A 144179-nucleotide genomic window follows, 5' to 3' on the forward strand; every position below is an offset into this window, starting at 1 on the left:
CAGACCTCTCGCTCACAGAGCCACGCCCTTCTGAGGGTTCAGGTGTCTGAGTAACACGCAGAGGTCCTGCTGATGGCCCGACTGGATGAACATGCTCCAGTCCTGCTATGAAAAACATGCCTGAACACTGCTGTTGTCACAGATGATGTCACAGATGATGTCACAGGCTCCAGGTGTTGCAGTCTGGGTGGATGAGGAGTTCTGATCCTGGACCTGCTTTTAAAACCTCCTTCAGGCAGATGTCGCTCTTCTTTCAAGGGTGTCATCACATCAGTGACCAGCAGAGGGCGCCACAGACCAACTTCAGACTACATTAACACAACAGGCATGAAAATCAACTGCTGTCAGTTATTTATATAACATTTTTAAGACCCAGATGTGTTCACCTGTCTTTGCTTTATGAGGAGCAGCAACAGAAAATCACAGGAGGGAGAGAGAGAGGAAGAGGAGTAGTTCTGTCTCTGGGTGATCAGGTTAATCAGACTCACCTTTAGCTTTTTTTTTTTTATTAGTCCTTTATTTATTCAGGTAAAAATCTCATTGAGATTTAAAATCTCATTTCCAAGAGAGACCTGGCATCATGGCAACAAAAGTCACATACCACATAGGTATATAACATTTAATGTCTTATTGTGTGTGTCTGTGTTTGTGTGCTCTGTGTGTGTGTGTGTGTGTGTGTGTGTGTGTGTGTGTGTGTGTGTGTGTGCTCTGTGTGTGTGTGTGTGTGTGTGTTTGTCAGTGTGAGAACAAACGTCTTGTACTCCAGCAGCCATCGTCTACACAGCGACACACCTTCAGGTGACAGGTGTGAGGAACACAGGTGCACAGGGAAGGAGACATGGGAGTGATTGTTGGTACCTACAACAGGGAATTTTTCTTCTTTTCCTTCTTTCTGCTGGCAGTGGGAGTGCACGGGGACTGAACGCCTCCGGTGGTCAGTAAAGGAACTGCAGCTTCACACACAGTTCATTCAGAAACAAAGGGCTTTTCTCCTCCTCAGTGAAGTCCAACACTGCCACCTGCTGTCAGCTGGATGAAGTGCAGATAGAGCCACTTATTAACTCATATTCAGCACACAGTAAATGTGACGATTCGACTCACATCAGATGTTTACAGGTTTATGAATCTCTTAGAGCTGGCTGAAGCCTCGCAGCGCTGACAAACACGTGAGACTGCATGAATGACCACAATAAAGTTTAACCAGTGGACTGACCCACATTCACCTGAATGTGGGTCAGTCCACTGGTCAAACCTCGTGTTTTATAAAGTATAATTAGCATCTCTTTGATATGAAAACTTTAAACATTTACCCTGTCCATAATTCTCAGTGTAACACTGAAATCATTTCCTCTCAAAGATGAAACAATCCAAACAAAAACAACAACAAAGTGAAAATGAGCTGAAACGATTTACAGCCAACAGAGCGTCCGAGTCTGAGACTCACAGTTCATTCAACCATCACAGGACTGCAGAGCTTATCGATCGAGGTACACTACCCGTTTTAGAAGAACCCAAGTTTTCCAGTTTTTTATTGAAAATGATGCAGTTTCATGTCTCATTGCACTCTGAAATGAAAGTATGGTACAGATAAGCAACTGGAGTTAAAAAAGAAATCATGGAATCAGTTTGTAGACCAAACTGTATTATAAAAATTTGACTCATCAAAGTAGCTGAACACACCTGAAACTGCACCCAGTGCTCACCCTCCCTCTGCCCTTAACCCAAAAACCTTAGAAAAAGTGCTTACAGCAGTTTTAGCTGCTCACAACACACATTTCAGTCTGCGCTTCATCAGATGCACTCGACTGAAACAGCTCTGCTTAGATTGTCTTATGCTCAATTATCCAGGTAAGGAAATCCCAAAAAGTTGATTCTATTCATCATTTCTGGCTTCGATCCTCAACCCGCTGGTAGGCAGCTCTGAACACCTGAACATCCAGAGCACCTTGGATTTTGTTGAGAAGGAGAGACATGTCATCATGGAGGCAGATGAAACCATGGTCTCGTACGATGTTACATCTCTCTACACTTGCATCCCAGTCACTGAAATGTTGGAGGTAGTTCCTAAGAGATTACAGGATCAAATCTCAGGACGTACCATAATTCACGGATCACATTAACTCGGTGGATCGAAACATCAAATTCACCAGGCAGGATATGAAAAGTGGCAGCTTAGCCTTCTTAGACTGTGAGATTTCCATCAGTAATGGGGGACATCTAAAAGCTGATGTGTACCATAAACCTACGCATACGGATCAGTTTTTAAGGTTTGACTCTCATCATCCACTGGAGCACAAACTGGGTGTCATCAAGACGCTACAACACAGAGCGAACACCATCCCCACAGACACAGCAGCCAGGGAGGCAGAAGAACGGCACATCAAGAAGGCCCTGAGTAAATGTGGGTATCCCAGCTGGACTTTTGTCAAAGCTGGAAAGGCGTCAAAAGAAAGCTCCAGCCGATCCAGGAGAGAAGGACAACCGCTGCCTAAATGGATGACATGATACAGAAGAGCTCACTCGTCAGGCCAGGACTCCGTACGCTCCACGCGGGAGTCAAGGAGGTCATTCACAAGACAAGGAAAGACTATCTTTGAGTCAAAGAGGGGGCCTAAGGGTCCATCTGTCACCATCTTACAATGCTGTGATTGATTCCCCAACTCTCTGTGAATGGGACTCATGGCCACTGATCAGTGGTTGTTGATCAATCGTCATGACAATTTGCATATTAATGATCATAAACTGACCTCACAGCCCGTTGTTCATCAGTGGTGCTGGTTTCAGTCATTGTCCAGATGTCCTGAAGTCACCTGATGAAGGTTTCTGCCAATAAAAACGTCCAGATGAACAGAATCAACTTCTCTTCTTAGAGCGTAAAGCTGCAGGTTAGCATTCAGGCCTTGTCTCTTGGACCCCTCAGCTGGATATGTCTCCATTTAATACACAGTACAATAGCTTTTACATCCTCTACAGTGAAAATAACACAGTTTTACAGAGTAATAAATGTCAATCATGTATATTTAATTCAATTCAATTCAATTCAATTTTATTTATATAGCGCCAAATCACAACAAAAGTCGCCTCAAGGCGCTTTATATTGTACAGTAGATAGCACAATAATAAATACAGAGAAAAACCCAACAATCATATGACCCCCTATGAGCAAGCACTTTGGCGACAGTGGGAAGGAAAAACTCCCTTTTAACAGGAAGAAACCTCCGGCAGAACCAGGCTCAGGGAGGGGCGGGGCCATCTGCTGAGACCGGTTGGGGTGAGAGAAGAAAAACAGGATAAAGACATGCTGTGGAAGAGAGACAGAGATTAATAACAGATATGATTCGATGCAGAGAGGTCTATTAACACATAGTGAATTAATAGGGATTTAATCTCTGCAATATTCCTGATATTCATAATGAAGCTGTTTAATTATATTGGAGCTATTTCTCTTGTTTTTGTAAACTGTAACTACATAATTTCCTCAGGCATTAATAAAGAGTTCTGATTCTGCTGCAGCAAGAGACAGAGACTCAGGGACCCAGCACTGACAGGGACTAGAAAGAGAGAGCAGATTTCTCCTGTTTTGGCTTCCCTTCATTGGCTTCCTGTTAAATCCAGAATTCAAAATCCTGCTCCTCACATACAAGGTCTTAAATAATCAGGCCCCATCTTATCTTAATGACCTTGTAGTACCATATCACCCTATTAGAGCACTTCGCTCTCACACTGCAGGCCTACTTGTTGTTCCTAGAGTATTTAAAAGTAGAATGGGAGGCAGAGCCTTCAGTTTTCAGGCCCCTCTTCTGTGGAACCAGCTTCCAGTTTGGATTCAGGAGACAGACACTATCTCCCTCCCTGGTTCTGGTTCCAGCCTGGTTCTGCTGGAGGTTTTCTTTTCTGTTAAAATGGAGGGTTTTTGGTGAAAGTGGGGAAAACAAACACTATCACTTTGTTGGGGTGTTCTGTTTTTTCTCTGTATTATTGTGCGACCAATATGGTGTTGCCATGAGGCACCACATATAACCATATAAATACAAATGAATTGAATTGAACTATTACAGGAACCTTGAAACATATTTCCATTAGCATGTTGTCATAAAGTGGATGAGCCCCAGAACATTCAGGCTAAGCTGTAACTGAAATGTTACATGTATGAAAATGTGTAAGCGGGGAATTTAGAGATGGGACCTTCATTTAAACCTCAGACAGCTGCTGTTTGGTGTAGTTGCAGTTTGTGAAAAAGCTCTCCGCCATTTATCTACGAGTCAGACAGAAAAATTGATCTGGGACCGTTACAGGAGGAAGTACTGCAGTACTGAGGGAGAGAAATCCTTCAACTGGACCTGCCGCTGACAGAAAAACACTGCATACAAAAGTAAGACAAGAACAACTGACGTCCTGTTTGAAGAAGCCAGCTGCTGCTTCCAGCTTCACTCGGAGACTCCGTGACTTCCAGACCAGAGGAGGACGTGTGCTGTCCGCTCTATCGGGACGTCTCAGAGATCCCGTTCCTCTGTGGTAGCTTAACCAGCACGTTTCATTAACGCCACACACACCTGTAACCAGGTGTTCATTTCCTAATGTGTAATATTCGGTTCTTTACAGTATGCTGTGACATTTCTACACATGGTTACCTTGAAGCCATTATTGTCATGGTCTCTGCATCTCTCTGGCTGATACAGTTTTCAGGCCACATGTCTGTTTATTCTTATTGTCTGTCTCTCTCTCTCTCTCCCTCATCCTCCTCATCTTGGGCTCCTGCCCTTGGCCCACATGCCCGGTGTAATCAGGTGCCATGGAGCTGCCTGATTGCCTGAGCCTCTATTTAAGATGGCGGCTCAGTGCTCTTCTTCGCTGGATCGTTGAGTAACTCCCATTTCCTGGACCTGTCCTTGTTTCCCCGAGTCTTGCGGCGTGGCGTTGAGTGAAAGGTGAGTGTGAGTGCCTGAAGGGGAGTAAGGAGCAAAGCGTGGAGAGCGAGAGAGTGGAGTGTGTTTCCTGTACTCCCCTGGAGTCCCGCCCCCTCGCCCTGTGTGTATATGTTCACCTGCTGGTCTGCACCTGAGTCCATTCTATTCTATTCTGGATACGTATTACTCCTTTCCATATGTCATTGTGTCATGAGGCTATGATGTAATTGTGACAGGGCCGATACGTGGGGTGAACCCAGAAGACGACTCCGTAGAGTTTTTCACAAGAATGTGAAGTTTTATTTGTCACATGGTCGGGGTCACATGACACCGGTGTCAAACTCGAGGGGCGCTGTCCTGAAGCTTTATCAGAGAAACTGAGAAACGCTCACAGACAGAACGGCCACCAGGCCAAAGCGATGGTTTTGACTGGATCAGCATAAACCCCACCCCCTGACTTTGATGGGTGGAGCTGACAGATAGAATTAATTCATGGACAGAGCTGCAGGGTCGGGAGCGCCAAAATGAATTAAATAAATACATCATTAAATAATTAATTAAATAAAATTGGAAATAAATAATTTATTCAATGTTTTAAATGAAATGAATGGGCATCGTAATTGTGATTAATTAATGAAACAATTATTTAATGATGTACTTGATTCATTCATTTTGGCACTCCTGGCCCTCCACAGTAAACGAGCCAAGCTGTAACAGCGATCTTTGTTCCAAACTTCTCTTTATTTTTCTTCTCTCATTTAGACGCTTCATCATCGCCTCAATGGTTCAACTCATGGCTCCTGAACAGGCCTCTCTACGTGCTGTCAGGTAATAAAACGTACAGAGAAACGAGTTCACATGAGTTTCTCTGATATTTCAGCTGACGCCTCAAACACAGAGTTTTAAGATCTTCAGGATTTCTTTGTATTTGTTTGTATTGCAGTCGATCAGAGAGCCGTGACTCAGACGGCTGCAGCTTTAACAGCAGAGCTGCATCGCAGCAGAGCGACGTCTGCTGAGAGAGCTGATGATGGGAGAAATGAAGCTACTTTGCTTATTATTTAACTCTGTGTGGCTGCAGGTAAATTATTCACAGCGCGCCCTCAGCCCCATCAGAGAGGAGTCGCCCCCTGCTGGACATTAGACACACTGCCAGTTTAACAGACGTCCATACTGGCTGCTTCTTCATAAACCGTCTGTGAATGTTTGAGGTTTACACAGTTTGTTTGGGTGTGATCGGAGAACCCAGCCATCCATTTACCTCCATGTATAAGGTCGCAGCTGGAGGGGTGGAGTCTATTCCACACAGAGGAGGGGCCTGCCCAGACACGCCAGTCTGCCGCAGACGAGAAAACACCTTATGGCCAATCACAAAACAGCATGAAGCTGTTATGTAACTTAACTTCAGAAATTAAAACACCCAAGAAAGAAGAGTAGTTCAGTGAATGAAAGACAACAAATGAAACAGATGAAACCTGCTTTTAAACACATGATAACTGTAGTGCGTGCTGACACGTGCTCATGCTGACCTTTGACTTCATCACGTCTCCTCCACACTTTTCCTCTCAGCTCAGCTCTGATCATGGTGACCTATAGTCTGACATGTTGTGGCTTCGCTCAGGTGTGGCTGGGTCCTGCAGGTGTAGAGTGAAGCTTCTGGGCTTCATCAGGTAAGGGTGCAAAATATGAGCGGCTCGTATATCTAATAATCCCAGGAGCTCACAGTGACTGTAATAACTGCTGCTGGTTCATAACGCCGAGTGTGAACAGGTGATTAGTCAGCAGGTGTGAGGCTGAGGGTCGGCCAGCAGGTGGAGACAGAGCTTCATCTTTAAACTCGCAGGTCTGTAAACCACATGCTGTGATCGCTCATCATCAGCAACAGAATAACAATAACATAAATAAAAATAATAACATTGTTTTACATTTAAGATAAGTGTTCAAACACACACACATGTTGTGTGCTTTCCTCCTGGACGAGCTTGTTTTCAAGTTCCAGTTAACATGGAAACTTTTTCCCGCTGCTGTCATTGACCCATTTACCTTCACACACACACACACACACACACACACACACACACACACACACACACACACACAGCCATTTGTGTATAGGTCTTGTGCTCCTCCATCGATCAGGGGAAACAGAAGGCTCCTGTTCCTCTATAAATACTCTGGCTGTCCTTGTGCACGTCTCCTTCATCTTCACCACCGCTCCTCTTCCTCTCTCTCGCCAACCCTGCTGCAGCTATTTCTGTCTCAGTCTATAAACTCCGTCCACCCGGCCTGACCAACAGGTCACTCTCTCTCTCTCACACACACCACAGTTTAAATCTGGTGTACAGAGCTGAAGGTTTCAGATTCAAAGCAAAGATGAAATATTTCAAACTTACGTCTCTGACCGCATCACCCGCTCGTACAGACCGTCATATCCTTCCACAGCGCCCTGACTGCACCTGTTACAACCTGAACTCTGTGGTTTCACAAAGGAACAACACTCAGCACGCAGTAACTCCGACGAGCACAGAGGTCGTCCACCGGACTCTGAGGCTTCGGCCATCTTTGTTTACAGGTGTGAAATGAAGAGTCTGAGGCTGCGATGAACACAGTGATCCTGTGGACTGTGTCCACTCCGCCTCAGTCTATATGAAGAAAACTGAGTCTGAACTGCAGACTGCTCTGAGTCCAGGGGAATAAGGTCAGTGTGATATCTGACTGGATGCTGTGTGAGTGCAGTTTGTTACACATCGAGTCAAAGCGGTTTCATTAGAAAACAGCAGTGAAAGCACAAACACAAAGTCTGTGAAGCAAACACACACACACAAAATCATTTAATGAGGAGCACATTTCTCCTTCGCTGTTAAATACAGAGGACATAAAAACGCTGCGCACACACTCTGATCCTGCCTCACTGTGAAATAAGTGTTTAAAGGTTTACACACACAACAGGAAGTGGTTCTTCATTGTTTGGCTGCACTGACACCAATCAGCTCTACTTTATGCAATAAAATCTCTCTGCTCATGGATATCAGGATTTTCTATCATGTTTCATAAGAAACCACAGTGCTCATTTATAAAGTGCTTTACAAACGCCAACATCACAGCTAACAGCTGGACTTTCCTGTTTCAGTGCAGCTAGCCAAACAGCGAACAGCCACTTCCTGCTGCAGACGGTAAAGTGAAGATCTTGCAGCACCACAGTCATCCTGTCACTGATGTTCAGTTTTACTGTCCTTATTTTCCTCTGAGCCTGTCACTAGTTAGCTAACATAAACTAATGTGACTCTGTTAGCCTCAACCAACCAAGACGTCACGGTCCGTACTGACAGAAGATGGCGCTAAACATGTTTTAAAACTTTAAACATGGTGTAAATGAGCCTTTATGTGTGCAGCGTTTCATGTCCCCTTCTTAAATAATCAGGCCCCATCTTATCTTAATGACCTTGTAGTACCATATCACCCCATTAGAGCACTTCGCTCTCACACTGCAGGCCTACTTGTTGTTCCTAGAGTATTTAAAAGTAGAATGGGAGGCAGAGCCTTCAGTTTTCAGGCCCCTCTTCTGTGGAACCAGCTTCCAGTTTGGATTCGGGAGACAGACACTATCTCTACTTTCAAGATTAGGCTTAAAACTTTCCCTTTTGCTAAAGCATATAGTTAGGGCTGGACCAGGTGACCCTAACGGTGCCGGTTTCTTACAGCAGGTCTTTGAGCACGGTAACTTAGAGATGTGTTCAGTTTCCTGCCTCCTGGTTCGTCTCAGGTGAGTCAGGTGAGGGGTGGAGCTCCGTCGCCTCGCCTGCTCCTTCAGTGGTGTGGTTTCTGCTGCGTTAGCGTTCAGGATCTCACCCAGCGATCGACACCTGACAGGCTGAGAACAGTGAAGCCTTTTCTGTTTGTCCCATAAAGGAAGAAAATTGAGCTTCAGGTCAGACTGCGGGGTCAGCACTCTGGTGGTCAGGTGGCACGGCTAGCAAAACCCCCCAATAACTAATCAATAACTAATCAATAATGATCAATAAATTCACAAAATGAGCAGAGACACACACAGAGACTGTTGCTGGTTCAGGATAAATAATTTAATGTGGTTACAGGAGCCCGGAGTGGCACACAGAGGTCACGCTATCACGCCATAAACACGCCGCCGAGGCGCACTGTCCTCAACATGCTGGAAACAAACTGACGGTGTCGCAATCAGACTTTGTGAACATGTGTGAAATCATAACTGTGGAACTAACAGCAGAGAACAGCAAGCACGCAATGACTCCCCAAGCAGAAACACCACCATCATCATCAGCAGCACAGTAATCCGGATACTCTGGCCACAGTCACAGACGTGTGTCTCATCCACGCCAGGTTCAGGTTATCTCTGATTCGCGGAGAATAGAAAGTTCAAACATCTGCTGACGGTTTGAATTTTACTGATGAAGAGCAGCCTGTAGTTAAAGGATGGACATTTGTTTATTTAACCGGTCTGAAGAGGTGACATATTTCTGTGCTCTGTTGTGAATGAAGTTCATGAGACCTGAACGTCACTTCTTAATGATGTGAACGTTTATCTTAAAGCAGCTTTTCAACAGCAGTGACGTCCTTTTTGTTTGTGACACTAAACTTTGGCCTGAATCTGTCACAGCAGGGTAACAACAGTCCAGCACCAGCAGGTGTGTGTGTACAGGTACAGTACAGGTGCAGCTCTCTGAGCTGTGGGTCAGGAGGTGATGGAGGACGCTGGATCCTAGCTGCAGTTGCTTGGCTCTTTGTCGACCTTTTTGTGAGTTTTGTGTGTCTGTGTTAAATTACTGTGGGTGTCTCTGAGAAAGCCTTCCTCCGCTGAGGATGAGGTTCTCCTTTGTTTGCCGTTTGTGTGTTTCTGCAGAGGCGACACGCCTGCATCCTGTTGCCCTGTAACACTGTGTGTGTGTGTGTGTGTGTGTGTGTGTGTGTACTCGCTCTGACAGGTGGAGGTGGTGTTGTGCTAATGTGACAGCTGGTTCTGCTGCTGTCTTCACATCACTGCTCTGGTTTTTTGTGTGTACTTATGGTGCCTCATTTCACCCTGTGTGTGTGTGTGTGTGTGTGTGTGCGCGCGTGCGTGTTAGGAGGAGGCCGGCTTGCTGTAGTCTTCGACTCCGGTGATGGTGGCCTTGCAGAAGAAGCAGTCCTTGTTGTTCATCAGGTGCTGGTTGATGCAGGCTCTGCAGAGGAAACAGGAAGTCACACTGATCATGTGATTGTCTGCAAACAGCTTTGAGCATTAAAGGTGTTTGTGTGACTGAGCTGCGCTGACACGTCTTCACAGCGTTTTGCTGTCAGAGGGTTACTGTTAGCACGTGCAGCAGCAAGCTGCAGGTCCAGGTTACCTGGTGGGAGGCGACCTGTCTCCAAACACTCAGGTGAAGTCGAGCCAGGACCTGCCCGCTAACTCATCTGTGCGGATCTCTTTGTAAGACGACACTTAGGTCGTGCTTTTGGTTCTTCAGGATGATGCTTGTCACCGCTCTGCATCACTTCCTGCGCCCAGCCCATCAGACTGAGCCATATTTAAAGAACAGCGGCTAACCCGAGCGGCTGTCGGGGGATTTTCTGACTCATGGTTTATTTACTCCCTCTTCAGCACGTTTTGAGCTCTGCATGGACGAGCACCAACATACATCAGAGATCTTTTACATCCCAGCAGGTGCCTGAAGTCATGTGATCAGGGCTTGTTGGTTGTCCATCACACGAGGCTGAAAACACACGGTGACAGAGCTTTTGTAACTGTGGCCCCCAGACTCTGGACCCCTCTTCAGCTCTGTGGACTCAGCAGTTTCTTTTATAAAACAGCTAAAAACTCATCATTTAAACTTGCGTTTGGTTCACTTTTGTTTCTGTGTTTTAGCTTTTGTGTGAAGCACTTTGTGATTTTTATTTTGAAAGGTCCAGTAAGAATAAAGAATAATGTGGCAGAATTAACATCATTTTTCGTTATCGAGCCAAGAAAGCTGCCAGAGGACCGACAACAGAGAGCTGTCCAATCAGACGACACGACGTTTGATCCATTTTGAAGCTTCGTTTCACCCGGCGTGGAGCAAACTAAGTGCGACCCACACACTGAAACCTGTCTGTGTGTTTAGGAGGGGCCCGAGTGAACACTCAGAGCTGCTCTCGCAGGTCCGTTTGTCACGAGGAGGAATCAGCTGGTTCACCTGGTGACAGCGCTCTCCATCACGCTGCAGTAATCCATACAGCCGCTGAGTCGGTGTGCCAGCTCAGCTAAATCAAGCGCACCTTCAGGATAGCATGAAATATGCATCCAGATATGAACGAGGTCTGCGCCCACGGCGGCGTCCAGCTGCAGTAAGGAAACAGCTGACTCACACACACAGGCCAGAGTGTGTGAGTCAGCCATATCTGTGTGTGTCAGGACGACTGCAGGATCAATCTCACACTTTCAGGATCCTGCTTCCCCGACACTCGCCGTCACAGGGCATTCTTCATCGCCGTCTCAGTGTCCTGTAAGCTTGGGATGTGCTGACCGCCACCAGCATGTTTCAGACCCAGAATGTGGCGTTAGTGTCAGTGTTATGATAAGGTTATGGTAAGGGGCTAGGGAAAGCATTATGTCAATCCCCTTTGACATGAATACCCGACGTGTGTGTGTGTGTGTGCGTGTGTGTGTGCGCGACTCACTTGCAGGACTTGTGTGAGCAGGGCTTGAAGATGGCAGAGATGGGGTGAGCGTAGCAGATGGGACAGAGGTCTTCCTCGCTGGTGGGCTGAGGGCAGAAAGAAAAACTCATCAGTCACTTTGTTGTCTCTGTTGCCAGCGCTCGCCCCGGTGCATGATGGGACATGTGAGTTAACACCGCGGGCGCGAAGGGAAACACTCTTCCCGCAGACATCAACACCCGCTCTTCGCACTCGCTGCCTTCTCAGCCCATCTGCTCCCTTCATATGTTTTCACTTCACAACCTTTCTTCACTCATTTCAGCCTTCACTCCTCCCTCCTCCTCACCTCCCCACAGCACCTCCCTCCTCCTCACCTCCTCCCAGCACCTCCCTCCTGCTTCTCCTCCCCGTCCTTCCTTGGACACGTCTGTAAAGTTTAGGTGCTGCTCAGTGGCCATCACAGAGTGAAACTCCCACAGAGGTGAAAGGTCATGCTGACAGAAACAAACCGTGGCGTCGCATAAAAACAAGCAGTTCCTCTGACAACCAGCAGAGGCAGCAGAGAGTCAGATGCCATGTTAAAATAAACCGTTTACAGACTGATACACAAGCTGTTTGGTCTACATAGATCATTTAAAGTCTGCATCATTAGGGGCGTGGCCTCTTTGACTGACAGGTGGCTGATAGGCTGAACCGGACCTCTGCATCCCGTTTGTGCTGTTGGAGCCTTTTGAATGAGTCATGTGACCAATACCATGGCTGCTGTAAGGTTACTGTAGTAACAGAGCGTCCAGAAGGCGGAGCTCCAGTTTCTACCTGGCTGTGACTGCGTGCCAATCAACAGCCGTCTGTGCTGCTGTCGATAACACCAACACAGGTCTCGACCTGCAGACAACAAACATTCATCATGATAACGCTGCCACAAACCTGTGGGTGATGCTGCACCCACTCCTGTGAGAGGGAAACACAAAGACTTTCAAAATAAGAGAGAAAAATGTTAAACATGTGCATAATGATTCCAGCCTCCCAAATCCTGAGCTGCTCTGTGAGGCAGCAGTTAACACAGCCACACAAATCCCTCCTTTATTTATTCCTTCCTTTGACTCCGACCCTCCCGCTGTCCACCCGTCTCTCCCTGTTGCATCCACGCAGCATGAAGCCTCCAACCTATCAACACCTGGATGTCACGCCTCCACCTCCTCCTGCATGTCCTCCTTTATTCCTCCTCTGTCACTTTTCACCACCCACTGCACACAGCAGTCAGGCTGCTGCTGAGAAGAAAACCTGAAATAATCTCGTTCAGACTCTGAACACTGAAAGATTTCAGGAGACAATTTTAAAAAACACCATAATTTGAATCTGCAGTTTGACCTGGACAAGCTTTAAACATGTTTTCTTTCAGAAACAGGTGGAGTCTGTACATACACTGTTCAAAGAATGAAAGCAGCACTTTTTAATCAGAGTACAGCATCAAGTCTGTGAAACTGGGATTTCGATCTGGTCAGTTCATTAGAGGAGGTGTAATCAGGTTCAGCTGCTGTGCTGTTAATGAAATTACCAACAGGTGCAGTAGAGGAACATCAATGAGACCCCGCCCAAACAGGAAGGGTTTACAGCTGGAGGACTCTGATAGCTGATAGCTTAGCTGAGCAGCGTAGTGTAAGCTGTGCAGTGCAGCGAGGAGCCACTTCACAAATGGACTGGACCCGTGTCAGCGTCTGCCATGGTGCAGTGGGTCGAAGATGAAGATACTGACACCAAAATCCAAAAGCACAGCTCTAGGACATGATGCTTCAGTCCATCCGACGCCACCAGGCTGCACCTCAGTGATGAGCTGCTCCAGATGTGGGAGGAGTTCCCCAGGATGCCATCCATCAACTCATTAGGAATGGCGTGTGTAGAAGACGCGTGGCAGACTCGACCACGTTCTTGCACTTTCAAACACTTTCCTTTTTTCACACCGGGCCAGCCACACATACACAACTCAGGACCCAGTTCATTCTTTTTATGCGAAGAGGCGTGATTGCTGATCGTGCTCCGGTGTGTCAGCCTTCCCTGCTGCCACATCACAAACCACGCCCACCACAGCGTGACATCAAGCATGCGTACAAGCACGTGGGGGCCGTCCAAACTACCGAGCGGCCCGCTGCATCACGTTTTCACGTTGATTTTCGGGGCGTCTTTGAACTGAGCCCTCTGTAGGCTGATCACTTCCATTTCCATCGACCTACGTGGTGTCCTGACACACCACCGCGTCCACATCAGTGCAGATATCAGCAGGATTTTCTGATGTGGTTTTTTGGGGTCACCCTTATTCTCCCTGAGTGGCAGGTGTGGGTTATAAACAACCAAAATTCCTAATAAGTCAATTAAGAAACTCTTACACAGCATGCCGTCAAAGGGAACACACGGCAGGCGGGAACCCTCCTGTCGGGTGATTGCCCATCACCTCTGCTTTCTTCTCTCTCTCCTCCTCACCGCCGTTAATCCCCTGCGTTCAGAGAAATCAATACTCTCTCCCTGGCTGCGTCTCCTTTCAGCACCTCCTCCTCCTCGCCTGACACCTTCCTCTCCTTTCTGCCGCTGATTGTTCATTTAAGTCTCTGAAGACTCTGGACCTTTGACACCTCACTCTCAGCTCAGTCTGCTTCCCTTCACATTTTCCTCCCATCTCACCTTCATCTCACTTCATTACCTGATGTTTTTCTCTTCTTGCTGCTTTTCGACTGAAGATTAGAGAAGAAACCGTTTACTGGAAACAACCTTTGTTTTCCAAAATCATCTCCAGTCCTGAAACCAACCTGTGACTCTCTGCTCTGCGTCTGAACACTTGTGTTTGTGATGAAAGAATCGCGTCCCTTTAAATTTATTCTGCTTTTAAAGCTTAATTGTGCATCTCTCGACTGAATGAGGTCACATAATGAGCTGAAAGCAGCAGCTGACATGAGTGGAAAAGTGGCAGAAAGATGGAAAAATGAGCTGCTGGTGACGAGCCGACTGCATCTACAGCAAAGCGACTAAATGTTAAAATTATGTTTTCATATGAGAAGTGATTTACGCCCACTCGGAGGTGTGAAACGCTCTGATAACTGTGGAGTGGGTCTCTCCTCAGACTGGGAAACCGTGTCAGAAGAATTACTCGTGTTTTTCACAAGAATCGGCCAACTGAAGCCTTTCACCGGTCCTCGTCACCCGTGTTGGGTAAGTTACTTTAAATTAGTAACTTAGTTACATTACTAGTTACTTCTCTAAAAAAGTAACTCAGTTACTTTCAGAGTAACTAGTTACTAGGGAAAGTAACTTTGGTTTTACTCAGAATTCTCTTGTTAATGTGTTGCTTCCGTAACTGGATACCCAGCCGGATTGCCAGTCTTCTAGCTTGCTTACTTGCCACAAGTGCACTGTGCCACCTACCAATAGAAAGGAAAAATAATGTGCACATTTCCACGAGAGAAATCACGCCTGGACCGTCGTTGACCGCCGCCATGATTCTAGCCTGCTTTTTACATCCAACACAAAAACTGCAGTCGTGGTGCTTTTGATTGTACTCAGAACTTGGAAATTCTGCCTTCTGAATAGGAAGATGTAGGTAACACCAGACTGCAGATGAGCTGCATACAGAGCTGGACTGGGACAAAACAATCGTCCGGGCATTTTGACTAGAGACCGCCCACCATTATAGGAAAAATCATAAAGCCTTTGAATGAAAACAAACACTGTTGTGACAGTGATGTACACTGTTCTGATGGTATATATGTATCAATCTATCAATTGTTTGTTGTAAGACTCAGACAATTATTTTTAAAAGCGAGACATTTTAAATGAGAATAATAAAGAAAAGTATTTCCTTGTCCCCCCTTTCCCTGTTAATGCCCTACCTGGCCCCTGGCAACACTTTGCTAGACCGCCCCTGCACAGTTACCAGCTGTCAGCTACGTAGAAAAGGATCCTGGTGTTATTTGTCTCTCAGAAACAGCTCATAACTTCCTTCAACTCTTTCATGTCACCTAAAAGGTAAACCTGTTTCTCCATCACCTGTTCAGCTCTGATGATTCAGTAAGGACATCTCCTGGTTTCATCTTCATGTTTCCTCTCACCAGATAACCAAACCGATATCATGACCAGCAGCTTTACAGCTGTGGCTCCAGCAAACATCAGCTGATACTAGAAATTAATATTAAATAAATTCTAACAACAGCTGATCAAGCTTAAACGTGCTGCTGTTGTTTAGCGCGACATCCGCTGGTTTCCTCTTTCTGGCGCAAAGTGAGCGATAAATAAACAAGAGAGAAAAGCCGATCAGCTGATCATTGATCAGTTTCATGATTGAAGTAGAAACAGGAGAGAATGAGAGAAGAGGAGGCAGCTGTGCAGCTTCAGCTTTGTGTCTTTTCATTGTAGCTGAAGTCCGGGACAAACTGTGTTCCTTTTCACCTCAGTACGAAACGCGTAATATTTTCTCTGAATACCAGACGATTCTGTTTTTTAGGGGACGGTTGGAAACTCTAATAATTAACCGTATGAACAAAATAAAGTTCAACATCAGTAACATAGCACCCACCCAGCTGTATAGAAACTCCGTCATGCTAGCTAGCACGCAGTACGAAAAAGTCAGCATACCGAAAATAAACTCCACCTAAACTTGGTTTATATCTGACTCAGATAGACTGCAGGTCATAACTTCTTACCTGAAGTTCAGTTCACCTGACACGCGGACCGCGGCCGCCGGGTCTCTCCTCTTGCCTCCCTTTTCCTTCATCCACCTGCTGGCTTCCACCACTTGCTAATGTTACTGAATCTGTGGAAGCTCGCGATGCCACCCACCGCAGTAACGAGTAACGAGCCTATCTAAATCCCAGTAACGAGTAGCGCGTTCCTGGTTTTGGCATAATAACTAGTTACCGTGCTCGTTACCACAATAATAACGTAGTTACTGTAACGTGTTACTTAATAACGCGTTAGTCCCAACACTGCTCGTCACACAGTCGACAGTGAGAGACGAACCTGCACAGGTGTAGCCCACCTGTCAGGCAGGGACTGCTGGGATAGGCTGCAGAGCCCCCATGACCCAGAACTGGACTCGTGCTTCAGGAAACTGAAGGATCAACTTCAGCTTTAATCGCTGACGTGCAGTTTGTGTCCTGACATGTGACCCAGAAACTGTAAATAAAAGAGGCCAGTCTGACCTCACCTGTTGCTCTTGTCTCGACAAAACTGGAGCTCCGCCTTGTTGGACGCTCTGTTAGTGAGTGACATCACAGCAGGCGTGTTATTGGTCACATGATGTCATTAAAAATGCTCCAAAAGGCTCCGACAGCACAAACACGGTTCAGGTGAAGCTAGCAGCTACAGCCACCTGTGTCGCCATCCACCTGTCAATCAAACAGGCCACGCCCCAAACAATGCAAACATCCCCCCCCAGCGTACAGGTGTTACGAAGGGGGAAGTCTTAAACATTTCTGCTGATAACGAGCAGAGAGGTGGTCACTTCCTGTCTGACAGGATGAAACAAACACTTTCATTGACACGTACTTTTTTCCTGCAGGTAAACTCGTGAGTCGTGCATGCTCGTGCACTCCTGCTGCTTCTCTTCATCTGCTCCTCGTCATCTTTAGCTCCTTCTTGTCCTCTCCTTCTCTAAATCTGGAGTGAAAGCGCAGCCGCTGGAGTTTCCCTCAGCCGCCGCCTCCTCGCTCTTCAGCAGCTGTCGCTCTGATCCCACCTCCTCCACACGGCCGCATGTATGCAAATGATCTTCAACCTCTGACTCCATTACAGGAGACTTCAGATAGTTCAGCTCATTAATATTCATTCTAACAGATGAAGTAAGAGAGAGCAATCCATCCTTCAAGACCTCAGTGAAATTTAACCATTAATGGTCTGGGAAAGTATTTATACTGGCCACAGTGTAAGTCCTCATCAACCAATGAGAATGCAGCATGACGCATGGATCACTGAGATGCTGTTTCCACTGTCAAAATAAATACAACACATCTGGAGATAACATCAGTCCATCCACAGGGGCCACGCTACGCTAACATACGTGTGCTGAACACTCTCCAGACACAGCAGATAAGAACATGTCCTGAGACTTCCTACAGTGGAGCTGAAATCGAGTTAAACAGCAGTATGGACCGATTACAGTCACTCACTGCAGCATCACGCTGGCCTATCAGCTTCTGAGTGCAGGATGCTGAAGGTCAGCTTGACGTGGCCTTTTGGGCTGATTCTGGCTCATGAGCCCTAATTTGGTCACGTATGACCAAGAGTTGGTGTTTGGAGCCCATCCCATCAGATAAAGCAGGGGTAGGGAACTCCAGGCCTCGAGGGCTGTCCTGCAGGTTTTAGATGCGTCCTTGATCCATCACAGCTGATTTAAATGTGTAAATGACCTCGTCAACATGTCTTGAAGTTCTCCAGAGGCCTGGTAATGAACTAATCATTTTATTCAGATGTGTAGACCCAGGGTGAGACCTAAAACCTGCAGGACACTGGCCCTCAAGGCCTGGAGTTCCCCAACCCTGAGATAAAGGGTGAGAGGCTGTACACCGTGGACCAGTCACCTGTCTGAGGACGGTTGGACCAGTGCACAGTTTGGTGCTTCGGGATGCTGGTTTTGGTTTAAAGTGTCTGAGATGAGAATCAGCAGTCTGATGCTGAGGTTCTCAGCTGAAGAAAGGTGAAGGTGCAGGGTCTTGAACTCCTCGGAGTCTTCAACATGGAAAGATGGATGGTGCAGAAGCTGAAGAGGAGGAGGAGGAGCTGAAGAGCGTGAAGTTGAAACTGGTTGAAAGACAAAAGCAGTGGGAACGAGCTTGACTGAGTCTGGGCTCCGTCGTGGGTTGAGGAGTTTGGAGTACAGCTGCTACTCCACCACACTGGGAGGAGCCAGTTGAGGTGGTTTAGCATCTGTGCTGGAAGCCTGATAGCGCCTCTCAGGTGAGGTGTTTCAGGTGTGTCCAACTGGCCCAGGAGAGATCACTCTTGTGTCTTGACTAACTTGGGAACACCTCAGTGCCCCCTGAGAAAAGCTCCTGGAGAAGGTGATCTGTGCATCTATTCTAAGACCGCTTCGGTGAGCCTAACATATGTGTCTTTGGGTGGGAGGAGGAAACCTGAGAATCTGGAGAAAACCCAGAAAAGTGAAGATAAAACATGCAAAACTAAAAATGTTTGGGAAGAACAAAGTTTATCTGAGCTGTGACAGCAGGAGCTGGTTTGCTGTGAGGAGAACAGAAACAGCAAACTACAGTAAGGATCATCACTGTGGAGCATCAGAGGACCTGCACACTCGCCCGAGTGAGAAGCCACCTGCGGAGCTGAGGACGCACGAGGACGGGATTCACCGAGAGGCAGAAACAGGAAGCAGCCGCGTATGGAAATGATGATCAGAGGAACATTAGCATGAATGTGCTCGCTGGAACAGGTTACTGAAGCCACAGGAGTCATTCTTCTGTTCTCGCTATCACAGCAGCCACATCACACCTGTTCTCTGAGGCCTGTCAGCTAGCTGCAGGTGTGTAGGCCACGCCCCCTACGCAACAGACTTTAGAACATTTTCATCACTTTACCTGGCAGGATGGCACGAGACGGGTAAAGCAGACTCCATTCACAAAAACATGAGTTTGACACGATAAACACAGGAGCCTGCAACCAGTCAGCTTGAGTCCTCGTCCTCAGAGCATCGTTTAACAAATCAGCACGCTCTGCTGTTCACATCCAATTTGAAGTTCAGGTCAGGTTTCACACTTATATTAATTTCTAGCTGCAGGAGAAACACCGACACAATGTTACTGAAGAAAAGCTTCGTAGCTCAAAGCTCGCTGATGTGAACGATATCGCGTCGTTCTGCATCTCACACCAACACGTTCACATGACAACAAACAACCTTACAGAGCTTCACATGTCTCTGAATCCACCTGTCAAACACAAACAGCTGTAACTCGGCTCATTTTCTGTCCTCTGGTTTATAATTCAGCTCAAAGGGGGAGGAAGGCGACAGTGAAGGATTAGGATGTCAAACACAAAGACGAGATCCAAGTTTGGGGAACCTGAGGCTTTCAGAGCGTGCACAGACTGGCACGAACATAACGAGGACACGAGATGTAAGATGGATGGCCTCAGATCAACAAGGAGGCAAAGACAAGCACACAGTCTGCAGAGGAGGCCCGACTCAGAGCCAGGAAAGATGCCAAGGAGACGTGAGTCGGCGAGGGCCAAACGTCCCATCGTCATGTCTGAGGGGACCGACCATGATAACTGGGTTTTGAATGTCCTGGCTGCTGATTGGTGCTTTGTGTTTTGACCTCACATCCTCTTTCAATATGCTGTGATGGATTTTGTTCTGTTTTTAAAAATCTGTAACATCATGTCAGTCCACATTTGGCACACATCGTAGGAGTGTGTGTGTGTGTGTGACCGTGTTTACATATCTTTGTGGGGACCAAATATTGGACGTTTACTGTGCTTGTGGGGACCAACACCTTTATGGGGACAAAATCCCCAGGGTTAGGATTAGGCGTTCATTTTAGATGGTTAGGGAAAGCATTATGTCGATTAGATGTCCCCCCAAAGACATGAAAACACGGTGTGTGTGTTTCATGGTTGCAGGTACTTTGTCAGCTTGTGATAAGTAACCTCTTTGTGAGTCTGTGAGCGTGTGTGTGTGTTGCTGATGTTTTGGGGACATAAATCTGTTTACACAGTCACACTGTGAGGACTAAAAAAGGACATTAATCATTCAATATTAGCATGAAGACCTGCATGTGTGTGAAAGTTAATGTAATGACCTCTCTGAGTGTGTGTGTGGGGGGGGCTACACAGCAGACCTCCCCTGTGGCCCAATACTGACTCACAGACAAATGATGGCATGCTGCTGAAGGAGTGTGGAGGTGACGGAGGAGAAGGGGAGACACGAGGAGGAGGAGGCGCGATCAGAAGGTGACTGATGATCATCGTTAGGACTGAGTCCGCGGCCTCGTGTCGGCCACGCCGCGATGTTTGAAACGTTCCCGCCTCCATGCTGGCGGTTTTGTTTATGTAAGAGAGGGCAGTGGACTCGACCTCTGACCTCTTCAGAAGCTTTCTAATGTCGTAAACAGAAGCGTGAAAATGTCTGACATTAAATGAAAGGTTTTTAAGCATATCTGAGACCAGAAGTTTTAGTCCAAGTTAACTGATAAATCCGCGGGGGGTCACGTGGCCAAGCCTTAAGATGGCAGCTTAGTGAGGGTCGCTCTCAAGACAGTGTACAAACTTTCCATAAAAAACCCTTGTATACGCTGTTAGTGTGGTCTGGAATATACGGCACTGACATGTCAAAAGCTTCATCTGTGAAACAGTGTGAAATCTTTACCCGAAGACGCAAGACAGGCGCTACACCATCAACGTCCGACACAGATGCTAACATGGCTAGCATAGTCGAAGTTTTGGATGAACTCAAATCACTCCGGTCGGATTTTGGAGCCAAGTTGGACAGCATCGATGTAAGACTGACTGGGATGGCAAGCGCTGTGACTGCGCTGGAGGGTAAAGTCTCGGAGGTAAAGCAAGACATATTGAACCAGGGGGCTCATATCGAGGAGGCCGAAGCCCGCATTGCCGAAGTTGAAAGAACACTTGAAAAAACAGAAACGTCACTGAACTCGGCTATCAAACGAATCGCACTTCTTGAAGCCAAAACAGATGATTTGGAAAACTGCGGACGACGAAAGAACCTGCGCATCTTCGGCATAAAAGAGGGAGCAGAGGGGCAACAATCACTCTTCGATTTTATTAACATCATGCTACCTAAGTGGCTGGGGCTAGCGCCCGACAAGTCATTCACACTGGAGCGAGTGCATCGCACGCTTGCCTCTGGGAAACCAAACCAGGGCAGAGCGGTGCTTGTTCGCTTCTTAAAATTTCAAGAGAAGGAACTGGTATATCGGGAAGCAAGAAAACAACAAATTACACATGATGGGCAGGATCTGTCTGTGGAGACGGTTCGGATCCGACGGGGATTTCACCCGGTTGTCAAGCGGTTTATTGATATCAACGCCTTCCGTGGATTCCAGCACAACCCATGCAGACTCAGGATCCTGTACGGTGGAAAGATCCACCTCTTCTCAACACCTCAAGAGGCCGAAGAATTCTACAAGAATCTGCCGAAGGAAACAGCAAAGGATGCTCATCACCAGTGAGTCGGTTAAACCACAGGTTAACCATTAAGATACTCCATAAGACTGCCTCTGCTTCAACATAACCGACCAGTAATTGAGTCACTGACAATAAGAGACAGATAAAATTTTGAGTTCAAATTTATGTGGAACTTATGTTAACATAACTGGGCGTTTTTAATCGCAATCGTTTTGGGGTTATATATTAACAGCTGAACCTTAACTAAGTCTTTTTGTTTTGTTTTGTTTTGTACTACCAAGGGTAAACTTTACTTTATTATGGGGAAAAATCAGTATCATTATATGGTTAGTGTACACTGTCTGATTTATGGGGTTTTGGAGAGGTCGCGTTGACTAGTTACTCCTCAGTGATGTGGATTAACGTCCTCCAAATAATTTGTTCAAGGGAGGGGGGAGACATTTCCAACAAGGAAATGCAAATGTTCAATCAGAAATTGTTTACAAGTTCTTTATCTGGTATGTGTGAGTGTGTGAATGTATGTGCAAACCTGCTTTTTCAATTTTTACTTCATTTTGTTTATTTCAGTAAACAGTCTGACAATATTTTATGGAGAGGACAACTAAAGAAAACATTTTGAACATTAACATTACGACCTGGAACGTTAGGGGGATACGGAAGCTCGTTAAGCTGAAACAAGTATTAAACAGACTAAAACATTTTAACTCGAGAATTATTTTCCTACAAGAATCTCATCTTACTGCATCAGAGATGCATTTATTAACCAAAAGATGGCAGGGTCAGGTATATTACTCTTCTTTTACTAGACATGCCAGAGGAGTCATTACTCTTATACATAAGTCAATCCCATTTCAAACTATGAGGGTGATTACAGATCCAAATGGGAGATATGTAATTGTGCAGGGCCGTATGTCCATGTTAGAAATAAACCTGATAAATATCTATGGCCCCAACGAGGATAACCCATCCTTCTATGAAAATCTATTTCTCACAATATCAACCTTGGAGGGCCTTTATATCATAGGAGGGGACTTCAATTGCGCCCTGGACCCTAACCTGGACAGGTCGTCTCAAACTGACACTACTCATACCCAGACTAGGAAAATACTTTTTAACTATATGAAAGATTTGAGAATAAATGAGGTCTGGAGGACAAGGAATCCAAATAACAGGGAATTTTCATGTTATTCTAGTTCGTATCGAAGTCATTTGCGGATAGACTACTTTCTTATCTCTACAGAGTTACTACCTTGTGTTGAGAACTGTTGGTATAACAGTATTGTGATTAGTGATCACGCTGCAGTATGTCTATCAGTTAAATTGGGTGAAGTTGATCAAGGTGTAAAGCGATGGAGGATGCAAACATTTTTGTTAAAGGACCCATCATTTGTCAAATTTATAGAAACTTGCATTGATCAATATTTTCAAATAAATAAAGATGAAACCACTGCTAGTATTAGGTGGGAAGCATTTAAAGCTTACATAAGAGGGGAAATTATAAGCTACAGTAGCAACAAGAGTAAGCAATATAACCAAGAGTTAAAATCGTTAGAAAGACAAATTAAATGTAATGAAACAGAATTTTACCAGAGCAATGATCCCACTAAACTAAACAATCTGACTATTCTAAGAGCCAGGTATGATAAATTAACAGCAGAGAAAGTGGCAAAAAGTTTAATGTGGACCAAACAATTATTTTATGACCAAGGAGAGAAGGCAGGAAAATTATTGGCCTGGAGGATAAAAAAGATGCAAGCAGAAAAAGCCATCACCCACATAAAGTCCAAATTGGGTATTATAACAACAGACCCTTTAGAAATAAACGAAAATTTCAGAGAGTTTTATCAATCTTTATACAAATCTGAATATACAGGAAACAGAGAAACACAAGATGCATTTCTCGATCAGCTAAAATTTCAAACCCTCTCAGAAGAGGATAAAACAGCCCTCGATAGTCCTTTAACAATAAAAGACCTGTCAGAAGCCATAGACGACCTGAATAGCGGCAAAACGCTTGGCCCTGATGGACTTCCAATGGAATTCTATAAAACATTTAAAAATAAATTAATACAGCCACTTCTTAACATGTATGGGGAGTCGTATAAGTTTGGAATACTCCCAGACTCACTGAGATTAGCTACAATAACCCTTTTATTGAAGCCAAATAAGCCTCCAACTGAATACTCCTCTTATAGGGGTATTAGTCTTATGGGATGTGATACAAAGATTTTGTGTAAAGCACTCTCTAGGAGACTAGATAAATATGTGCCTAATTTGATAACAGACGATCAACAAGGTTTTGTTAAAACGAGACAAGGCTATAATAATATAAGACGTGTCCTCAATGTACTTTATGAGAAAAACAATAGGGAGGACACTGCGCTGCTATCACTAGATGCGTGCAAAGCCTTCGATAGAATAGAATGGAATTATCTCTTACAAGTGCTCCCCAAATATGGACTAGGTGAAACATTCCTGAAATGGATCCGATTATTGTATACACATCCAACAGCACAAGTTTTAACTAATAATAACATATCAAAACCCTTTAATATACAGCGATCAACCAGGCATGGCTGCCCTCTGTCACCAATTCTCTGTGTGTTAGCAATAGAACCTCTGGCCATAGCTGTGAGAGCAAATGCAGGAATATCAGGGATCAGAATTGGAGGAAGAGACCATCTAATTTCTTTATTTGCAGATGATATTATATTTTTTTTGACTAATCTGAAAGATAGTATCCCTAATTTAGTAAGATTAATAAAAACATTTGGAGAATTTTCAGGAAACAAAATTAACAATTCGAAACTATCTATACTTGATAAAAAGCTATGTATTGTAAGTGTATATGGTCCAAATGTTGATGATCCCTCATTCTTTCACAGTTTTTTCAGTGCACTCTCTGAACACTTAGGTGGCACACTTGTTCTTGGAGGCGACCTCAACCTTGGACTAAATGAAGAAATGAATAGGCTCAATACAGCAGGAACTCAGCGTAATTGGCAGTCCACAAATATAATCAAACAGTATATGAGCGACTTTGGTCTTTGCGATGCATGGCACTCCCTTCACCCCAACAGTAAGGAATATTCTTTCTTCTCACATGTTCATCACTCCTACTCTCGTCTGGATTATTTTTTGGTCAGCAGCTCACTGCTGAGTGACATTTCAGACACTGAGATTCACCCTATAGCTGTCAGCGATCATGCTCCTGTATCTTTAACACTAATGCACAAGAATAATACTACGCCAAGTAAAAACTGGAGATTTAATACATCACTGCTTAAAGATGAAGACTTTATTAAATATTTTAAAAAGAGTGGACTTCATATTTAGACTTTAATGACACTCCCGAACATCAGCTTCTGTTCTATGGGAAGCAGGGAAAGCTGTGATGAGAGGTAAAATAATTTCTTTCTCATCACATAAAAAGAAAGAAGAAAACAAAAATATTCAGGAATTAGAAAAAACCATCAAATCCCTAGAAGAAGCCTACGCGTCCCACCAAGATCAGGAAACATTGAACAAAATACATAAAACAAAACTAGAATTAAATGAGATAATTGATAAAAAACCAAAATTCTTAGTACAAAGACTACGCTTACAAAATTATGAACATAGTAATAAATCCGGTCAATTTCTAGCAAACCAGCTAAAAATAAATAAAAAGAAAAAAACAACTATATGTGCTGTTCAAGATTCATCTGGGAACACAATATATGACCAAACAAATAAACAACATTTTCAGGGATTTCTATAAAACGTTGTATTCACCACAAATAAACCCATCTAAAAAGGAAATTGATCAGTTTTTAGACAACATAACTCTCCCAAAATTATTAGACACTCAAGCAATGGCACTGGATTCGCCACTGACGCCAGGTGAACTCCAGGAAGCCCTGATAAGTATGCCCAATAATAAGGCTCCAGGCCCAGATGGCTTTCCTGCAGAATTCTACAAAGAATTCTGGACGATTCTAGCACCAGTTTTTTACAGAACGTTGTCGGAAATCAAAAAAAAGGGCAGACTTCCATCAAATATGAATTCTGCAAACATTAATCTCCTGCTAAAACCAGGCAAAGACCCTGTATATCCCTCAAGTTATCGTCCAATATCCCTTATAAATGTAGACCTCAAAATAATCTGCAAAGCTCTCTCAAAGAGATTAGAGAAAATAACCCTCCTCTTAATTCATCCTGACCAAACTGGTTTCATAAAAGGTAGGCACTCATCAACAAATACACGTAGATTACTTAATTTGATAGACTACTCATACAGTAAAAACCTTGAAACTACAATATTTTCTTTAGATGCAGAAAAAGCGTTTGACAGAGTTAACTGGAAATTTCTGTTTGCAACTTTACACAAATTTGGTTTTAGATCTTCTTTCATCAACTGGTTAAAAATATTATATAATTCCCCAACAGCTTGTGTCAGAACAAATGACCAGACATCCTCCAGCTTCTGTCTCCTGAGGGGCACCAGGCAGGATGCCCACTCTCCCCTTCACTGTTTGCAATTTTATTAAACCACTAGCAGCAGCAATTAGACAGAATTCAGTAATTAAGGGCATAAAATGCAAGAACGTGGAACATAAAATCAGCCTTTATGCGGATGATGTGTTACTCTTTCTCCAAAATTCACAAACCAATATCTCTGGGGTGATTGAACTGATAAACTCTTTTGCAAGAATATCAGATTACTCAATTAACTGGTCAAAATCTACAGTCCTTCCGATTAATTGCTCCTTCCATAATTCCTCTTCTACTCCACTGCAATCGGAAATATAAAATATTTAGGTATTAATGTTTCTCCCAAGCTTGCAGATCTAACTAAATTAAACCATATCCCACTTTTAAAGAAAGTAGAAGGCGATCTGGCTAGGTGGAAATATCTACCCATATCACTCATGGGAAGGGTTGCCGCTATAAAAATGATGGTATTACCAAAAATAAATTATTTATTCTCAATGATCCCAACTAAACCGCCGCAAGATTGGTTCAGATCTCTAGATTCATATATGTCCAAATTCCTTTGGAAAAATAAGCCCCCACGTATAAGCTTAAAAACACCACAAAAGACCAAGGATAAAGGAGGATTAGAACTACCTAACTTTCAGCATTACTTCTTAGCCAACAGGCTTCAGTTTATCTCAGGATGGCAAAAACATACCCTCTTAGATGAACCTTGGCTAGATGTAGAACAAGCACTTTGCAATAATCTAGAGATTTCAGATCTACCATTTATCAGCTCAAACATCCAATGACATGAATGCTTCAAAAGCATCAACATCAACTCTTCTCTGACAGCGTGGTGGGAGTTTCTGAAGTTGACAGAGTCTTCATTAATCCCATGCAAACGTACACCTATCTGGAACAACCCTGACATATTACAAAACAATAATATGATAAACTTTTCAGATTGGAGTGGTAAAGGAATCAAATATTTAGAACATATACTAGAAGGAACAGACTTTATTTCATTTGACAGACTAGTTACACAATATGGGATCAACAAGAAAAGATTTTAGAATATCAACAAATTAAATCCATAATAAAAAAAGAGATTTAAACCGGGTCAAGTTGAACTACAAACGCCACCAAGTGTGGTTCAATTTCTTACTCTTAAAACCCCAAAATTACTATCCAAGATATACAGAATGCTTTCTAAAACAGATGAATCAATATCACTTCCTATTGCAAAATGGGAAGCGGATTTATCAGTTAACTTAGACCAAAACTTCTGGTCTCAGATTTGCTTAAAACCTTTCATCTAATTAGAAATCCCAGTCTTCAATTAATTCAATACAAAATACTACATAGAGTGCACTATACAGGTCATCGGATGTTCAAGATGGGCTTTACGTCTACCGACAACTGCTCACACTGCCAAACCAATTCACCGGACAATTATATCCACGCACTTTGGTTCTGTCCACCAGTTCAGAAGTTTTGGCGCGAGATATGTGAAGACTTATCAAAGTGTCTGAAATGTAACATTCCAACTTCCCTTTAGTGTGTTTGTTGGGCAGCTTAGATAATGTCACTACGGAAAAGAATATAGCCCATATGGTTTTCACTGCCCTATGCATAGCCAAGAAAACAGTCCTCATGAACTGGAAAATAAAAATAATCTTAATTCTAACCAATATAGAAATTATCTATTAGATCACATTAGTCTTGATACAGCCTCTGCCACCACATCAGATCAATTGCTCTGGGCTCCTTTGATCAGCTCCATCACCTAGTGGGGTGGGGGTCATAGTTTGGTCCCACCTTCACTGTTGTGATTGGTGTGGGGGTAGGGACAGGCTTAGGGCATCAGGGGGTTCCCTGGGAGCATCTTCCTTGGGGGGCTCAACCCGGGGTAGCGGTCATGGCCAATTAGGGGCTCTGTTGGCTCTTAGGTGACGGTTTCCTCGTGGCTGCGTGCAGCAGGGCTAGGGGAGGGTCTGTGCTGACGGACGTGGGTTACTGACCTGGTAGCCTGGCTGCCCCTGGGTGGGTCCGGGATGGGCGTGAGGTTCTGGGGGCACTCCGTCTCTGGGCTGGGGCCCTGGCCGGGCCTCAGGGGCTTGGGTCCTGGTTGGTGTGTTGCCGGGGTTGTGGGCGGGTGGGTGTATGGGGGCCCAGTCCTGGCACAGGGTGCCGCCTGTGCATCGAACCACCTGGGGGGCTCTTCAACTGGTGGGGGAGGTTGTCACATCCTACAGGAGATTTCCTCTCTTCAGGAACTCTCTCTGCAGGAGGGGGAGATACAGGAGAGGTGGAGGAAGATCTCAGCCTGGGCGTCTATTGTCTTGTGTAGTCTGGAAGATGAGTGGATGATGGGGTGGGTGCAGTTTTCTCTGTGGTGGGGTCAGGTGGACTGTCCCGGGCTCTGTGGGGCGGGCGGCGTTGCTGCACTGGGCCCCGGTCCGGATGGGCCTGGGCCCCCTTTCCCTGGCGGGTTGCAGAGTATGGGGTGCCTACTGGGGTCAGCGGGGAGCTGGCCCCAGGAGGGGTCACTGCCCTCCCTTCCTTCCCTCCCCATCTCCAGCTGCCTCCTCTTCCCGCTCCACCACAATCACCCACACATGCAGGGCCTTGGGGTAGGGGTGTGTCACCAGGGTGCAGAGGAGACATCCCCCCTCTGTCCCCTTCTGGCTGCCTCTGCCTCAATTTTATCCCACAACTTAGACATTCACATTACTCACACTCTCATTACACATACATATAGGATCTTGGGGGTGGGCACGCTACACGGATTCCAAATTACCATCAGGGTGTACACCTCACCCCTGGCGTCGTTGCCCACCTCTCAATTTTAAATACACGTAGACATTGAGGGCCAGCAGGAGGGGCTATACGTTTACCTGCTGCTCTCGGCAGGTAGCTCCATGCCCTCCTGGGTTTTAAATGCACCTTAGAACACACATACATCAACACTACATATGAGCGGGTGGAGGGAGGTTTGAGTCTTCCCACACCCCCGTTCTCTGCTGCCTGCTGGAGCGGGGGCTAGGAGGAGGAGTTGGCCGTCCGACTGGGGTCTGGAATGTGGGGCCTCCCTGCTGCTGCGGAGTCGGGCGGTCTGCTTCTCCCCACCGCAGGGAAAAGGGTAACACCACCTGGGTCTGGGCGCAGTTTCCCCTCCAGGGGCAGGGGTACCTAGACCCGGGGCTTAGAGTACGCTTGGGGAGTGTGATTGTGTGTACAGTGTCTCTATGTCTGTCTCCACGTTGGGTGAGTGTTGAGTAATTGTATATGAGAGCATGAGGGTGGGAATAGATGTTTGTATCTGTGTGTGCCTGTTTGTCTGTGTCTATATGTCAGGTTGGGTATCAGACGCCACCTCTCTGGGGACATCTCAGGCCCTCCAAGGTTTGAGGCCCATCTCCCCACCACTTCCCCTGCCGGTGGCAGACGCCCTCAGACATCGGTGCGTTGGTGGTTCTTTGTGTCCGGGTGGGCGCCCAGGTACCCACCGGCTCACTCCTTGGCGGCTGCTTATCGGGCATGGAGCCTGGGGCTCGCTCGGGCCACTTCTGGGATGGGGTGCCCTTGGCCGCCGGGTCACTCAGGCACAGCTGGCTGCCGGCGGAGCTCACGGGCACGCCACTGCAACCCCCTGGCTTCTGCCCGCGGCTGCTAAGTGACCCCTCATCTGGGACTCTCCTCAGCTCTTTCTGGGATAGTGGCACGGCTGCCCCTCTGTTGGTCTTCCTTGGTCTCTTGTGTTCTGGGGGCCTCTGGATGTCTGGAGTCTTGATCTCCTCCATACCTGCTTCATGCCCTGGAGGACGGGCAGTGGCCCCCACACCCTCTAGCAGATCATTACATGAAGGAACCTTTTAAAAACAAGCGTTCATGCTCACAGGTGCACACACGGGTGATCACACACACAAACTACACCCTTTTTGGCTCCTACCTCAAAGCACACACTGCGCTGTCGATCTCACGTGCTGCACAATAATGTTTAATATTTAGTATTTACTGTCATATTCCCATATATCATTGTGATCTTGTTTATTACTCTCGTTTTCTTCTGCTTGCTTTCTTTTTTTTCTTTCTCAACAGGTGATCCAGGTGATCGATATATGTATTTTTTGTCTGCTTATTCTGTTGGTTTTGTTTTTTGCCCTTTTCCCCGTCCCTCTTCTCAGGTTTTTCCTTTCCTCTTTCTTTCTCCACGTTCTCTCCTCCAGTCAAGTCTGTCCCGTATTCAGCAAGTGAAAATAAAATAAACAATAAAAAGTTGAATCAAATGGACCATTACGGCAAGGCTGGGATGGTCCATTTGGTAAAGTAAATCCGTTGGGCATCTTTCTTCACCTTTAGACAATAATTCTGATGGCAAAAGAACCAAACGGGACAGGTTACAAAAAAAAACAAAAAAAAAAAAACAATTCGAAATCAGAATTAATGTTTCTTAATGAAGAAGAAAGAAGACGCCCTGTGGTGACCACCCCATTTAAAACAACTACAACAGGCTTTAAATATTTAGGCATTAGGATCACCCCAAGCCTCAAGGACATAACCTCAATAAATTATGATCCCCTTGTAGAAGAGGTCACGGAAATGCTAAACCGTTGGACAAACCTGCCTGTATCTATGATAGGCCGGATAAATATCCTAAAAATGACAATTTTACCCAAATTTTTATATTACTTCCAAACACTTCCGTTGCCTCTACCAACTTCATTTTTTGACAGTTTAAACAAACTATTTAACCAATTTATTTGGAATAATAAGAAGGCAAGGCTCCGCTTACAACTACTTTACTTGCCCTATGAAAGAGGAGGTCTCCAAGTCCCCAACCTCAGATGGTATTATATGGCTGCCCAACTAACATCAGCCACCCATTATTTCTGCCCAACAACACCTCCAGCCTGGGTTGACATTGAGCAAAAATCTGTTCCAGATCTTCCTTTACACACTTTTCTATATTCTTCAGACACTAAGACATTAAGAAGAAATACAAGGCAACAACCTGTCTCTGAATGCTGACAAGACAAAAGAGATGGTTGTTGACTTTAGGAGGACATGAGGCGACCATTCACCGCTGAGCATCAACGGCTCCTCTGTGGAGATCGTTGACAGCACCAAATTCCTGGGAGTCCACCTGGAGAAGGACCTCGGCTGGTCCCTCAACACCAGCTCCCTGCACAAGAAAGCCCAACAGCGTCTCTTCTTTCTGAGAAGACTGAGAAAGGCCCAGCTTCCACCACCGATCCTGACCACCTTCTATAGAGGAACTATCGAGAGCATCCTGAGCGGCTGCATCACTGTCTGGTTTGGGAACTGTGCCATATCGGACCGTAAGACCCTACAGCGGATAGTGGGAACAGCGGAGAAGATCATCGGGGTCTCTCTCCCCTCTATTGAGGACATCTACAACACGCGCTGCATTCGCAAAGCCACCAGCATTGTGGCTGATTGGACACACCCCTCTCACACACTCTTCACACTCCTGCCATCTGGAAAAAGGTACCGAAGCATTCGGGCACACACATCCAGACTGTTTTCCACAAGCCATCCGTCTCCTCAACAGAAAGGGACTGGACTGATAAACACACACACGCACACACACACACGCACACACAAACACACATGCACACACACTATCACTCAGCTTAACTCAACTACCTCAAAGCATTGAGACTGGACTGACTAATCAACACAAGCGCAAACACACTGACCTACACCACCAAACTATCGTACACACCAACCTGTAAATGCTCTTCTGCACAATATTATTACTGGATTTTTTAGTTTTTGTTAATTTATGTTGTAATTTATGTTAGGTCAGTCTGTCTTGTCTCTGCTAGCCAGCTAACTAGGCCTCTTAGTTAGCTAGTTTAGTGTTTTCTGTTAATTTATGTTGTAAATTTATGTTGCATGTAGCACCTTGGTTCTGGAGGAACGTTGTTTCGTTTTAACTGTATATGGTTGAAGTGACAATAAAGCCAACTTGACTTGACTTGAACCCTTCCTTGAAAAATACAATTATAATTTGGCATGCAGCTCATAAATATGTGGCCAATCCTCCATCGCTTTTGCAATTTACCCCTATTTGGGGAAATGAAAAGTTCACGCCTGGTAAAAGTGATGGAGGATTTAAAATATGGAAAAATAAAGGCATTCAAAAAATTAAAGACCTATATGCAGACGGCATGCTGCTCACATTTGATCAGTTATGTAAAAAATATTTAATACCCCCAAAGCACTTTTTAAATATTTACAATTGAAAAACTATTTGTCATCAAAACTGCAAAGGAGTGATGAACTTCCACCATTAACAAAAATAGAGGATGCATGCATTAAGAATACAAAAGGGAAAGGTTTTCTCTCTATATATTATAATTTACTGATGCTTTCCTCCAAAGACTCAGCAGCAGATAAACTGGATGCTTGGAGAAGGGAGATCCAAGAGGACATAGATGAAAATGACTGGAACCAGGCTTGCTTAAAAGCACAAAAACAAACAATAAACACACGCTTTAAACTACTGCAATATAAATGGCTCATGAGAACCTATATAACACCTGTCAAGCTTCATCATATGTCCAATGATATTCCGGACATCTGTACTAAATGTTTAGTTGAAAAAGGAACTCTTCTTCATTGTCTATGGGAATGTCCTAAAATCCAGGAATTTTGGAAAGATGTTATCAAATATCTGTCCGAAGTGTTTAAGGTAAAAATCCCTTTAAAAGGAAAACTCTGTGTACTTGGAATATACCCAAGGGAATTTAAGCAATCGGGAAAAAAAAACTAAATTACTGGACTATGGACTACTTCAAGCCAGAAGAGCCATTGCGCTATGTTGGAAGAGTATGGATGCTCCCTCCATGGGACTGTGGAAGAAGGAAATTGCAGTTTCTCTGCACCTGGAAAGACTAACATATATTGCCAAGGGCAAAATATGGGACTTTGTGAATATGTGGAAGCCATATATGGATATTTTAGGGAGTGGAGGTGAAGGACATTTATGAAAAAGAAGGAAAAGAAGAAGGGAAGGAAGGGAAAATCTTGTCTATCTTAACCCATTGTATTTTTGTATTACTGTGAGAACTATGCTCATTTCTACATTTGAATGTGATGTAGGCAGGTTTGATGTATGGATGGGTGTGTGAATGTGAGGGTGTTCAATATTTGTTTGTATTGTACTATAATAAATTTCAATAAAAATATATGGGAAAAAAACCCCTGATAAATCCACTTCCCATTTTGCAGTAGGAAGTGATATTGATTCATCTGTTTTAGAAAGCATTCTGTATATTTTGGATAGTAATTTTGGGGTTTTAACCCTTGTGTTGTCCACGGGTCATTTTTGTCCTCTACAGAAATCTTTTGCTATCAAAAATATGTTTTTTATTCATCAAATGGTCTGAAAATAACAGAAGTTATTCATTACTATACTATGCATGATTGGAATAAGTTTTAAGTAATTTGATTTATTTATGGGGTTTTTATTCGATTTTATAACACCTGTTGTCCTCGTGGACAAAAATGACCCCAAAGTACAAAGTGTTGCAAAAGGCCGTATTTTCACAACATACTGCTATCAAACATCTTTGATCTTGGATCACTGATGTTTGGGGTCAAGCACTGGTCATAACAACCACAACAACAACAACAACAGGCAGCACAATGAGGAGGCAGGTGCTCTATATTCAATAAAATGTTATTTATACTGCGCCAAATCAAAACAACAGTCGCATCAAAGTGCTTCGTATTGTAAGGTCGACCCTACAATAATACATACACAGAAAGTATGCTCACAAGCCTCCATTGCACTAGAGATTTGCATACTTTGATGAGCATACTTTTTTTACCATGTTGTGCAAAGCAATGACCAGTAGGACAAAGCACATATTGTCCTCTAGTATAATGAGGAGGAAGAATCAATGTTCAGGAAGATCCAGGGTTAGAAGATATAGAAAATATTGTCAATATTTAGAGCACATGCTACCCTAGCTCTGAAAAAGCACATCACCCACCTGCAGAAGTGGAAGAAGGCTATGAAGTGAAGAAAAGTGATGAAGAATCTGAACTATGTTCAAGTAGGTTCTTGGGCATCCAGGGCATTGTAGTCTGAGGAACTTGGAAAGAAAGTGACTGGGCTTCTTGAAGTTTCTTGAGTTTTCAGAATGTGAAACTGGAATAGAAGATGTGTCAGAGGACTGCACATCATCCATTTCAATTATATGATGAAGACAAAGAATCAAGCAGGAAAGAGGAGTCAGCTGAGACGGAGGAATATTTGCAGTAATGTGAGGAAACATTGATCTGGTCTTCTAACATCCCAATGACAGACGATGCATGACTCTCTCATGTGCCACAGAGAAAGATAATCTATCACAGTCCAAGCACATATGCCAGGTCCCATACTCCTTCATTGGCTTTTCTACTCGAGCACTGAACGCATTATACACAGTGTTCTGCTTGTATTCTGCTTTTTAACGCTCACATGCCAATGGATGCATCAGAGACCAAGTTGGGGTTCAGTAACTTGCCCAAGGACACCTTGGTAAGAACTCCAGACTAGAGCACACAGAGACTGAACCAACAACCATCCAATTAGCAGATGAGCTGCTCTACAGCTAACTCTATGACGAACAAGGAGGGACAACAAAGGGAAAAAAATGGATCGAATGCAGCTGTAGTCTTATGTGGGTATGTTGATTCTACATCCAGTGGAGTCGCTACGGACAGTTTATGACATCCTGAGTCTGGTAGAGCAGTTTTAAAGGTGACACAAGATTAATCATAGAAGCGCAAAAGGATATAATTTCTTGATAAAGACACAATAGATGATCATCGTGCAGGGGCCCGCCCGCCGGGCTATATGATCGCCCGACTGGAGATATCACTAGCTCCGCGACGTTGGGCTAGCGATTTTGCGAGCCCTGTCGCTCATGACACAAACGCGCTCCCATTTGAGGTGTATGGAACAAGTGGGTGTTTCTCCTGCTGTGATGTAAGATCCTGATACTGATGTGACTGTATGAGCACAAAGTCCCGCTCAGAGGACTCTGTCCATTCCAACAGAACATCCCAAGTAAACCTATGAGATAAAAACATGGCAGTATGTCATGCCAGGTCCAGCTGTACATGGAACATGCTAGTGTACCGATGGCAAACGCCTGGCCTGCAGTCAGGACACGCGAGTTGTCCCTAACATTGCAGGTTTCCAAAAGAAAACAATCATCTGTAACAACTTGTTTACTGTATATGACCCTTGCCTGCAACTGCAGAAAAGAAAGCTGTCCATGATGGGACCAGTGCAGAGGAATAAACCTGAGCTTCCTCCTGCACTTGTGTCAAATATGGACATGAAAGTTTGCCTTCACTCAGACCCATGCCCTGGTGTCCTACCATGCCAAAATATAGAAAACTGTCAGGTAATGAGTTGGAATAAAGTTGAATAAAACCTTGAAACACAGAGATGGATGATATTTTATACTTATGGCTTTTATAAACAGTCAAAGCAAACAGGGTCATTTTTGAGCGCAGAGGACAACAGATGTGATTATTTGCTGCCAGTAAAAACTTGTAGTTTAAAACAGCTTTCTAAATTAACTTTGACATATACCCGTCTGTGATCATCTGCTAAAGCAACTGACTCTGGTTGTGAAACGATAATCACAATAACTGATGATTTGATTTATTTTTACCCGAAAACAAAGAAAAAATTCATTTTATGAGGGTTTTAACAGACTTAAATTTGAAATGGAATAAAAAATGTGTCAGAATGTTTGAATTAAGTTTTAATTAAAAGTGGGGAAAAATCCACTTCATAGTAATTAAGTATCAATCAAACCAGATGGGGACATTTTTGACCCCTGAGGACCACAGGTGTGATTATGTGCTGCCATTTAAAAATTATAAATGGTTCAAAAAAAACTTTTTCACTAAAGTTCAACATAGAGCACTCTGTAGTTAGTCAGATAGTCAAAATTATCTGAACTTTTAAATATTTTATTTTCTTGTTTTGTTTCCACTCGAAAACAGTGTATTTTATGTAAACAAGGTCTGGTGGCCTAAAATGTAAAATGTTGGGTAAATTTTGTGTTAATGTGTTGGTCTTAAGTAAAACTAAGACGTAACATTGAATTGATTGACAAAGTATACTTTATATTTTAAAAACAGTCAAATGAAGTGGGGACATTTTTGACCCCTGAGGACCACAGGTGTGATTATGTGCTGCCATTAAAAAATGTAAATGGTTCAAAAAATTTTTTTCACTAAAGTTCAACATACAGCATTCTTTAGTTAGTCAGATAGTCAAAATTATCTAAACAATTAAATATTTTATTGTCTGATTTTATTTTCGCTCAAAAACACAGTGTACTTTATGTAAACAAGGTCTGGTGGCCCTTAAATGTGTAATGTTGGGTAAATTTTGTGTTAATGTGTTGGTCTTAAGTAAAACTAAGGTGTAACACTGAATTGATTGACAATTTATAATTTATACTTTAAAAACACTCAAATGAAGTGGGGACATTTTTGACCCCTGAGGACAACAGGTGTGATTATGTGCTGCCATTTAAAAATTATAAACACTTCAAAAAAAACTTTCTCACTAAAGTTCAACATACAGCACTCTGTAGTTAGTCAGATAGTCAAAATTATCTAAAAATTAAATATTACATTGTCTCATTTTATTTTTGCTCAAAACACAGTGTACTTTATGTAAACAAGGTCTGGTGGCCCTAAAATGTAAAATGTTGGGTAAATTTTGTGTTAATGTGTTGGTCTTAAGTAAAACTAAGGTGTAACACTGAATTGATTGACAATTTATAATTTATATTTTAAAAACAGTCAAATGAAGTGGGGACATTTTTGACCCCTGAGGACAACAGGTGTGATTATGTGCTGCCATTTAAAAATGTTAAATGGTTCAAAAACAAATTTTTCACTAAAGTTCAACATACAGCACTCTGTAGTTAGTCAGATAGTCAAAATTATCTAAACAATTAAATATTTTATTTTCTTGTTTTATTTCCGCTTAAAAAACAGGGTGTATTTTTTGTAAACAAGGTCTGGTGGCCCTAAAATGTGTAATGTTGGGTAAATTTTGTGTTAATGTGTTGGTCTTAAGTAAAACTAAGATGTAACACTGAATTGATTGACAATTTATACTTTATACTTTAAAAAACACTCAAATGAAGTGGGGACATTTTTGACCCCTGAGGACAACAGCTGTATGGAAATCGGGAGGACATTATGAGGGTTAAGAGTAAGAAATTGAACCACACTTGATGGTGTTTGTAATTCAACTTGACCGGGTTTAAATTTCTTTTTTATTATGGATTTAATTTGTTGATATTCTAAAAATCTTTTCTTGTTGATCCCATATTGTGTAACTAGTCTGTCAAATGAAATAAAGTCTGTTCCTTCTAGTATATGTTCTAAATATTTGATTCCTTTACCACTGCAATCTGGAAAGTTTATCATATTATTGTTTTGTAATATGTCAGGGTTGTTCCAGATAGGTGTACGTTTGCATGGGATTAATGAAGACTCTGTCAACTTCAGAAACTCCCACCACGCTGTCAGAGAAGAGCTGATGTTGATGCTTTTGAAGCATTCATGTCATTGGATGTTTGAGCTGATAAATGGTAGATCTGAAATCTCTAGATTATTGCAAAGTGCTTGTTCTACATCTAGCCAAGGTTCATCTAAGAAAGTATGTTTTAGCCATCCTGAGATAAACTGAAGCCTGTTGGCTAAGAAGTAGTGCTGAAAGTTAGGTAGTTCTAATCCTCCTTTATCCTTGGTCTTTTGTAATGTTTTTAAGCTTATACGTGGGGGCTTATTTTTCCAAAGGAATTTGGACATATATGAATCTAGAGATCTGAACCAATCTTGCGGCGGTTTAGTTGGGATCATTGAGAATAAATAATTTATTTTTGGTAAGACCATCATTTTTATAGCGGCAACCCTTCCCATGAGTGATATGGGTAGACATTTCCATCTAGCCAGATCACCTTCTACTTTCTTTAAAAGTGGGATATGGTTTAATTTAGTTAGATCTGCAAGCTTGGGAGAAACATTAATACCTAAATATTTTATATTTCCTGATTGCAGTGGAGTAGAAGAGGAATTATGGAAGGAGCAATTAATCGGAAGGACTGTAGATTTTGACCAGTTAATTGAGTAATCTGATATTCTTGCAAAAGAGTTTATCAGTTCAATCACCCCATAGAGATTGGTTTGTGAGTTTTGGAGAAAAAGTAACACATCATCCGCATAAAGGCTGATTTTATGTTCCACGTTCTTGCATTTTATGCCCTTAATTACTGAATTCTGTCTAACTGCTGCTGCTAGTGGTTTAATAAAAATTGCAAACAGTGAAGGGGAGAGTGGGCATCCCTGCCTGGTGCCCCTCAGGAGACAGAAGCTGGAGGATGTCTGGTCATTTGTTCTCACACAAGCTGTTGGGGAATTATATAATATTTTTAACCAGTTAATGAAAAAGGTGAATCACACTTGTTATTAATCTCTGTCTCTCTTCCACAGCATGTCTTTATCCTGTCTTCCTTCTCTCACCCCAACCGGTCGCAGCAGATGGCCCCGCCCCTCCCTGAACCATGTTCTGCTGGAGGTTTGGCCTCAGACCTCGAGGTCATCAGCTTGATGGAAATATTCAACCACACAACAAAAGGGGCCGGGCCAGCATGGAGCACGGGCACGTTCAGAGCTTTTACATCCACTGACCTAAACTCAACACAGACATAAAAATACAGCAAAACAAAGACACACAAACCAAAACTATTGTGGTGTTTAGTTAAAACGACTGCAGCTCTGATTTAAGGTTCAACACCTGTGTGAGTTCAGGGACCTGAGATCTGCAGGTGACGCACCTGTACGCAGAACAGCCCCGTGACGTTTAACTGCAGTTACGCAGTAAGCCAGTGCGTAAACTACTTACTCACTGGCTTATTTTACTCTTCAGTGTTTTTTATGTGTGAGTCACAGTTCAGGGTGACGACCTCTCACAGACCGAACATCAAACACCATCATCACGTCGTGACAACGAAAACCGACAAGGCGGAACATCAAGTCCAAACCTGAGCAGCTCTCAGCTGTAAATCGCTGCAGGTTTAACACACACACACACACACACACACACGCACGTACACACAGACGCGCACACACACACACACACACACACACACACACGTACACACAGACGCACACACACACACACACACGCACACGTACACACACACACACACACACACACACACACACACACACATACACACACACACACACACACACACACACACACACACACACACACACACACACGCACACGTACGCACACACACACACACACACACACACACACACACACACACACACACACACACACACACACACACACACACACACACGCACACGTACACACACACGTACACACACACACACACACACACACACACACACACACACACACACACACACACACACACACACACACACACACACACGGCCTCCATTCAGAGGATAATCACTGGAGCTTTAACACCCATCTCTGTGGAGCTGGTTGCCCTGACATCCTGTGTGCTGTCCTGGCAAACATCAGCAAACACAGAGAAAGCAGTCAACAGTGTGTGTGTGTGTGTGTGTATATACGTGTGTGTGCAGAGACGAGTGTGAGCTTTAACGATCGATGGACAGCAGCAGCTAACCGCCCTGACAGCTTTTCAAACAGCCTGATGATTTAATCTCACACGGGCAGCTGAAAGTGGCGTCTGCAGGGCTGTGCTGGGGTCAGGCCCGTCTCTGCGACCGAGGCTTTCTGAAACCTGGAAAGTCAGCATCCATTATGACACGTGGCAAAGTTTCCACTGCCATTAAAGACGTGAGAGAGAAGAAAAGAACGATCGCTGCTTCTGGCTCCAAAGATTTAGGTGTGAGCATCAGAGAGCCAGCAGCAGTGTGCCAACCCACCTCTCTGTGGAAACTCAGGTCCACTCAGACCAAACCATGCACGACCCCGATGACGCATGGGGACAAAAATGGACGGCATGCATGTTTTATCTCACGCAGCGTGTCTTAATAATGAGGATAATGTCCTGTCTCAGTGATGACTGATTTTCCACTTATTCTGAGGTGAAGTAAAAACTCCAGACGTGCTCTGATGAATCTGCTGCCGACGCTTCAAAGTGTCAGGAAGTCGGCGCTGAAAGCAAAACCGCTGACTGGTGCTTTGCTCGTTTCCTGTTTTAAAGGCTCCATTCAGACTGAAAGTCACAGAAAAACGATCATCCATGAAGGTTTGACCTTTGACCTAATAACTACCTGCATCACCACGGAGATAAGCGCCATATTCCACAGACGTGACCAATCCTTCTGAGGAGGTTGCAGAGATGGTGCTGTGACACCTTCTAGGCCCGCCCTCCCTGCACCTGGGTAAGATGGCGGTTTGGGTAATCCTGCTCGATAAGCTCAGCTGTGATGGTAATAAATTCCTGCAGGATTACACAGCGTGCAGGAAAAACTGCAACGTTCAATTCTATTCAGTTTTATTTAAATAGCGTCAAATCACAGTCGCTTCAAAGTGCTTCATATTATAAAGACCCAACAGAGAAACCCCAACAATCAGATGACCTGCTAAGAGCAAGCACTTTGGCCACAGTGGGAAGGAAAAAGTCCCTTTGAACAGGAAAAACCGCTCACAGACCCAGGCTCAGGGAGGGGCGGGGCCATCTGAGAGCAGTGCGTGAGGAGAGGAAGGCAGGCGGCAGAGAGCCCATCTATCCAGTTAACACGGGTCTAACACACTTTAGCTTGAAACGGCGCTCGAGGACTGAAAATGTCCAAAGCTTTGAAACACCTCTGTAAAACCTGCACAAAGAAAAAACTCTTCTTATGCAAAACAGAGAGAAATGACAGGTCGCTTAAGATGTTTGCACAACAGCACAGTTTTTTTTTTTTTTCAACAATATGTTTATTAAAGTTTTACATATATACATATATAAAGTACATACACACACAAATTTACACAATAAACGAAACATAAGGTACATTCAATGAAAGCACTTGAGTCCATGAGACTTCTGACAGATTTTAAAGAGTAATCTTCAGGTTGCAGCATATGGTTGTGGTCCTGTACAGGGAATAGTTAGGCTGTCCCTGTCTCCCGCAGTAAACCAGAAAGATCTTCATTCTCAATATACTGGATGTAGCGCCCCCAAATTTTCTGGAAAATTTCTTGTTTATCTTTTAAAGTATATGTAATTTTCTCTAATGGTAAACATAAAGACAATTCTTTGAACCAATGTGAAATACTTGGTTTGCCAAGACTTCTCCACGTTAGAGCTATCACTCTCTTTGCTTGCAGTATTCCCATATTTATGAAAATTTTTTCAAAATGATTTATGGTACATCCTGCAGGATATAATCCCAGTAGGAAAAGTTTGGGATCCATCACAAGTTTAATTGACAAAATCTCCTTTATCATTACTCTAACCTCTTCCCAAAACTCCTTTATTTTTGGACATGACCATAAACAGTGGAGCAATGTGCCCTTATCTTCTTCACATCTATTACAGATGTCAGGGATCTGCATATTAAATTTGTTAAGTTTTTCTGGTGTTATGTACACTCTCATCAACCAATTAAATTGTAGCAATTTTAGACGTGTGTTACCTGTCTGTGTTTGGGCTAGCTTACATGCTTTACTCCATTGCTCCACTGTCAATTCCTCCTGTAAGTCATACCTCCAAGCTTCAAGCTTAGCAGCAGATGAATCAGGAGAGGATGTCATCATCAAGTTATATAATTCAGATATCATTCCTCTACCAGTGGGGTTTTTGGTTAGGATTTTCTCTAATGTGGACAGCGGGGGAATTTGTGTAAAATCATTATGATAAGACCTGATAAAACTCCTAAACTGTAGGTATTTGAAAAAGTGCTTTCGAGGGATATTAAATTTAGAGATTAGTTGTTCAAAACTTAAAAGTCTTCCATCACCCCGAAAGCATCTTTCACCAGTCCCAGCCCCGAGTCTGCCCATATTTTAAAACCACCGTCCGCTCTACCTGGGGCAAAATAATTGTTGCCCCAAATCGGGCTAAAAACGGAGAGGGGAGATTTTATGTTTAAATATCTTTGAGTGACATGTAAGATATAAATCATGTTTTTAACTATAGGATTAAGCGTAATATCTTTAAGTTTATTATATTTATCAGAGTATACATATGTAGGAAGTGGAAGCCTAAGAGAGAGAGACTCAATAGTTCTCCATGCGGGGGCTTTTCTGCAGCATAATAGAACATTATAGTTCTTAACTGGGCTGCCCAGTAATACCAAACCATGTTAGGACATTGCAGCCTCCGCATCAAAGGGCAAGTATAAAAGTGATAAGCGAAGTCTGGGACGCTTGTTATTCCATAAAAACTGATTAAACAGTTTTCTTATTTTAAGGAAAAAGTCTGAGGGAGGTGGCAAGGGTATATTCTGAAACAGATACAGAAGCTTAGGGAGCACGTTCATCTTTAGTATATTTATTCTACCAATCAGTGAAATTTGGAGACTCGACCATCTCTCCACTGATTTGGATATGTCAGTCATAATTGGACCATAATTATGGTTCACCACCTCTTCCAATTTCGGGACAATCTGAATACCTAGATAAGTAAACTGATTCACATTTCTAAAATGGCAGGTGTATTTAGGTGGATTCATCCTTTCTTCTGAGTTCAAAAGCATTATGGAAGATTTTGATTTATTGATTTTATAACCAGAAATATGTCCAAATTTTCCAATTAGGTCTAAAATGGCTGGAATAGATTTTCCCAGATTTTTAAGAAAGAGGATCACATCGTCAGCATAAAGAGCTATTCGATGGTCGAGCCCTCCGATCTCTATACCCGTGATCATACCGTGTTCTCTTATAGCAATAGCAAGTGGTTCAATTGCAATTACAAATAAAAGGGGGGATAGGGGGCAACCTTGTCTACAACCTCTTCCAATCTCAACTGGTTTTGAGACAACATTATTGGTAATTATTTCTGCATAAGGATTATTATATAGAAGCTTGACCCAGTTACAAAATCCCTCTCCCAAACCAAAGCGACCAAGAATCTCAAGCAAATAGGGCCACTCTACCCTATCGAAAGCCTTCTCGGCATCTAGTGCCAAGAAAGCTGTATCTGAAGACCCCCCTTGCTCGTGTAAAATATTTAACACTCGTCGAACATTATGGAATCCCTGACGCCCAACCATGAACCCATTTTGATCTTCCTTGATGATAGCTGGCAAAAGGCACTCCAGTCTCTTTGCTAGAATTTTACAGAGTATCTTTAAATCTGAGTTTAAGAGGCTAATTGGCGCGAGGTTTTCACATTTATCATTCGATTTTCCAGGTTTGGGAAGAAGTGTAATTAAGGCCCCTCTCAGAGTGGGTGGGAGTATCCCATTTTGAGCAGATTCAGAAAACATTTCCAAAAGGGGTACCTTTAATTTGGATGCAAACTTTTTATAGATATCAATTGGCAGACCGTCTGGCCCCGCAGCCTTTCCAGAATTCATACTCATTATTGCCTCTGAGATTTCGTCCAGAGTCAATTTAGCCCCCAGTCTCAAGGATTCCTCTTCTTCTATTCTGGGGATATTCATATTGTTAAGAAAAGAGAAAAAATTTGGGTCTGGTTCACCTGGGTTTAGATCAGAACTGTATAACCTTTCATAATAGACCTTAAAAGAGTCACTTATTGCAGCAGGGTCAGAGATCGTTTCCCTTTATCATTTTTAAGTGCAGTGATTGATCTTTCTAATTGGAATTGTTTTATACGCCAAGCCAGAATTTTACCTGATTTCTCCCCTTGATCAAAAACGGACTGCTTAAGTTTTAATAAGTTAGCTGTAGCTTTTGAAGCTGAGATTTCATTATATTGGGCTCTTAATAACAGCAAACTTTGGTGCAGCTTGGGACAGGGTTCTTAAAGTACATATCCTCAGTAGCTTTAATTTTGATTCCAGTAATTTCAGTTTTTGTCTGGCCTTCCTAGATCTTGAGCTCGTGAAGCTAATTATTTGGCCTCTAATGAAGGCTTTGAATGCTTCCCATCTAATACACGGAGATGTTTCAGAAGTATTGAGCTCAAAGTAATCAGTAATTTGTTTGTCAAGGTACGCCATTAGGTCTTTGTCCTTTATCCATTTTTGCTGAAATTTCCATTTTGGGGGATCTCGTACTAGCCCTGGATCCAAATAGACCAGACTGGCTGGGGCATGGTCTGAGATAAGGACACTGCCATAATCACAACCGTTCACTTTATAGGACAGACTTGCTGAGATTAAAAAGTAGTCTATCCGTGAGTATGATTTATGTGTGCTTGAATAACATGAATATGTCGATACACCAGGATTCCTGTCTCTCCATATGTCCATAAGATTTAATTCCTTAGCAAACTGAAGAATGGTTTCCCTACTCTGGCTATGAGATTTGTCTAAATGTGATGATTTATCTATACTTGGGTTCAGAGTGCAATTGAAGTCTCCCGCTAAAATATATTGACCCCTAAGTGCTGACAGCGTGCAGAACAAGTTATTAAAAAAGATGGTTCATCCTTATTTGGGGCATAAATATTAACTAAAATCAGAGGTTCTGCATAGAGAGCACCCTGAACAATCAAATACCTTCCCATCTTATCTGCAATTACCTTACAAACATTAAAGGGGACAGACTTGTGTATTAGAGTCAAAACCCCTCTCGCTTGGGAGTTAAATGGTGCTGAAAAAACCTCTCCCTGCCACCTCCGCTTAATCTTTAAGTCCTCTTTTCCAGTAAGATGAGTTTCTTGGAGAAAAATTATTTTGGAATGCATATCTTTTAACCTTCTCATCACTTGTTTAACTTTTTAAGTTTTTGCAGCCCCTACAGTTCCACGATGTCATCTTAATTTCTAAGACATTGGACATAGCTGCTATTTTCAGATGATCTTCTCATGCTAGTATATAGAAGTGTACCTTGAAACAACCAAAACAATACAGACAACACAGATGCGTCTAACTGCATCAACCATTGAACACAACCCCTCTGACCTAAAGGCCAGTTTCCCCTTCTCCTTACTACACACTCGGTAATGCTAATGACCAGTCCACAGTTATTGAGGAATGATCCAACATGACTTATCCTAAACTTAAACACTCCCTCCATTGTTAGCTTTTACATACAAATAATAGTTACTTTGCCAGGAATATATTGCCATCCCAAATATACTCATGTAAATAAAATAAATGTTAGGGGTCTACTGTGCTTTAACTCTATTTAAATATAACAACAACTCAAAGAGTCCTCCTAGAAAACAAAAAGTAATCAATCCCCCACAAAAAAAAAAAAAAAAAAAAAAAAAAAAAAAAAAGGGGGGGTCGGGTATACTCACAAAACAGGTAATCACCAGCGTCTTTAACCCCCATGCAGACATAACGGAGGCATGTACAGATGTTCAGTATGAATATATTTCAATGTTCAGTTCACAGTAGCCCCAGGAATTGGCTGCCAGGCAAAACGTTCAATTATTTTACCAACTCTATCCGTACCGCTATTCATCCCGCTCTGCTTGGATCCGCGTAACGAAAGTCTCTGCGTCCTCCGGTTTGCCAAAAGTCAGTGTTTTATCCTTGTAGGTCACCAGGAGCCTGGCGGGAGAAGCATCCGTGTCTTATCCCCATGCTGCGGAGCTGCGTCGTCTCACGGAGTCGAACTCTTTCTGCATCTTATGTATGCCGGCTGCCATGTCCGGGTAGAAACGCACCGGTTTGTCCTCGTGAGAGTATTTGCTTTTTGATTTTGGTCGCCTTCAGCACCATTGCCTTATCCCTATCGCTCAGGAATTTCATGATCAGTGTTCTTGGGGGGGCGTTTGGGTCGTTTCTCGGGCCGATTCGGTGCGCCCTTTCCAGGAATGGCTTTGACTTCAGCAGAGGGATGTCCAGCGTCTCCGGGATCCAGGTTTCCAGAAATGCGCAAGCATCCGTTCCCTCCACCTTCTCCGGTAAATTCACCAGTCTCAGGTTAGCCCTCCTGGCCCTTGTTTCCAAGTCCATTACTTTGTCCTCCATATCTCTGGTTTTCTTTTCGAGACTCTGGACTTTTCTCTGAAGGCTATCGACCGTGTCCTCAGTGTCGGAAATGCGTGTCTCGACATTTACAATACGCTCCTTGCACTCTCCGACCTCGTTTCTCACTCCCTCAATTGCAGCCATTATTCCGTCAAACCTGTTGGAGAAGTCGGTTTTCAAGTCTCTGATAGCTTCAAGAATCGGAGCGTGGCTTGGTCCTTCCTCTTCAGCGCTAATTGACTCTTCCGACATGGCGCTAGCTTTAGCTTTTCCAGTTTGTTTAGTTGGTCCGAAATCAATTTTAGGTTGTGAGGGTTTACCACGACCCCTGCCCGATTTACCTGGTGCAGACGACATAAAAGAGTCCAAAGCGCGGATACCGTTAGAGTTTAACTTCAAAAGTTGATATTATGTTAGGTGTCTTGGCAAAGATTTACGGAGGAGGGAAGTGTGCGTCTAGCTAATGCGCCGCCATTTTGGAGTCCCACAACAGCACAGTTTAAAGAAATCTAGAATATTAAGTTTCCCCAAACAGCAGAATAAATGAAAAACTACCAGAGTCAGAACTCACCTCCACCTGGGTGCTACAATATGATTTTTCTGTTTTGGTGATTCTCAGTGTAAACTGACACAAACATTTTTAAGTTTGACAGCGAATGAATGTCACATTCAGTTTTACTGACGCACCAAATGACAACAGGCCTCAGTGAGCTGTGATCAGACGGCAAAGACAGTAACACCGAGGCTAACGATACAAGTCGCAGTGTTTTTGAAGAACGCGCCATCTCTTGGTGACACTCTGCAACTGCTTGAAAGGGGTGTGTTTATAGTGGAAAGTAGCTCCGCCCCAACAGAAGGAGGCGGAGACCCAGCAGCCATACCTGTACAGAGTGTGCTCGCGCTGATAAACCGAGAGGCTGCGTCAAAGACATGGGAACTGTTTGCAGATCACAACTTTCCCATCAAAGCTTTTCTGTGATCGTGTCCTCATCCTAATTCATCCGTTCCAGTTATTCCCTGGTCTTCAGGGAATAACTGGAACCACACCTGCCTCGCTCCCACTGTTCCCAGAATAAGATCCTTCAAGCATCCTGCGCCTGCAGAGACTGTCTTTAAAAATAGAAGAACTCTATGGGCTCAAAATGTGGTCATAAATATTTTGTACTTGTAAATCAGGATTTGTATGTGTAAAAAGAATTTGTGTGTGGACTCAAAACCCTGCAAATCACAAGTACGAATTTTGACCCTATTTTTCTTCCTTTCATCTGATTGGTCAATGTCATGTCAATCACAAATGTAACAATCCAGTCAGAGAACAGATGGGTTTGGCTGTCAGAGGGGCGCTTTTTTTGAACTGCAGGTCCTTGAAGGGAATAAATGCCCTTTTACATGCCAGCCCAGCGTTTTCCTTCATCACCACGAAGGAAAACAGTCTGTGGTCGTCCGAGTTTGGTGATTTTTGTGTCACAGGTCTACGTGTTTAATACAGCCCTGCGGACCGCGGGGGGGGGGGCAGTGTTTTGGAAATGACAGTCTTCATTACAAAGCTTTCTTCGTTATGAATTAGCATACATGTTTTTATTGAACATCTAAAGAACTAGCAAAAAAACCAGAAACTCTTGTAGAGGACATAAAGTCAGAGATAGAAACGACAAGGAGCAGGTGCATCTAGTACAGGTAGAGCTGCTGCAAAAACCCACAGAGCTCAGCAGGCAGCGCAACAAATTCTGGATCCTTGGCTTTTAGTTAGCAGTTAGCATTAGCAGCACATGCTGTGCTGTGAAAGGACCTTTATGCTGCGCACTGTGACTCACAGCAATGGTCCCGGGTCAGCCCTGACTTTGTGTTAAACTAATCCTAAAGTAATAATGGTATTTCTAACCACTGACATACCACAACTTTATCCTTTCAACAGCTGCTGAAAGTTAGCGGACCTAGCTGCTATCGGATATTTATATAGAGATCCTCCAGCTTCAAACTGTATTACCCTTCAAGGACCTGCAGTTCAAAAAAGTGCCCCTCCGACAGCCAAACCCATCTGTTCTCTGATTGGATTGTTACATTTGTGATTGACATGACATTGACCAATCAGATGAAAGGAAGAAAAATAGGGTCAAAATTCGTACTTGTAACTTGCAGGGGGGTTTTTGGCTAAGTCCACACACAAATCTTTTTTTTTTTACACATACAAAACTGATTTACAAGTACAAAATATTTATGACCACATTTTGAGCCCATAGAACTCTTGTAGTTCTCCGAATAAAAGTTTAAACGATCATACAAAGTTGTGGTTACTTAAATCTTGAAAAGGTTTTTCTGGGTGAAGCGCTTACACATCGGATCATCTCGAATTTCTCAGAAACATTTGGTGCAAAATGCTTCAGTTACTTCTTCATGTTTGGCTCGAGTGTGACCTGTGAGTTTAACAGGAAATGAAGCTGGCACATAAAAACCAAGCACAGCAGCGGTTTGTAGCCTCGCTCCAGAACAAAGACGGCGATGGTCTGCCCAGAGACCCCCTGCTGTTCAAACGGGAGTCAGAGAGTTTTCACACAGTCTCACTTTACCATCCCCGAGCCATGCCTCAACATCTTCCGCCTCTGGCTCGTCCACGTGGGCAGCTTCTTCTTTCTTGGTTGGCGTTCTCTCAGATGTAAAACTGGCTTCACCGTGAAAGCTTTGTGGCAGGTTTGAGTCTCAGTTATTCTCGATTGTTCCTGAACGGCGTAACCAGTTTCCTCTCGTCACGAGGAAGCTGGTTACTGGATGTGACGGCACATCTGGACAAACTCACGTACAGCTGTTTGAAGTGATGATCGTGTCTCTGCAGATGAGCCGACACGTTCCCAGCTCATGTAAACCAACAGGCTTTATTCTTAGATCTTCACTGAGTTCCTTGGACTTTCCCACTTTCCAAGTATTAGTCAGTCCAATGAATGCTGCCACACAAATCCTTTTTGTGCCGTAAAGAGGAACTTTCAGCAGTAATCAATCCCCATAACAGACCTCGTCCAGTGGAAAGACTGCAGCATCGTCTGCACCACTTATTAAAGCTTTGTAGGTAAATACAAACGATGTCAAGCTTGTTTTATGAAATCGCTGTACAATCATTCACCCTGGAAACAGAACAATTAAAGCCCGACATTCATGCTGCTGATGAGTATATATAAACATCTGGGCACAGCTGTATATTCACACAGTGTTTAGCCTCGTCTGCCAGACCGAGCTGGGTTTGTAAATGATCTGTTGGGTGTGTGTGTAAAATCAGATATCATCTGAAGTTCTCAGGTGTGTGTTGTTGGGAGACGAGCGTACTTCTCGAGGCTTTGTGTGAAAAACACGATGCAGCTTGAAACCACTTAACATTTCTCGGCGTGTCTGGACTGAGGAACACTTTCCAAACAAGCAGCATAACTTCACATTAGCAGAAGTCATTTCCTACTCGCAGCTGAACGAGAGCAGAGAGCATCAGCAGACAGCCATTAGTGGGTTTGTGGAAATCCACCTCAGGCGGCACTTAAACTCTGCTTTCTTTTCCATTTTTCACGTCCTCAGTATCTCTGTCTTTGAAGGCTGACTGAACGCTGTGCTTTCATTACCAGCTTCTAATAATATTTTGGCTCTTATTTCATTTCCGGTTCTCCGAGCATGACTTTGCAGGAAAGTGATTTACACGCAGCGTTTCTCCTCCTTTATCAATAATAAATCCTCCACTTCAGCCGGCCGAGCTCTGCGGTGGAGACAACGGAGAGTCGAGGATCGGGTTTCCCCGCGGAGACGGCGAGCAGGACGAACAGACACCTCGCAGGAAATGGCTTTCTCTCACAATCACGTTTTTCCAAACTTTAACTTTTTAATCTCCTATGGTCAGGTCAGCTTCATGACTTATTAATTACAGACTAATTATATATTGATCAGTGGGGTCCTTCTGTTGTGTTACTTTAACCCTCACACAGGCAGCGGTGTTTTCCTGCGAGCGCAGAATCAGCATCAGCAGGTTGAAAGAGTCTCAGCAGCTATAAATAAATACTAACGTCTCTACTTCTAACAGTTTACTGCGTCTGCTTTATGCAAACATGAAGACCGTGCACGTCCCAAAACCAGCAGGAATAAACACAGACACTGAACCCCGAGTTCCTCCCAGTGTCCATCTGTGTGTGTGTGTGTGTGTGTGTGTGTGTGTGTCTCTGTGTGTGTGTGTGTGTGTGTGTGTGTGTGTGTGTCTGTGTGTGTGTGTGTGTGTCTGTGTGTGTGTGTGTGTGTTACACAGCACTTAGGCATAGATGGAAGGTGTGTGGGTGGTGCAGCAGAAAGTGCTTTGAGTGCTCAAACTGAGTATGAAGGCGCTATAAAAGGACGAGCCCATGCATTTTCCAGAACTCCACCTTAATGACAACAGAAGAAGAAGAAGCTGCTTCGTGGTGTCGCCACTGTCAGCAGCTCCACGCTTGATTGGGCAGAATTCACTTCCTGAACGAGTAAATCCTTTTTAGGGCTCACCAATTTAAAGTTTTCTAGGGGCGTGGCCTCTGTGACTGACAGGTGGATGGTGCCCCAGGCGACTGTAGCTGCTAGCTGTCTGTTAGCTTCACCTGAACTGCACTGTGTGCAGTGTTGGGGCGTTTTTAATGAATCATGTGACCAGTAATAGGGCTGCTGTTACAGATCAGTAACAGCAGGTACCTGAGCCTGTGTGAGGCTCTCGTGAAGTCTGTGGATGCAGAACCATAACCAGGTCTGTGAGCGACGGGTCACATCGCTCTGGCTACATCCATGTTTTTTACATTGTTAGGACACAACAGGTGTACTTACAGCTATGACAGCTGTGACAGGTGTGACAGGTGTGACAGGTGCAGGTGTACTTACAGCTGTGCTGGCTGCAGCCTGCTTGGACTCCTCGGTGAGAAAGGCCAACATCAGCTCCACCCTGTGCTTCTCCTCCTCACTGATGTAGTCGGTGTCTGTGGGGGACACAAACAGGGCTGTTCATGGGCTGATCTGAGGAACTCTGCAGGGAAGGACAGCTGATTGGATGTGGTGAAAACATCAGGAAACTAAACTCTGTGATGTCACAGGATCCAGAAGATCTATATTAGTTTGTAAACATAGAGGTGACCTGTACAGGTGTGATGCAGACTATTGAAGACATGAAACTAATATCTCATTTTGCCTGAGCTCGCAGTGTCAAAGGATCCTTCCAAAACTTACAGGAAATACTTAAACTGTATCCTGGAAGTCTGCGCTGAGGGCGGGACAGTACTGTCTACCACCTCAGAAACAACAGCCGCAGCGAGAGCCTGAAGCTGAGAGCCGAGCCATCGTCCAGACGAAGCTCGTTTCTGCATCACTGATTTATACAACTTACTCAGTTATGATTCACAAGGTCCCAATTCGATTTTGCCTCGGACAGCCAGAAATATTATAATTCTGATCATTTATCAGTTCATATCCATCAGAGGTGTAAGCATCACAACAGAAAAACATGAAGCAGCTTTTCCTGGCCGGGCTTTTTATAGCAGATAACCTTAAAAATATTCTGCAGTTGATCAAAAACTGAAGAAACCATGAATCAACATAGCAGGAGCTGTGCAGGAAGTGAGAGGGAAGTTTTGGTCAGAGTGACGAAACCTGCAGCATCACAATCTGTGAGCTGTCAACTTTCAGCCCGACGGCGTGTCTGTGTACGAGTGAACGATCCACGCTCTGTGTTTACCTGTTTGTACCTGCTCTCATTTACTGTTTTAGCTGTTTGGTGGTTGTTGAAATAGTTTTGTGAGCTTTAAGCTGAGATGCTGGCGTTTCTGCCAATAATAATCGATCCAGGACTTCATGAATCGATATCACATTATTCAAACTAAAATCCATTTGTTAAACCCACCCCTCTTTTCTGCTGCCATCTGTGGCCTCAGGTAAGGGCGGGGTCATAGATCGATGGTAAATCGTCAGCTTCTATCCACCTGAATGGTTATCTATGCCCCGCCCCTGCAACTAACAAGCTAATAGGCAACCTAATCAGGAGGTTAATGAGCCAATCGTGCTGCAGAGATTCAGGACAGTTGGAGCTCTGTGGCTTCAGACACATCTTACCTTGTAAAGATGGACGCGAGTGCACTTAGTGGCTTGTTGTGGCTTCCATGAGCACAGGTCAGGTCCATCAGCAGAGCATTTGTTCCACGCTCTGATGGGAGGAGCCACAGACGTCTGCATCCATCAGAATACCTGCTGCTTTAACCCCGATGCTGTGACACGGTGTCTCGGTCCAGGCGAGCGCTGCTGTTAAAGCAGCCTGAACATGCTGAGCGCAGCTTCTCCTTTAACTCCTGCCCTCCATTTATTCACACACACACACCCGCCCCACCCTCTCACTTTATGGCCTTCGATTTGTCCCCCCGCCTGCAATCAGATCCTCTTTCAGCTGAGGGCAGGCTGTGAGACTGGCTGCTTGGACAGCTGCCATGTTGATCTGCAGTGAGACGTTACCAGAGCTGATGTGTGCAGCAACACAGCAGGATGACACCAGAACCAGGTGGACCGTCTGCAGCATCCACAGGCAGCGCCCTGCAGAGCTGGTCTGTTTGGAGGTTTATCAGAAACATCATCTCCCATAAACCAACTAACCCTCACTTGGAACACGACAGACGCGGAGCGGGCCTTTAAGCAGCTCCGTCCAATCACAGGCCTCTGGTGCCTGCAAGGTGCTGCCTTGCTGTGTGATTCTGGCAGCGTGGACGCATTCGTGTTCCCGTTTCTTCAGCGTGCTGATTGGTGGAGCCGTTATGTGAAGAACCCTTTACAGTCGGCTAAGACTGCACGCCGTCAGTAAGATTAGGAGAACGCCGGCGGTTGGATGTGATGAGTTGGTGCGAGGCGAGACGGAGAAGCCGATGAATCTGTGAGCTGATGCGGATCTTTTTAAAATGATGAAGAAAGATCTTGATGGAGGATGTGCTCTCCTCTCAGTCTCTTCACCAACACACGCTGAAGCTGCTCACATTAACCTGCATCCACTCATTCTCCTGCTCTGAGGTGGAGCTGCCTCGCAGCGACAGGAGCAGGTTATCTCCTCCTGGTGGATCGTGACATCCTGCCGGTGCCCTGACCTGTGTCTGCTCTGTCAGTCCCTCTCAGAGGACCACAGGTGACACCCGAAGGTGGAACCAAGCTTCACCCAACACACAGCAGCGTGTGACGGAGCGCAGCAGCCCGAGCGCCTGTCACACAGCTGTCGGGCTGCTGCTCGACTTTACTCCATGGTGATGGAGTCGCTGTCACCTCCTCACCCCAACAGAAGCACGGGCTCCTCCAGGCATGAGCAGATTTCAGGTTTGGTGCTGTGGACGCCTGTCGCGAGCAAACAGCAACCAAACAAACAGCAGCCCGCAGACTCGGGAACAAACACTGAGCCCAGAACACTGAGCGCCGCTCAAAAATAAGCAGAAACCAGGGAGGCAGGAATCTCACACAGACTCCAGGGTCCACATGGGAAAGGCTCAGGCTGGAGCTCACCAGGAACACGCAGCGAAGGCAGGGAACAGGGACCACAGGGAACACAGGGACCACAGGGAACACGGGAACCACAGGGAACACGGGAAAAACTGGGAACACCGGGAACATGGGAAACACCGGGACCACAGGGACCACGGGAAACACCGGGACCACAGGGACCACAGGGAACATGGGAAACACCGGGACCACAGGGAACACGGGAAACACCGGGACCACAGGGACCACAGGGAACATGGGAAACACCGGGACCACAGGGACCACAGGGAACATGGGAAACACCGGGACCACAGGGACCACAGGGACCACAGGGAACATGGGAAACACCGGGACCACCGGGACCACAGGGAACACGGGAAACACCGGGACCACAGGGAACACGGGAAACACCGGGACCACAGGGACCACAGGGAACATGGGAAACACCGGGACCACAGGGACCACAGGGAACATGGGAAACACCGGGACCACAGGGACCACAGGGAACACGGGAAACACCGGGACCACAGGGAACATGGGAAACACCGGGACCACAGGGACCACAGGGACCACAGGGAACATGGGAAACACCGGGACCACAGGGAACACGGGAAACACCGGGACCACAGGGACCACAGGGAACATGGGAAACACCGGGACCACAGGGACCACAGGGAACACGGGAAACACCGGGACCACAGGGAACATGGGAAACACCGGGACCACAGGGACCACAGGGACCACAGGGAACATGGGAAACACCGGGACCACCGGGACCACAGGGAACACGGGAAACACCGGGACCACAGGGAACATGGGAAACACCGGGACCACAGGGACCACCGGGGTAACTGAAACTCCAGGAATCAGAATTAACAATCACTCAACAACCTTTGAAACGGAGCTCGAAGCAGAACTGAGACCCGGGAGTGTGTAGCGCTGCAACCATTCATCGAGTGATTGGAATAACTCAATATTGAAAAATCCTCAACAGAAATGCTTTGTTTCATTTACTGACCGACTGAAGCCAGGCCTGCAGTACAAACGTGTCTACAGGGAGTGCAGAATTATTAGGCAAATGAGTATTTTGTCCACATCATCCTCTTCATGGATGTTGTCTTACTCCAAGCTGTATAGGCTCGAAAGCCTACTACCAATTAAGCATATTAGGTGATGTGCATCTCTGTAATGAGAAGGGGTGTGGTCTAATGACATCAACACCCTATATCAGGTGTGCATAATTATTAGGCAACTTCCTTTCCTTTGGCCAAATGGGTCAAAAGAAGGACTTGACAGGCTCAGAAAAGTCAAAAATAGTGAGATATCTTGCAGAGGGATGCAGCAGTCTTAAAATTGCAAAGCTTCTGAAGCGTGATCATCGAACAATCAAGCGTTTCATTCAAAATAGTCAACAGGGTCGCAAGAAGCGTGTGGAAAAACCAAGGCGCAAAATAACTGCCCATGAACTGAGAAAAGTCAAGCGTGCAGCTGCCAAGATGCCACTTGCCACCAGTTTGGCCATATTTCAGAGCTGCAACATCACTGGAGTGCCCAAAAGCACAAGGTGTGCAATACTCAGAGACATGGCCAAGGTAAGAAAGGCTGAAAGACGACCACCACTGAACAAGACACACAAGCTGAAACGTCAAGACTGGGCCAAGAAATATCTCAAGACTGATTTTTCTAAGGTTTTATGGACTGATGAAATGAGAGTGAGTCTTGATGGGCCAGATGGATGGGCCCGTGGCTGGATTGGTAAAGGGCAGAGAGCTCCAGTCCCACTCAGACGCCAGCAAGGTGGAGGTGGAGTACTGGTTTGGGCTGGTATCATCAAAGATGAGCTTGTGGGGCCTTTTCGGGTTGAGGATGGAGTCAAGCTCAACTCCCAGTCCTACTGCCAGTTTCTGGAAGACACCTTCTTCAAGCAGTGGTACAGGAAGAAGTCTGCATCCTTCAAGAAAAACATGATTTTCATGCAGGACAATGCTCCATCACACGCGTCCAAGTACTCCACAGCGTGGCTGGCAAGAAAGGGTATAAAAGAAGAAAAACTAATGACATGGCCTCCTTGTTCACCTGATCTGAACCCCATTGAGAACCTGTGGTCCATCATCAAATGTGAGATTTACAAGGAGGGAAAACAGTACACCTCTCTGAACAGTGTCTGGGAGGCTGTGGTTGCTGCTGCACGCTAATGTTGATGGTGAACAGATCAAAACACTGACAGAATCCATGGATGGCAGGCTTTTGAGTGTCCTTGCAAAGAAAGGTGGCTATATTGGTCGCTGATTTGTTTTTGTTTTGTTTTTGAATGTCAGAAATGTATATTTGTCAATGTGGAGATGTTATATTGGTTTCACTGGTAAAATAAATAATTGAAATGGGTATATATTTGTTTTTGTTAAGTTGCCTAATAATTATCCATAGTAATAGTCACCTGCACACACAGATATCCCCCTAAAATAGCTAAAACTAAAAACAAACTAAAAACTACTTCCAAAAACATTCAGCTTTGATATTAATGAGTTTTTTGGGTTCATTGAGAACATGGTTGTTGTTCAATAATAAAATTATTCCTCAAAAATACAACTTGCCTAATAATTCTGCACTCCTTGTATGGGCAGCGAGTGGATGACGCACACTGACGCACGCAGCAGCAGCAATCATGACGCTGGCACAGTTTAACGTGGAGGCGGAGTCTATTTACACACTGCGGAGAGCCGGCGCTGTAACTGAGACGGTGAAAGAACAACAGCTGGTCCCGTGATCACCATCAAAAGTTTTACTGGGAAACAGCTGCAGCTTCATCGAATCAGCTGATCAACAAACCCTGTAGCTCCGCCCACCGCTGTTTGTGTCTCACACAGAACAATCTGAGGTCCAGGAGTGTTAAAGTACGCAGATGAACTGATAACTTAGTCTGACACGTGTTTAAATGACAGCTTAGTGAAGGCTGACGGCAGCCGCCCTGGTTTACATGGAGGTGAACAGGGGTGAGTCTAAAGGGGGGCGTGGGGTGGGCTACACCGTGTTTACTCTATGGCTACGTTCACACTGCAGGCAAAAGCGCATCAAATCCGACTTTTCTGACCCTATGCGACCCATATCCGATCATGGTATGACAGTGTGAATGGCAGAAATCCGATATTTTCAAATCCGATCTGGGTCACTTTCGTATGTGGTACTGAATCCGATACATATCCGATGTTTTAGAAAGCGACTGCTGTTTGAACGGTCATGTCGCATTAAATCCGTCTTTTACGTCACTAACACAAGACAGACGCCAATTACCAGCACCGGAGAAGCGCCCGAGAAGACATCGCGAACGCTTCCAGTGAAACTGATGGGAAGACAACGTTGGAGAAACGTGAACATTTTATTAGTACTGTATAATCTGCAGATTCTGACAGAAATCTGACACTATCCTTTGAAGCACCGCTCCTCTCTAAAACTGCAATAAGGATCATTAATTATTAATTGGGGCGATCGTGGCTCAAGAGTTGGGAGTTCGCCTTGTAATCGGAAGGTTGCAGGTTCGAGCCCCAGCTTGGACAGTCTCGGACGTTGTGTCCTTGGGCAAGACACTTCACCCGTTGCCTACTGGTGGTGGTCAGAGGGCCCGGTGGCGCCAGTGTCCGGCAGCCTCGCCTCTGTCAGTGCGCCCCAGGGTGGCTGTGGCTACAACGTAGCTTGCCATCACCAGTGTGTGAATGTGTGTGTGAATGGGTGAATGACTGGATATGTAAAGCGCTTTGGGGTCCTTAGGGACTAGAAAAGCGCTATATAAATACAGGCCATTTACCATTTAATTAGGCCATATGTAAATAACAAAATAACTTTATAACTTAAAGCAAAATTGGGAAACGTAGAGTATGAAACAAGTCTTTATATTAAGGGTCAGTCAAACAATACTGTTTGGTCTGGATCTAAACAGAGCGCGTTGTGTGTGACGTCTTCTTTTGCGCATGCGGGCCGCTTTGAGCGTTCACACTAGAGCGCGTTTGCTGTCACATTTTATTTGTAGTGTGAACAAGCAGACAAAAATCGGAATTGAGCATTAAATGGTAAAATGGTAAATGGCCTGTATTTGTATAGCGCTTTACTAGTCCCTAAGGACCCCAAAGCGCTTTACACATCCAGTCATTCACCCATTCACACACTGGTGATGGCAAGCTACATGTAGCCACAGCTGCCCTGGGGCGCACTGACAGAGGCGAGGCTGCCGGACACTGGCGCCACCGGGCCCTCTGACCACCACCAGTAGGCAACGGGTGAAGTGTCTTGCCCAAGGACACAACGACCGAGACTGTCCGAGCCGGGGCTCGAACCGGCAACCTTCCGATTACAAGGCGAACTCCCAACTTTTGAGCCACGATCGCCCCAGACCTGCAGTGTGAACGTAGCCTTTGAAACATTTAACCGTCTCAGTTAAATTTGATTAATATTGAAACATTAAAACTAAAAGCCAAATAAACACTGAGCCGCTGACCTGAGGGAGCTCAAACACTGAACTGTTGTTGATGTTAGTTAATGTCTGTTTGCAGCAGCAGCTGACGTGCTCGCTGGTCTTCATCGCACGCGCACACACACACACCAAATCTGATCTGCCTCATCAGGACATAAAACACTCTTTTTGTTCATATTAAGGTCAGAACGTTTAATTATTGGAACATTTCTAAAATGAAACCAATGAGCAGGGTTAGGTATCATTAATGAGACACACATGTTCTTATCCTCTTACTCAATTAACTGACTATTTGATAGAATACTTGATTATGAGATAATCGATAGGTGCAGGCCTAAGAGAGAGAGAGAGTGTGTGTGTGTGTGTGTGTGTGTGTGTGTGTGTGTGTGTGTGATCCAATGTTTTTATTTAAATCAGGCCTGGCTGGTTGTCACTGGTCTTTCACTTGTCACCGTTATAAAATCCCAGTTTTGGGCTCTTAAATTTAGACAAACATCACAGTAACACACACACACACACACACACACACAGAGCTGTTCTTCTTCTGCAGATTCTAATTGGCTAAATAAATCTGCAGCACGGCGTAAACAGTTTGATGTTAATGAGACGCACATCACCGATGCTGCGCTTCGCTCTCATCCATAAAACATCCAGAGCCCGAAGATTAACGGCCTCCACCCGCACAAACCCACAAAACAGAGAGTAGTCAGCTGATGGAGCTGATGACATGGATGTGAGAGGATATTTCTGTGATCGTCTTTGAAAGAGGAAAACCGAGTGTCCTGGCTCATCCCACTATCACCGTGTCTTGATCGCTTCTGTAATCAAATTACATTGAACCTGAATGTTTATGTAGAGTAACTCCACCACGTCAGCTTATCATACAGGGACAAACGATCAGTAAACGATGTTTACATGAGCAGTTTGTCTTTACTGGTATGTGGTTAGGGTTGCTGCTGGTCTCAGAGCGTGCGGTCTAACAAATATCTCTGCCACTTTGTGATACACGTACGCAGATCTGTATGATGACTTGCCAAAACACACACTGCTCACACACCACTTTATTAGGTACCCCTGCTGAGCTGCTACAGCAAATATCTGATAAAGCAGAGGCTCGTTCGGGCCTGCAGACGGGACCAACGCATCAGGGTGGAGGAAAAGCTGAAATAAGCGACTTTGAAAAGAGCAATGAAGAAAACAGGATGGAGACGGAGAGGAGAAGCCACGGGACAGACAGGAAATGACAGATGCAGGACGGACGAGACACCACAGATGGGCAGCAGAGGAGCGAGGGATGAAGGAAGAGTGACAGATGCCAAAATAATCTCAGCCTGAAGACGACAGGCGTTTCAGAGAGAATCAGCTGCAGAGCGCCTCCACCTCATGAATCACAGCGTCAGTGTGAGACGCAGCGGTGCTGAAACATCTGCACGATCCAGCCAGCACCGAGGAACCTCAGAGCTCTGCTTCACTACGACGTCTCACACAGTCTGCAGGAGCTTCGGATCGCCCACGCTGCTCAGACCGAGCCCTGCCATCAATAATGCTGATTGCTGATCAATGAGCTGACTGCTTGGGTTTCCCTGGTGTCATGAATAATCCTGTGTGTGTGCAGGCTCTTTCACACACACACACACACACACAAACACACAGAGTACTGGTGCGTACTGGGCACAGCATGGTGTGCGCTCTTAATCACGTTACCACAGATCATCATGCACAGGCGCTCATCGTTAACCTGCTCACACAGATGAAGGTCAGCCAGCTGAGACTGCACATGACCCAGCTCATCTTCATCACTTTCATCATCATCGTCATGGTGCTTTTAAACTATGACCAGTCAATGGTAGCCCCACCCTGCTTCCTGCTCTCTGTGACTCTGAGAGGACCAAACCAAACTTCCTGTTTGATTCAGCTGGGCCTCAAAGCAGCGACCGACTCATAGATGAATCAGGACAAAGTTCACTGAGGTCAGAGGTCAGAGCATCAGAAGGCTCATGTTGTCACAGACTTCCACAGTCGGACAAGAACAGTGCCCCCTGCTGGGAGCAAATCTGGAGGTCGGGGCAGCTGGCAGGATGAACATTGCTTACATAACCAGACTGTCCTTTAGTAAGAGCAGACTTTACAGCCAAGCACATCACAGCTGTCCACACACCTCCTCCCTCTGCTGCACCGATGCGCCGTCTTTATCACCTCCTGTTTACCATCTCATTCATTTCATCGTGGTCTGTTTGCTCTGCGTGTTCGCTCCATGCCTCTGTCACACGATAGGAGCTTACAGAAAGTACTTCTGTTTCAGGGCACTGAGCTACCTGGGAGCGGAGACATTCAATGTTCTGCTTGTTCAGGTGTTCAGCAGGTGTGTGATGAACTGCTCATTGTCTGTCACAGGGAGAACCGCCATGCCCACGCCCACTCTGAGATGATGCCCACTCTGAGCATATTTCAGTTTAATCCAGAATATTTCAGTTTATTCCAGAACATTTAAGTTTATTCCAGAATATTTCAGTTTATTCCAGAATATTTTAGTTTATTCCAGGTCATTTCAGTTTATTCCAGAATATTTCAGTTTATTCCAGAATATTTTAGTTTATTCCAGGTCATTTCAGTTTATTCCAGGACATTTCAGTTTATTCCAGAATATTTCAGTTTATTCCAGAATATTTTAGTTTATTCCAGGACATTTCAGTTTATTCCAGAATATTTTAGTTTATTCCAGAATATTTTAGTTTATTCCAGGACATTTCAGTTTATTCCAGGATATTTCAGTTTATTCCAGAATATTTTAGTTTATTCCAGGTCATTTCAGTTTATTCCAGGATATTTCAGTTTATTCCAGAATATTTTAGTTTATTCCAGGACATTTCAGTTTATTCCAGAATATTTCAGTTTATTCCAGAATATTTTAGTTTATTCCAGGACATTTCAGTTTATTCCAGAATATTTTAGTTTATTCCAGAATATTTCAGTTTATTCCAGAATATTTTAGTTTATTCCAGGACATTTCAGTTTATTCCAGAATATTTTAGTTTATTCCAGAATATTTCAGTTTATTCCAGAATATTTTAGTTTATTCCAGAATATTTTAGTTTATTCCAGGATATTTCAGTTTATTCCAGAATATTTTAGTTTATTCCAGGTCATTTCAGTTTATTCCAGGATATTTCAGTTTATTCCAGAATATTTTAGTTTATTCCAGGACATTTCAGTTTATTCCAGGATATTTCAGTTTATTCCAGTGTATTTCCAGTTACCGGAGCTCGGTAAGGCGCGGTGTTGTTTTGATGTTTTCTGGCTACAATAATCTCGTGACAGACATTTAATTTTGACACTTCCCTGCCAGGCACATATCCTCTACATGATGCCACACATCGTGGTCATGGAAACTGTCTGCATTGCCGTGGCAACGGATAAGGATGTCACAACGACTGGGCCATCCCCTGTAGTGAGCTCCACTATAAGGCCACAGGCTTTTTCTGCGACTGCATGTCAGGAGGCGGGTGATGATACCACAGACTCGCACACCGATTCAGTGACGACAGCCAAACACCGCCTTCACGTACGTGTCGCAGGTTCCAGCGCCACTGCGCCTGCAGCTCTCAGACTGTCAGCTTCAGACTTTGAGCAGCTCTGCAGACCGCCACAGCAGGTCTCACTGCCATCTTTAAAGCTTCCCCTTCACTCCTGCTGCTCTCCTTCTGTCTCTACCCTGCAGCACCCTGTCCCTCACTAACAGCAGAGAGGAAAAGTGTTATCAGTTATCAGCTGTAATCCAACATCGCAGCAAACAGCCCGAAGGCCGGTGAGTCGGAGCGCTGCACATCGAGCAAACCAAAGCAAAGCTGCCTGAAACATGAAGCGTGGCAGCGAGAGGCAGAGTGTTTGTCCTCTGAGCTGTACTCACAGCTCTGTGATCATGACAGAAGCCACTGCAGCACAAACACAATTACTCTGAGGTCCAAATAACATTACAGGCTCGTTTCCAAAGCACACGCTCGGCACAGCATCCAGCTGATTCGGTCTGAAAGCACAAACCAAACATCGTGTTTCTGTCCTCGAACGCCCTCCGAGTAACGAGACTCCAGCACAAGAAAAGCTGCCACTGCAGCCCGATCTCCAATCACAGATGAGCAGAGAGCCCACAGCTAAAGTCCTCTGCAGCCTACTCCACACTCAGATGGTGAACCATAAACCAGGACCGGGGGATTTTTTTATTTCAGGATCTCACATCACCGTGAAGACAAACACACACTGATGCAGGCAGGCCTCCACCTCCGACCACATCAGAGGCACCAGCACCGCCTGATCTCGCTCTGGAGCACTGCTGGCATCAGTGTGTTTACATTCACTCCAATACTCCACCTGTTATTGTGAATATTACAGCAGCAGGCAGACAGCTTCCTGTTCCCACCACGGCCTCAAAGCAAGACGCTCGCATTCACACGTGTGGGAGGTGCCCATTCACACACACACGCACAGAGACAAACGCGCACAGAGACAGAGACAGACACGCACACGCGCACACACACACACACACACACACACAGACAGACACAGAGACAGACAGACAGACAGACAGACAAGCACACATCGGGTATTCATATCTTGTGGGGACATCTAGTTGACCGTAATCCTGACACCAAAACCACATTTTGAGCCTCAAACATGCGTCCAAAGTTGTTGGGACAAGTTGTTTCACACATATGAAACACAGTGCACAGAATCAGGATTGGGATGAATCCAGGTCCAGCTCTTCTGAGCACTGAAAGCAGGAAGTGGCAGCACATGGTAGTTTATTTATACAGCGTCCAATCACAACAACAGTTGCGGTGAAATGAACTGTGACCCGTGTCTCTGCACGCGTGCACATGCAGCCGTGTTGGTCCACAGGGAACTATTTACTGCATGCACACGTTTGTTTGGTCTGACTCCAGGCCTGAGGCTTTCCTGTATATGCATCTCTACCCACAATGCACCCTGACGCTGACAGCTGGGTCGGAGGCTGGAGTGTGTCTCATTGAGATGACAGAGCAGTGTGTGACATCACTTCCTTCTAAACACAAATCTGCATCAGTGCTACTACCTGTCACATTTTACCCACCTTGGTAACCACGCCCACCAAACCCACCCGTGACCATCTACTCACATGCGTGCAGGGAGAAGTGTTTGCGCTCTGAGCTTCCAGTGGCCGACGGGAGCGGGGCGGCCACGGACGACCCCAGAGAGCCCACCGCAGGACGCACGCTGGAGGCCACGGCTGCCGAGGAGCTGGACTCGCCTCCTTCTCCCAGGAGGTGCTGGATGGAGTGGAGCTGGAAGCAGGGGTCGGAGAGCAGGACAGAGGCGGCTCGGGATACCCTGAAAGGAGAGAGAGCACTGGCTGAGATCAGACCAGCGGGTGTAAACACACACACACAAACACGCCTATAAAGACACACACATTACATAACAGTTAGGAGCTGACTTGTGTGGAACTCAGTGGCACAAACATTGTAATCAAGGTTGTTATTTGTATGAAGCACACCTGTGCACAGGCGTGTGTCTCTATAAGTGTGTGTGTTACCGACTAGTGTGTTTTAAGAGCATCGATGACCTGCCCTCTCCTCACTGCACAAAATTATTCTTTTTTGACCATCATTCCTCTCCGTAGGCCCCGCCTCTCAGAGTTAATGATTCTCAGCAGCAAAACTCTGAATTCAAATCACAACTACAGTCGCCTCAAGGTCCTTTATATCGTAAGGTAGACCCTACAATAATACATACAGAGAAAAACTATATATAAAAATAATATTTAATTATTATTAATTAATAATAATTACATTTTTCAATGTAGTTTTATTTATATAGCACTAAATCTCAACAACATTTGCCTCAATGCTCAGCAGCATGCTCAGTGTTTTATATTGTAAGGTAGACCCAACAATGATACATACAGAGAAAAACCCAACAATCATATGACCCCCTATGAGCAAGCACTTTGGCAACAGTGGGAAGGAAAAACTCCCTTTTAACAGGAAGAAACCTCCAGCAGAACCAGGCTCAGGGAGGGGCGGGGCCATCTGCTGTGATTGGTTGGGGTGAGAGAAGGAAGACAGGATAGAGACATGCTGTGGGAGAGAGAGAGAGATTAATAACAAGTGTGATTCGATGCAGAGAGGTCTGTTAACACATAGTGAGTGAAGAATAAACACCCAGTGCATCATGGGAATCCCCGGTAGCCTACATCTATTGCAGCATAACTAAGGGAGGATTCAGGGTCACCTGGTCCAGCCCTAACTATATGCTTTAGCAAAAAGGAAAGTTTTAAGCCTAATCTTGAAAGTAGAGATAGTGTCTGTCTCCTGAATCCAAACTGGAAGCTGGTTCCACAGAAGAGGGGCCTGAAAACTGAAGGCTCTGCCTCCCATTCTACTTTTAAATACTCTAGGAACAACAAGTAGGCCTGCAGTGTGAGAGCGAAGTGCTCTAATAGGGTGATATGGTACTACAAGGTCATTAAGATAAGATGGGGCCTGATTATTTAAGACCTTGTATGTGAGGAGCAGGATTTTGAATTCAATTCTGGATTTAACAGGAAGCCAATGAAGGGAAGCCAAAACAGGAGAAATCTGCTCTCTCTTTCTAGTCCCTGTCAGGACTCTTGCTGCAGCATTTTGGATCAGCTGAAGGCTTTTCAGCGAGTTTTTAGGACATCCTGATAATAGTGAATTACAGTAGTCCAGCCTGGAAGTAATAAATGCATGAACTAGTTTTTCAGCGTCACTCTGAGACAGGATATTTCTAACTTTAGAGATGTTGCGCAAATGGAAGAAAGCAGTCTTACATATTTGTTTAATATGTGCATTGAAGGACATGTCCTGGTCAAGGCCAAGGTAATGCCATCCAGAGTAAGAATCTGCTTAGATACCATATTTCTAAGAATTTCAGGGCCGAGTACAATAACCTCAGTTTGATCTGAATTAAGAAGCAGAAAGTTAGCGGCCATCCAGGTCTTTATGTCTTTAAGACATTCCTGCAGTTTAACTAATTGGTGTGTGTTACCTGGCTTCATGGACAGATAGAGCTGCGTGTCATCTGCATAGCAGTGAAAATTTATGCTATGTCTTCTAATGATGCTGCCTAAGGGAAGCATGTATAATGTAAACAGAATTGGTCCTAGCACTGAACCCTGTGGAACACCATAATTGACCTCAGTGTGTGAAGAGGACTCTCCATTTACTTGTACAAATTGGAGTCTATTAGATAGATATGATACAAACCACTGCAGTGCAGTACCTGTAATACCTACAGCATGTTCTAATCGCTCTAATAGGATATTATGGTCAACAGTATCGAACGCAGCACTGAGGTCTAGCAGGACAAGCACAGAGATGAGTCCACTGTCAGAGGCCATAAGAAGATCATTTGTAACCTTCACTAAAGCTGTTTCTGTGCTGTGATGAGCTCTGAAACCTGACTGAAACTCTTCAAATAAGCCATTCCTCTGCAGATGATCTGTTAGCTGTTTGACAACTACTCTTTCAAGGATGTTTGATATGAGAGGAAGGTTGGAGATTGGCTTTCTTATAAAGCAACAAACTATTTCTCCAGGCTAAATGATGATCTTCTAAATTTGTGACACGCCATTTCCTCTCCAGCTTACGAGTTATCTGCTTTAGGCTACATGTTTGAGAATTATACCACGGAGTCAGGTACTTCTGATTTGAGGCTCTATTTTTCACAGGAGCCAAAAATCTGCAGAATCAAACATGCAGCGCTAACCGCTGTGACTCAGGCCACCAAAAGAAGCTTTTAATGTGAAAATCAAAGAAGCGATCACTTCCCCTTGTGTTGGATGCAGATGTTGGCTCGTTGCTCAGTGGTGAGCAAACTGGGTAGTGTCTCTCGCAGGATGATCTCTGAGGAAAGCACAGTGACATTTTCCTGTAAAAGCTCCCCTGACCTTATCATTTCAGCCTCTCGACACGTCCCCCCTCCGTGGTCCTGTAGGCCGCCGTCATCCACACGACTGAGTCACAGCGCTCAGCTGGAAATGTCGCCGGCTGTGTTTCGAGTCCATCGTGTTCCCTTGTTAATAATAAACCAGCAAAGGGCAGCGTGTTCAGAGCTATGGCACTAATGATACAAGGAGCACATGAACGGGAACACCGAGGAAACGGGATGTCTGGGAGGGCCTTGGAGAAGAGAACATCCGAGTCAGCCATGACCTCACACAGCTGACTTCAGCCTCAACTTCACCTCCCTCCTTCCATGCACCCTTCCTTCAGCAGCTTCAGTATAGATGAATAAACACTATATCAGTAGTCACATCACACAGTCTAACCAATGACAGCAGTGCGTGGTAGTGAACGGCGGCCCCAGCTATGTTCTACCTGCTGCTGGACTTAATAACGTTTTTATTGTGTGGATGTCCAGCAGGGCAGGATCGGGGTCAGAGGTCAGAGGTCAGCTTCAGCTGCTTAAGGGTTCGTGTTCATGTTAACCTTGGGCTGAGATCAGCTTGTGTCCTCCTGCAGGGCGGGACAACGGCGGCAGAAATGCAGGACGCACGCCACCCGCAGACGCTGGGCTCAGACACATCTGTGTGCGTGTATGTTTGTGTGTGTCTGCATCCTGCCTGTGTGTGTCTGTGTGTGTGGATCTGCGTGTGTGTGTGTGTGTGTGTGTGTGTGTGTGTGTGTGTGATGTTAATCCTCTGTGACAGCAGATCAGCATAAAACACACTCTGTGACTGAAAACAAAAAGACAGGGGAACACACACACACACACACACACACACACACACACACACACACACACACACACACACACAGCTGAGGACAACCCGGAGGAGATGGAGTTCACTGAGGGAGGAGCCCCAAAGTATTCATGGTGTCATACATTGAAATGCTGGAGCCCCGCCTCCTGCTGATCGTCACACAAACCATGAGCCAAAGATCAAAGTATCATTTTTGTTGACTCTATGAGTAAAATCATGGGAGCTTTCATTTCACTGCTCCTCACGCTCCTCTGAGGAAACATACGGCGCCTCCGAGAGAGGAGCAAGGAGGAGGGAGGAGACGGAAACAAAGTGTGAGCAAACAAAAAGAGACGGAAAGCAGCAGAGCAGCAAAAACAGAGAGAAGGAGGAGAAGGAGGAGGAGCAGGGAGAGAGAGAGAGAGAGGGGAGGGTTAATCCAGAGTGGAGGAGGAGGAGGAGGAGGAGGAGAGGTGGAGCTGGGAAAGCACCAGAAGCGACAGACGAAGCTCACATCTGAGCCGAGCGCAGTCAAGAGACAGAGGCAGCAGCGACTGACACACACACCTGCACATACACACAGCAACATCTGTGAGGGAGCGCGCTCAGTCCAGCCAGAGACAGCGCAGGGCAGCAGCGGAGCGGGGTGGTGGACGAGTGTGGAGCAGACGGGATGCCGACCTCACTGCAAGTCTGATCCTGGGATCAAACTGAGGCGCTCGCCATCGTCACGGCAGCAGAGACTGAGTGAGGAAAGGAAATTCTCAGAGCGAGCGGAGCCGGAGCAGGACGCCCACGGAGCAGATATGGGATGAAAGGAGGAGACAGGAAGTGATTTCTGACTTTTCTGTGTGATAAATCAGACGACAGGGACAGGTGTTCTGACATCGCAGCACACCTGGATCACTGACAGAGGGGAGTCTGTACTGGGACACCTCCACCTCTCATAACCCATTTAGCCCCGTCTCCTCTCCTGGCGTCTGCCCGGTTGGCAGGTGGACAACATTAACAGAGTTAGACCAAACAAACAGCCTGGAGGCACACCGAGCGCGCTCCACAGCCACGCTCCGAGAGGAGACGATGAGAGGCTCAGAGTGAAGGACGCGCACGCTCTACAGGCTCGTACACCATGAGCGACAACAACAAGCTTCTTCCGCCTGCTCTGTGTTTACATGTCGACTATGTTACGCCAAAATGAGATGAATCGCGACACACGAAGGATGTGAACAGCAAACTGAGGCTCTTTCAAAGTAAGGGACACACGCTGGTGGCATCATGTCGCACGTCGGTGGTCACACAGAATTCCTGCAGGGTGTGGACTCTCCAGCGGCGTGGCGGGCTGCCGTGCTGCTGTTGGTGTGTCTGCAGCTGCACCGGCCCAGCCCTGTCCACGCTGCCGTCAGCTTGTCTCGGGGCTCCTATCGGGCGGACGGCTGCATCTGCGCCTCAGACATCCTCAGCTGCACCGCCCTGGCTCTGAGGCACATTCCCGGAGAAATGCCAGTTTCCACCGTCACCCTGGACCTCAGCCACAACCACATCACGCAGCTGGAGGATGGCACCTTCCAAGGACTTCCTCAACTGGAGACATTACGTTTGGCCCACAACCAGCTTACAGCGATCCTGCCGGGAGCGTTCAGAAACTTGTCCGGGGTTCTGCTACGAAACCTGGACCTGTCATCCAATCATCTTTGTGTTCTGGAGGAGCATTACTTCCAGGAGCTATCAGGGTTGGAGGAGCTGCTGCTGTTTAATAACCGGATCTCGCGGGTGGAGGGCAGACCTCTGGCTGGACTGACAAACTTGCGCAAGGCTTATCTCAGCCACAACCGCCTCACCGACTTCCCCTTCTTTTCCATTCAGAAGCACAGCCACCCCCACCTGTCATTGCTGGACCTGTCCTCAAACCGCCTGTCCAAACTGCCCCTGGAGGACATTTTGGCCCTGCCCCATTCGCTGCAGAAGGGGCTCTACCTGCACAACAACTCGCTGTGGTGCGAGTGCCCCATGTACAGCCTGTTCCGGTCCTGGGAGCAGCAAGAGTTTGAGTCGCTGCTTTTCTTCAGGCAGGAGCACATCTGTCTGGTTTACGGGAACCCGAGAGGCACTGTGCGCTTCCTCCAGCATGGACGCTACCTGGAGAAGTGCAACCTGAGTGCCGTGACCCAGAAGAGCAGTGTTAACGTGACGGCAGGGAAAGCGCTGCTGTTGCACTGTGCCACTACTCTCTCCGGCCACGCCGTCACCTTCCTCTGGGTGTCGCCAAGCTTGGAGTCAGTGCTGCCGCCGGGGAATAACGGGTCCTTAAAGATGTTCTCCAACGGTAGCCTGGAGATCGTGGCGGCACGCGAGAAGGACACCGGGATCTACTGGTGCCTGGCGGAGGACCGGCAGCATCACCGCAACGAGACGTGGGAGGTCAACGTCACGGTGTTGGCGGATGCCAACGACCCCCAGGAGCCGTTCAACACGGGCTTCACCACCCTCCTAGGCTGCGTGGTGAGCCTGGTGCTGGTGCTCATGTACCTGTACCTGACGCCTTGCCGCTGCCCTCCCTGCCTGAAAGCCCCGCCCCCGGCCACGGCCACCCCAAGCCTGGGAAACGAGGCTGGGGTGGGCAGCGCCCAGTCCTCCATCCTCACCCCCACACCGCCGGCCAGCACGGAGGGCCCGGGTCGCAAGGTCAGTACCAACAAGCATGTGGTGTTTCTGGAGCCAATCAGAGAGCAGCAAAATGGCAAGCTGAGGGCGGGGCCAGGACACCTGGGGCCAGGGTTACTGCTAGGGGCAGAGCAACAGCCACGGCACAGGGCGGGGGAGACGGACTCCATTATGTCTGTCTTCTCAGACACGCCCATCATGATGCCATAGCAACGCACCACCCCCACTCCCCTCTCACTCCCCCTCACCTCCTCCTCCACCTTTGCACAACTCCGGCACGGACCAGCAGGCGCGGCGAGGCTTTCATCCAAAACATCCAAGTGCAATTTCTCAGATTGATACTGTTAACCAAAACCCGCCAGAGCAGGCGGGCCCGCCGCACCCAACCAGCGCACTGTGACAGGCCGCAGAGTTCAAACCAAAGATAGCATGACGGGGGGCGAGGACGGACTGCACCCGAGCATACGGCTGTCCCTTTAAGCACGGCTTGTACCTTTAACAAACGTTTACGATGCCTTGTTGTCTCGCTCAGAGGTGAGAGACCTTTTGTAGAGCCTTTCAGCTTCTTTCTGTTCGTAGAGCCAGTCGCACTGTAGTCCTGTCACCGCGTGACGCCATAGAAGAGCAGCTTTTAGCCAGTAAAAATAGAAACTGTCCCTCCTCCTCCTCGTCTTCCTCCACTCTGGAGTTCAGTTACTGTCATCATCAGTCAGATCACGAATTATAGAGATGAATAAATAAAAACATCAGCTGGAATGATTCATGCCGGCAGGGGGCGGGACCATTGTTGGAACATTGTGAAACTTGTTTTGGCTCGGTCATGTGATTACTGACAGGCCAATCAGCACAGACGTGTTTCTGTTATTGTCCTCACTGTATTCACTGCTCCTCCTCCTGTGTCGTCCTCTCTGCATCTGTGTGTTAATAAACCCGAGTATCTGCACCGCCCAGCTCACTGCTGTTATTGTCTCTGACCAGCACAGTGTGTGAGTGTGTGTGTGTGTGTGAGTGAGAGTGTGTGTGTGAGAGAGAGAGAGTGTGACTGTGTGCACACTCAGATTTATACACAGACATCTTTACTTCTACATACACATTTTCTTTGTAATAATTCCCTAATTTACATCCCATTTTCATCTTGTTATTTTCCCACTGCACAGATAGAAAACACAGGTCTGAATAAACATAAAAATGAGCAGCTGTTTGTAATAATATTGGGTGTTTTTGCTCGAGTAGTTTTTTCTTAAATGTTTATAAAATTCTCGTCAGAAACCTTGAAAAGCTCTTCATCGTGTGCAGAAATGATCATTTTACAGATGAAGGAAAACCTGCTTGTACAGGTCTGAGTGTGAGGGCTGTGAGAACAGCCACGAGGATTTCATTCATCAAAGTCATCTAAACGCTTCAATTTCAGCTGCACAGTCACAAAGAGTGAGCGTGTGGGCGTGGTCAGTGTCGCTCTCATGATTCACACGTGAAATCGGAGATGCCACAGACACACTTCACTGCAGCTGCTCGTTAAACAACATCTCTGACGAAGTTTGGAGCTGCTGCTGGCGTCTCCACCGCCATCATAATCACCAACCAGCGCGGCGCCTCCTCGGAAACAGTCCTCATCTCTGAAAGCTAGATTAGAGGGACAGCAGGACGACCTCCGCAGGACTGTGGGAGGAGTCAGTGGATCAATATTTATCATAAGTTGTCAATATGTCACTACGAACTGAGGTCAGAGCATCGCTACCCCCACAGGGACACCTGCAGCACCTACTGTCATTAAAGCGTGTGTGTGTGTGTGTGTGGGGGCCCTCACACGTCAGGCGGGATAGGGTCAGAAGGTCATGTGTTATTAGGACCGTGTCGGCACAAGCTGACCTCAAGATCTGACGACGGTCAGAGCGATCGACAACAGCTGATCACGACAGCAGCGTGAGCGCTCTGTGGCGAGGAGAGGAGCCGATGGAAACTCGTAGAGTCACGAGTCACATCAGCGAAGCTTCCAGACAGGTTACAGCTGAAGCGGCACCTCCAAAGCACCACAGACCACCAGGACCAGGAACACTGCGTTGGGTTTTTCGTCCCTCACGCCCACACTGAGTGTGTGCTCTGATACAGATGCTGTATCGGTGTTAGAATGATACGAGTGTTACAGGATCAGGACTGAGTGTCCTCGTGACACGCTGCTCTCCCTACAGGTCTCTGTACAGGACAACACTGGACCTGTTTACATGATATCAGAGCCAGACTCTGCAGTATCCCACAGCAGTAGCTAGCAGTCGCTGATCTTTCAGAATAAGAGCGAGGAGGTTGGTATGGAAACTTGTTCCAACCACCATCTATAAGGTGAAACTCTCTGCCAATTAGAAAACTCGGTGAAGCGAGATTGATGCAAACGTTTTTTATCGTTCAAGAACTTGAAGCTGATAGTTTGTGTTTGCTAAAAACTGCGAGCGCATTCTGCTTGCACGTAAACAGGAAATGATGTTGTTCATGCAGCTTCCTTATTGGCAGAGCTTCGAGTTATTGAGCGTCCACAGGTTGGCCCTTAGACTGACGCACACACAAAGAAACGTTCCCGACTGGGATTCTGGGAAAGCTGCATTATCCCTTTATTCCCCATAATGTTAAACAGGCCTCCTGGAATTATTTTGTTGTTTTAGCTGTGAAAGTGTCATAAAATCAGCTGTGAGCTTTTGTTCCTTTCTTCAGGATTACTACGTCTTTCCACATCTGGTAGTTTCTTTCTCTACTGTGTACTATGAGTGTAATCAGGACTAATAACAGAAAAGGACTAAACTGAAATTTGACAGTTTTTACTGAAAGAGGCAGAAAGAGAGAATGTACATGAATACAAGATTTACAGTCGCTAACTTGAAGTATGAACTGTAAAACACTAAACAACAAGTATGTGACCTTTGGCCCTGTGGTTTGGACCCTGTGGTTTGGTCTGGACTAAATAAGTCCAGGTGTTTTGGGCCCCTGGTACACTCAGTCTGTAGCCAAAGGCCTACATCGCACTGCTGACACTTGTGCTCCTTTTATGCAACATTTTCCTGAGTGGATAATAAACCCAGCCTGCTCTGCCTCCATGTCCTACAAGCCTCAAATACACCTGCTTCACAGGTGTTGGAAGAGGGCTGGGCAGTGTTTGTTGATGGGTCAGAAGTCATACATGAAATAAACATGGCATAAAACATAATGTTCTTACTGCCATGAAACCCTGTTATCATCACTCACTGGACTGGGCTTACACCCAGCAACTCTTTAGTGTTTATATAAAAATAAAATAGCAAAAATAAAATCATTGTAAAAAGAAAAAGATGTCTGACATAACGTCAGTTTTCTGTACGACTCCTCTCTCTCTCTCTCTCTCTCTCTCTCTCTCTCTCAACCTTCCTCTTCGGGTTGGTGTGACGCAATGCTTGGGATTACCTGAATGACTCTAATATCAACGGAAAGCCTCTGACCTCGAGCTCATCGACATTCAAACACATCCCAGATTTTTGGTAGAGCCACCTCTGAAGCATCGGCTTGTTCTCAGTTATCGTGTTTACAAAGGCAGGTGTGCACGGTGCCGTCCGACGAGCCAGCGTCCCTCCAGACAAAAACTCGTTCAGACGTGCTGAACAAACAGCGACAGCCTTTCCTGTCACACACTCTTTACATGAAGCCCTTTATACTTCACAAGGTGTGCTGTGTGCCACACACACACACACACACAGTCTCATTAATGTGCGCTCTGTTCATTTCCTTCACGCTGTTATTCAAATCAACACAATATGAAAAAGAGCTGAAGCTGCTGATTGCTCTGCACGTCCTTCAGGGAGCGAAGAAAAGGCCGTTTGGCTGCAGCCAATCAGCCCACACCTCACCAGCACCACGGGCAAGTCAGGTGGAGGGGGGCGGATGGCACCCTTCAAATCCTGCAGGAAGTTTTCACACTTTATTAAGAAGCTCGACACATCAGAGCGGAAACCACACAGGCGGGAAAATTACACGCCTCGTTAGTTTTCCGGTCTGTCAGCAGGTGGAGGCGCGCTCCGATTTATCCTATCACACACACGAGATCACCGCCGACATCCTCCCACAAACCACAGACACCAGCCACATGCAGAGCCACAACCCCAAACGAGCAGCTCGGACCGCCGGGATCGGACACGGCGAGCACGCTGCCGAGTCACCTCCCAGCCGAGTCACCTCCCAGCCAAGTCACCTCCCAGCCAAGCCTCAGGATTGTTTTGTGGAACAAGTTAAGATCGTTTCCAAAGCGCCGCTTTCACGTCTCACCGCAGGCGGCGTTAACTACCGTTTGACGGATCGGGCCAATCACAGCTCATCATTACCGGACAGGCCCTGAGCTGGGTTTGTGAGATACACGCGGGTGAGAAAGAGCCAGCGGGACTGAGACGAGCCAATCACAGAGCTCCAATCAGCGGATGATAAGCAGCAGGGCGCTCATCAGTCGCGTTCATCAGGAGGTTAGATTGGCTGCTGTGCTCTGGCTTCTCCTGCCCACTCAGGGGTTAACGTGAATGGGAACAGCAGTGATGTGGCGCTCTTATGTAACACTGAACGCAGAGCGGCATCAAATATTCAGCAGGTCTTCCCTCGTGCTCAGTGAGGCAGCGGCGCCCCGAGCCGCTCGCCGGATCAGCACGACACCCCAAACATCAAAATCGGCGAGCGGACTCAGGACCAAACGTCCTGCTGCTGTCCGCGCTCGTCATGAGCAGTACGCCCACAGCCTCAGGACCCGATCTGCTGCGACGTTCTGGAATATCGCTGTGTTTGTTTGAGCCGCGTTTACGTCGGCGAACAAAGATAAAAGGCTGCCTTTGTGACAGCAGGGCAGAGCTTACACAAGCTCCACCCACGTTCTTTGTGAGGGGCAGCCAATCAGAAGAAAGTCAGTCTAAAAGAGGGAGGGGCTAAATCAGCATACAGACTATGAATGGAGCAGCTGCACAGAAGCCCAGGATCAGACAAAGAAGGATTATTATGAGCTGTGAATCATAAACAGCTGCTGTGGTGGAGTCCAGCAATAATGGTTCTGGAGGGTTTTTTGTTCCCACCGTCACCAAAGTTGCTCATAGGGCGTGGTCTGATTGTTGGGGCTCGTTGGTTGTTTCAGCAGTTTTTCCCCATCCTGGATACAAATACAAACACATCCTCGTTTGCTGGAGAGATGAAAGCTGAGCGGTCACGGTGTTGTACAGTTTGAAGCACCTGGAGGTGACTGCTGATGTGATGTGGCGCCTTTTAAATACAGCTGAACTGAATTACTGCCTCAGGCTGAGACTGGACTCCGGTGAGCTGAAGCTGTGAGCATGAAATTAGCTGCACGCATGGGCACTGTCAGCAAAACAGGAAGTGCTACACGTCCCTATTTTAAATGTTGAGCCTCATTAACAGGAGGATATTTTCGTTGTGACTCAGAGTGTCAGACACGAATCTGCTCCCAGCCAACGGCCGTGGATGGAGTCCAGCTGACAGGAGACAGTCGTGCTCTTTCACTCCTCCATCATTGAAAGTGCAAGATTCCAGTTCTCTCACTTTAACAAACAGCAGCTCTGATTTGTCGTTTTAGCGAAACGCCTCGCTGATGTTTCGGTCTGCAACGCCACCTACTGACAACAGGAAGTCAGCCTAAAGCGATGAATGTCCCCTGAATGAAGCAGTGCGCTGTGTTTCCTGTGAGCAACATACAAGAGTGCAGGCATGACGATATCTACACGACAGTAGGGTAACCTCAGTCAACTCCTCCATCTGGAACCAAATCCCACCTGAAGCCCTCGCCCTCCTCCTCCTCCTCCTCCACTAAAACATCTGCCATGAAAAATTGATGAAGGCAGAGTGAATAAAAGCCCCGTGGAAGAATCCAGCTCTGCAGCTGAACCTGAATCCGCCTGAACCTCGTCAATCATTTATGGATCCAGATGCTTCACCTGAGTTTCTGATCACTTTATTAATCAGCTCCATCCTCAGATCTCCGGCTGTGTGTCAGTGTTTCCCACTGGTGCAGGTACACTAACAGCAGCGCACCTGGGGCTCATTATAGCAGCTCTGTACTGCTTATCTGTCAGAGTCACAAACGACTGATTTATTAGAGGAAATCCACTCCTGTGGCTGCTGTTCAGCTGATTTCCCAACAAGTCCACTGTCCAGCGGTCTGATGGACTCTAACGCCACCATCTTGGACAAGCCAGGGCAGAACTGCAGTCGACACGTCGGATGGAAACTCCCTGCAGAGGCTCTGTGTTTACTGTTCACACCACCTTAATTACACAAGATGTGATTTCTTTAAATGTGTAGGCGAGCCCTCAGAGTCCACGGGAGGCTCAATCAGAGGAGAAACAACACAAACAAAACTGGAAAAACATCCGAGCCCAAGTTCATCAGATGAAAAACCCATCTGGCAGGTTGATAATCACAGATATCCACCAGGAGATGAACCGTGATCTAAACACGGCTGAGCTTCCAAACACACAAACAATTTTAATGTTTGATGACATCAGAAACATCTTTTCTCACTAAAACTGAGTGAAATAAATGATTCCATCCCGTTCCTGCTCTTCAGATCAGATCACAGGCGGTCAGGGAAGCAAACGAGTCAACATGATCGGACCCCGGAGCTCCTTCATTCAGCCCAATCTGTGCAGAGCTGCTGCCAAACCCCGCCTCCTCATCGGACAATCACGGACCGGCATCAGCTCAGCGGAGCGCCTGATATGCCAGGACGTAAAGTGAGAAAAATGCTTAAAGGTGCTGGTCGCATGTTTTAATAAAACTAATCCAATGGTGGATCCAGTTCATCTCCTGGAGACAGAGTCCGAGCCTCACGGCAGCATCGAAAGCTCCGAGTTCAAACTGAAGACACGACATCTGTCCAAACAGACTCCTCCTACTGGACGTCATGTGACGCCTGTAGTTTTTACAGACTTTAATCTAGAGGCCCGCCCCCTCCCCCCTCACAGGGTTACGCTGGACCAAAGCGCTGGGCGAAAGTCTCGAGCCACCCCTCATTTCCTCAATAACAGTTCTCCAGCTCGCTTTTTTTGGACACTGGTCTTTGTACCTGATTATTTTCACACAAGTGTTTTTATTTGTTGAGCCTCTGAATCATTCAAGCATGATCCGGCTCCTCACTCAACGATGCACCAGTGTGTGTCTGCGCATAACACCGTTTAAACGCTTCCTGCAGGCTCTTTGTTCGCAGCAGGCTGTCACACACACGCTTCACTTGTTTCCATGTTTTTATTCAATCTGTGTAAAATCCCAAAGAAACCACAGTTTAACATAAAATTTTATTTTTGCTCCAACGAGGTGATTCCCAAACTCTACAGCAGGTGAACTGGATCAGAAAGACCCGACACAGGACCTGAGAGACGATCTGGACCTCCAGCTGATCATCTGCTGCTCACTGAAGCCTCATCAGAGACGATCAGCGAAGGACGGCTGTCAGGAAGACGTTCTTAATGAAGGGACACAGGAGGAAAGGCCGAGGTCTGAAAATGACACGAGAACTGGGCTGAAGATCAGAGGAACAGGTCTGATGGAGCGATGGATCCACATCACGGTCAGTGTGTACGAGGAGGTCAGGAGGAGGTCTGCAGCCATCTGTGAGGCACGGTGGAGGCTCTGTCATGGTTTCAGTGCTGTTGGAGATCTTTGATAAACTGATGAACTGTCTGATCCACCAGGCAGGAACATCTGGAAACATCAGCTTCTTGTTTCAGCGTGACAAAGATCCACACACTCAGTCAGTGCATGAAAGGACTCCTGGATAGAAACACACAGGGGAACTCTGTCAGAGCTCAGCATCACTGAAGCAGTGTGGGATCATCCTGACAGAGAGCAGCATGAGTCCTTCAGGGAGCCTGGAGAACAGTTCCTGTTCCTGCTCAGAGAGCCGAAGGACCAAACTCTGTCTTTGCCTGACATTCTGTATTTACATATATTTGTATGTCTGCAATAAACGACTGCACCTATTTCCCAAAGGCTTGTAAAAATAAGAAGTGAAGGGCGGTTTGAGACAAAATCCTGTAGGTGTGGCTGTTCAGGCTCGGCTCAGGTTCAGGTGTGTGCGCTCTGTGGTGAACTGTTCAGGCTCTGTGTGATAAACTTAAAGTGATAACCGTCTCCTCCTTTCCTCTTTTCTTCCTCAGATATTCTTCTCCGTCCGGGCCACGCGGCCTCCTTCCAGCCTCATTTCCACGCTGACACATGACCACAGGAAGGACAGGAAGCACGCTTCAGAGCAGCGACACGCATGTACTCGCAGATGCACCGACGAGCGACTCATCTGAGGGTCTTGAATCCCGTGTTTAGATGATTTATGAACTACGAGCACGTTTTCACATCATCACGTCAATCACGACTCGGAAAAAAGTCGATATTGTAATCCTGGTTCTTCTGTTTAGGTTGGACTTCTGTGTCGTGCCACCCGCATGCTTTCAAAAACACAAGAAACGAGCTTTATTGGTCACATACACAATCATACAGAGTATAACATGCAGTGAAATGTGTCGTGTCAGAGCTGCGGACAGGCTGCAGACGTAGCTGCGCCATTCCAGGGCTTGGTGTTTGGCATGGGGGGCCTAGCCAGGACCCTCACTGGATACTAGGAGGGAATCGAACGTGCTACTTCCACTCCAAAGGTGTGTGGTCTTACCACTACACTATCCAACACAGACGAATCACAGCCTCAAAGCAGTGCATGCTGGGAAGTGTATGCTCACTGTAAAGTCAATATTCACAGCTCTGTCACACTAATGTTAGGGCAGATGAACAGGCACGCTCGGTTTAACAGAACTGCCACAGAACTAAATGCTGATAACTGGGCTCTTCCTGTTAAAGGGGAGTTTTTCCTTCCCACTGTTGCCAAAGCGCTTGCTCCATGGGGGCGTGGTCTGACTGTTGGGGTTTCTCTGTTTATTGTAGGTCTTTACCTTACACTACGAAGCGCTTTGAGGCGACTGATCTGGGCTACATGAGCTGAAACATGAGGAGCTCGTGAGCGTGAACAGCGCGGAGGGTTTTTACGTTCGTTGTTTCACATGTTGTTTGCAAATATAAACACGTCTTTGTTTGCTGGAGAAATTAAAGCCTGACCTCACCAGGAAGTGTCTATGATGACGGTTACCTGGAGAGTGCCGCACGTGATGTTCAGTAAAACGTGACAATAAAGTCTGTGTGTGCCGTGTGTTTATTAAAGACGCTCAGCTGCTGTTTGAGTCTCTGATTGTGCTGCTTTGTTTCACGCTCTGAGCATGCTCGGTTTAAGACATCATCATCATCATCATCATCATCATGTGACTTCCCGCAGCATTCTCCAGAACAGTCAGTGTCACCACTCTGTGCTGCTACAGGAAACAATGACACGTCTGCACACTCGTGTCACGAGGCATACGTTACGCTTGGTTCACGACAGCATCAACACGACAAGCTCAGCCTTCAGACGGAGGTCAGCTTTATGGGAGGCGTGCAGGTCTGAGAGCAGCGTGGAGATGAACGGCAGCGATGCTGTGTGGCGGTGAACTGCCCGCCTGTGAGCGGGAACACCTGCTCGCCACACCTGTAAGTACAGCTGGGCGTGGCGTAATGATCACACAGAATCAGCTGAAGCTTTGATCTTCATCATGTGACAGCACGGCGGCGTCTGCAAATCAAAGCCTAACCACATTAAAAAATACGGACGCACAGAAGCCACTTTATTAGGAACCCCAGAAACCAAAGCTTCAGTGAAACGGGCTTTCATTCGATCCTGAGAGAAGACACAATGATGATCATTAGATCCAGGCTGCACTCGGTCTGTTTCATGGGAAACACGATTCACCATAAAAATATGGGCCGTCTACAGCAGGGGTGTCAAACATACGGTCTGGGTACAGGAACCGGGCTGCTGGAGGCACTGGTTGGGCCCCAATGCACAAACTGCAGGGTTATCAGAAACCAGGCTGGTGCACATGTTAGCATTAGCCATCTGTTATCATTAACGTAGCAGCTAGCGGACAGTAGTTGGATAAAGATCAATAATTACTGGAGATGAACGGGAGATCGAGCCGTGACAGAGCGGATTACAGACGCGTGGACCAGGAGGCGAGTGGAGGACCAATCGGACGGTTTCAGGCCTGAAGAGCAGAGCTGAGGACCAAAGAGCTGCAGGCTTTCTTTTTCCTGCTTCACGTGTTTCTGGCTGCGTTGGAGCAGCTGTGAGGTCAGTTTTAGCCAACGGCTAACTCACAGCACACATTACCATAACGCTCTCTGCAATAATGAAATGATTTCCATGTGTTAGACATCGTGCTGTTTGCCGTACCCTCTAAAATACACACAAATTTCACCTTCAAGTCCGCGAAGAGCTTTTATTCATTTCAGTCTTAAACTCTTGTTTTGTTAACTCTAACTTCTAATTGGAAAATAACAAGTTCACTTCATCTTCTTCATCATTACTGCTGCTGTTGGGGTCAAAGTCTTCCCCGTGGTATCGAGTTTGAAATGATGAGCCCCCCCCCCTCACAGTTAAGTCCTTGAGACCCCGTCACGCCCTCGCCCGGCCTCAAAGCTGACCCTGCAGCTCAGCCTGTTTTTACCGAGCAGCACAAATCTCTGCAGGCTGGAAAAAAGCAAAACCATCCCAGAGCGCGATGCAGGCCTCTCAGGCTCCACAGCTGCTAAGCTAATTAGCCTCGGTCTCAATCTAATCAGCAGAAGGCTGCGAGCTGCTGCTGATGCCTCTCAGCCAGAGCTAATGGACAACAATTAGCACCACTGATTTTCTGCAGGATGGAGCACGGAGGGGGGGCTGTTAATAGCTGTGATGTGAACACAGGGTGGGGGGAATGTGTGTGTGTGTGTGTGTGTGTGTGGGGGGGGGCATGAACACATGGAGGTAGCGATGAGGCTCAGAGAGTCCACACAAGTCGAGCACGACCATATCACAGCAGCAGCACCGCCGTTATGAAGATCCACTCTGTGTGTGTGTGTGTGTGTGTGTGTGTGTGTGTGTGTGTGTGTGTGTGTGTGTGTGTGTGTGTGTGTGTGTGTGTGTGTGTGTGTGTGTGTGTGTGTGTGTGTGTGTGGTGTGTGTGTGTGTGTGTGTAGGTGTGTAGGTGTGTAGGTGTGTGTGTAGGTGTGTGTGTGTGTAGGTAGGTGTGTGTGTGTGTGTGTTGGGGGGGGGGGGTTAGGGTTAACCCTCCAGCAGAACCAGGCCCCCCAAGAGGGAGCCAATGAGGAGAAGCCAGCATGGTGGAATCACGCTCTCTCCTTGCAGTCCGAGCTCTCGCTGCAAACATCTCCAGATGTCTACCATGTAACAAAACATGTCACCGCACTCTGCACCTCTGGGCGGCCTGTTCTGGGCCTGGGGCCGCATGTTTGACACCCATCTTTACTGGGACTAGGATCCTGCTCGAGTGCACACAGCCACCATTAGAGTGCGGACGCCGTAATGGGAGAAGTGAGGTGAAGGAGAAGCCTTAATGGGCTCAGGGCCCGAGTGATGATGGAGCAGAAGCACAGCCGCTTCAGCAGCTGAAGCCTTCTATGATGTAACGAGTCAGTGATTGGCACCGGTGATGCCGACTCTCCCAGCTCCACTCAGAGCATCGCTGAAAACGCGTCTAATGCGTCTTTATCAACTCCTCCATCAGTGACTTCACCTGTTTAACAGCCTCGGCTGTTTCTTCCTGCTCTGACGTCCAAAAGCACCACATCATTTTACACATCATCTGATACCGATACCAACGCTTGTATCAGATCGATATTTGATTCTGTCCTCTGACCTGTGTTAAATCATTCTTAATGAACAAATATCCGTCAAACATGCTGAGAAACATGTGTGAACCTTTCTGTGGTTTATTTACAGCCTGCAGCACATTAGAGACAGGCACGTTTACATCCAGCTCTTCAAAATAAAAGCTGAGAGGTGTTTTATTGTGGAAAGTCAAAGTCAGTGAAATGTGTTCAGAAGTTGATGGTTCATGTCATAAATCAGGACACACTGCTCACACACCTGTGACGACATTGATACTGTTGGTATCTGGAGCCACCCTCCTCACAGACGGAGCAGGAGGAGGCGACATTAACCAGCTGAGTGACCACAGAACAGCGATGCCTGACCCGGCTTCCTGAGTCAGGATCGGACCGATCCAAATATCGGATCGATGTCTCCTTAATGAGAGCTCCTCTGCACCGCACTTCCTTTCAGATTTGCTCTTATTACATTTCATTCAGAGTGACGGGAGAGGGGGCGGGGCCTGATTCTTGGTAAAAACTAGTCCAGGCATTAAACAGGCCGAGGACACCCTGTGTTTCCCTCCACCTCGCCTGGCAGGAGCCGGCCCCGCCCCCCCTGCAGACAACGCTAATGCCTTTATTCGTTTCTCAGAGTCCATTAACGGGCACTAAGCCTTCCTGCGGTCTCCCATCACTGCACGCTCCCAACACTCTGCAAACCTCATCCATCTCCAACCACTTATCAAAGTTACAGTCACGACTCCACCCGGAGACGCTCCGTCCGAGGAAGCTTACAGGAAGCGGTGTTCACGCCAACCTCGTCTCTGCTTTACCTTCTTCTAAAAACACACATGCAGACGGCTCTGCAGTACTTTGCCCTGAGCAGCGCCTGCAGGTACAGCGCGCCTGTCAGAGCGCTGAGCAGCAGCGTGTCATGAGCCTGAGAGCAGTAACTCAGGGCCAAACAGACACAAATAACTCAGCTCGCTGCGGCAGTGCCGCAAGGAAGGATATGGTTCCTGTTAAAAACACGGCGTTAACTTTGATGTGAAAACAGACACAAAGTTACATAAAGATGGGGGAGGGGGGGGTGACAGAAGGAGGGCAACGTGCAAATGAAGAAAGAAGACAACAGGAAGTAAGTTCACGCCCACACGTGCCGACGGCTCGGCTGATTCGAGCTTGACGAGCGTCTGAGCGGCACTTCAAACGAGTCTGACCTGGATTCATTCATCGGGCCTCAAAAACGCCAAAACTTCAAACATTCACACCTCCTCCGTCTCCCACAGCTGCCTGCCAGGCAAACAGGAAGTCCCGCCTTTCAGCGGCGTCTGCACGCTCAGCTCAGCGGTGAGCTTCTTGCCTGCAACCCGCCGCCGTCACTTTGACCTGCAGTTTTTTAGGAAAACGCTGACACATCAGAACAGACCCGATAACACGCCACAAACTCACCTCCAGCACCCGCCAATCAAAACCAAGCACACCGCCCAACACAAGCACACACAGTGATTGGACACTGTGCCGAGAGGCGGTGCCAGGTGCTAAGACGCTGCAGAGCGAGGAGCGTTTCCTGGATTCGCACTAAGCTTCTGATTTCAGCCGTGGCGTCACGGAGGCGTGCTGAGCGTAGGAGGTCATTTGGACGTGTCCCCTCTGCACACCTGAGCATCACACTTACTGGCTGCCTTGCCGCCTTCCTTGCCTCACGGTGAACTGTAAACAATTTTTATGGCGCCCTGCTCTGGTGTCCAAGCAGCAGACGGCGGGCAGGCAGGGTTAAACAAACAGAGCTGCGCGGTCACGCTCGGGTGGAGCTTCCTGAACAGCAGAGCAGACGTCTCTGCTGTTTGAACGGTCACGGCAGGTAAGCCCGACTCCATCCGTCCTCCATAAACAGCAGAGCGCACACTGCGGTCCCTGCTGCTCGCTGAAGCTCATTTTCACACGCCTCCGGGTGGTTATTTAAACTCCCGTCTAAACAAATCAGAACGCACCAACAAGCGACGATGACAACCTCACAGCTTTATGAGTTTGTTCCAAAATGAGCTCTGAGAAGCCGTTTACCTGCTCAAACACCTGAGAGGACCGACGCACCTGAGCCTTCATGAGCTAAACCTGAGGACGTCACGTGGACGTCACACCTGGATCACCAGCGCCCCCTCTGGCTGCTACAGGACACCACCGGCTATCTCTGATGACATCAGCAATCAGTCAGGAGACGATTGGGGACATTTAGCGATGGTAAATGGTAAATGGCCTGTATTTGTATAGCGCTTTCCACTACATTCAGTCATCCACCCATTCACACACACATTCACACCTGCTGACGGCAAGCTACATTGTAGCCACAGCCGCCCTGGGGCGCACTGACAGAGGCGGGGCTGCCGGACACTGGCACCACCGGGCCCTCTGACCACCACCAGCAGGCAACGGGTGAAGTGTGTTGCCCAAGGACACAACGACCGAGACTGTCTGAGTCGGGGCTCGAACCGGCAACCTTCCGATTACAAGACGAACTGCCAACTCTTGAGCCACGATCGCCCCCGATCACTATTATCGATCACTGACTGTGACCCTGAGCCACGTATGGATTAGTTAGCAGTTCAGAGGTCATCGAGCTCACATTAGAACACCGTCAGCAGTGTTTCACACACAGGATCCAACACCAAGCAGTTACTCATAGACAGGGCTCTTAATTTGAAAATTCAGTGGTGCACACACACACAAACACACACACAGAAGCGGCCTGTGGCCCAAACCGAGCCCCCGGTCCAACCCCTAACCAGCAGAGCCAGAACCGGAAAGGAGGGCTTACCCCTGCCGGTCTCCGTCCACCAGGATCCGAACCAGGATGCCGGTAACAGCCACCAGGATGGGGTAGTGGTCCACGCTCTCCAGCCCTGCAGAAGGAACACAGAGAGTTCATCAGAGTTGCACGACTTCCCGCGAATTCGACCGGATGATGGACGCTGAGGGGGCGTGTCTCCCGGCTTATTGTTATTATCATAACCCTAATATCAGTGATCCTGGCCTGTGATGCGTTGAGCTCTCCTTTCACGGAGTGTGACATCACTAACACGCTGTTCTCACTAACACGCGCCATGTTTTTAGTTCTTGTTGTCTCTCATTCACTCTTTAAACCTCGTGCTGAAGGCTGCGTCTCCTCGCACGCCTGGTCAGACGGCTGAAGGTGTGTGTGTGTGTGTGTGTGTGTGTGTGTGTGTTCAGGCGGAGCTCTGGATCACACCTGTGTGCTACTTTCATGCACGCAGGTGTGATCAGGCCTGCAGGTGTTTGATGAAAAGATGGATCAGGTGAGTCACTGTCATCATATTTCAGAGCGTCTAAAGCAGAGACGGGCTGCTGATCAGTGTTACTTTGATCCTGCCGTCAGAGCTGGCCCACACACCTGATTGGACGCCTCAGCAAGGCGCGCCCACACCTGCAATTCTCTTTTGCTCTTGACGAAGGCGGTCGCACTTTTCTCCTCTCCTCCTCCTCCTCTCCCTTAGCTTCCCTGCTTAGCCTCTTGTGTCCTTGTCTAGTCTGGTGTTTTTTGTATTACTTTTCCCTGGAACACTCTCTCACAGTCTGTTCTCTAAAACCTAAAAGAGGAATTATGGATTTGATCAACTGGTCCCTGAATGCGATTGACACCCTTTTCTCAACGAGGAGTCTGGGCTTGGGTGAGCCTGACTGCTGAAGATATCTACCTATTCGGAACCATGATAACAGGGTTCTTGCTGATCGGAGCTGGCTTGGCCCTGGCTTATCGAAGAATTAAGAAAGCGGAACCGGCTGTTCAAACCCCCACAAGGCTGCCCGCTGGGATTGAAACGATGGGACGAGGCGTGAGTTTCTCAAAATGAGCTCATTGAGTGCAGCACGGATAAGATCTTGGAGAAGCTTACGGCTGCCGTGAATACTCAGAACAAGACCTCTGAGTGCAAACTGGATCACATCTTGGAGAAGCTCACTGCGGTCTGAGTTCTCAGAATCGGCTCTTTGAGCACAAGAATGACAACATCACGGAGCGTAAGGTTGATAACATCATGGAGAAGCTCACGGCTCTCCAACGGGAGATTGAGACCAGTGTCGGACTGTTAGAACAGCTTTGAAATTCATATAAGTTGTTCACAGTAAAGTTAAAACCACCATCACTTCATGCGGATACCACTTTGGCGCCAGCTGTGGTCTCAAGGCTGGAGCTGAACAACAACACCCTGATAACGACTGTGTTTAGACTGTTCTTCCCTTTCTATGCAAGGCCACCTGGGTTGGGTGGAAGACTGTTTACTTAGCCTGGCAGGGCGAAGGACACTGTCTCAGCTGAACTCTGGACACACACACACACACACACACACAGACAGACATATATACACATGCAGACATACACTCATCCCCCCTCCCCCCTCCAAACGCCTTCGACGCTTATTCCTCTCCGATGCTGACGGTGGATCATGGAGACCAGCGCATAGGCTGCAGGCCCGGATGTACTGTCTACATCGGCTGTCTCTCACCCTTTACCCACCCCTGTTGCTTGTCATGTGTTTCTTTGGTGTATTAAGAGTTTTGTGCAGAGGTGTTTTTTCCTGTTCTCAAACTGATCTCCCTGTTGGAGCTCAGTCTGGGGGGAGTTATTTTTTTTCTCCTTATCTTTCCTCATGTGGTGCATTTTCCATTGTTATACCCCTCTGACCTGTCTTCCCCATGTGATGTTTGTGTAACGTATGTATGGTCGGAGGGTAAGACGGCGCTGGCACGGCTGGCAGCCTTAACCCAATTTCCTTCGGGATGAATAAAGTACAATCAATCAATCAATCAATCAATCAATCCATTTATCCCAGAAATAACTTGGAAAGGTATCATTATCATTATTAGGTGGTAATAAGAAGGCAGCTTCAGTCGACTCCAACTACAAATTACAAATCATCAGCGACAGACGGACGACCTGTGCAGGTGTACCCCGCCTCCCACCCCCACAACACACACACACACACACACACACACACACACACACACACACACACACACACACACACACACACACACACACACACACACACACACACACACACACACACACACACACACACAGAGTTAAAGGAGGCGATGACCTCCCTACAAACATGGTAGTGTGTGGGCGGAGCGAGTCATGGACGTTGCTGAGGTCCAATCAGCTCACAGCAGTGATAATAACAGGAGTGAAACAATCATGTGGGCTAAAGCAGAGTTACACGTATATTTGGGAAAAGGTGAGTTTACAACACGTCGCTCCTGCTATGGCACAACGATGTTTCCATCAGGAGGAGCGTGAGGGCCTCCTGATGAGCTCCATCAATGAATCACGTTTTAAATTTTTTGAAGATCAGTGGAAATTTCAACATAAAATAATTCTTTATGGTCATTTTGGCCGCGTCTGACCCCATCTGACCCCTGACCCCATCTGATGACCTAATTCACTCAGGCTAGCATTAGGCTTTATTTAGGCTGGTGTTAGCTAACACTGGTGAGAGGAAGTAAGCTCCAACCAGGAAGCAGAGGACGAAAACCAGGAAGTGAAGAACCTGGACATTTGACTTGACTTTTTTTTTTTAATAAACTTTATTTAGAACAATAACAATGACAATCTCAAACAGACAAACGAAATATTGAATCATTCAGAACAGTATGACATTTGACTTCAGTATTGGAGGTCAGAGTTTTCTGACCTCCTCCGACACTGCTGTGAAGTTTAAAGATAACAAATTGTGGGTAATAATAAAGTTTTAACTGTTTGGTTTGACCTTGAGCTGGAGGTGCTGTTGGTGTCGACCATCACACAGTCTGAACATGACGAACTGACCGTCTGTCTGTCTGCTACCAGACTGACAGATGAAGCCCACATGCTCCCTCCCTTCAGAAAGCTGGCCTCTGGTGGCCACACGTGGAAGTGCATGTAGCGTGTTCGCTGACGGACTCTGTGTTTTGGTGTGTAAACATCATCAAACAGTGAGTGGAAACTCCAGCTGTTTGTTTTCTGTCGCCATGGATCGCTGTGACCTCACAGCGAACTTCTTTCTGCGTAAACGTGACTGAGAGGAAGATGAAGCTCCTCCTCCTCTCTGACAGCGACTGGGTCTGATGATGGATTTGTTTATCTAACGATGTCGTGGTTACCCTCGTCTTTTCTCTGCTTTAATCACATCAGCGCGAGCCTCCATCTTTAAACGCCCCAAATATGAAGTGGAAAACACAGCGACCTCTAAAACGGCGCTCACTGCTTCTGACTGTCTGTCACTGTGCGTGTGTGTGGGCCTGTGTGCGCGCGGATCTGTGTGTGTGTGTGTGTGTGTGTGTGTGTGTGTGTGTGTGTGTGTGTGTGTGTGTGTGTGTGTGTGTGTGTGTGTACCTGGCAGTCTGAGGTTGACGACTCGGTCAAACAGGTTCTTCTCTGCTGTCACTCGGTTCAGCACCTGGTTCAGCAGCTGCACGTGAACATAAACATGAGTGAGACTCCGCCCACGGTGATGTCACAGGAAACATGAGATCACTGTCACTCCACTCACCAGCCACTCAGAAATGTCTGTGAGTGCTGATGTGGGCGGGTTTATCAGTGCGTGACACCCGAAGGAAACGGCGTTTGAGTTCACATAAACCTGAGTCCGTGGTTAATTCTGCTGTCGGCTGATGACTCATCCTTAAATATTCTAAGCCGCCTGGTATTTGGGTCATGTGATCGGGGCGCCACAGAAGGCCAGGGTGGGAGGGTAGGTGACATCATCTCCATCTCTTCCTAAGGAAACGTCTCCTGGCGTTGTGGGTGGGGTTGGGGCTGAACTGAAGCTTTTTTAAAATCATGTCTGCTTCCTGTTCTGGAGCTCCAACAAGAAGGAGCAGCTGCGATCACATGACAGCGCTCTGCAGGCCGACGCTGCTCACATTTATCTCTCTGCTGACTGCTGACTGTTAGTCTGACTGCAGACTCTAACAGACCGAAGGCTGTTGTTGGTTTTTTTTAATGAACGATGCGCCCAAGTCGCCGCACAGACAGTCTGTGACGTCACACGTTTTCGTTTGATACTCAAACCCAGTAAAAACAGTTTTATCACCGACTGTGCAAGAGAAGATGAAAATCACATTACCTGGTCTGAAACCGGCCAATAACGAGCTCCGACTGTGTCACAGCAAGACTGTAAACCCGGCAGCGCCTCACCTGAGCGAGCCGTCTGAGCAGCAGCTCCGCGGAGGGGCGGGACCAGTCCAGGAAGATCTCAGGCACCAGAGTGACGGTCATCTCGAGCACCCGCAGCAGGCTGACGGACAGGTCGAAGCAGGTCGCACACACCTGCAGGTGACATCGCTAATCAGAAGCTGCAGGTTAACCTGTGGGCGGTGACTGCACCTGTCACAGCCTAACACCTGAGCCGCGTTACCTGAGCGAACCCGGCTGAGTGACTCAGATTACCTTCAGCTGACGAGTGTCCACGAAGTTCCTCTCTGGACGCTCCGCAGCCTGCTGGATCTGTGGGGAGACACACAACCAATCAAAAAAAGCACCTGTCGCAGCTGTTTCAGCCCCGCCCTGTTAAGTAACCTTCTCCTTTCTTATTTGCTGCCCCCAACTAACAGAATGTGGATGGAGCTGTCCCTCTATGACATCATGCAGATCCAAGAGAGGTGGCGTGGGCTCACAGGCGTCGCTGTGCACGGGCTTTCTGCCTGAACCTTCGCAGGTGTAAAATCGATGAGCTGCGTCGAGCTTCGTGTTCGCCAGTTCGAACCGAAGCAGCAGACGAGGAGGCGGGCAGCGAGGAACGGAAACATGAGCCTGATCTCTGAAACGCTGCGAGCGCTGGCCTGGCTGAAAATACCCCGGCGTCCCGCAGGAATACGATCAATTACAGCGCTGAGTGGATGATTCACTGCATCTAACTGAGGATTTCCAGAAAAGCCCAAATAATCTTATTAAAGGGAAACAAAGCTCAGAGAAAGAAGCTAAAGCAGACGCTCCTCAGGCTGGGTTCGCTCTCCGTGTTTCACTCAGAGGTCGAACACGCCGTGAACACATCCTCAACCTTCAGTTCACAGCAAAGCACGACGAGCAGGAAGTGTGGTCGGACCGGCCTCAGCTGTGAGTCCACCTGTGAGGTCACAGTGGGCACACCTGTCAGGTGATGTTGTGTCAGGATGAAAACTGTGAACCGCTTGTTAAACCTGCACTCTGTGTAACATCCAGCAGGGGGCGACTGCACTGGTTTTATAAAGAAGTCTGTGAGAACATGAGGGTCCTGCTCATCGCCTGAGGATGCGGCGTCCATGTTTGGATGGGTCTGACCTCAGATCAGTTTTAGAGGAGCTTTCAGGTCCAGAGGACGTTTCTCCATCGTGGCCAAACGCTTGACGGAGCAGTAACCTGCATGTGTGGACGGCACGCCGAGCTGCTGGTAGACGCCAGTTTCCGAGTTATGCACTGATTTATCACAGAGCGGTCATTTAAGGTCACGGTTATCGGCCTCGACCCTGTGCACAGAGAGTCCTCCAGGTCCTCTGAGTATGCTGATGATGTTGTGGGAATGTGGGAAATCTGAAGCAGACTGAAGCGAATGATCTGCGCTTATGAAGAGCTCCAATCAAACTTCTCCTTCATTATCAGTAATTAATAAAGGATCAATGAGTCGGAGGTATTGAGTATAAATATTAAATATCAAAGACATTATTAAACACGCTGTAATGGGATATAACACTAATGAGAGATGATTTCAAGTACTCGTTGTTTCTGTTGATGTTTTAACAGAGTTTCTGTTTCTGGACTTTCTATTTAACGCCGTGTCCTGCACGTGCTCCCTGACCCGTACCTGCTGGGTTTCCTGGTGGTTCTTACCTCCTGGATCATGCCGATGAACTCAGAGAAGGCCCAGTTGAGCTGGTTCAGGACGCTGTTGAGGAAAGAGGCGGCCATGTCTTTGTCCATGCTGAGCAGCTCCGCCATGTGTCTCTGCAGCAGCAACGACGGGCACGGCTCTGAACCAATAAGACAACAGAGGACAGGTGAGCAGCGAGAAAGCAGAGGACCGGAGACCGGACGCCGCCCGGCCCGCCCCTGCAGCAGCAGCAGGCTGGCTTAGGACGCCATGTGGACAGCGTTAGAGACACTCGCCGTTTCCTCTGTTTACATGTACAATGGCAATGAAGGCCTATTCTACTCTATTCTATTCTACATGTCTGTCATATTCTTCAAAACCAAAGCAAACATGAGTGAAAGGAAACGGGGACACGGAGGGAAAACGGTCACTAACAGAGATGCAGAGGAGGGACGGAGGAGGAAGGACACGGCAAAGATGGAGCAGGGAACACTCTGAGGAGAGGAGAGGAGAAGGAGGAAGCAAATAGATGAAGAACGGCTCTGTGGCACTCCGGCCTCCTCCGGGAGAGCTGACAGGAGCTCTGTGGTGTCAAGTGTTCATTAAATCCAATCCTCTTCCTCCTCTCTGCCCTCTGAAGGATAAAACAAAAACACCCGCTGCGTCTCAAGTACGATACTGTGAGACGCGTCCCAGTTTGGGTTTATTACTGGGTTTTACTGGGCTCCATCAGCACAGCAGAGCTACAGATTTGATTTCTTATGACTGAAGGAAACTCTAAAAATAAAAAGTGCCGGAGCCGTTTGCACGGAGCACAAAAATATGAATGAATTAAAAAAGCTCCATTAAGACTAATGCAACAAATGCACGATGAAATGAAGCTATTAGGCCTCGAGCTTTAAACAGAGGCAGCCGTCTGTTTCACACCACCCGAGCACCACCCAGACCGCCTCCGCCTTTTATATTCGTCCGTTTTAAACCTTGAACGTCGTCCAAAGGTGAGCTCACAGTAAGACAACAATCCAACAGAGATCTCAGAGCTGTGAGTTTTTCTGTAATTGTGCGACTACGAGTCATAATGAAGAATGAAGGACAAAGCTCGACGTGGACATGACGCAGTAACACACAGACTCCAAGTATCCAGAGCAGGATGTCAAACTCTTTTTCTACTGTGGGAAACAAACGGCTCACTTTGGTCTCAGGCCGGACCAGCGAGAGCCGCGTCAGTGTAAAGACGTTTAACTACACATGTAATCTGTGACATGTAAGCACGTCTCACTTTGTCTGCACGATAAAGAAATGCTGCTGGCCTGTCAGCACAACTCTTTGGGCTCAAATGATAAGAAACGTGTCAAACTCTTGACTGTCCTGCGATTACCAAACACAGCCTTTCTGCTCGTTTTTGGATTTTCTTTCCAGTAATCCAATTTAAAGTCAATAGTTTAAAAAATTGAATTTTTTCTGTTATTTGTTTACCTTATATTATTATTATCATCATCATCATTATTATCATTATTATTATTATTACAGTACTAAATCACTCAAAATCTGAACGCACCGTGGGGTGGGTCTTTATCACCAAGAAAAGAAACGGACTCTGAAATAACTTTCAAGAATTGTCCACAGACTGAAGTCTTTGCTGGGCCAATTCTGGCCCCTGGGCCTTATGTTTGACACCCCTGATATAAAGCAAAAAATGACTAAGATTCAGTTCAGCTGGAGAGGAAAAAAACACCTCAGCGGGGCCAGCTGTGCCTCCAACCTGAGGAGAAAACCTGAAACACGGATTATCGACCGATTTCCACCAGAGGGTCGTTTATTGATTAAGTACAATGTGCACTTCCGGCTGAGTCAGGGTGAGGAGGCTCAGGAGAGTGGAGCAAGGAAGGGAGCAGGAGACACAGAGACAGCGAGGACAAAAGTGGGAGAGGTGAAAAGATGAACTTACTCTGGAAACTAGCAATGGACAGATCTCCTGAAAGGCATGCAAACGAGAAGCACAGAGAAGTCAGCGTCCGTGCAGGAGTTACACTCAGGTGGGAGACAAACAGGATTCAGCACCACGGACAGAGCTTCTGTCCCAGTTCATATTCACAACACAGTTACGGTCACTGCCACGCCCTCTGCCCACTGACACACCATCTGACACGCCCTCCGACCCTGCCACGCCCTCACTCTGACCGATTACTCGTCTGCACTCTCACAGTGTACCTCCCTCATCCATCATCCATCCGTCAGTTCACCATCGTCAGCCTATCCTATCAGACTTTGGCGACTTTAAGCTGGGCGAGCAGTGATGAAGATGATGATGGGTGGCTTAGAGGCGAGGAGAGGGGTTCGGTCATTAGCTGCTGCTGCTCCAAACTGGAAGCAGATGTGAGCTCTGTGTCTCTGCTTACGCTCTGTACGCTGACCCAGAATCAATCAGCAGGAATAACAAACTGGGAAACATGCTGGACCTGATGGGAGGCGTAGTGTAGCTGGCATGCTGGACGTACTGGGCAGGTGGACATGTGCCTGATATTTGTGATGTAAATGATCACAGTAACCTGAATATTAGTACTCACATCTCTGTTTTTAAAGAAAAGAGGAGGCAGTGGCTCCTCTCTATTACTCCATTTCTATTCTGTGTTTATTCTGTTTCTACTGAATCTCTATTGTGTCCTTTGAGAGTGCACTGAGAATCTGGTAGGAGCACTCCGAGGAGGTGATGGATGTATAAAATCAGAGGGAGGCAGACAGATCCAGGACAGTCAGTGAATGCAGAGGAGGATGAAGATTGGACGGTTCAGATAACACACCTGTGCAGGTATGGAGACGTCTAGGAGAGAGGCTGGTGTATAACTGACCTAAAGTAATGAATTAATTAATTTCCCCTGTAAAATAATTTAGTGAGCTACTTTTCTTTTTGCATTGTTGTTATTTTAGCGTGTCGGTACGTTTTATTGCATTTGGCTTTTATTTTTCCATCCTGAGCTCTTTAAAAACTCACTGAGGAGCGTCGCAGAGTCAGTGAGGGGATGCGATGGAGGGCAGGTGCTTTTGTATGCAGACACTCCTATAAAGCACTGCAGGCATCCTGCTGGGATCAGAGGGTGTAAACGGGCTGTTAAAGTGCCTCCACGTGACGATCCAGAGCTCGGCGTGCGAGGACCGACCGGCGCTTCACTCTGAGAGCAGATGTTTCGCTGAGTCGAGGCTGTCTGTGTTTTTGAGCACAAACACTGAAGCGCTGCAGAGCTGCTTCCTAAAATAAAACGTCAGTCTTCATCTCGGCACAAACATCACACACAACTTTGGTGATTCATTTCTGACGTTCACCTCCACAAACGCTGATGATTAAAGCCGTAAATCACAGCGAGCTGCGGCAAAAATAAACTGCAGACGAAGCAGCCGCCGCCTCAATTTATTTATGGAAATTCATGAAAGAACGAGCACCTGAACCGGGAACGTGCTGAAAACCAAGAGGAGGAGATGGGAGCTGATGACAAGCATGCACAGACAGAACAGAGCGGGCGTGAGAACAGCAAAGAGCACCTACTCTGCAGACTGGGCAGGTTGGCATCCTCGGGTTTGGTTTTCAGGAGATGAGGGAGGCGAGTGTATCTGTAGCCAAAACCACAACCCTGAGGAAGAGAGAGGGATGAAGGTCAGTAGAGCTGGAGGGTGACAGCGTCTCTCAGTCAAACTGCACAACAGAAACACTGAAGCGTCTGGAAGACGATCGCTGAAGCATCAGTGCTGCCGCAGCATCAGACGTTGCTTTACATCCTGCAGCACTAACACTAAATCAGTGCTGATGTCACTGATAAATTAACAACGAATGATCAATAAATGTTGGTGTTAGACGACAAATACTGAGCAAAAGCCTGAACACTTCACTGAATCTTTGTTAAACGGCCGTAATGACCTAAAGAACTAGTTAAACATCTGGTTTCTTCATCTTAATGAAAGACGCCATGTCTGGTTGTGCTGACCGGCCTCTCGGCCACTCAGGGCGGTGCATCCGTCAGTCTGTTAAAAGCTTGGCTGTGATTGGTGACAGCTCCTAAAGGGTTAGTTCTGCATGTTCGTCCTTCAGCTCGCACAAAACGCCGCTGCTCCACTTTCACCTGAGGCAAGACAGCGTGAACATGTTAACTCTTTTCAAGCTTCAATTCGAGGCTTCCTGCCAACGTTATGATTCCTACAGAGACTGAATGTGCTGCTGCCACTGCATTAGTCTGAACACTGAGGTCTGCCGATCAGATCCTCAGTAAACATCTAGACCTGAAGCCGAAGCTCTTTCAGTTGTTGCCCTTCATACAGGAACTGCTTCTACTTTCACGTCTTTGCTCAAGACTCGCTCCGACTCTCTGGCCTCGAGCTAAAGCACTTCATCCTGTAAAGATGTTGTTCTGTTTTAGGCTTCCTGTGAAGCTCTGCTTGTTTTAAATGTGCTGCATGAACAGACTTCACCATGACCCAGAGCTGATGGCAGGAACGCAGCACCTCCTCATACCAGCTGATCACTGACAATCATTTTATTTTTCCTGCTAACACGACCCAAACCCGAGAAGATGGAGTTTAGGATAAACCCTGAGAGCGCGTGTGTGTGCGCGCGTGTGAGAGAGTATGTGTGTGTGAGAGAGTATGTGTGTGTGCGTGCATCTCACCCTCCACAGTCTGACCAGGATCCAGTTGGTCTGGGCCCATGGTCTCTGCTCGTACGGAGCCAGCAGGTTCTTCATCATTGCCACTCGTCTGGAATCACACAGGTGAGCACCAACACGTCACTTCCTGTCAGCTCCGACACGTAAACATCATTTCAGTGAGAGCAGCTGTTTCCAGGACTGCTGAACAGCTGCTCTGATGCTGCTAATGTTACCGCACAGAGGTTTGTTCAGTGAGCAGAGCTGCCTCACACATCAGGCTCGATTACAGCAGCTAAAAAGGCACAAAACAATAAAAACAATGCACCCACTTCTCAGCCAGCAGTCAGAGTGCGAGCGTGCTACACCTGGACAGGGCTAAAACACAGACCGAGGGCGTGGACCGAGGGAGGAAGCAGCAGCGGCGACATGGATCATGTGACTTCCCTGTGAGCAGACAGCAGAGCTGAGGGACGTTTGTTCAGACTCATTATCCTGACTGATGCTCAGAAACGATGCCGTGTGTCGTTTAGCGTAATGAGACAAACTAAGCCGTTCATCACGAGCTGCACGTCTGACACACGTTGATGCATCAGTTGTGGCAAGCTGACATCACATGACATCACTCCCTTTAGGAGCTCTGTTTGTGAGCGCAGCTGTCATGACCCTTCACATCAGACTGCCCACCGTCTCTGCCGACACCCGACTGCTGGTCCCGGCCTGATGTTTGAACCCTGCCGGCAGGTTTCAGGGTCAGAGGTCAGATGAAAACAACTCTCAGAGTGTGTGTTGTGCATGGAGCCAACAACACCATCCCATAAAAACCCAGCATGTTACAGAGGGCACAGCGTGGCTTTATTAAACCCTTTAATAGCCCTAAATACTGCCAGCCAATAGGAATCCACCATTAGAGGATTTAGACTTTCTATTTTAAATGCATCTCATCACAAAAACTGCGTCTGAATTCACACAAGACAGGAGCAGCTGGTATTTAATGTGGCACGCTAATTGGTCGGTTCAAAGACAACTGGAGCCACGGGATTGGACCGCTGCAGGACATGAGCTCACATCCACCCCCCCCCTTGGTGGAGCAGCGGTTAGCGCCATTGCCTCACAGCAGGAAGCGTCCAGCTGGATCTCCCCAAGTCCGCCGGTTTCCTCCCGCACGCCAACTGCTTAACTGACTGCAGGTGAGAGAGTGAGTCGTAAGTGTGTGTCGCCCTTCGATGGACTGGCCACCTGTCCAGGTGGGATGGGCGAGTAAGTGTTTGCTGATCACTGAAGAGCAGCAGCTCAGAGTCACCCTGACGGTTTTTCTGGGAAACAGACTCAAACCAGACTCACTGCTCCTCCGGGATCCTCTCCACGGCCCTGAGGGATTGTGGGTAACAGACGTAGCTGGCCAGCGCCTGCATCAGAGAGTCTTTGATATCTGAGAGGAGAGAGAGCAGATCAGAGATGCATTCAAAGACACCTGGAAAAATAAACATCGCAGCAGGAAAACAGCTTTACTGTGAGTGTGCAGCAGCGCCCCCTGCTGTTCGCTTCCAGGTCAGTCTCTCTCACACACACACACACACACACACACACACACACACACACACACGTGCGCGCGCGATCAGTTACACCTTTCTAATGACACACTGCTTATCAGCAGGTTCTCACTTTCCCATCCTCTACCCTCCCTCCACCACCTCCTCCTCCTCCTCAGCCAAGTCAACCTCTGGGGGAGCAGAGAACACCCATCTTCAGCCTCCTCATTAAAAATGGCAGTGAGGCGCATCTAAGCCATTACATCCACTCAGTCTCCTCTGCTGTCCTCCAGCAGCACTTCGTAATTAACAGGTCCCGCATCGCCGTTTGGACCGAACCGCTCAAGGCCGGTTTTCCCCGCATGGCGTTTTATCTCGGATGATGGATGAAACTGCTGAGCTCATCATTTCTGCTGCAAGGTGTCCCGCAGTCCTCGGGGAATTCGGTTCATTAGTCATGAAATCCACTCCACACAAAAAAAACCAAACAAACAAAAAAAACAACTCCTGGTGGGCTCCAGTGCTCGCCCTCCGTCTCCTCGTAGATGCACATTCGGCATGAACGTGAAGCTCCTACGTCACCTCGTTCAACTTATTGTATTCACACATCCCCGGGCGGGCGGTGTCGACGCCACCCCATCAGCCTTTTCCAGGTGACGGGTCACAAACAGAGGCTGAATGTTTCTTCCTCAGCCTGGATCCAGATCAGCTTTCTGGAGGACGCCAAGAGTATCAGGAACCTTTGACTGTGGGTGGGAGACCCATGTGACCTGCTCACACACGACACCCTCCCACAGCTCTGGCCAACATGCAAACATCTCCACCCCTGTAAGGTGGTCATTCATAGAGAAGAGATGGTGAGGAGCTCAGAGGAGAGCCGCTGCTCCTCCATATGGAATGGAAGCAGTGGAGGAGGTTCAGCATCTTACCAGGAGGCCCAGCACACACAGCTGGAGACATTACAGAACCCACAGAACAGCTGGAGGAAGTAGGGCCCAGGGGTGGGTGGGTGGGTGGGTGGGTGGGTGGATGGAGTATTTTATTTTAGATATAAAAACTGAAGACTTTAGTTTGGGCTACAACAAAGTGTTGACCACCCAACAGGGGGCGCTGCAGCACAGAGGGGCTAGCCAGACTCCCTGTGACTGATCTGTACTAAAAGACGTACACGAGTACAGAGAAGGACATGCAGACAGGTGACAGATTAAAGGAAAAGCCATCCTAAAGGGTCAGGTGTGTCAGTCAGGTGTGTGCTCCACCACCCCACCCTCAACTATAAGGCTCTGTGGGTGGAGACTGGACCACCAACAACATGTAGTGAAGCTAAGCTTGTTACAACTGGCCTCACTTTATAGAAATAAGGTTTTATTCTAGGCAATCTCAGTAAGAACTGAAGAGGTCGAGAACAAGAGCGCCCCCCAGGCCAGTGGAGGCCAGTGGAGGCGTGTCTGTAATTAGAAATGAAGCTGAGTCTCCCACTCTGCACTGCAAGGGCAGCAGGACCGCAGAGAGTCGAACACATGAATAAAAATGATCTCAGAAGAGGAGACTGCCGATTCCAGCGTACTGCCCTTTAGAATTAAAGGTGGACCTGTTCTGGCTCACTATGATTGGATGAAAACTGTGAGGCGTGACCTATTTTTATAAAGTGGTGCCAAGGTCAGGATTTTCCTTTAATCTGTCACACATCGTTATTCAAAATCTCCCAGAGACAGAAAAATGTTATGAAGCGAGGTGTGTGTGTGTGTGTGTGTGTGTGTGTGTGTGTGTGTGTGTGTGTGTGTGTGTGCATGTGTGTTACCTGTCCCGACGATGCGTGGATCTGCAAAGTGCTTGGCGAGGATGGCGGCGAGCTGAGTCAGAGTTTCCTCGTAGCCTGAGGGAGAGAAAGATGAAATAAAACGTGTGTGTGTGTCACTGTGTGTGTGTGTGTGTGTGTGTGTGTGTGTGTGTGTGTGTGTGTGTGTGTGTGTGTGTGTGTGTGTGTGTTTGTGTGTGGCCATAACGGAGGTCTAAGCCTCTGAAAATACAGTGAAAAGTCTAAAACGTCTGCTTGTGCTTGTTTGTGATGAGCAGCAGAGTCTATAGTTATAATGATTATAAATGGCTTCAAACACACATTCAGGCCTGTGAGGCTCATTTAGACCATCGGCTCTCAAACTGGGGTTCCCAGACCCCCAGGGGTCTGCAAGCCATAGGTTGGAGATCCACGAAAACTCGTAGTGGCTTGTAAATACATGTGCATCATCCGGGGTCGAGCTAATTAGCACAAATATTTAAGTCCATCCACTTCATCAAGTAACGTAAAAGCCAAACCAGCTGAAATGAGACCATATGACATCAGTGACCTCGAGTCGGGCTTTATCAAGGATGGAAGTGTCTTCAAGTACTAACAAATGAATCAATGATGCATCTCATCACAAAGCACCCAGAGTTTCATCAGCATGAGGACCGTCAGGGACGTCAGACTGCGAGCTGTAGGACCGGCTCGGATCACTTGAACCCTGGCACCTGGTACCAGGGACTACGACCTAATGGAAAACCCTGATAACCGTGGTGAACCACGCCGAGCAGGTACTAATGGAAAAGAAGCTTTGCCCTCTTCTTTCACATAAGATGATCCCAGGGTGTCAGTCATTGCGTGCGACTGGCCACATGGTGTGCCCATCAAACTCAAAATAATGTGGCCTCCTGTCTGCATGGATTCCCAGCAGGGCCAAAGGTTCGGCTCCCACACACCGGCGGACCGTTAATGACTGACAGATGAAATCATCTCGTGGGCCGCACGGTTGGCACGCCTGCTCTAGATTTCACAGAGAAGGTCTGAAACAGAAAATGCCCAGTGAGCAGCAGCGCTCTGGGAGGAAATGCCCTGTTGAGGTCAAAGGAGAAGGGCAGACTGCTTTGAGCTGATAGGAAGTCAAAACCGCTAATCAATAACCAATAAAATAACAACTCGTTATAACCGAGGTGTGCAGAAGAACAGCAGCAGATCACACCATCTCACTCCTGAAGCTAAGAACAGAAAACAAACCGATCGATCTGGACAGCATTTCCTGACGTCTGCTGTGACGTTCACATGGTCAGCTCAGAGTTTGGGGAAAACAGCATCCAGCCTGCCTGTGTGAGCGGTTCAGGCTGTGGAGGTGTGATGCTGTGGGGAGACTTTCAGTACAAGCATTGTTTAAACACACAAACACGAGACGGGAAAACTGGAGAGGCTGGAAACAAAAATCTGACGTCACTGAAACAGCATCAAACTAAAACAGGATCAAAAACTGAAGCACAAACTCATCAGCACAGCTGGACCACGACACGCACAGGTGCACCTGCAGACACCTTCGACAGGTGAGGCTGGAAAAGGGAACGCTCAACTTGGCTTCACAGCAAAGACTAATACAAAAAATATATCTTCCAATTATCTTCCATAACAACCCTGATGAAGTGCGCCCAGCCCGTTCAAAGACCTGCCTCAGGTCACACGGGACAGCCTCAAACATCACCTGCAGGCTGGGTGGGCTGATGGTTCGCGGTCCTTACCGGGCAGCTCGTCCATGCCGTTAGCCGGGCTGAAGTAGTTCTTCAGGGCGCTGTACGCGTTCATGGCGACGTTGAGGTAGAACTCTGGTGTGAAGGCGAAGAGAGAGCCGGTGTTGTCGGCGTGTTCGATGGTGCGGATGCAGACACACAACAGCCAGTAGATGTCCAGCATCTTCTCCTGGAGACAGAGCAGCAGCACACAGTTCAGAAACAATTATGGAGTTCCACAGGGTTCAGTGCTAGGACCATTTCTGTTTACATTATACATGCTTCCCTTAGGCAGCATCATTAGAAGACATAGCATAAATTTTCACTGCTATGCAGATGACACGCAGCTCTATCTATCCATGAAGCCAGGTAACACACACCAATTAGTTAAACTGCAGGAATGTCTTAAAGACATAAAGACCTGGATGGCCGCTAACTTTCTGCTTCTTAATTCAGATCAAACTGAGGTTATTGTACTCGGCCCTGAAAATCTTAGAAATATGGTATCTAAGCAGATTCTTACTCTGGATGGCATTACCTTGGCCTCCAGTAATGCTGTGAGGAACCTTGGAGTCATTTTTGACCAGGACATGTCCTTCAACGCACATATTAAACAAATATGTAAGACTGCTTTCTTCCATTTGTGCAACATCTCTAAAATTAGAAATATCCTGTCTCAGAGTGATGCTGAAAAACTAGTTCATGCATTTATTACTTCCAGGCTGGACTACTGTAATTCTTTATTATCAGGATGTCCTAAAAACTCCCTGAAAAGCCTTCAGTTAATCCAAAATGCTGCAGTAAGAGTCCTGACAGGGACTAGAAAGAGAGACATATTTCTCCTGTTTTGGCTTCCTTCATTGGCTTCCTGTTAAATCCAGAATTCAAAATCCTGCTCCTCACATACAAGGTCTTAAATAATCAGGCCCCATCTTATCTTAATGACCTTGTAGTACCATATCACCCTATTAGAGCACTTCGCTCTCACACTGCAGGCTCACTTGTTGTTCCTAGAGTATTTAAAAGTAGAATGGGAGGCAGAGCCTTCAGTTTTCAGGCCCCTCTTCTGTGGAACCAGCTTCCAGTTTGGATTCAGGAGACAGACACTATCTCTACTTTCAAGATTAGGCTTAAAACTTTCCTTTTGCTAAAGCATATAGTTAGGGCTGGACCAGGTGACCCTGAATCCTCCCTTAGTTATGCTGCAATAGACGAGGCTGCCGGGGATTCCCATGATGCATTCAGTTTTTCCTTTCCAGTCACCTTTCTCACTCACTATGTGTTAACAGACCTCTCTGCATCGAATCATATCTGTTATTAATCTCTGTCTCTCTTCCACAGCATGTCTTTATCCTGTCTTCCTTCTTTCACCCCAACCAATCACAGCAGATGGCCCCGCCCCTCCCTGAGCCTGGTTCTGCCGGAGGTTTCTTCCTGTTAAAAGGGAGTTTTTCCTTCCCACTGTCGCCAAAGTGCTTGCTCATAGGGGGTCATATGATTGTTGGGTTTTTCTCTGTACCTATGAAGCGCCTTGAGGCGACTTTTGTTGTGATTTGGCGCTATATAAATAAAATTGAATTGAATTGAATTGAAATTGAAAACAACACAAAATCCACCATTTAATGCAGACGCGCAGTGTGGGCGGAGCTGCCCGCTCACCTTGGAGTAGATGGTGGCGTTGATCCAGGCCAGCCTCCTGCTCAGGTGGTTCAGCTTCTCCGCAAAAACCTTCTGGCTCTTCTGGAGCTCCTCCAGGATGTCGGCCCTCTGAAACAGACACCCAATCATTAAGCAGCCGGGCATCAGTGCCGGCGTTCGGTTGCTCCGTTATTCCCTGGACCGCAGGAACGGAGACGCTCCCAGATGTTCTGCTGTGCTGATGTGAGCAGGTACGTGTGCCTCCTCTGATCTGACATGATGTGCACGCCGCAGGTTTCTGGTTCCCTGCAGTTAACGAGGACATACACGGTCTGACTGAGGCCCTCCCTGATCACAGGAGGCATCACTCCTGATGGGGGCGCTCCTCCTACTCCTCCCGTCTGCCTTCAGAGAAGGCGCTCGGCCTCCTTTGTTTACTCTGTGGCACTAATGAGAGGAGCTTCTGCATCACAACAAGCTGACAGCAGCGCGGCCAATTACCTCGAGAAGAGCTCCGACAAACAAAGAGGAGCGTGTCAGATTTATTAATGAGGACGGACCAACAGCGGGGTTTAAACGAGGGTTTCTAGATTCAGTGGGAAACCAGAGGAGACCTGTGACATGAATAAAAGCTGAGGATGCCTGAGCATGAGTCTCACTTTAACACATTTGAGTTTAATAACTACAGAGACCATCAATAAAGAAATCCTGCAGTGAGAACGACATGAAAACATGAAACGTGGCAGAAAATGAGGGCCTGTTGGTGGGACTGCACCGGCTCAGTGAGGGGTGGAGGGGTGGAGGGGTGCATTAACTGAGCCATCCACCCTTTGACTGAAAGATGCTCTTTTGTTCGTGTCGTTGGAAGTGATCTCATGTGCAGTCCGGTCAGACGTCCACACTCATGAAAACACAGCAGAGAACAGACATACGGACACGTTTCACACCTGCTGTAGAAGAAAATACGACACTCTGTAAACCATAAATCAAAAGCTAAGCAGTCGTTTTTGTTAGCCTGCAACAAAGGTCTTTCTCCTATAGGGGGCGCCACAGCTGATCTCCCTCCATCTCCCAGCATCCATGAACTTCCTCTGAGCTCTTCTCTCCCACTGCAGTAATAATCTGTCTAAAGCTGTCTAACTCGGGTCAATCAGCCAATCAGGTCCCACCTCTGACCCCACCCACCTCACCAATCTGAGCCATGGTCTGAGTGACCCTCACTACTCAGGTGACTCAGACTCTATTCAGACCAAGCACTGCTCCCAAAACGCGCAGTGATGTCCAGCTGAGACGGCGGCGGTACTCACTCTGGCGGGGCAGCGGGCGATCTTCTCCTCCGTGTCCTTCAGCGCCACGGCGTACTCGTGGACATCGTCTGACACCACCACCATCTGAGAGGAGAGACACACATGTCAACACACTGCTGAGAAAAAAACAGCTGGAGGCACGAGCGCTCTGATTGGCTGTTTGTCACAGCGACCATGAAAACTCGTCAGAAGAGTCTCACCACGCAGCTGCTACGTGATGGAAACGCACACGTCACAGACTCACAGAGGCGCTTTCAAATGAGACAGGGGTCAGAGGTCGCACAGCATTAGTCTCGGGAGGATTACTGCGAGATGAGCCAATCGCAGAGTAGAAAAAAACCTTCAGGCTTGGCGAGGCGCCCGTGTCTGACCAGAGGACTCGGAGTGCTTCGCTTTAATGCACGCAGACACGTTATTCAGACGCCTGGAAAAAAACGTAAAAATAAAACCAGACGCACGAATCACAGCGCTCTGAGCCCAGTGTAGGAGCGCTGCTTCAGGTAAACCCATCCGAGAGAAAGGTGGATGCAGCTGAAGGTCAGGACCGTCCGCAGATACTTCAGCAGGTTTTAAGTATAGAAGTTTAAAACATGGAAGGATTATTAACAGTGATGTGACCTACTGGAGCGCGATGACCACTGCACCAAACCAAAGGAGAAACTCACTGTGGAGCAGCATTCAGAGTTTTTCCACCTGCAGACAAAACCAGCTGCAGAGAAGGTCACAGGAATAAAATATGCAGCATTAAACTTTACAGCACGGAGTTCCACAGGGTTCAGTGCTAGGACCAATTCTATTTACATTATACATGCTTCCCTTAGGCAGCATCATTAGAAGACATAGCATACATTTTCACTGCTATGCAGATGACACCCAGCTCTATCTATTCATGAAGCCAGGTAACACACACCAATTAGTTAAACTGCAGGAATGTCTTAAAGACATAAAGACCTGGATGGCCGCTAACTTTCTGCTTCTTAATTCAGATCAAACTGAGGTTATTGTACTCGGCCCTGAAAATCTTAGAAATATGGTATCTAAGCAGATTCTTACTCTGGATGGCATTACCTTGGCCTCCAGTAATGCTGTGAGGAACCTTGGAGTCATTTTTGACCAGGACATGTCCTTCAATGCACATATTAAACAAATATGTAAGACTGCTTTCTTCCATTTGTGCAACATCTCTAAAGTTAGAAATATCCTGTCTCAGAGTGACGCTGAAAAACTAGTTCATGCATTTATTACTTCCAGGCTGGACTACTGTAATTCATTATTATCAGGATGTCCTAAAAACTCACTGAAAAGCCTTCAGCTGATCCAAAATGCTGCAGCAAGAGTCCTGACAGGGACTAGAAAGAGAGAGCAGATTTCTCCTGTTTTGGCTTCCCTTCATTGGCTTCCTGTTAAATCCAGAATTCAAAATCCTGCTCCTCACATACAAGGCCTTAAATAATCAGGCCCCATCTTATCTTAATGACCTTGTAGTACCATATCACCCTATTAGAGCACTTCGCTCTTGCACTGCAGGCTCACTTGTTGTTCCTAGAGTATTTAAAAGTAGAATGGGAGGCAGAGCCTTCAGTTTTCAGGCCCCTCTTCTGTGGAACCAGCTTCCAGTTTGGATTCAGGAGACAGACACTATCTCTACTTTCAAGATGAAAATAAAATGACATAAGTGAATTTCGGTGCTCACAGAGACGTCACAGAGGCGGGGCAGCTCTCATCACAGTGAAATCTTCAGGTTGAGGGTTTTTATTAGAGTCAGGCATGTGTATTGATTACTGTCGTGGATGCTGCTGAAAGGTGTGTGTACTTGTGCCCTCTGTCAGTGTGGCTGTTAAACTGTGAGTCACAGCAGAGCTGATGCTAAAACGCACTGACTGGATCGATGGTGGGGCCGGTGAAGCCGAGTGTCGGCTGCACGTTAGCATTAGAGATGAAAACAGAGCTCGGGCAGTGTGGAGGACGATGAATCAGCCACAATCCAGACTTGTTACTCTCTTTGTTCCTAACTGCTGAGAAACAAACAGAACAGCAGGTAAAATAAGGTCTCGACACCTCGTCTCCAAGTCCCTCACACATCGCCTGCTCCGACTTTGTTCTTCTAAATCGTCCCCGGGCATGTTCAGCCGCCATGTTCCTGTGGAGGCGCTGCTGGATGTGCAGAGGGCTGCAACGGTTCATTGAGTGTTTTGAATAATTTGATTATAAAAAAAAAATCTGGGAACAAATTCTTTGCTTCGACGCTTCGTTTAAGGCACGGCCATGACGTGCTCGCTGTTCTTCATTGCAGACACCACAGACGTGCACAGCATGCATGCACACACAGACTCACACTCACAGACTCACACTCACCTTCCCCAGCTGCTGATGGACACTCAGGTTGTACATCATCACGATCCCGTCCACGATCTCCAGCAGCGACTTGTCTGCATTTGGTTGATCGGGCTCCTCGAGCGGTCGCCCCAGCAACAGGCCGTCGTTGCCATAACTTCCCTCGACTTCAGGTTGCAGAGAAGAGAAACAGGAAATGGTTAAAAAAGGCAGGAGATTTTTACAGCTGTGGCACTTCCACCCAAAGACTCAGGTGAGGATAACTGGCTCCACGCCGACTTCATGCCGTGTCTAACCGGCCAATCAGGGACGAGCACTTCATATGACTAATAAAGGACCAACTTAGTCTGGGCCAACAGTGAAAAATAATGATGTGAAATCAACAGGACACCTGACACACCCCAACAGGAAGTGATCCAATTAAAGTTCCCGGCACATGAAGACCTCGTTAAGCTGAACACTCCGGGCTGAAAGCACGTGGTATGAAACAAACGGGTGGACATCGCGAGGGATCGATCCACCTCCATCCACGCTCTGTCCCACCATCCAGAACCAGAACCCAGGAACTCAGGACTAATCATGTTAGGTTTATATTGTTGGATTGTCATTCATGCTTGGAAACATAATCGTTTGTAAATTGATAGAACGTCTTATCCTAGGAGTGTTCTGGCATGCACACACATCCTAAGGTCATGAGAGAGGTCATACCTTCTCTTACTGATTTATGGTATAGGAGGACACCTACTCTGTATCGGTTTACTCTGAGTACTCTGATTACTGTGCTGGGTGCAGAAAGGAGAGCGTGGCTGAACATTTATCGCTACCTTCGATTGGAGGATGAAGTGGAACGACACTCAGATTCCAACTGAAAGATGGAAACGCAGACGTTTTCCTGCAGCGATCCTACCTGCGAGGACGGCTCGGGAACTTCGTCTTTCACTTTGCTGGTGTCCTGCACGCCGGTGCCATTGCACCACCTAAACAGCAGGAGGCCACCTGTTGGGTTTTAGACTTTTACTGAAACGCAGCGAAGACGCCGGAGCAGACGGAGGCAGTTCTTCTTCCAGCTGCACCTTTAGAGGCCGCCACGGCGGACCATCTGCCTCCATCTCTACCCCAGCATCCGTCACACCAACGCTCTGCAGCCTCGAGGCGCATCCACAGAGGAAGTGACTCGCTCGTCACGTTGAACCCGATACCTGGGTGATTAAATTCTGATTCTCACTTCCTAAAACCTCCACGCGAAGCGAGCAAACCCGGAAGTGATTCCCTGTGTTGCTGTTCATCACGCCTGTAAAAGAAAACTTCCTGACAAATCACTGACTTCCTGCTGGGGGCGCCACGCACTGGCACAAAGACCTGCTTTGTCTTTTCAAACGCAGGAGAAGCTCTGAGCAAACGTAGGAAGTAGACGTAGTAAGAGCGAGTTGTACTCACTGTCCTCTTCAGTGCGCTGCTCCACGGCGAGCGTTCGGACCTTCACCTTCTCCGGCTGACTCAGGGGTCGCCTGGGGGTCATCAGGCTGACGGCGGCCGTGCTCAGGAAGCGGTTGGCCCGACCCAAAGTGGGAGAACTCAACCAGCTGGGCCTCGCCAGAGCTCCGCCCATCGCCACAGCCCCAGGCAGCCTCTGTGGTCAGAGAAAAAAAAAAAAAAAGAGTGATGTCAGAGGATCAGGAGGTCAGAAGTCACAGCTGTCTGCACAGATGTTTGGTCACACATTTAAAAACTATGGTTATTAAAACAACAGTGAAGATAATTTTTTAAAAGCTTGTTCTTTAAAATGGGAGTGGACATATAATAATAATAATAATAATAATAATAATAATAATAATACATTTTATTTGAAAGCGCCTTTCAAAACACTCAAGGTCACTGTACACAGTAGAGTAAAAAGCAACATAAAAGCAGAGAGTTTACACAATCATAAGACATAAACAAATTTAAAATAGCAGAGTGGAGAGGTTATGTGGGATAAGCTATTTTGAACAAGTGGGTTTTGAGTTGGGACTTAAAGAGAGAGAAGGTAGAGATATTTCTTAAATCAGGAGGTAGGGAATTCCAGAGTCCATATTTTACATCACTTCCTGTCTAACCCAGAGTTTCAGCTAGGGCAGCCAATCAGGGGAGGGGCTTAAAGCAGCACGGAATAAAAACCGCGATCAGTGAATGGGAACGATGAAGACAAATGGAAAAAGCCTGAGAGCAACACGGACGAGGCGTCACTGCTCGGTTACGTTAGATCAGCTCTCAAAGTCAAAACGTGCACGCCATAAAAACGTTTCAGGGTTTTCATGGCGTCAGAACATGTTGAAACCCTCACCAAGCACTCGCTCTTCATAATGTTTACAGGTTCCAGGTTTATTTCAATATCTTGAAGTACTTATACTTAATATGCACTTATCATGTGTACTTTTACACATACTGTTTGCTCGGTGACACAGAGACAAATCTGTGTAAAACAACATGACATCACCACATCACCTGAGCAGCTCCGCTCTCGTCGTCCTCGTCCAGGTCGTCCATGGACGTGGCCTGGATCTCCGCGGGGTCGATGATGATGTTGGCTTTACTCGCCAAATCGTCTGAAAAAGAGAAAACAGGCACATTCATCATGTTGTAGTTCTCCACACATGAAAACAAAACCATCAGATGAGTTTCATCATGTTGTCTGCAGAAAAATGTCAACATCAGGTTACATCAGGCGCAGCTCAGCTCTCACAGCGGCGTTTTATATTCACTCAGACCCCAAAATACAATCAGAATAGTAAAAACCAAAGAAATACATTTAAAAACCAACATTAAAACTCTGAGTTTAGCCGGTCCAGGCCAGCTCACACTGGCTTTGTACGAACGTTCTGACCGCTGACGAGGTCAAACCGTCCAGCCGTGCCGGGCGCGTCAGGAGGAGACGGCCTCAGACTTACCAGAGACCAGCGTCTGAGCGTTAGCCAATGAGCATCTGCCTGACAGGAAGCTGGCAGTAACGAAGAAACTGTCACGGGTGCTGAGAGTGAAGGGGGGCGGGTGTTTTAAAAGTCTGAGCTGACTGGTTGGCCTGTGCAGGAGGTTCCCGACCAATCTGCAGAGGACTTCCTCGACTCAACGTTCAGTAACACACGCTCAGGGCTGAAGTCACATCTTTACTGAGACTCAAAGTAAACGTCCAAAATACAAATGGCTGTCAGCTGTTCGGGCTCCTCTTCGTCACCATGAGTGACTGTCGGAGGACGCGGCGCACCCGCCTCTGAGAGGAAATGGAAGCGAGTGGTCCGCCGGAGCAGGTAACTGATGGCAGTCGTGCAGCACTGCCAGTCAGCACAACGGAGTGAATCAATCCACATTACACACCTGCTGATGGCGGCCTCACTTCCCCCCTGAAAACATCATTCAGACGCTTCTCGGTTTGATCCTGGGGCGAAACCCACTGGCTCAGGACCCACGGCGCTCAATGCTAACCCCGTCACGCCTCGTGCATTTCATAACTGTGAGCCTCGCCATCAGCAGTGTGAAAAGGTCCTCAGTGTTCGGGGGGTAAAGTAATCAAACACACCTGACAGGATCAGAAACGCGTCAATCTCAAACGGTGCTTCTGTTGGCGCGAGGCGGCGCCTCAGTGAGCTGACGCCGGCAGACAGAGGAGCCTGCTGGGGGGCAAACTGGTTGAACTGGTTATGTCAGAGGTTTCCATACAACATGGAGCTCTTGCTCCCTCTGGTGGAGACAGCTGTGATGGCCAACTTCAGGTTTGATGCAGTTATTAACGCGGAGGTGCTCACCTGCTTCCAGCTTTGTGTCCTTCATCTTGGATGAGTTTACAATAATCCCTGTTTATGTGACACCTCTGTGTACCCTTATTTAGCTCCTCCCCCTCTGAGCACCTTTTCTCCTGATTGGCTGCTCCTCACAAACAGAGTTCAGCATTCCTACGCAGGCACAGCTCGTCATTAGAAACACGTGACAGACGTGACAGGAATCAATGACGGAGATCTTGAGAATAGACAAGCTGTCCCTGCTTTGGTGACTTGTGCGAGCACGAATCCTATCACGCCGTCCTGCAGCACTTCTGACTCTCCCAGCTCTCAGCTGCTGATCAGCTGATCTGGTGTGAAGCGATCTCCTGCGTGTCCCAGCGCTCTGGGCTCAGATTCAGCACGTTACCAAACACCACAACTGATAACAGACGCAGAGGACAATGCCCGCCTGGAGCACACCTTACCTTTCAGGGTTTTCTTCAGGTGGGACAGCAGCCCGCCCAGCCTCTGCAGATCGAAGTAGTCCACCTTCCCGTTATAGAAGAGCTGAGGAGGGACGTAGGCCCCTGTGGGGGGTACAGAAGAACATTACTGAGGGAAGACACACACACACACACACACACACACACACACACACACACACACACACACACACACACACACACACTCACACTCACACTCAGACACACAGAGCGATTGTGTGGCACAGTGAGTCGTACCGTCGCTGCTCACGCTGCTCAGACTCTTGCGGTGTCCTTCGTCCCAGCAGCCTCTGACCGCCGTGATGAGGCGGTGCAGGAAACACACCATGTACTCGGGCGGACACAGAGCCGTGGGGTGCTGCTCAAACACACAGAGTGCACGCATGTGGAAACACACATGTGAGGCTTTACCTGATGATCAGAGTGCACGGATAAAAACACGCCTCCATGAAATCAAACCTGTGGTTTCATTTTGTCTGCGCCGCTCACAGACAGGAACAAACTGACCTGTGTAAACACTGACATGACGTGAGAGGGTGACGTCCCTCGCTGCTCCTTACCCCTCTGTTGCTGGCGTTTTCCTGGAGGAACTTCCTGAACTTGTTGAGGAAAATGTAGCGCGAGGCTTCTCCCTGAAAGAGGAGCAGAGCTCATCAGAGTCCTGCTTCAGTTTTTCTCTTCACTGCAGTTTGAAACAGGAGAAGCGATTGCTGCAGTCAAACCTTCAGCCTGATGTGTTACTCGGGTGGAGGACATTAACGTTTACGTCAGGCCGAAAATATCCAAGGATGACACAGACAGAGTAAAAACTGTGAGAACAGACAGACCCCGGATCTGTTTCTGGATAAACAGGAAATACTGCACAATCATTCGTTTGGTCTCTTAGCAGAATAAGAATAAAAAGCTGCTGTTAGACACACAGACGTTAAAGTTCTTTAGTGTGTCAGAGTCGTGGTTTCAAAGTGCAGCGATCCAACTCGTACTGAGGGAAAGAGCGGATTGCTGAGTTTGACGGGTTCGCTGCTAAAACGTTTTAAGGCTCTCGTGTCCGTGACTGAAAAGACTTTCATTTTGTAAAACTAGAAATGAGTCTGTGATAGAATGTGTTTAGTGATGATCTTACAGTGACAGTAACAGATTCAACAGTTACAATAAAGAAAGAGCAGCGGGGTGAACAACATGGCTGGTCATCGCCATCACGCCGAGGCGCCGTTTCCTCCCGTATGATGACATGTAATGATTTGGTTTAAAATAAATGCTTAAAGCAAAGCGACTCCCAGCCTGGGGCGTTATCGGTTCGAGCGCTCGCTCCGTGAATTCGTTGACAGTTGCTTGGATACGCGTTACGGTGCTGCAGGAGAGCCGGCACAGCTGATGTATCTGATCTGAACCTCCACCCGACAGAAACACCGATGCTGAAACGTCTCGTCACTGCAAACATGGTAAATGGCCTGTATTTATATAGCGCTTTTCTAGCCCCTAAGGACCCCAAAGCGCTTTACATATCCAGTCATTCACCCATTCACACACACATTCACACATCAGCGCAGCGTCCTGACCGCGGTCGCCATCATCAACACATCACGGCGCTGCACCCACCGTGCTCTTGTCCTTGTTATTGAGCAGCAGCCTCAGGATCTGAACCTGCAACTCCTCCACCACTGCAGGAGAACAGAGCAGAGGTCAGAGGAGCACACAGGTGGGTGGTCTCAAAGACAGGAACTAAGTGAAACACCAAAATAAAACATTAAACGACTAAAACAGAATACGTCCGAGTGACAGAGACCGACCTTCGATCCTCTTCTTCAGCCTCTGGCAGCCTCTTTCGTAGGCTCGGCGCCTCAGACGCTCGTCAGCGCTCTCGTCTTTGGGCTCGAGCTCGTCTTTACCCTGTTTAATAAAGTAGCATCGTTTAAAGCTCTCACACCTGTGCTGCTGTAAACACCTGATCGCTGCAGCCTTCCTCTGAGGAGCCTGTGATTCGTCTGTCACGGTCAGTTCTTACCGTCACATCCGATCTGTCGTCCCCCACATCACAGACATAAACGGCCTCTCTCTGTTTGAGCTTCACTGCTTTCAGTTTAATGACTTTAACACACTCGATAAAATTACGTCAGGAGCGAGGAGACACAAACGGCAGAGCCTCTGTTTCTCTCACCTCCTTGTCGAAGTGTGTGGGCCACCAGGTGGTTGGGATGAGCTCCTCTAGCCCCGCCTCCTTCACCCTCAGAGGAGTCTTGATGTAAAAGAACACGACCGAGCGCAGAACGTCGAATGTGAGCTTCGGTTAAGGAGAACGCCGCGACAGCGGTTTAAATGTCATGGAGTGCTTTAGCGTTAGCTTCGCGGCTGAAGGATATAAGACGTTGCTGAGCAGGTACTTCCTGGACTTCTCGTGGCGCAGGATGGCCGTGGTCAGCCGCAGGTAGTGTATCTGAAACACAAGCACATCAGCTGGAGAACATCTGGAAACATGTGACATGAAAAACACTGATTTTAGATGAAGATCAAGTTGGTCGCCACCTGCACACACAAACATTTAAAGTTTGGTCTCTGAGGATGAACTTCCTGTGTCTTTGAGCTCCCTCTGCAGGCCCCGCCCCCCTGATCTTGTATAACCTGTGCTGTGGAGCTCGGTGGCTGTTTGTTTATCCTACCTGGAAGCCCAGGTCTGGGATGATGGGGGAGAAGCGGTAGGCCCTGAGTAAGGACATCATGAGTTGCTTCAGACACTCGTTCACCTCGTGGTCCTGCAAAGAGGGGACAGCAGAGGACAGAGAGGACAGAGAGGACAGCAGAGGACAGAGAGGACAGCAGAGGACAGAGAGGACAGAGAGGACAGCAGAGGACAGCAGAGGACAGAGGGGTTTCAGGCTGTGGTACTCCAGAAAAACATCCTGATGCGGATGCTGAGCACGCTCTGCAGTAAATATCACCAATTTAAATGAATACTTTTTAACCGGGTTAGCGGGTGTTAGCCCTGTCGCCTCCTTGTTTGAACCTCCTGATATCCGGGTCCTCCTCTGTGGAGTCTGGGTGCCACCGTGAGGAGGTAAAATACACCAACCATCAGCTATTAGGAGATCTGTACACATGCAGGGCTGCAGTGTTAACCTAGAAAGGCTTACTTCAGCATGCTGTGACTTATTTTCCGAGCTCAGCATGAACTGTGGTCTCTACACGTGTTTGAAACATTCAAAGAGTTTCTGCCTCAGAGGCAGCGGTTGGAGCAGAAACACCCACACGGACGTGCGACCAGTCAACGTCGCTACGGTCACTAGTCATTTAACCCAACCGTTAACATTTTAATTGAACCTTAATGCCACCAGATGGAGCAATTCCTCACAGTGGAGATAAGCTTTGTCTGACAGGCGGGCTCCCCTTAGAGGGAGAGGGCGGAGCTCAGCCATTCAGGAGGCGCCCTGAGTGGAGCCGCTACGTCTCCACATTGAAAGGAGGCAGCCGAGGTGCCCGCTTCTGGAGGTGGTGTCCTGGGCAGCTCCGACACTTCCTACAGGAGGTGAAGGTACTGTGCAATACTCCAAAACATTGTTCAATAATAACAAGTTAATAATAATAGAATGTGCTGATGTTTTTGTTTCTGTGGAGCAACATGAAAGTTGAATTAAAACAACATTTTAATAACCACATGCCATCCACACTGTCATTAGTTTTTATTCATGTATCCTCAGATGTGGAACTCTGCAGGAGAGCATCCACTCTGAGATGTTTTTATGCTCTGTCCCAAATTACAGATCCGGATTCATCTTGATGTGAAGAAAATTTCAGCCTGTTATCTTTAAAAGTTTGCCTTTTTCACAAATAGTTCACAAAAAGGCCTGAAAGTGGGTTGACGGACCATTAAAAAAGAAAAACGCATCTTGAAGAATTTTGGACACATGACAGGTCGATGCAAACCCGGGGCCTCCTCCTGTGAGGAGATTGTGTAAAGCAGGAATTGCTCCCTCTTTTTGAGGTCACTAACCAAGAGGAGCTTTCTGTTAAGATGTATGTGTCCTACTGCGCAAGTGTCCTGTGGGGGGGCATTGCTACGCGCAGGCTGGAAAGGGGGTGTAGAAGTTTGGAGGGTCAGTTTTTCTGTAGTGGTACGAAAGAAGGCGACCATTAAAGTTGGAGTCACTATGCCAGTTGTGTGATTATTGGACTAACACTTTCAGCCCAGCCTGCAGGCGATGAAGGTTTCTCCACACAGGAATAAATAAAAGATGCTGATCAAGTGTTTGTGTGGCAAAAGTTAGTCTAAAGGTCGTGATGCACGCCGTCTGCGTGCTTTTAATAACCGAGGAGGAGCTTTACCACAGATCATCAACGACGACCAGCTGATCAGACCGTTCTTGAAATGTAAAATTTTTAAATGATTTGTTACGTTTGTGGTTTTCACAATAAAAAAACCTGGGTTTCATGTTTTTGTGTGACTTTAGCTCGACTGTATCGAAACAGGATGTCACGATGAAAACGCACCTGTACAGTCGGACACGAGGCGGAGCCGCAACAATGAGGTAAACAGGTGTTAAGGTGACGGTCAACAAGGCCAGTTATAAATGCAGCAACTCTCAGGTGACTTTAAATGACGTCTTTGAACCTGAGCTGGGGCGCGTCCTGGTTCTTTGTTCTGTTTACACGTTTTGATCTTCTGTGCGTGTTTGCTGTTAGCCTGTGTACGCACAGTCGAGTTTTCTGGTTTAGGCCTGCGGTGGCGGGTGGGAGCGCCATGGTCAGAGCTGTGAGCCGAGATTTACCTCCATCAGCAGCCAGAAGAGGTCGAGCAGCTGCTGGATGAGCGGGTGTTCGTCCACCGAACCTCCTCCCTCCAGAATCCCCAGCAGGAAGTTCATCAGCACGTCCTCCACCAGATACACCTTACACTGCAACCAGACAGTCCCACCATCAGTGCACATGACCTGATGACATCACATTTTCAGACAGAGGTGATTTCATCCATTCAAACGCATCGCCTGCACAAACAGCGCCTCAAACAGATGATTTAGTTTCCGCGGTGGATGGATTTAATCAGCTGCAGAGCACTCGTTATCTGTCGCTTTAATATATCTAAAATCAGAAAGAGCATATCACGGTGTACGATCAGTCTGGGAATTATAACAAAGACCATCTCCAGTTTGCTTCAGTGAAGCTTTCAGCAACATACAAAACCACAAACCACACTTCCTTCACGTGGATGCATGTAGTCTTTTCTTTTAAACTTTACAGTTACAAAGTAACACGAGTTGTGTCTCAGCCTCACAGCAGGATCATGTGAAACAGTCTGAGTGACACTTGGCTCATTATTAGAAACTTTATGCTTCATATGAACCACGACAGGAAGCGAGCCGACGTATTTTCATACACAGTGCTGTTTAAGTACCACAGTACTTAAACAGCACTGTGGTTAAAATGAGTTATCAACAGAACAGCGGTCAGTTTTAACGATCTGATAGCTTCACATCGGTATCTTTGGTTTCTTTTTCAGTTTCCTGAATGTTTCATGAAATATAGGGAATCGGCTACAAACACAGACGCAACATCTTTCACCATGAGTGGAGCGAAGTGGTTAAAGATGTGAGCCAGAGTGACGAGGACGGTCGGTTCTCCGTGAAGCCTCCACACGGCGCAGTCCTTCTCCACCAGCCCCTCCTCCTGCAGCAGTAACGGGACAGACAAAGAACACACCTTTCACTTCACCTGCATGTCAACCCAACAGGCAGAACACAGGAAATGCCATTTTCACCTGCTCGTGTTCCTACCTGAGTGTCGATGGCGGTGGACAGGACGTTCTTGATGTAGCCCAGTAGTTTGTGGGCCTTCATCAGGTCTGCAGCTGGAGGGTTCTGGAGGGGCAGGTAGCCGTCCACGGGGTACGTGGGTCACAGTTGGGTTAAAGACAAGTTCACAACACCACAGGAGTATTTATCCAGTCGAATTCAACTAATTGGTGTGTGTTACCTGGCTTCATGGACAGATAGAGCTGGGTGTCATCAGCATAGCAGTGAAAATGTATGCTATGTCTCCTGATGATGCTGCCTAAGGGAAGCATGTATAATGTAAACAGAATTGGTCCTAGCACTGAACCCTGTGGGACACCATAATTAACCTTAGTGTGTGAAGAAGACTCTCCATTTACAGATGTTCCAGGGAAATCTTTCAAAGCAAATAGACTTTTATAAACCCATAAAGTCAAACAGCATTTTTCAGATGGCTGGTGAAAAAATAAAGTGAGACCTGCTTAGTTAAAAAGAGCTCAGTTTGAAATCCTACATCTGTAGAAGCTTCTCTGTACCATCCATGACTCCACCATGATCACTGTGAGCCAACGTATGGCCCTGATAACCAGCTCACAGGGGAGTGGCACTAACACCTGCTGGCAGGGCTTTCGGACACTTTGCAATTAGTTGCGAAGGATATCTGAGAGGCCTGCTGCCGAAGTTGAAAGCCACTGACTCTTTAAAGGAGAGGCTGATGGCGGGAAAGTAAGCGATGCCAGGACCCATCTTAATGTTGGTGAAGGCCGTCCCCAAAGACTGGCCGTTCCTGAGGACACAGAGAACACGCTCAGTGCAGGAAAATGCTTTACTAAACAATGAGGACACATCAGAGAAATCAACCACAAACGGAGTCACTGACAGCTTAAAACCTTTTGATTCAGCCTGCAGACCAACATGTACTGTCTCATCTGTGACGGCCAGAAATCAGAATGATTTACCCAGAAAATGGGGCAGGGATAGCTCAGTAGGTAGGGTGGTGGCCCCATGATCGGAAGGTCGGGGGTTCGAATCCCCCTAAGGTACCCCTGAGCTAGGTACCGTCCCTACACACTGCTCCCCGGACACCCATTCGCTGCCCACTGCTTCACAGAGTGAATGGGTTAAATGCAGAGAGGAAATTCCCCACGGGGATCAATAAACTATACACTATTATTATTAAAAACTCCCAGAAAGGCTTATCAAAGGAAAAGTGACTTAACCTAATAACTGGTGGGGCCACCCTTAGCAACAACAACTGCCTTCAAGCATTTGTGATAACTGTCAGTGAGTCTTTCCCAGCTGTGGAGGAATTTTGGCTCACTCGTCTTTGCAGAATTGTTGGAGGGTTTGAGCATGAACTGCCTTTTTAGGGTCATGCCACAGCATCTCAATCGGACTCAGGTCAGGACTTTGACTAGGCCACTCCACTCGTCCAAAGCCTTTTGTTTTTCAAAAGCCATTCAGAGGTGGACTTTTTGGATCATTGTCCTGCTGCAGAAGCCAAGTCATGAACAGATACTCATATACATTCTCCTTCAGGATGTTTTGGTAGACGTCTTCTGGTCCTGAGGCAGCAAATCAGCCCCAAACCATCTCACTACCACCACCATGTCCTACGGCTGATATCATGTTCCTTTCCTGAGATGCTGTTAATTTTACGCCACGGGGGCTCAAACTTTCCAAAAAGTTCAACTTTTGTCTCGCCAGCCCACAGAGTATTCTCCCCTCCTTAATAACAAACAGTTTCTTTAGAAACTGCATTTTGTGTTTACTCGAGTTTGTCTAACATTTACATTTGTTTGATGTTCTGAAACATTTAAGTGTGACAAACATTCTGTATAACTAACATACACTACAGATGTTTCCCAGATGTTACTTTTAGTCTATTCTGTCTTCACATTTTCTCCTTATTACAGTTTTATCTTTTTTTGTAAAGTCAGCTGCTCTGCTATCAGGACACCTGTCTGTTTTTCTGATTGGTCACATGCTCCACTGACAGCTAGACTGAAACTCCAGGCTGACGTTAGGATAAGTGAAGGACTGAAAGCTATCCTGATATGTTGATGATCAGAGGTTCTCGGTGTGAACCAAAGATGTAAAAAGACGAACAAACGGATCCGAAGGAAAGGACAGAGGGACTCACAGGCAGAACGTGATGGTTCCTTCATCCAGGTCTATCAGACAGCTCACGATGTCTCCTGCTGCCCACGACTGGGGAGAGAAAATGCGCCGTTATGGTCACATGATCAAACAAAGAGGCAGATTCCAGCGTCTGTGTTCACGCTCACCTTTCCGTAGTTTGTCGTCGTCACGTTCCACTTTCTCACTCTGTTTCCGTCGTAAGCGTACGAGTCTGGCGTGTCACCTACACCCTCCTAAGCACAAAAACACACTGCTCAGCATCATCGTGCCGCCATCCTTCATGGTAGCGGATGCAGCAGAGGTCAAAAACAGCCATGTTTTTAATGGACTCCCTCAGACACCAACCACCAGCTTCACCACAGAAAACTCGATTTAGCTTTTTGACTGAAGCAAATATCCAACTTCAATTACTTCTTTTTTAAATGTACCTAGAAATATTCCAACATTTTTGAATCTTCACACTCAACATTAATGTAGGAGTAACAGTCATCTTTGTGGTCTAATCAAGCATCAACCTCCACATCCTGCAGTTCCTCTGACTCCAGCAGAGGCTCCAGCAGTGAGGACGAATCTGCAGCATTTATTTTTTCTGATATTTCACATATAAACAGCTCTGACCAGTTCCCAGTCGGATTTCATGTTTTGTTTTCCCCACAACATGCGCTGTGTGTGTGTGCATACCTCCTGATTAAAGCGACAGCTGAGGGTACACCAGCCTATCTGCATCAGACCCTGAGAGGAGATCAGCACCTCGTAGGCCCACTTCCCTGCAGACAGAAACAGCTTAAAATCATTCTCCACATCACAACAGTCGCCTCAAGGTGCTTTATATTGGAAGGTCAAAAATAATACAGAAAAACCCTGACAATCAGACGACCCCTATAAACTGCTCCCCTAAGCCATCCAGGGCTTTTATTGTGAAAAGCAAGCCCATCTGCAGAAAAGGTCATGTTTCCTGTGCCAGTTTTTCGGTTTCAGGGCTCATTTTTGGTGCGTTTCATATTTACTGAGTCAGTTCAGCACAAAACCAAAACTCAAAGCTGCTTCGGGGTCTGAGACAACGTACCTTTATAAACACAGGTGGTCGCTCGGATGGAGCTGAAGTTGCTGTGGCCGATGACCTGAATGCAGAGAAATTCATCACACACAGGAAGTGTTTTTCCTACAGTACCAATCAAAAGTCTGGACAAAAATCAGCCACGTGTCCAAACTTTGACTCGTTTCAGTGGTTTATGGTCTCCGGCGTGTCTCACCCCCAGCAGGTCGTCGTCCACAAACAGGAGTCCTTCAAAGCCGCTGGTGTGATCGAGGACAACGGGCTGAGGACCCAGACGACCGTCCACAGCCTGACCTGCACACGTTCAGGTGACGGTGTTAGTGTTATCAGACATTTGAGCTCACTCTGAGTCACAGACCATAAAGTTTGGTTTTAAAGGCAGACAGACGCTTCCAGCCTTACCGTCCTCGGTAGGTGTGTCCTCAGACAGCAGCTTCTCCAAGTGAGCAGGAAGATCCTGGAAACCCAGAGGCTTCCTGAAACCCAGAGTGACAGGAAAAGATGACAAAGGGACAGAAAAGATTTTATTCTCAGAGTTTCTCATTATCGTTTCCTTCTTTCAAACTCAGTCTGTGTGATTTTTCCATTTAAACATCGTTCACTGACACAGAGACCAGACTCGTTACACAGACAAACACCAGCACACGACTGTCACATCAGGTAATCACAGCACAGTTATTCAGTTAGAAACAAACCCAACAAATTATTTATCAAAAAAAGAAAAGTAACAATTATTAAAAAACAATTTTGGGAAGTACATCAGTTTGTAAAAAAGACAAGAGAAAGAACTACATCCTAAAAAAAACCTGAAACATAAAAGTCAAAGATGTCCACGACTATAAAAAAATAAATCTCACTACAGCATGAACCAAGATTCAAAAACAGAATAAAAGCAAAAAGTTAGATCGAAAAAGAATCCGACTTAAAGTCAAAACTAAGTAAAAAAAAAAGTTTTTCTCCACAAACAGTCACAGAAATAAGAAATTAGCAAAAAGAAATTGAATAAATTTTAAAATTTATTGCATAAAAAAGATGTTTGGAAAAAACATCACACAGAAAATTCATTTTTGCAGATTATTAAAGTGTGAAGAGTGTCTGAGTGTGTGTGTCTATGTTTAAAGCTGCTGAAGGTAACATGAACCTGGCCAGCTTAAAGAACGAGCCTCTGACTCACTAACCAGGAACTCAGGACACTCACCCACACGCATGCACACACACGCATGCGCGCGCGCGCGCACACACACACACACACACACACTCAGAGTAAGCAGCAGCTGTGAACGTCGGCCGCGTTCCTGCGTCTGGTTTCAGTTTTACAGCCTCACACACTTAAAATAGAAACCAGATCAGACAAATAAAGTGTTTGTGTTCAGTTTGTGTTCAGAGCTGTAAAAACTGAACCTGATGTGCGTCCCGACTCTTACCTGCTCAGAGATGTGCATCAGAGAAGGAGGCGGAGTCACAGCCTGAGCTTACCTGAGCGAGGCCAGCGTGGGTCCCTGTTTAGTGGAAGGAAACACATGGTGTAGGTAGTCACTCAGCAGCTTCTCATTCACGATACCTGGCAGAGGGACAGCTGACTCAGACAGACCAATTGGAGGGCAGAAGTGATGGGTTCGTGCTCAAGTGACTGAGCATTCATACCTGTGGATCTCGGCTTGTCCATGTCTGACGCCAGCCTGTAGTTACGGCGGGTCAGAGCGGTGCCGCCTCCCTTAGAACTCATGGTGTCCGACTGGAGCCACCTGACCCATACACTGCTGCCAGAGACACACCTGTAAACACCATCACCATCATGTTGTCCAATCACAGCACAGGACAAGGCAAACAGCAGCCACATGTTCAGGAGCGTGCCTGGCATCTGACATAAACATCTCCTGCCCTCTCTGAGTCATTACCGTGTACTTTTACTACCTGACCCCAATCCTACCTGTGTACTTTTACTGCCTAAAGAATTTAATCATGCTGGACTTACTTCAACTGCATGTAACTGACACACTGTAATTACCCTCTCCTAGGTCTAATATTGTGTACCACCTTGCTGCATACAGCTGATGATAAAGTGTAGTCTCGGGGTAGCCCTGAGCAATGATGAAGCACAGCTAGCTCGGCTGTTGGCAAGCCGCCTGGGCTCCGTTAGCTCACCGGAGCGCTGAGGCTCGGCAGACCAGTCCGTTATAACCCTGTCGGGTTGGGTGCTGAGTGTCGAGGTAATCACCGGACACATCAGTCGAGCATCGCTCGGCTGTAGGCAGCTACATGTCACACAGCTGTTAGCAGGCTAACAGCTAGCGGCTAATGACAGCGACTCCCTGACAGCGATACTCACCGCCTCCGGCTGCTCGGACGGGCCGCTGCTCCGCTGTAGCCGCCGCTAGCTCCGGTAGTCCGGCTGATAGCTGTGAATTGAGCCGCTGGATATAGGAGGTAAGAAGCTAATCTCCACAACAACACCGGAGTCTTATCCACTGTTAACGCCTCTCACGGTACGGAGGGCAGACTGGGACAAGAAGGGCAAAGACAGAAAAACGCGAAGGCAGAAATTATACATATATTAAATTACAATTAAATACAAATACAATTAAAAAGTAAAATTAACGTTTTTAAATATTATAATATATTGTATTATATATTATTAGTTTTAAATATAAATGCTAGCAGCAGTTCACAGATTAATTTAAAACAGTCTCACGTGCAGCATCAAACGCGTTAAAATATACTGTGACTCTGAGGTAGGCTGAAAAGTGTGAAACAAGAACATTTAGGAAGATATGAATATGAAAACATAAGAATAATCATTAGTTGGTTAAACTGGTCAGAAATTATAACTGATGGAGTCATTAAACTCTCTCTGAACCTTTCAAATCAAAGCACTGTTTTTGTGCATATGCAGTATGTTCAGAAGGCACACCTGGTTTTACTTCAAGAGACTCCAACTGAGAACCTGTGGACAATAAAAGAGCTCGTCTCCTTTGACTTCAGTCAGAGGTTTATGTCTCCATCTTGTGGTCCTTCTGTGTCATACTGACTGCAGTTCACGCAGATGACAGCAGGATTAAATAAACGTTTTCATGACGTAAATGACAGCATGACTTCAGAGAGCCAACGTGCTTCATCTTTGGCTCTCACAACTTAGCCATCGTTCATGGCCGTTCATGGCCACCGTTTCAGCAGCTCTTCTCAGCAGGATAATCCTTCACCTGCTCCTCCTGGTTTCACGAGTCCAGTGAACCTCAGGACTGGAGCCAGGCCAAAACAAATATCCAGCTCGAGCTCTGAAACAGGCCATTTTATTTTAATGTGCATGTGATTTATTCAAAATACAGAACACATGTTAAGTTGTATACTTAACTTAAAAAAGAAAATTTGTTTAACTGAAGTTAATATTATACAATTCAATTTTAATAATAAAGCGCAAAAGTATCTATAAAGTAAAAAAAAATAATTAAATATGAAATACAATCAAATAAATTATCAGAGAGACACTGCAGACTTGACCGAAAGATCAAGAACATTGTCAAATATGGAGCCTCGTTCCGACCCCTGGAATATGGCCTCTGATTGGCTGACCTGTTTTACTGAGTAGCCAATGGCAGATTCGCCTGTGGAAGGTTCCATCGTAGGTAGTGGGGAGGGGGGATTTATGATTCCTGAAGTCTTGTAACAAACATATTTGCTCTTCTTTACTCCAATCTGAGAGATTGAGAATGGTTTTCTAGTGACACTTTGGTAGAGTTATGTAACCAATGTGTAGAGACAGCGTGAAGCACTTGAACGATATAAGTAAACCAGGGTCCCCTTCCCGGTCGCAGTGAGTTGGGATGTGTGTGTGTGTGTGTGTGTGTGTGTAGTCGACTAGGGGGCGGTGTCACCTGAAAGTTGATTCCGATCGTTTATTGATCCATGCTCCGGCCAGATCAGCTCTTTTAGCGGGTCTATAGGCTTTCTCCTTCAGCGTGAATCAGCGGCCTGTGGCGGGAAGATGCTCCGCGTGAGGGCGGCCGTGTGTCGGTCCTGGAGGGGGTAGGTCTGCGCATGTCTCTCGCACGAGACTCCTTGAATTCTGCAGCATGTCAGTTAGCTAGTTAGCCTCCTCAGGGCCTCCGACTCCGATCGATAACCTGATATCCTGATCGATAACCGATGCTGTGACGGGACGGATCGTGCGTGGAGGTCCAGGCTGGCCGTGTGGGGCGGTAACGGTCCGGTGGGTCGCGTGTGACAGGTTTACAGGTTATGTAATGACACCTGATCGGCAGCTGCTGCCTGAACTGCCTGCACACAAACTTAAACCAAGTACTTTTACTCAAGTATTTTACGTGTTAATACTACTTTCATACTCCATCACATTCAGGGGAATAGAGGGAAGCACAGGTAAGAAGACACCTGCTAGACATTGTTACCTTTCGCACCTCCGGTGGTGCCATCTGGGTACCACTCCATTAATCCCGGAAGATCTTTATGAATTAATTTTATTACGCCATTTACCTGAAAGGTGTGTTTACCTGATAGGCTCGGATGAAAACAAACAAGATATCTTACAAACATTCGATAAAGAAGTCAGTGTGTAAATTTGGTGTCAAACAGGTGGTTCCACGAACCGCACCCAGAGGGGCCAGTCCAGGCCGGAGGGCGCGGAAAAACCCCTAAATTCAGTTCAGTTTAATTTGTACAGCGCTAAATCACAGCAACAGTCATCTCAAGGAGCTTTATAATGTGATGTGAAGACTCTACAATAACGCAGGGAAACACCAACAATCAGATGAGCAAGTACTTAGCGGCAGTGGGAAGAAAAAACTCCCTTTTAGCAGGAAGAAACCCTTCAGCCGTGTATAGTGCTGCGCAAATATGAACCAGCACTGAAACACTTCACCAACTGTACTGAAAATGGGTTCATTCATTCAAAGCGTCGTTTCAGTGACATCTAGTGGTGAAAAAGGAGACAGCGTAACAATGTTGCACTAATGGTGCTGAGTGTGACCAAGGTCTGTGTGGACGATATAAACACAATTTTGCAAAGATGGATGGTCTGTCGATTCTGTAAACTCCTGTAATGTAGTAGTTTGAAGAAGGCGTGCCCGGGGAAACGGAGGATGTGAGGGATGGTAGGGTTTGATTGTGTAATCAGGGCAGGTGTGGTTGTTTACATGGGATCGAGATTTAAAGATTTTAATGACAAACAATAATTTTCCACTGTTTTTGTTTCTTTTCTTGTTGAAAATGTCTCCAGATTTCAAAAATGCATATTCACACGGCACTGAGGCGATACAAAGTGTTATTGATGGTCTTGACCAGTCATGGGATTCATTCAGGGGACCTCATTGGTCACGTGTGATTTTCCGCACTGAAGCAGGCGTTGAAGCAGTGGTTCAAGGAAAATGCGCCTTGGAAGCTTCGGAGCATCGATGTCATACTGCCATCACCGCCTGGTTTTATGTCGTGGCCTGTAGTGCAGGTGTAATGACACGCTAACCTGTACTGCCACTCATTTACATTAAAAAGCAGACGTGGTACCACGGGCTCTCTTCGGATCACACCGGGCCTTATGTGGGCCGTTAAAACGGGCAGTTTCAGGGGTGTCGATGACTCTGGGTTTACAGTCCAATTAAGCAGCAACAGAGCTTTCAAAATAAGAGCGATGAGGATTCTGAATTATGGATGATTTTGTTGTCCTGTCTGAGTGAAATTATGATTTGAGCTCCAGATGAATCTATAGCCTCGCCTGGGTAATCTCTGTATGTGGGAATCCTGAATCTTTACATTAAGGTCAGTTCTAAAGTTCAACCTGACATTAATTTTGTGAAGGTCTGTGTGGCTGTGATCATTTTCAGCCCGTACCACGCGAACGCCACGTGTGTTAATAAAAATCAGAAGAGCTACTTCTTGATGCATTCTCAATCATCCAGGAAAGTAAATCTCCAAAAGTTGAATCTGTTCATCTGGACGTAGCGTTTTGTGGGAGAAACGTTTCGTCACTCATCCAAGTGACTTCTTCAGTCTCAGCTGACTGCAGGTTTCCCCAAACCTTATAAACAGTACATTTGCATAATAACTGAAACCAGCCCACTGAGGGAACAATGGGCTGGGAGGTCAGTTCCTTAATCATAATTATGCAAATTCCCATGACCATTGATCAACAATCACTGACCAAAACCCACTGATCAATGGCCATGAGTACCATTCACAGAGAGTTGGGGAATGGCTGCAATCACAGCATTGTAAGATGGTGACAGATGTACCCTTAGGCCCTCTCCTCGATTCAGAGATGGTCTTTGAGTTGAGACGCATTTTTTCCAAACACCGCGTCTCTGTGGCTTTTAAACCCCAAAATACGCTGCGCCAAAAACTGGTCCACCCCAAGGATCGGGTCCCCCGACACAAACAGAGTAACATAGTGTACGCTGTTAAGTGCCAGGAGGCTTGCCAGGATTTATACATTGGGGAAACCAAACAACCTCTAGCGAAGCGGATGGCACAACACAGAAGAGCAACCTCATCAGGCCAGGGGCCCGTTCTTCGTACCTCGCTAAGTAAGTTAGCCGGATTTGATTGTTGACGATTTCGCGTGATCTTGGATCGTTCGGTTCTCCGAAGCTCATCTGGGACTTGCTGTCATAGCAACAGATCCGTAAGAGTAAGCCTGCTCGGGAGCAGGTTTACTTTATGTAAACAGGATTAGATCGCGGCCACTCAGGTATGTCCGCTTCATTTATACGAAAGCAAGAGCGATATTTCTCCACTGTTTTACCATAAATAAATATTATCAATGTAACTAAAGATAATGCAGTATTTGATTCTTTTATTGATTTCATACAGATACATACAGGTCATTTCCGAAAAAAAGGGAAATGTACTATAATCATTCTGTTACATGTAGTAGATCATGTCAGATTCATATTTTAGAGTAGTAATAGTAAATTACTTAGTGTAATCAAGATGAGAGACCACGGCTATAAAAGCGAAGGTGGATTTGGGAAGTCTGTCGCAGCCATGTCCTGTCCGTTTGTACGCGAGCAAGGAAGGTGCAAGATTGATAAGGAGAGTTTATAGAATTTAGCGTATATTGCGGGATAGACAGGATCCTTCCTGTCCTTCCTCCATATATATATATATATATATATATATATATATATACACACACACATACACACACACACGAGGGAGTGCAGGACCACCACCTGTCTTTATTTGCTCTGCCCTTTTCTTGGTTGCTGTTATAAACAAACAAAGAGATTATTTCAGGGTCTCTTTTCAGGAGACTAAAAGCAATATAAGTGATAAATATTACCATTCTGTAGAATATTCTTATATTTCACTTTTACTTGTTCCCATGTTCTAGTGGGTCCTGTTGTGGCTCTAATGTGAAAGAGGATATAATGTAATATAATATAATAAATTACTTACGAGTTTAATTTGTCAGCAACTTTCTGCCAGCCCTCTCTCCTTGCTTTTGCAGCCTTTGCAGTGTTCCCTTGCGTTTTAATTAAACTCTGAAACTCCTGATATCCCTCGATCAAGAGTTCTTGCTCTGCTGCCGAAAAATACTGAGCTGCGCCGCCGACGTCTTCGCCGACCAATCACAGGGTTGCCGATCAATGTTTCTACTATCGATGCGTAGCCCCTTTTAAGCCACCCAGTGATCTCACATTACTTCATCCAGCTATACTAATCGTCAACAACAGGTGTGTTCGGAGAACCGGATTAGCGAGCTCAAGGTTAGCGCGATGATTTGATCTTGGATGTAGTAAGCGAGGTACGAAGAACGGACCCCAGGACTCTGCAGTTTATTTACACCTACAGGCCAGTGGACACTCTTTCAATGATGAGGATGTACACATCCTGGACAGGGAGGAACGCTGGTTTGAGCGCGGAGTCAAGGAGGCCATTTACGTGAAAAGGGAAAGACCATCTCTGAATCGAGGAGGGGGCCTAAGGGTACATCTGTCACCATCTTACAATGCTGTGATTGCAGCCATTCCCCAACTCTCTGTGAATGGGACTCATGGCCATTGATCAGTGTTCTTTGATCAGTGGGTTTTGGTCAGTGGTTGTTGATCAATGGTCATGGGAATTTGCATAATTATGATTAAGGAACTGACCTCACAGCCCATTGTTCCTTCAGTGGGCTGGTTTCAGTCATTATGCAAATGTACTGTTTATAAGGTTTGGGGAAACCTGCAGTCAGCTGAGACTGAAGAAGTCACTTGGATGAGTGACGAAACGTTTCTCCCACAAAACGCTACGTCCAGATGAACAGATTCAACTTTTGGAGAGAAGAGCTACTTGTTAACGTTAAGTTACTGCTACACAGGGTTAGGTTAAGGTTGCTCGTTAAGGTGAATCCACTGTGTTTCGCATGTTTTTCACTGCACGCGCTCAGATTCATTTTGCCGTCAGCGTCTGGCCTGCAGAGCCACACAGGTGAACACACAGCTGTGTGTGAATGCCTGACATGCCACCAGCTGGCGTAGTGCTGCGTCCTCCTCCAACGCAAACAGCAGCTGGCCGACCTTTTCCTCAGACGGGTTAATCATAGACGGAGGAGGCGCTGCAGCGATCCGGCTCAGCTGGATCCGGCTGGAAAAACCAGGTCGTGAGAACCATCAGCAAACAGCGCGGCTCTATAAAGACCTCGGTTATCTTCCTCTGATACACACCTGGACTGACAGATAAACAACAGACCCAGCAGAGAAACATGTAAGTTTATAATGTCACGGGACACAGCGGCAACTGACGCAACCACCAATAGGAGGAAAGATGCGTGTGATTGACATGTGACGGGGGTTAAACACATTAGAGGGGTCGCGGAGAAGAAGAAGAAGGAACTGTGACGTGGAGACGTGGAGGTCCTGACAGACGGCTTCCCTTCAGTCAGCTCATCCCTGTGAAAGCAGAAAACCTGCAGATAGGAGAGACTCTGTGTGTGTGTGTGTGTGTGTGTGTGTGTGTGTGTGTGTGTGTGTGGTTACTGATTAGCTGCACAGTTCAGGAGTCCAGCATCCTCCCAGTGGGACCAGTTTGATCAGCTCAAATCCAGCAGCTCCATGCTGGTTCTATGTACCCTGATGTGTGTGTGTGTGTGTGTGTGTGTCTGTGTGTGTGTTTGCAGGTTTAAGACGGTCCCCTGTGCAGCTGTGGAGGTGAAAAATGAGCCAATCCTGAGCTTCAAAGAGGGCAGCCATGAGAGGGTGGAGCTGCTGAAGGTCTGAGCTCACTCTGCTCCTCCTCACCCTCTCTCCTTCTTCTCACTCCTTCGCCCCTTTCTCGCCCTGCACACCCCCCTCACTCCCTCACCCCTCTAACTCCCTCAACCCTCGTCAAAGGAGTTTGCAAAGAAAAGCGTCTGGACTTCTTTGAGTTGCTTGAAGACGTTTCACCTCTCATCCGAGAAGCTTCTTCAGTTCTAAGGTCAAATGGCCGAGAGTCCCAGATTTAAACCCAGTGGGAGTATCCCCCAAAGAGGACAAAGGACCCCTGGTGATCCTCTAATCACATGAGCCAAGGTGTGGCGGGTGTGGGACCTAATCAGCCAGGGTTTCGGGTGAGCCCATTGTGAAACCTGGCCCCACCCTGTCATGTGAATTCCTGAGGTCAGATGGCCCAGGATGTGAGTGGGCGTTAAGGCGTCAGGGGAGGGAACTCAAAACTGATTATAGATGGCAGACAGTTGGTGTCGTAAACCACCGCCTCTGTTCAAAGATGGTGGTGGTTTACGACACCAACTGTCTGCCATCTATAATCCAGTTTTGAGTTCCCTCCCCAGACGCCTTAACGCCCACTCACATCCTGGGCCATCTGACCTCAGGAAATCACATGATAGGGTGGGGCCAGGTTTCACAATGAGCTCACCCGAAACCCTGGCTGATTAGGTCCCACACCCGCCACACCTTGGCGCATGTGATTAGAGGATCACCAGGGGTCCTTGTGTCCTCCTTGGGGAAACTCCCACTGGGTTTAAATCTGGGACTCGGCCATTTGACCTTAGAACTGAAGAAGCTTTCGGATGAGAGGTGAAACGTCTTCAAGCAACTCAAAGAAGTCCAGACGCTTTTCTTTGCAAACTCCTTTGACTACGATGACCTGGATGACTGAGAACCTTCACAGACATATCCCTCAACCCTCCCTCGCCCCTCTCACTCCCTCAACCCTCCCTCGCCCCTCTCACTCCCTCACCCCTCTCACTCTGCATGCCCTGCTGTGTGTCTGCAGGCCTTGGCGAGCGTGAAGGGGAGGACGGAGGAGATCCCGTGTGTGGTGGGAGACGAGCACGTGTGGACCAAAAGCATCAGATACCAGCTCTCTGTGAGGAAACGCTGGTCGTTCAGTCTCGTCACGTTTACCTTTAGCGCACGCTGAGGTGTCACAGCTCTCTCTCCTTTCCTCTTCCAGCCCTTCAATCACTCACACAAGGTGGCGAAGTTCTGCTACGCTGACAAGGTGAGCTCATCGCAGGTCTGAATGACGGAGGTGCAGCGTGACGGGACTCCTGCCGTCTAATCGTGAAGCGTCCATGCTCTCGGGGCAGAAACCCTGGTTTTCAGTATGTTTTGGTCATGTTCTCTCTGTGTCTCGTGCAGGAGCTCATCAACAAAGCCATCACAGCGTCTGTGGCGGCGAGGAAGGAGTGGGACCTGAAGCCCGTCGAGGACCGAGCTCAGATCCTCTTCAAAGCCGCCGACGTCATCAGCGGACCCAGGAGAGCCGAGATCCTGGCCAAGACCATGATCGGACAGGTACGGTAGGCGCGAGCCAGGGGGCGGGGTCAGATTAAAGAGGGGCGTGTCCTCACAGTTGTTTCCCTTTGTCTCGTTTTTGGGCATTCAGGGGAAGACGGTGGTGCAGGCGGAGATCGACGCCGCCGCGGAGCTCATCGACTTCTTCAGGTTTAATGCCAAACACGCCATCGAGCTGCAGCAGCAGCAGCCGCTGGACGCAGAGGGAAGCGCCAACACGACACTGTACCGAGGGCTGGAGGTAAAACTCAGGTTACATCGTGACCTCCTCACGTAGGCGACCCGGCTACCCGACGCGGGACCTTGCAAATACAAAATGTTTCAGTTTAACCGTGAACTCAGAGTGAAGGCCGCACGCAGCTGTGAGCGGAGTCACATGCTCACACGCTGTGGTGGCGTTTGTTTGGAACAACCTGCTCGTTAAAGCGAGCCATGTGTTTAGTCGAGAGTGACTGTTTGTTTTATGTGATGACTCGAGAAGAAGCCCCCGTGTGAAGGAGGCTGAAGGTTAGCTGTAGCAACAACAGAAACACATTTTACTCTGCACAACATGACATCACTTCCTGTTGTCGCCATAAGTGGTGCACATGAAAACAGTCCAGCGTAGGACGTGCTGTGAAGCGCTGGTCAGAGCGATGATTATGATGGTTTTGTTGTTGCGTGAGCTTTTTTTCTGTGAACCGTGGGTGGAAAGAAACGGTGCTCTGGGGCATGTGTAACGCCTCCCGTGTCACACGTAAACAGGTGGACCTGTGAGGCAGGTTCAGTGCGTCATCCTCAGAGCTCGGTTCACTGCAGCTGACCGCTCTCATGTCTTTGTTTCTTTCAGGGGTTTGTAGCTGCTGTGGCTCCGTTTAACTTCACTGCCATTGGTGGAAACCTGGCGGGCACCCCGGCTCTGATGGTGAGTGTGGTCATGTTTGTGTCAGCTGACTCACAAAAGCCTCTTTCACTGCCGCGCACTTGGCTCGACTCGGTGTGACTCGGTGTGAGGGGTCGTTAGGAGCAATGCGGCCGAGCGTCCCGTGACGTCAGCTGTTTCTGCAGCTCTGCAACTTCACCAACCAGCCGAGATTCAGTGTCTGAGTCCGACTCTGCTCAGCTGTGAATATAACTCACGCTGTGTGTAGCCCACTGGTGGCTCAGATCCACATTCTCTCCTGACTTTAATGAATACCTGCAGTCTCGCACTGCCTAATGTGTCCTACACATCCCACAGGTCAGATTCAGGTTTGAGGGCGATCTTCTTTGCAGTCGAGCAGCTCTTCTCTGGGTGAATCCTGCACTCGGCTCTCAGACTCGTCCAGAGGATAACGTTCCCAAAACTCCAAGATACCGGACGATTTCCCCGTAGTACATCAGAACACATCGATTCTCCCTTAGCTGCCTCTCACTGACCTGACTGCCACGCTCTTTCTGGGGAGACGTGCATTCATGCCGCGTGATTTATTTGTTTAGGCTAATAGATTAGTTTGACCTGCTGAGTTACACTGCTCTTAATAGAAGCAGCTGTCTTCATTAATTTGCCTTTTAATAAAGTTGTCCTGGTTTCAGCTGTGGCTGATCTGTAGACGGACTGTTTTCATGTCTTCCAGGGTAACGTCGTCCTCTGGAAGCCGAGTGACACCGCCATGTCTGCCAGCTACACCGTGTATAAAATCCTCAGGGAGTGCGGCATGCCACCAAACATCATCCAGTTCTTGCCCGCTGACGGCCCCGTGTTCGGAGACACCATCACCGCCTCGGAGCACCTGGCAGGCATCAACTTCACCGGCAGCGTGCCGTAAGGATGTTTACGACTGTTTCCACACAAGAATGTCCTGCAGACTCTAAACAGGCAGTTCAGTAACACCACATTCAATCTCTGAATCTCACTGTGCACCAAAACTGGAGCTCCACCTTCTTGGATGCTCTGTTAGTACAGTGACCTCACAGCAGCCATGTTATTGGTCAGATCATTAAAATACTCCAAAAGACTCCAGCAGCACAAACACGGTCCAGAGGTTCAGTTCAGGTGAAGCTGTGTCAGGCAAAAAGGCCATGCCCCTAATGATAACAAGCTTAACACAGTTTAAACAGGTGAGATGTAAAAACATTGTCCCCTCCCACAGCTGTTATAACAGGTGTTATAAAGGGGGACCAAACCAGGTTGTGCATCAGGCCGTAAACTTGTTACTTAAACATGCGGGGACTGACTCGCTGCTGGCGCCTCTGCTGGATGTCAGTGGAACTGCAGTTTCAGCTTGATCTGTCAGTTTGTCTGGTTCTTTCAGCTTTGTCAGAGTTGATGTGTGAAACGTCTTTCGTCCTCCGCTTGTACGTCTCTTACAAATGGTTCTGTGTTCGTAGGACGTTTAAGCGTCTTTGGAAGCAGGTCGCTCAGAACCTGGACATCTACAGGACTTTCCCTCGACTGGCAGGAGGTCAGGAGCGCTCCTCGCTGTCTGCTCTCACTACTTTCTTTAAAAGCAGCTCGTGTCCATCACTTCTTTGTGTTTTCAGAGTGCGGGGGGAAGAATTTCCACTTCGTCCACATGTCAGCGGACATCCAGAGCGTTGTGACAGGGACGATTCGCTCGGCATTCGAGTACGGAGGTCAGAAGTGCTCGGCCTGCTCGAGGATGTACGTACCGGACAGCCTGTGGCCGCAGATCAAAGAGCAGCTGCTCGCCATCCACAAGGACATCCGAGTGGGCGACGTGAGTACAGAGAGCTGCTGCGTGTTGGCGTCGTTAGGAGCGGCGAGCGGCTTTGCTCGGATTTCATGTAACACGTTCAGTTTGGTTTTTATCTGTTTGGGCTTTTTTAATAACGTCAGGCGTAATTCTCAGCACTGAGAATCAGAACGGGCCATTTAAAACCTTTGGACTTTATGAAGGACGACTCATTTTCACTTTCTGTGCACACAAACATCTGAAACGAACATCTCTCTGTCGCTCGCTTACAAACGAATCGCCCGATACGCACACGTCACGTCTCACGCCCGCGTGTTGAGAGAAGTGTAATGGTGCCAGCTTCACACAGACCCACTAGTGTAAGCTGCGTTTAGGTCCCAGTGTCAAACTGGGACAAATGGGCATCCTCTATCATCCTCTACTCTTCTGTTGTTTGTTTGTTTGTTTGTTTGTTTTTAAGTAAAGCAGGCATTGTAAATAAAAAGAGCAGCTCTACCACAAAGAGATTTACCCATTAAATTCTTAAATTACACGGCAGCCTTCAGGATTAGTGGTTAAGCTAACACCAGCGTTAGCCTGCTATTATCAGAAAATGGAGAGATTAACATCAAAGAGTTATTCCACATCACCTGGATTATATCTCTATTCAAATCTAGAGGGATGAGTTGGCACATACTGCAGGGCTGACCCACAGTGACGTACAAACATGCTGCTCCCTGACTTCTCCCAGCAGGCGACTGTTTAGTGTCTATACCTGGTAAAACTGTGTTGTGGTGGGGGGACGTTTGTTTGGAAAAATAAACGCCCGCTCTATTTAAAAAGACAACAACGCAGTGGAACCCCCGAAGCTTTACACCAGGACTTGAACGCAGCTTACATCTGTGCAAAGCGGGCAGCGTTAAATTTGTATGAAACCCCCGCGTGTGCATGTGACGTCTCCTGTGCGTATCAGGCGATTCGTCCACGCTCGTTTTAAAATGAGAGTAAATGCGCAGTCGGTGGGTTTGAAATCTTTGCCTTCATTTTGTTTCTGCTCTTTCTTCTATTTTGACCCCCCCCCTCCTCGTGTATTTACTTCAGGTGTTTGTGTTTGCAGATTGCCACGTGAACAACAAAATGAAGCTTTTTTAATCCAATCCAACTGAGCTGTATGCGTCTCTTTTTAATAAAAGGGAAAACCTAATTTAACAAAGAGTTTCTTAACTGTAGGTGACGGCTGCCTGCAGCTGATGTTGGTAACTGAGCAGGCCGTCAGGTTTCCTCACATCAGCCTCATTTGTGAATATTAAAGATGTTTAATGCGCACTAATGACTGCAGCCTGCACTGCTGTTGTTTGTGAGGCGAGCTGTGAGAGCTTTTGTTCTCTCGGAGTGTTTTTAACTCCGGTATTGTTGCCAAGAATAAATCTGACTTTGCTGTGATTGTTGATCAGAGAGAAGAAGCCATCATCAGACATCATCAGGATCTCAGGCACCGGGAGCTTAATCTGATTATCTGAGAGAAATAATTGAGTCTTAAGCATTAGAACCATTAACTGCAGCACTAACGCACTAATAGCAATAATGCTGAAGTGATTATTAAGAACACAACCAGCAACAGATCTCATGAACAGTGAAAAAAGTCCCCGTTTTAATGTTTTTTCAGTTTTCTCTGCTGAGAGCTGAACATTTCCAGGAGTTTGTAGCCAATTAACTGACATGTTCATCCAAACGTCACTGGAACTGAAGAACACGCAAACAGACGTTTAAACGCTGCGTCTTCCTCTTTCTTCTCCTCCTGCAGGAATGCATCCCTGCAGTCTGGAGTCTTTTACTCCTGCGCGTGTGCATGCATGTATGCAAGTGTGTACAGGTTTGAATTCACGCCAGGAGTAAAGTCAATTTTCAGTTGTGCCAAATCACAACAAGGTGCTTTATACTGTAAGGTAGACCCTACAATAATACATGGAGAAAAACCCAACAATCATATGACCCCCTATGAGCAGCACTTCGGCGACAGTGGGAAGGAAAAACTCCCTTTTAAAAGGAAGAAACCTCCGGCAGAACATCCAGGTGATTCAGCCTGACGTGCAGAAGCATGCAGTCGTGTTCGCACTCACGTCCTGCATTATTTGAACGTTAATGACTTGCTGCAGGTGACTCAGTCAGCTGTGGGCCACAAACAGGACGTGGGGCGGTCCTAAAGTTTCGCTCTGAGCAGGTTTTAAAGCACAGGAAGTGTCTGATGTTTGAGTCTCACTGATTTTCCTCTGCTTTGTCAGCCTGTCGAGGACTTCAGCACCTTCTTATCAGCTGTGATCGACGACAAGGTAAACATCCTGTTGCTTCCAAAATAAAAGTCTGTGTTAGTATGTCGGTGGGTATACGTCATGAGCCCTGTTTGCCCGTCACCTCCTGCAGTCGTTCGGGCGGATAAAGAAGTGGCTCGAACACGCCAAGTCTTCCCCAAACCTGAAAGTCATCGCCGGAGGAAACTGCGACGACAAGAAGGGCTACTTCGTGGAGCCGACCATCATCGAGACCAAAGACCCGCAGGACGCCATCATGAACGAGGTACGGACTGAAAATCAGCGTTTTCACCTGCCCGCCTACAGGACGGCGCTCGTGTGTCCGACAGAAACGACTAAAACTCGCTGGTACGAACGAATCGGAAACACAAGGAACGAAAAGAACCGCGATCAGAAAGTTAAACTTGCTCTTTTGATTTTAGAAAGTCACGCTTTAATTTTACGTTTAGCAGAAACTGCTTGTGCTGATTTGTGGAAACATTTTCCAGCTTCCTGTCCTGCGTTAATGAAAGTGAGACTCAGCGTCGTCTTTTAAAGTGTTTCACCTGTCAGCGCTCTGCTGATCAGCTGACTTCATTCAGTGAAAAGCAGCCGTGTGACTAAAACCCATTTCTGCTGACACGCTGCGGGTGTTTTTCCACAAGCATCCACACGGGGGCGCTGCAGGAGCAGTCAGCTGTTTTCATGTCAGTTTTTACGCGTCATAAAAATGAAACCATGCAGACTTGAGCAGTGAGTTAACTGTCATCTGCTCGCTCCTTTATTTCACCCCCTCTTTGCTTCTTTTGTCTCTAAATGTTTGAATTTGAGTTTTATTTATTTTGAACATGTTTAAAATATACAAACAAAACCATAAAAGGAAGAAGCATCAGCTTGTTTCCCACCTCAGTGATCATCTCTTTACTTCCTGTATCCTTCATGAGTTTCATGTATGTAGCTTGGTGAGCGCAGCACAGACACAGGCGTGTCGACGAGCTTGTTTCACGTCTGTTGTTACAGACATAATGTTTGAAAATGAGCAGGCAGAAGCATAAAGTGACGCTGCCCTCCTTCCCCCTCACCTGACCTGCGTGAGCATCCATGTTGTTTTTAAAACCGTGGTTTGTGCGGTCACCGCGAGTCTCACAGATCATTATTACCACAGCTGCTTTCCTCACGATGGCGGTGAACATCTGCAGGTATTACACGCTAGTGTAACCGCAGTGATCAATGCTCCAGATGTGTTTTAAACCAGCCGAGTTTATCGTGTTGTCATGTTCACTACATCTGCATGTGTCCGCCTTCCTGATCCCGCCTTGTTTCTGCGTGTTTAAATGAACACGCGTGTTCTGCAGGAGATCTTCGGGCCCGTCCTCGCCGTTTACGTTTATCCTGAGAAGGACTACAGAGAGGTTCTGCGGCTGATCGACGCCACGTCGCCGTATGCGCTGACCGGAGCTGTGTTCGCCAAGGACGAGTAAGGCTCGCCCTCAGCCACTTCCTGTTTGACTGTCAGTGGGTTACAGTGAAAAAGAGGCGGAGCTCTAATGGCGATGGATTCAGAGGAAGTTTGAACTCTGTGTGTTGTTCTCGTTGTTTCCGTCACAGGAAGGTGATCGACGAAGCCTCCAGAGTGCTGAGGAACGCAGCGGGAAACTACTACATCAACGACAAATCCACCGGCTCCATTGTGGCTCAGCAGCCGTTCGGGGGCGCCAGAGCTTCAGGTTAGCGTCGCCGCTGCTCTGACCTCAGCTGGAACGTAACAGAGTACATTTACACGAGTACTTTCTGTTTTGCCGCTGTCTGACAGTTTCTTATGTCTGATCAGAATATTGCAGATATATCTGAGATATTTGACAAGCTGCTGTTTAAAGGTTTCTTACTGAGTCGATCTGTAATGAGATCGGACCGAGGTTATTTCTAAAGCACCTCTCACAGACCTGAACACGAGTTACACCGTCTGATCACCTTGTTTTGTTTTCTTTAAACGTGGAGTTGCCGGAGGTGCCGTCGATCGGCACCAGAGCCCGATATGGGTCGATATCACCGACACAGGTAGCTGATGCATCAGTATCAACAGACAGTTTAAATTTAACAGCTGATTAAAGTTTTAAAAAGTAAAGGGATGAAAAACACAGTTATGAGTGAAATGCTTCATATATGTTACACGTGTTACATAGTTTGTCCACCAGAGGGCATTTCCCTGTTGGGAACCCCAAACAACGACTCGGAGCAAAACGTAAGCGAGGACTAAACGACGTGTGACCATAAGAAGTTTAGAGTTGTTTGCTTTGTGTGGCAGGTACGAACGACAAACCTGGAGGTCCTCACTACGTCCTCAGGTGGACGTCTCCACAGACCGTGAAGCGGACGCACGTCCCCCTCACAGAGTGGAAGTACCCCTACATGGGCTGAGGAGGAGTCCGTCCACCCGTCTGTCCGTCCGTCCATCAGCTGAGACCACACGCGGCCCGATCGCCTCCTCGTCTCGCTGCACTGAACCTGGACGTGTCTTCCATCCTAACACAGCTGCTTTTCTAATCAATCATAGTAGAGTCATCAGTAAGGTCCTGTGAGCACGGCAGGTCCAGGTGTGCGGCTCAGGCCTCAGCTGAGATGATTAGTTCATTAATCAGTCGGTATCTGTCCTGTTAAGAGTTATCGTTGGTTTAAAGCTCATGATTTAAAACTCTAGTGGAAGTCGAAGTCTGTTTTAGAGTTTTTTCAATTTCTGTCTGACCTCATTTCCTGTGTGACGTAGAAATAACTTCCTGTTTGTGGGGGCAGACAGTGAGCGTCACCTGCAGCAGAGCTCACACCGACTCATTATCGGGCCTGCAGCACAAATGTCCGTCCCTGCTGGTCTGGACTCGACCCGCGTCCGTCTCTTTGAATCAGAACTGTATTTTCAGAACGTGCCTGCCTTAGAAACTCTGATGGTTACTTTTCAACAATAAATAATGGAAACATTTGGTCTTTTCTGCTTCTTGTGTTTGCTCAGTCTCACTTCTCAACAGTCTGCACACACATCTATATACCTGCAACACATCAAATTCTCCAGGGAGGATATGAAAGTGGCAGCTTAGCCTTCTTAGACTGTGAGACTTCCATCAGTAATGGGGGACATCTAAAAGCTGATGTGTACTGTAAACCTACAGATACGGATCAGTATCTAAGGTTTGTCCACCTACTGTTACTCATTTTATATTAAGGTTTAAACATCTAGTTGCTATTAGTATGGCAAGTATCCTTCAGTAATAGTAAATCACACAGCAATAGTACATTCATGTAGTTGTAACAAGCATGATAATATATTAAGTAATCCAAAGTATTCAGCATACGTTACTCTCATTGAGTAACGGAATACGTGACAAAATACATTTTGGGGCATGTAATCTGTAACCTGTAGTCGAATACATTTTAAAAGTAACCTTCCCGACACTGCCCACTGGAGCACAAACTGTGTGTCATCAGGACGCTACAACACAGAGTGAACACCATCCCCACGGACACAGAGGGCAGGGGAGAGTCTGCACTAGGCTCAAAGCCGCTATCGGCCATGAGGAAGCACAGAGTCAGCAGTGAGGCTGAGACTTTGATACCTACACCAGCTACATGTCGACTTCACAGGAGTTTTAGACTTGAGTGACTTAGAAACAGGAACATAGAACCACACACGATGTGAGCAAACACACATGGAGAGGGTAAGGCTGGAACTGAAACAGACCCGCAGTGATTGTAGGATCTTATCCTTACAATCTTAAGCCTCTTGAGGCAACTTTTGATGTGATTTGGCTGTGTGTGCTCAGCCCCCTGCTGTACACCCTGTTCACCCACAACCGTGTGGACACACACAGCACCAACACCATCATTAAATCTGCAGACACACCACCACCATTGGCTGCATTTCTGATGGGGACGATTCTGCTTACAGAGCAGAGGTGAGAGCCCTGATATCATGGTGTCCGAACAACAACCTGCGGCTCAACATCAGCGAGACCAAGGAGCTCATCGTGGACTACAGGAGCACGCAGGGTGGAGGGCACACTCCCTCTTAGATCGAGTGGACAGAGGTGGAGAGAGTCAGATGCTTCAGGTTCCTGGGGATTAACATCAGTGAGGATCTGAGCTGCTCACATCACGTGGACGTGATCATAAAAGCAGCGAGCTCTTCTTTCTGCACCAGCTGAAGAGGTTTGGAGGTTTGTACTCTGGACCCCACAGTACTCACCAGCTTCTATCGACGCACCATCGAGAGTATTCTGTCTGGCTGCATCACGACCTGGTACGGCAGGAATGCTCTGTAAACAAAGATCTATGGAGGAGGTCAGATGATCCCACCATATCACCAGGTCTGAGCTGCTGGTCATCCAGGAGCTCTACAGGCCCAGAGGATCCTCTCTGCTCCCAGTCCACCCAGCCTTACACTCCTCACAGGAGCATCCACACCCACATCAGCAGAGTCAGGGACAGTTTCTACCCACAGGCCATCAGGCTGCTGAACTGCAAAATCCGGATCAGAGGATTTAAAAACTGCTGCCTTTTTGTTTTTTTGCAAATCCCATCCTGGGGATGGCAGCAAGAGACAACTTAAACTGGACTTTACCTTGCACATTTTTTGATTCTTGTGCGCACATTAAAGACACATGGAAGGCCAGGGAGGGAGAGGTTTGCACGCTGTTGCTGTTGCGCTCACAGGCTTGTAGATGTAAATCTGAAACAAGCTCTTGTAACTGGATGGCACTGGATTGGTTTTACTGACAGTGAGAATTAGCTGATAGGAGGATGCTTGCAGCCAGACATTAAGATTAAGATTACTTAAGATTGTAAGGATAAGATCCTACAATCACTGCGGGTCTGTTTCAGTTCCAGCCTTACCCTCTCCATGTGTGTTTGCTCACATCGTGTGTGGTTCTCCCCTGCCCTCTGTGTCTGTGCGTCATCACACAAACAGTTTGTGCTCCAGTGGGTAGTGTTGGGAATTTATGAGAAATAGAATCAATTATGAAGCCAATGCTAGCCCTCCAGTCCGTCTCTCTCTTCAGCCTGGTCCTGAGAAGGTGGGGGTGTTTGTGGATTATGAGGAGGGTCTGGTCTCCTTTTATGATGTAGATGCTGCAGCGCTTATCTACTCCTTTACTGGCTGCTCCTTCACTCACAAACTCCACCCATTCTTCAGTCCCTATCTGAGTCAGGGCGGTAAAAACTCAGCACCTCTGATCATCTGTCAGTCACACTGAGCTGATCAACAACTGATGTTGTTTGATAAACTGATTTTGCAAATTTGCAAAGTTTGCATATTTCATGATCATTAACATGCACATTTGCATATTAATGATCATGAAAACTGACCTCATGGCCCATGGTTTCAGTGATTATGCAAATGTCCTGTTTATAAGGTCTCAGTCCGCTGAGACTGAAGAAGTCACTTGATGCTGATGATGCTCCTGCTGCTGATGAAACGCTTCTCCCACTGAAAATTTTACATCCAGATGAACAAAATGATATTTTTGGGAGCCTACAGAAAGGTTTACATACCTACAAAGAACAGTTGTAAATAGTGAGCTGTGTGTCTCCTTAGTGTATTTCTCATGTCATTAAGTTTTTCTGTTATTCCTAGTTTTACATGTTTTCCTGTTGTAATTACATGAGTTTCAGCAATAAAGCTGCTTTTAAGTTACTCTGATCACTTCCCGAGTCCTGTATTTTGAGTTTAACTCTGCCTGCCACACACTGAAACCTTGAAAAATCTATTTATTTTAAACTTTTCTGGCTATTGTGTGTACAGAGAGAATGACATGCAAACACCACCAAAAACAAAATCTCCTTGGTGGAGGTAATTTAAAAAGGATCAAGTTAAAAGATTATTAGGTAAAGAAACTGTAAGTAAGGCCCAGGTGGACAATAGCTAGAGTGAACAAGGCTCAGCGTCAGGCTTTAAAATTAATCAAAACTCTGTTTGAGGCTTCTGGTTTTGTTGTTGAAGTGAACAGACTTGCTCAAGATCGCTTTCCAATTTAATTCAACTCAGTTCTATTTTATTTATACAGCGCCAAATCACAACACCAGTTGCCTCAAGAAGCTTTATATTGTAAGGTAGACCCTACAGTAATAGATACAGAGAAAAACCCAACAATCATATGACCCCCTATGAGCAAGCACTTTGGCGACAGTGGGAAGGAAAAACTCCCTTTTAACAGGAAGAAACCTCCGACAGAACCAGGCTCAGGGAGGGGCGGGGCCATCTGCTGTGACCGGTTGGCAGCCAATGAAGGGAAGCCAATATAGAAGATATCTGCTCTCTCTTTCTAGTCCCTGTCAGGACTCTTGCTGCAGCATTTTGGATTAACTGAAGGCTTTTCAGAGAGTTTTTGGGACTTCCTGATAATAATAAGACACAAAGACCTGGAGGGCCGCTAACTTTCTGCTTCTTAATTCAGATCAAACTGAGGTTATTGTACTCGGCCCTGAAAATCTTAGAAATATGGTATCTAAGCAGATTCTTACTCTGGATGGCATTACCTTGGCCTCCAGTAACACTGTGAGGAACCTTGGAGTCATTTTTGACCAGGACATGTCCTTCAACGCACATATTAAACAACTATGTAAGACTGCTTTCTTCCATTTGTGCAACATCTCTAAAGTTAGAAATATCCTGTCTCAGAGTGACGCTGAAAAACTAGTTCATGCATTTATTACTTCCAGGCTGGACTACTGTCATTCATTATTATCAGGATGTCCTAAAAACGGGTACTTTAAAACTGCCTCATAGCTCTGAGTTTATGCTCCACATTTCAGTTCACGGTTCATGGTTGACATTCTAAGTTATATATCACAGTCTGTAAAAAAACCCCTCTGTCATCATGTATAACCAGTGCCTCCATCTGTGTCTGCATTTGGGTTCATTTTCCTGGTCTGGCCTCCCGGCCGTAACATTACCATGGATTTGAGAGAAGCCAATTGAGTCTAATAACAGATTAAATGCCTTGTTGAGGCTGTCATTTTTAGCATCTACATGGATGTTAAAATCACCCACAATAATTATTTTATCTGAGCTGAGCACTAAATCAGATAAAAAGTCTGAGAAATCAGACAGAAACTCTGTGTAAGGCCCAGGTGGACGATAGATGATAACAAGTAAGACTGGTTTCTGAGTTTCACAGCTGGGGTGGACGAGGCTAAGCATCAGGCTTTCAAATGAATTAAAAGTCTGTCTGGGTCGGCTTGTGCTTTGAGGATTGCTAGTGATTCTCTAAACACTGTCTCAGAGACTCTGAGAGAGCTGTCCAGGTCTTTATTCGGGTGTCAGTCAGTCATCAGTTAGCCGACTGCTGCACCAGGGTTATTAACCAGCACACACAAACAAGATCCACATATCCCCCACACTAGCATCCTGACACTGGCTGCCAGTCAGTTTTTGAATTGACTTTAAGATTTTATCATTCGTTTTCAAGGCGTTGCACGGGTTAGCACCTTCATACCTTTCTGAACTTTTAAATTAGTACAGTCCTGCAAGATCACTGAGGTCTGCGGATGCTCCCGGCTGTCCTGAGGTTCAGACAGTCTCTGCCCCTTCACATCTGGATCTCCCCAACATCAGACACTTTCAAAACCCATTTTTAAAAACCACTTTTATTCCTTGGCTTTTAAATCAGAATCAGTTCTTTCTTCCTTTATTTGTCTTATTTCATGCTCAAATTCTCATTTTATGCTTCTTTTCTTAAATGTTGTCACATCTTTCTGTTTTTATGTCTATTGATTATTTTAAATGTACAGCACTTGTTGTTTTACATGTGCTACATAAAGAGCTTTTACTTTGACTAAGGAAGGGAGCTTCAATGCTTCCTTTATTGCGTCCTTTAGCCGAGGAGACTCTGGAGCATCTTTACGAAGAAGAGGAGAGTCAGCTGAAGATGACTGAAAGCGTCAACGTAACAAATGGAACAAAGTGGCACAGATGTTCATTATTACTGAATTTTCCATGTAGAGTGTAGGGAAGTAATGAAGTACAAATACTTTGTACCTGTACTCAAGTATCTGTACTTTCTACTCCTAACATTTTCAACACAGGCTCGTGACTTTAGGCTCAACAGTATCATCTATGGCGTTTATATTTTAGCTTATATTATATTATATTTAGTGAATATACTAAAGTAGGCCAGGACAAGAGCAGGTGTCCATGTGTTATATTTCTAGCTGGCGCTACAGGAAATATCGCTTTCTGCCAGCTCAACAAACATCAGCAAACACACAAACTGTTTGTGTGCAGTTAGTCTCACAGTGTGTTGCTGATAAAGAGCCAGCTGCTTATTTCACTCAGAGATGGGGAAAGGTGTAAGAAAAGGTTATACTTAAAGATAAGGACTGCTTGATAAACTGCAGATTAAAGATTACATGCAGTGTCATAATTTGTAATGACATACTGCATCTGTATATGATGGATTTTGATAAATTGTGTATTTTTGTATAGTGAAACGTCCTGCAAAACGCACAAGTCTGCTAACGTTGTGTTACTCAAATGTTGCATGAAAACACTGAGCAGGTTAGTTTGTGTGTGAAATAACAGATCCAAGCTGAATATGTTCATTACACCCATGTTCTAATATTACTTTTGTTTTATATTAACATAGCAGAAGGTCCTTTTACCTGTGTATGTAAATGAGGGTAGACTTATTCTTCAAGGAGATACTTTTTCCTTTCTTACTTTGAATACATTTCAGAGTAAATTTACTTTTTCACTTTTACTTGAGTAAAACAGTTGAATCAGTACTTCAGCTTTAGTGTAGTATTTTTAAGACAAGTGTGGTGGGGCGTGGTCTGCGGTGCCGGTGCAGGGGAGGCGGATGCACCTGCACGGCATCTGCGATCACGCCTCGCCGACATAAAAGACTGAAATAGGTCCCAATTATTGTTGTTGTTGTGGTGTATGTGTTGGTCCTTAGAGCCACAGCCGAACATGTGAACCGTAAATAAAAGTGAGTGAATAAAATTATGTCTGTCGTGGTTCATTTACAACAAATATCAGAACGTGTACTTAAGTACAGAATCTCTGTACCTTTGCCACCTCAGCTGATATGTTTATAGTATTTCACAGCAGCTGTTAAACTACAAAATGTGGTTAATTTTGTTGTCCATCTTCTGCACACTGTAGTTTCAGCACAGCGGATACCTGGGGTCACACTACAAGGAGACAAATGTAAGCTTGTTTGGATTCCCAGCTCACCGACCGTAGGAAAAGGAGATGGGAGGGACTTTTGAAATGTCCTCTGTTTTCTGGACTCGTGTTTGTTTAGTGGTTTCAGTTCAACCTGAGTGCTCATCAGAGGGGATAAGTGTGTGTGTGTGTTTGTGTGTGTGTGTGTGTGCATGCTGTAATAACAGAGCAGCTGATAGAGGTCTGATGAAATCTTCACGTCTCTGCATGTGCAGCAGCTTTAATTTTTCATCTTTGATGTGACACACACCTGTTTTATTTGTGACTTAGCTCTGTGTGTGTGTGTGGGGGGGGGGGCATTAGGACGAGGAAACTAGAGGTATGCGGAACATTAAATATTGACACTATCGAGCTGCTGAGATCGATACTTTGTTTCTATCCTTAGGTTTAGTGTGTAGGCCACTGAACTGTGTTTACTTTTTGGGGGGAAATGAACAAACTTTCCTTCAAACATGCAGTTTGAAACATGCCTGTGGTGACTGTCACATCTGTTTTATTTACAGCCTCCTGAAGCTGAGCCAAAGTGTTTCAGAGACAGGCACATTTAGAATAGAATAGAATAAGTTAGATATGACTGAGATACATTTCCTTATGAAAGGGAAGTCCAGTTTTCCTGAAGACAGCGTCCAATAGCTTTGAGTTGGTGAAGTTCAGCTGAATACCAGGGGCCAGAGCAAGAGAAGGAACTGGCTCGAGTTTTCTGAGGACCCAAGGTGCCTAAGAGGATGATGAGTCTGTTGTTATAGTGAGATATCAAGTCATTGAGGGAAGCTGAGGCATCTATGGTCGGCAGATTATTGACACCAAGGGAAAGAGCTGATACATAAATAATAATAAATGCACAGCTTCAATGTTGGCAGGAAAATGATGTCAGGTTTCCAGAGTCGATGGTCACATGATCCCCCGCCCAAACCCAGCTGAGACAACTCAAGCGTCTGA

General features: G+C 46.7%; 2 protein-coding genes and 1 long non-coding RNA gene across 5 annotated transcripts in view; 1 reads left to right on the plus strand and 2 right to left on the minus strand.

Moving 5' to 3' along the window:
- Positions 1–8964: 8964 nt before the first annotated feature.
- On the minus strand, positions 8965–120848 carry LOC116322120 (E3 ubiquitin-protein ligase RNF123). Of its 3 annotated transcripts, none has more exons than XM_039612073.1 (40): positions 120678–120848; positions 119993–120108; positions 119825–119909; positions 118751–118824; positions 118545–118642; positions 118358–118412; positions 117973–118058; positions 117438–117524; positions 117293–117360; positions 115811–115936; positions 115153–115267; positions 114941–115045; positions 114151–114276; positions 112048–112140; positions 111751–111824; positions 111549–111666; positions 111181–111280; positions 110990–111051; positions 109951–110022; positions 109628–109748; positions 109373–109474; positions 107638–107738; positions 106591–106783; positions 105175–105320; positions 102820–102903; positions 101534–101641; positions 99887–100064; positions 98148–98222; positions 96159–96246; positions 94839–94926; positions 93725–93809; positions 90204–90343; positions 88788–88844; positions 88536–88667; positions 87732–87807; positions 84156–84240; positions 63359–63570; positions 51129–51223; positions 11577–11662; positions 8965–10102 (listed from the first exon to the last, which is right to left on the minus strand). In XM_039612073.1, the coding sequence occupies exons 2-40, from the start codon at positions 120072–120074 to the stop codon at positions 10003–10005; spliced, it is 3978 nt and encodes a 1325-aa protein (XP_039468007.1). In that variant the 5' UTR covers positions 120075–120108; positions 120678–120848; the 3' UTR covers positions 8965–10002. The 3 variants fall into 3 exon arrangements, with proteins under 3 accessions (XP_039468007.1, XP_039468006.1, XP_039468008.1); XM_039612072.1 differs by having other exon boundaries at positions 119993–120123; XM_039612074.1 differs by lacking the exons at positions 8965–10102; positions 11577–11662; positions 51129–51223; positions 63359–63570 and adding an exon at positions 76642–77383 and having other exon boundaries at positions 119993–120123.
- A 1345-nt stretch (positions 120849–122193) lies between these two features.
- On the plus strand, positions 122194–136998 carry aldh4a1 (aldehyde dehydrogenase 4 family, member A1). The gene is made up of 15 exons (XM_031742141.2): positions 122194–122371; positions 127458–127551; positions 128558–128650; positions 128738–128785; positions 128926–129081; positions 129173–129322; positions 129911–129985; positions 130677–130864; positions 131431–131504; positions 131584–131780; positions 134018–134065; positions 134157–134309; positions 135379–135500; positions 135632–135750; positions 136329–136998. Exons 1-15 carry the CDS (start codon positions 122331–122333, stop codon positions 136439–136441), a joined length of 1671 nt encoding a protein of 556 aa, XP_031598001.1. The 5' UTR covers positions 122194–122330; the 3' UTR covers positions 136442–136998.
- A 6715-nt stretch (positions 136999–143713) lies between these two features.
- Positions 143714–144179, minus strand: part of LOC120440377 — a 1757-nt gene continuing 1291 nt past the window's right edge. Inside the window, exon 4 of the long non-coding RNA XR_005613216.1 lies at positions 143714–144179. This exon is cut by the window's right edge and continues 90 nt beyond it. This is a non-coding gene — a long non-coding RNA (uncharacterized LOC120440377).

The sequence above is a fragment of the Oreochromis aureus genome, linkage group 5, assembly GCF_013358895.1.
Source record: "Oreochromis aureus strain Israel breed Guangdong linkage group 5, ZZ_aureus, whole genome shotgun sequence".
NCBI lineage: Eukaryota > Metazoa > Chordata > Actinopteri > Cichliformes > Cichlidae > Oreochromis > Oreochromis aureus.

Coding starts and splice junctions, on each gene's coding strand:
- LOC116322120 (XM_039612073.1), bottom strand. CDS start 120,074: ATGAGTTCTAAGGGAGGCGGCACCGCTCTGACCCGCCGTAACTACAGG. Junction 118,643..118,750: donor GGACACACCTACCGAGGACG/GTAAGGCTGGAA, acceptor GAACGTGTGCAG/GTCAGGCTGTGGACGGTCGT. Junction 115,937..117,292: donor GGAACCATCACGTTCTGCCT/GTGAGTCCCTCT, acceptor CTGTGTCCTCAG/GAACGGCCAGTCTTTGGGGA.
- aldh4a1 (XM_031742141.2), top strand. CDS start 122,331: ATGCTCCGCGTGAGGGCGGCCGTGTGTCGGTCCTGGAGGGG. Junction 127,552..128,557: donor AGAGGGTGGAGCTGCTGAAG/GTCTGAGCTCAC, acceptor GTGTGTCTGCAG/GCCTTGGCGAGCGTGAAGGG. Junction 129,082..129,172: donor CCAAGACCATGATCGGACAG/GTACGGTAGGCG, acceptor TTGGGCATTCAG/GGGAAGACGGTGGTGCAGGC.